The sequence below is a fragment of the Molossus molossus genome, unplaced genomic scaffold (genome assembly GCF_014108415.1).
Source record: "Molossus molossus isolate mMolMol1 unplaced genomic scaffold, mMolMol1.p scaffold_m16_p_26, whole genome shotgun sequence".
In the NCBI taxonomy this organism is placed as follows: Eukaryota; Metazoa; Chordata; class Mammalia; order Chiroptera; family Molossidae; genus Molossus; species Molossus molossus.
In genome coordinates, this window is record NW_023425362.1 from 343,940 (window position 1) to 484,618 (window position 140,679).

At 51.4% G+C, this 140,679-nt stretch overlaps 4 protein-coding genes across 12 annotated transcripts in view; 2 read left to right on the top strand and 2 right to left on the bottom strand.

The window, feature by feature from the left end:
- Positions 1–11,905: 11,905 nt before the first annotated feature.
- ADM2 (adrenomedullin 2) lies at positions 11,906–12,915 on the bottom strand. The gene is made up of 2 exons (XM_036278173.1): positions 12,806–12,915; positions 11,906–12,224 (listed from the first exon to the last, which is right to left on the bottom strand). Exons 1-2 carry the CDS (start codon positions 12,913–12,915, stop codon positions 11,906–11,908), a joined length of 429 nt encoding a protein of 142 aa, XP_036134066.1.
- A 4,517-nt stretch (positions 12,916–17,432) lies between these two features.
- On the top strand, positions 17,433–45,909 carry SBF1 (SET binding factor 1). Of its 5 annotated transcripts, none has more exons than XM_036278244.1 (41): positions 17,433–17,490; positions 23,388–23,473; positions 23,886–24,023; positions 24,221–24,379; positions 24,458–24,568; positions 25,170–25,275; positions 25,354–25,486; positions 25,571–25,679; positions 25,766–25,879; positions 25,959–26,036; positions 26,335–26,484; positions 26,557–26,685; positions 26,756–26,854; positions 26,948–27,152; positions 27,232–27,344; positions 28,501–28,650; positions 28,911–28,979; positions 29,055–29,213; positions 29,287–29,549; positions 29,626–29,798; positions 29,872–29,945; positions 30,024–30,219; positions 30,426–30,553; positions 30,865–31,043; positions 31,136–31,272; positions 31,378–31,585; positions 31,727–31,923; positions 32,002–32,139; positions 34,594–34,671; positions 34,969–35,150; positions 35,222–35,401; positions 35,837–35,938; positions 36,012–36,197; positions 36,267–36,393; positions 36,465–36,595; positions 36,669–36,899; positions 42,935–43,042; positions 43,134–43,345; positions 44,000–44,087; positions 44,157–44,288; positions 44,374–45,909. In XM_036278244.1, the coding sequence occupies exons 1-41, from the start codon at positions 17,436–17,438 to the stop codon at positions 44,470–44,472; spliced, it is 5,712 nt and encodes a 1,903-aa protein (XP_036134137.1). In that variant the 5' UTR covers positions 17,433–17,435; the 3' UTR covers positions 44,473–45,909. The 5 variants fall into 5 exon arrangements, with proteins under 5 accessions (XP_036134137.1, XP_036134139.1, XP_036134138.1 ...); XM_036278246.1 differs by having other exon boundaries at positions 26,371–26,484; XM_036278245.1 differs by having other exon boundaries at positions 24,221–24,370.
- Positions 45,910–46,620: 711 nt separating this feature from the next.
- On the bottom strand, positions 46,621–119,284 carry PPP6R2 (protein phosphatase 6 regulatory subunit 2). Of its 5 annotated transcripts, XM_036278264.1 has the most exons (26): positions 119,244–119,281; positions 101,390–101,519; positions 93,063–93,214; positions 92,835–92,942; positions 84,469–84,711; positions 78,532–78,718; positions 70,002–70,139; positions 68,431–68,496; positions 66,524–66,636; positions 66,064–66,177; positions 63,181–63,307; positions 61,555–61,707; positions 55,033–55,239; positions 54,586–54,650; positions 53,227–53,342; positions 51,798–51,883; positions 51,447–51,527; positions 51,057–51,154; positions 50,461–50,518; positions 50,192–50,316; positions 49,916–50,070; positions 49,441–49,603; positions 49,265–49,353; positions 48,688–48,847; positions 46,862–47,056; positions 46,621–46,782 (listed from the first exon to the last, which is right to left on the bottom strand). In XM_036278264.1, exons 5-26 carry the CDS (start codon positions 84,693–84,695, stop codon positions 46,731–46,733), a joined length of 2,775 nt encoding a protein of 924 aa, XP_036134157.1. In that variant the 5' UTR covers positions 84,696–84,711; positions 92,835–92,942; positions 93,063–93,214; positions 101,390–101,519; positions 119,244–119,281; the 3' UTR covers positions 46,621–46,730. The 5 variants fall into 5 exon arrangements, with proteins under 5 accessions (XP_036134157.1, XP_036134159.1, XP_036134160.1 ...); XM_036278266.1 differs by lacking the exon at positions 92,835–92,942 and having other exon boundaries at positions 119,244–119,284; XM_036278267.1 differs by lacking the exon at positions 93,063–93,214 and having other exon boundaries at positions 119,244–119,283.
- A 17,290-nt stretch (positions 119,285–136,574) lies between these two features.
- Positions 136,575–140,679, top strand: part of DENND6B (DENN domain containing 6B) — a 10,477-nt gene continuing 6,372 nt past the window's right edge. The window contains exon 1 of the mRNA XM_036278278.1: positions 136,575–136,736. Coding sequence (XP_036134171.1) covers positions 136,575–136,736 — 162 coding nt within the window. The remainder of the gene's footprint in view (positions 136,737–140,679) is intronic.

Consider the following 140,679-nt stretch of genomic DNA (forward strand, 5'->3'; position numbering starts at 1 on the left):
CCTGAGCAACCTTGTTTCTCAAAGAACGGTTTGCAGGGATAACCTGAAAGCAAATATTACAACTACTGGACTGGTGACTACCAGACTGAAAATTAAAGACACTGTTTAGCATCAACGTCACTGTGTCATGTGATCGGCACCAATAGCAATGCCTACCTTCTATGGATGGAGTTGCTCCCTCCCCTTTCTCATCAAAATCCCTGCCTTTGTCTCCCAACTGGAACATTATTTGGGCTTCTGCCTGAACCCGTGATTCCCAAATAGCTATTCTTTGATCTCAAATAAACGCTTGTTGTCTCTCACTTAGAACAGCCTTTTATTTTTAGGTGAACATATCTGGTGTTAGGAGTGAGGTCTGACCTGGCCTCACCTGCATGTGCTGGTGTCCCCTGGAGACAGGGGTGGTAACTACTGAACCTTTACTGTGCCGGCCGCTTCCGGGGACGACTGTCTCCCTGACTGTGGACCCCTCTGACGTCCAGACCTCCTTCTGTTTCCTGGTTGAGGTCAAATGCCTTTATTTGAGGTCAGGAGGGGATTTTCCCTCAGGGGAGGGTTTTTTCTTACAGGGGGCCATTTCCCCAGGGATCATTGTCCAGATGCTAGCAAGTAGCGGGGTGCTGTGGGAACTCGCTACCCACAGCATCGTTTTTTTTTCAAGAGGGACTTTACACGGCTGTCACGCTTCTCACAAGTGTCCCAGTGGGTGAATCGCTCTACAGGGGTTTTCCTGGTCAGGGAACTCATTTGACTGTGTTCTTTTACTTCCTGTTCTTTTCTCGGTCATAAGAAAGAGACTTTGCAAGGAGAAGGGTCCAGACTTTTGGGGACAATGGGATACATTCTTTGGTTGATAAGAAGAAGCTTCTAAAAGACAAATAACTTCCCTTTTTAAACATTTTTTTCCTTTATTGGTTTTGGAAAAAGAGGAAGGGAGAGGGAGAGAGAGAGAGAAACATGGATGAGACAGAACATCGACTGGCCACCTCCTGCACTCCCCTCACTGGGGATCGGGCCCACAACCTGGGCGTGCGCCCTGACCGGGAATCAAACCAGCGACCTCTTGGTGCAGGGGCTGATGCTCAATCACGGAGCCACACCAGCTGGGCAACAGATAACTTCTTTAAATGAAAGTCTGACCATTTGAGTAGATCTTTTTTTTAAATCCTCACCTGAAGACATTTTTTTCCCATTTATCTTCAGATAGAGTGGGAGGGAGGAAGAGAGAGAGAGAGAAACATTGATGTGAGAAAGACACTTCAACTGGTTGCCTCCGCATGACCCTGAGCAGGGCCAGGGACCGAATCGCAACCGAAGTATGTGCCCGTGATTGGAGTCGAACCTGAGACTCTTTGGTCCTTGGGCCAACACTAACCACTGAGCCAAACTGGCCAGCACTTGAGTAGATGGTTTAAATTTTTACTGTTTGTCCTGCCTGAGACCTGACAAGATATTTCAAAAATATTTAATAACTCTATGATCAGAAATTTGGCAAAATTAAAAGTCTAGTAGGATTTTTTTTTTTAATCCTCATTGGAGGAGATTTTTTCCATTTTTTTTTTGTTCAGATAGAGTGGAAGGGAGAGAGAGGAAGAGAGAGAGAGAAACATTGATGTGAAAGGGACACATTGAGTGGTTGCCACCCACACAACCAACCAGGGCTGGGGACAAACTGCACCAAGTTACATGCCCTTAATGGGAACCGAACCCGGGACTCTCTGGTCCGCAGACCGACGCTCAACCGCTAAGCCAAACTGGCCAGGGCCATATTTCTTTTTCTTAAAAAAAAATAAAAACGAAAGTCTCCTCAGGAACTTTCAAGTTCTTCCTACAGATAAGCAGAAATGTAGACAGCTCACAACCACCTGAGACTAAACATAGCAAAAGAAAAGGGAAAATGAAACTTTTTGTTGTTAATCCTCACCCAAGGACACTTTTTCTACTGATTTTTAGACAAACTAGAAGGGAGGGAGGGAGAAAAAGAGAGAGAGAAACATCGATGGTAGAGAGACACATTGAATGGTTGCCTCTTTCACCACCTCAACCAGGGCAGGCGATCAACCCAGGTACGTGTCCTTGACTGGGAATTGAACCTGCGACCCTTCAGTCCGAGAGCTAATGCTCCCACGACCCATTGACCAGGACAGCTGATCCATGTATCTCTCTCATATCCATGTTCTATCTCTTTCTCCCTTCTTCTCTCTCTCAGGAAAAAAAAAAATCAATAAAAACATATTTTAAAAAAATAGTATCAAGGACACCCTGGCCAGTGTGGCTCAATTGGTTGGAATGCCATCCCATGCACCATAAAGGTTACAGGTTCGATTCCCTGGTCGTGGCGTGTATGTTAGATGTTTCTCTCTCTTTCCCTGTCTCTCCCTCCCATTCTATCTGATGATAAATGGAAAAATATCCTCAGGTGAGGATTAAAAAAAACCAACAACCAATGAATATATAAATAAGTGGAACAACAAATTGATGTTTCTCTCTCTCTCAAAATCAATTAAAAATAATAAATTAAATAGATGGAAATAAGAGGTTTTTTTTGTTAAAAATATGTTTTTATTGATTTTTTTTTTTTTTTGGTGGTACGTGCCCCTAATGGGAACCGAACCCAGACTCTCTGGTCTGCAGGCCGACGCTCAACCATTGAGCCAAACTGGCCAGGGCTTTTTATTGATTTTTTTTAAAGAGGAAGGGAGAGAGAGAAACATCAATGTGAGAGAGAAACATTGATGGCTGCCTCCTGCACACCCCCTAGTGGGGATGGAGCCTGAAACCCCGACATGTGCCCTGACCAGGAATCGAACTAGGACCTCTCAGTCCATGGGGTGACCCTCAATCCACTGAGCCACACCAGCCCGGCAAAAGAAGAGGTTTTTTTGGTGAAAATTTACAGCAATAATTATTTTATTGTATGTGTACTTAAAATAGTTTCCCAGCCCTGGCCGGTTTGGCTCAGCGGTTGGAGCGTCGGCCTGCGGTCCTGAGAGACCCGGGTTCGGTTCCCGCTAAGGGCGCACACCTCGGTTGCAGTTTGTCCCCGGCCCTGGTTGGTCGTGTGGGTGGCAGCCACTCGATGTGTCCCTTCACGTCGATGTTTCTCTCTCTCTCTTCCTCTCTCTCCCTCCCGCTCTATCTGAACAAAAAATGGAAAAATGTCCTCGGGTGAGGATTAAAAATAAATAAATAAATAAATAAATAAATAAATAAATAAATAAATAAATAAATAAAATAGTTTCCCAGCCGTGGCCAGTTTGGCTCAGCGGTTAGAGGGTCGGCCCACAGACCGAAGAGTCCAGGGTTCAGTTCCCTCTAAGGGCATGTCCTCGGCTACAGTTTATCCCCAGCCCTGGTTGGAATCGTGTGGGTGGCAACCATTCAATGTGTCTTTCTCACGTTGATGTTTCTCTCTCTCTCTTCCTCCCTCTCTTCCTCCTGCTCTATCGGAAGATAAACACAAAAATGTCCTCGGGTGAGGATTAAAAAAAAAAAGTTTACCAAAATCTTTTGGTAATTTGAAACTTTACAGTTTTACTAAGTTAAATTAAAAAATAAAAATGATTAAATATCTACATTATTTTCAGCCCGGCTGGTGTGGCTCAGTGGTTGAGCATTGACCCATGCACCGAGAGGTCACCGGTTCAATTCCCGGTCAGGGCACCTGCTCAGGTTGTGGGCCCAATCCCCAGTGGGGGGCATGCAGAAGGCGGCCAATCAATGTTTTCTCTAGTCAGTGTCTTTTTAAAAAATTTTTTTTATTAATTTAATTTTGTTACAAATGCTTTTCCTTTCCTCTTCAATTGACCCCCTCCTTCTGATCCCACCCCAGCCCCCGTCCCATCCACTCATCAATGTCTTTATCTCTCTCTCTCTCCATTCCTCCCTCTCTAAAATCAATAAAGAAAAATTATTTTAAAAAATTAAGGTTTAATATCAAGCTTGTGCTTATATGAAGCTAAAAATGTTATTTCTCTACTAAAAGAACAAAATTTCCTGTACTGTTGGAACGTCCTTAATAAGAAATTATAAAGGGAAAGCAAAGATTCTGTGCTTTAGTAAAATGATTCCCTGAGTTCTTTATTACCAGGTCATTAATTGCTTAAGTAAACTGAATCTTCTTACTATTAAAAGAGCTAAAATTTTGCTTACAACTATTTGTCTTTGAAATTTTTTATTCTCACTTTGGTTAAAAGAATAATTACATATTATTTCATTGGGTATGGTTCCACAATGACCTATGTCTATCTTACCAAATGTTTTAAAATGTTTATATGTTTAACAAACTTCCCAAAATCAGATTCTAAATTAAGTCTTTCTGATCTAAGAATAACTTTGAGATTATTTCAGAGGACCCCTGAAACACCTCAAAATATTCATGTTCCCTCTTTATAAAAAATAAATATTAAATTAATTAGGCCTGCCCTGGCCGGTTTGGCTCAGCGGTTAGAGCGTGGGCCTGCAGTCCAGAGAGACCTGGATTTGGTTCCCGCTAAGGGCATGTACCTCGGTTGCAGTTTGTCCCTGGCCCTGGTTGGTCGTGTGGGTGGCAGCCACTCGATGTGTCCCTTTCACTTCGATGTTTCTCTCTCTCTCTCTCTCTCTTCCTTTCTCTTCCTCCCACTCTATCTGAACAAAAAGTGGAAAAATGTCCTCGGGTGAGGCTAATAATAAATAAACAAATAAATAGGCCTGCTTGGTATGTTAAATTACATGGCAGACATTGTCAAATAAATGACTAAACCTTTGACTATATTTATATGATATGTTATTAACATAAGTGTTCTAAAAAGTATGTAAAATTCTAAGGTGTCCTGGTATAATACTGAAGAACCTACTTTGTCTCTGTAAGTCATGACTCTTGAATGTGTCTTTGATATGTGAACACCCAGCAACCAACCAAAACACTGGCTGGGGAGGCCAAAGAGAAGACACTCTGTCTAAGTTCCCTTGCCAAAATGTTCTTGTAAAAGAGCTAAAGTTTTTATAAAACTACTAAAAAACCAATAAGGATGAAGCAAAATGACCATGTATAAGAAACAGGATGTGGCCCTGGCCAGTCTTGCTCATTGGTTAGAGCGTCTGCCCACAGACTGATGAGTCGCGGGTTCAATTCCAGTCAAGGGCACGTACCTCGGTTGCGGTTTGTCCCCATCCCTGGTCGGGTCGTGCATGAGGCAACCAGTCGATGTGTCCCTCTCACGTGGATGTTTCTCTCTCTCTCTCTCCTTTTCTCTCCCTCCCGCTCTATCTGAAGATGAATGAAAAAAATATCCTCGAGTGAGGATTTAAAAAAAAAAAAGAAAGAGGATATGTATTTTCAATGGAAGCTATGAAGTGTGGACATGCAGTTTTGTTGAAGGCAAGGAAAATAAGATGTGTTTTATAGATAAGGAAGCATAGCCCTGGCCAGTTTGGCTCAGCGGTTAGAGCGTCGACCTGCGGTCCGGAGAGACCCGGGTTCAGTTCCCGCTAAGGGCATGTACCTCGGTTGCAGTTTGTCCCCGGCCCTGGTTGATCATGCGGGTGGCAGCCACTCGATGTGTCCCTTTCACGTCGATGTTTCTCTCTCTCTCCCTCCCACTCTATCTGTGCAAAAAATGGAAAAATGTTCTCGGGTGAGGATAAAAAAAAAAAAGATAAGGAAGCATATAAAGGACATGGGGTGTTTTTGGTTAAAAAAAAAAAAAAGGAAGCCCGGCCGGTGTGGCTCAGTGGTTGAGCGTCGACCCTGCACCAGGAGGTCACTGGTTCGATTCCCGATCAGGGCACGTGCCCAGCTTGTGGGCCTGATCCCCATTGGGGGGCATGCAGGAAGTGGCCAATCAATGATCTCTCTTATTGATTTTTTTTTAATTGATGTTTCTATCTCTCTCTCCCTCTCCCTTCCTCTCTCTAAAGTCAATAAAGAAAAAAATAAATAAAAAGAAAATTTTGTCCTTCCCCAAACATGTTTCAAATTAAGACAGAAAATAATAGGACCCAAACTGAAAAGTATATATATGTATGTTGCAGGAGAGTTAGAGAAATTGCAGAAGGTTTGTGGAGGATGTGGGGGGGGGGGAGGGAAAAAATTATATATGGTCAAACCAAGATTGGGATGGAGAGCTAAGTCGATTACATCATATGTGTGTGTGTGTATGAGGACTCTTACAGCCATTTTTATCTTTTGTCATTTGCAGTCAGTTACTGTTTCACTCCCTGCTTTGACAAAAATGTTCCTACCAATGTGTCTCATCTTCAAAGATTCATAAAAAACGAACCCTGACAAATACAGGTTTCTGACAAGTTGAAATGCGTAACACTGAACTGAGCCAAGATTTAGAGAACTCTAGGGGAAAACGGAATCATGAAACTGTTAAAAAGATCAAGGTTGGTTGCCCCGGCAGGTTTGACTCAGCGGTTAGAGTGTCAGTCTGCGGAGTGTCAGTTCCGAGTTCGATTCCAACCAAGGGCACGTACCTTGGTTGCTGTTCATCCCCGGCCTCGTTTGGGGTCGTGTGGGTGGCAACCAATCGATGTGTTTCTCTCACTTCGATGTTTCTCTCTCTCTCTCTCTCTCTCCCACTCTGTCTGAAAATAAATGTAAAAAAATATCCTCAGGTGAGGATTTTAAAAAAAAGATCAATGTCAACAAGAATTAATAACATGGACTAAATGAACTAATAAGAATGATTATAACCCTGCTGATGTGGCTCAGTGGTTGAGAGTAGACCCTGCACCAAGAGGTCACCAGTTGGATTCCCAGTCAGGGCACATGCCCAGGTTGTGGGTCTGATCCCCAGTGGGGGGCTTGCAGGAGGTGACCAATCAATGTTCTCTCTCATCAGTGTTTCCATTTCTCTCTCCCTCTCCTTTCCTCTCTCTCTAAAATCAATAAAGAAAAAAAAGAATGATTATAATTTGATGAGTCTTTATATGAAATATTACTGGTTTCTGAACCTTATTTTCCAGAGACAAGAAAGATTATTTTCTCCTAAGGTACCTATGAGCTATAGCAAGTTGGTAAATTATACCTGTTTTAAAAAAACATTAAAACATGCATGTTTTCCTTTCTACCTGATCGCTCCAGAATTTCAGGTACTCTTCACTAGTCCTCGTGTGACCAAATTAAAGGTGTTGACTCTTTGATTCAGGTTTCCAATTTACTTTTTTTTCTTTATTGATTTTAGAGAGATAGGGAGAGAAAGATAGAAACACTGATGAGAGAGAACATAGATTGGCTGCCTCCTGCATGCCCCCCACTGGGGACCAGTCCACAACCTGGGCATGTGCCCTGACCAGGAATTGAACCGGTGACCTCTTGGTGTATAGGTCAACACTCAACCACTGAACCACACCAGCCAGGCCATGTTTCCAATTCAAAGTAAGTTCTTACAACTAACCTGACCGCTCAACCAACAGAGGATATGAAGTTTAAAATGACGAGGAACTACCCTGGCCAGTTTGGCTCAGCGGTTGAGTGTTGGCCTGTAGACCAGAGAGTCCCAGGTTCGGTTCCTACTAGGGGCATATACCACCAAAATAAATAAATAAATAAAATTACTAGGAAGTGCTCGGCTGGTGTGGCTCAGTGGATTGTGGCTCAATTAAAAAACATTAAAAATAAATAAATAGCCCTGGCCGGTTTGGTTCAGGGGTTAGAGCGTCGGCCCACCATCCAGAGATACCCCTGTTCGGTTCCCACTAAGGGCACGTACCTCAGTTGCAGTTTTGTCCCCGGCCCTGGTTGGGGTTGTGTGGGTGGCAACCACTCGATGGGTCTCTCTCACATCGATGTTTCTCTCTCTTCCTCCCTCTCTCCTTCTTGCTCTATCTGAAGATAAATGCAGAAATGTCCTCGGGTGAGGATTAAATAAATAAATAGCCTTGGCCAGTTTGGCCTAGCAGTCAGAGTGTCAGCCCACAGACCAAAGAGTCGCAGGCTCGATTCCAGTCAAGGTCACGTACCTCAGTTGTGGTTCGGTCCCCAGCCCTGGTTGGGGTTGTGCGGGAGGCAACCAATCAATGTGTTTCTCTCTCTCTCTCCCTCCCTCCCTTACACTCTGTCTGAAAACAAACAAAAAAAAATCCTCAGGTGAGGATTTAAATAAATACATACATACATAAATAGAATTAGTAGGAAGTGCAGCAGACGGCACCTGTTGTGGGATAACTGACCCAAGGTCCCAGACCAGGTCTCTAGAACCCACACCTGCCTGTCCTTCCTTTTTTCCTCACTTTAATTCCTTTCTCTCTCACACACACAAATATGAGAGACCAAGCAGTCACTATAATAGTTACTGTTTCTCACCCTGGCCGGTTTGGCTCAGCGGTTAGAGCGTCGGCCTGCGGTACAGAGAGACCCGGGTTCGGTTCCCACTAAGGACACGTACCTTGGTTGCAGTTTGTCCCCGGCCCTGGTTGGTCGTGCGGGTGGCAGCCACTCGATGTGTCCCTTCACGTCGATGTTTCTCTCTCTCTCTCCCTTCCTCTCTCTCCCTCCCACTCTATCTGTACAAGAAATGGAAAAATGTCCTCGGGTGAGGATAAAAATTTAAAAAAAAAAAATAGTTACTGTTTCTTTTTTCCCCTTAATTTCTGTCTGGGAAGATCACATCGGGCATCCTCTCTAAGCCCTGGGCATCATCGCTACGCCTACTTCACAGGTCAAAGCATGCCACCGGTTACAGGCACGGTGGAGGACGTTCAACGCCTGGCGACGTCAGCCCCAGCGAAGGTACCGGATACGCAAAAATACTTTTCCTTGGGCAGGTAGTGCGATGACTACCCAAGCAAAAGCCAACCGGTAAAAACCTTTAAAGTTCTTTTGCACAAGTTATATTAGAGTATAGATTTGCTCTTGGTCATACCCTAGCTGAACAAGGTGGGGTTGCTCTGTAAATACTTCCTGTTGTACTTGATAAAACACCTCTGGTAGAGATAAAACCAGATAAAATCTGGACACAGGCCAAATGATTAAATGCAGGGCCCATTGACACCTCACGGTTCACCAGTATCTTAGCCGACTGACCTTAGGTATTGCCTCCCCGGTGAGATCTATTCTTTAAGTTAAACTGAGCATTTTGTTTCTTATTATAGAAATGTTTTGTGTTATACACACTTGTTTTGCACAGCTCGGTGTTAGAAGCACCTCACTCTGGTCATGGTTGCTCAGCATTTTGAGATAATCACTGAAGCCTCAGAGATTTCACGAGAAACTTCCAGAAACTACAGATGTCTGCCCTTAGACATGACGGTAAACCCACCTCTGTTCTGGGGTTCTTGTTGTCACATGTGGCCTAAACCTCCTAAAAAAAAAACCATGCCCTGGCAGGTTTGGCTCAGCGGTTGGAGCATTGGCCCGCGGACCAATGAGTCTCCGGTTTGATTCTGGTTACGGGCATGTACCTCGGTGGCGGTTCAACTCCGGCCCTGGTGGGGTCGTGCAGGAGGCAGCCAGTCGATCACATTGATGTTTTTCCCTGTCTGTCTGTCTCTCTCTCTCCCTCCCTTCCACTCTATCTGATAATAAGTAGGAAAATATCCTCGGGTGAGGACTTAAAACACAAAACAAAACACTTTGCCTCTTATGTGGGACATGATATACCAGGAATGAGCCTTCCTGGAGACAAGGGAAGGACACAGGCTGGACACACCCAAAATGAGCCACTGAAGGGGGAGAAGCCATGATGCACAGCAAAGCTTTCAAAGAAAGACCTTGATTAAAAGGGAGGAAATGTAAACAAAAACATAAATGGAGCTGAAGCTGCCGTCCCAGAGGAACTGCCTTGCACAGCGTATGCCTCAACTCTTTGGATGTTAAAATGGGGGCAGGATAACCTCCACACTGGGCCTGAGCAACCTTGGCTCTCCAAGAACTGTTTGCAAAGATGAAGAAAGTGGGTGTGATGACCACTGGACTGATTACGAACACACCAGAAATTAAAAACATTGTTCAGAATCAGCATCACTTTGTCACGTTATCGGCACCGGAAGCAACGCCTTCCTTCTACTGAAGTAGTTTTCCCTCCCCCTTCTCATCAATACCCATCTCCTTGGTCTCCTCATCGGAACATTATTTGAATTTCTGCCTGAATCAGGGATTTAGGAATAGTTATTTTTACAAAATCTCAAAGAAAGGCTTGTTTCTCTCACGTTGAAAGGCCTTTTATTCTTAGGTTAACAAGGGGTTTGGCTAGAGCAGGAACTGCAAGAAGGCAGTGAGTGGGGAGGGGGGCTGGGGGAGCTTGGGTACTGCTCTGGGACCTCAGAGGGGTGTCAGGTAGGCAGCCAGGGCATGGCCTGGAGCTCAGGGGCCAGTGCACACAGGTGTGATGCTTTGACCAGGGCAGGCGACCTCCTGATAGGGCGGCACAGCGATGCGTTAGGTCGACAGTCCATCCTGCCTCAAGGGAAAGCAGCCCAAGGCTCCGGGAGGGTTTTGATGAGGACACCAAGGTGCAATCCTAGGGGCCTGGCAGCCTGTGTTACTGTGAGAAGGGTGCACCGCCGGGAAATGTCCCTGGCGGGGGAACATCCTGAGCGGGACCAAACCACCTGCAGGCCCAGGACTTTGCTCCAACTTGGTCCTCCTGGACCCATCTTCCTCATTGCCCGGTCCCCTCTCCTGGCTTCCCTGCATGCCTGCCAACGCCTCTCAGTGGCCCCAGGCACAGGCTCTGAGGCCCGCCCACAAGTTCCAGCCTGGAGTAGCTGCTTTGGGGCGGCTTCTGCACTGACTGCGGTTTTGTCCTTGACCTCTGTGGCTGCAGTTTCTGCCCCTAGAGTTGGGACAATGCTTGTGCACCCCCTCACAGGGTGGCGAAAGGGTGACAGGGGCAAATACCGACAAATTCAATGCTGTATGAGTGTCTGCTAAATAAAAGAAACCACCTTTCTGAACCCCGGGTCGTACCCGTGTGGTGTGGGGTGTCAGCACTTTGGGCCACCGACAGGCTCTGGAGCCGCAGGTGTACAGGCCCCACCTGGGGACACAGAGCTCTCTGCTCCAGCCTACGGCCGCCCCACACCTGGTCCCACGGAGTGCCCCTGGTAGGCAGGGGAGTGGCTAGGGAGCCTGCGTTGCCTGTGGAGCCCTCACCCTTGTCTGGCTCCCCTGGAGGTGGTGGTGGTTCTGATTTCCTGGAGCTATTTGGGCTGGGAGATGCTGTCTGCAAGCCAGCCTGCCTGGCCCTGACGGGTGGGAAACGTATCTGCCCTGTTCTGCCTCAGAACAGCCGTGTAGCTCTTGGACTCCGACCTCCTCCTGAGCTGCCCACAGGGGACCCAGGCAGGGGTCTGGTTCCAGGCTCCAGAGTGGGCGGCCGAGTAGTGCAGCTCCCAGCATAGCCTGTCTTCCCTCACCCAGCCCTGGGGAGCATAGAGGGGTCCTCCCTGCTGCCCTCCTCATCTCAAGGGCACAAGGGGGGGGGGGACCTGGGGCCGGCCAACCATGCATGTTTAATCAGACAATGGGCCCAGCAGGGAAAGGGCCACACCAGGTCTCCTGCTTGCCCAGAGGGGGCACTGCATGCTCAGGACTGACTTCTCTCCACGTTCTTGGGCAGACCTCTTCCCTCTGAAGCCCTTTACAGAATATGATGCTGCTGGCCACCTCTACTGCACAGCTGTCCCCCGAGTGTGAGCACTCCTGGTGTGTACAGACCCCCTGGGCGCATGAGCTCTGCCTGCAGACCTGCCTGGGGCTACCCATGTACATGGGTTCTGGGTCCACAGCCGTTCAAGGCTGCTTGCTGCAGCACCTGGTGGGTGTGTGGGGTCTCCTCAGGGGCCCCCACCACTGTTGGAGAAACTGCTGTCTGCAGGAGCCCTGGGTGGCTGGGCCGGGTCTGGGGCTCGGCAGCAGCTCTGGGGTTGGGGTGCAGCATTTGGGTGGGACAGGTGGGGGTATGACCTGCCCACCTCAGCCATAGCTGTGGGGGTTGCTGGGGTCAATGGGGGCTGAGTCCCGCGGGCCAGCCGATGCGATGAGCTGCCATAGGCGGTGGCTGAGGTTCTGCACCTGACAGGTGCCCAGCACACAGCCCACCCGAAAGAGCTGGGCTCTGCGCCTTGGGGGACCCGAGTGTCGACGGGGACCATTCCGGAGAGGCTGGCCCCTAGCAGGGGGCAGGTTGGTGCTCCTCTGTGGCTGGAGGGCCTGGCGCGGTTTGCAGATCACAGGCCCAGGTGCAGGGTCCTGGGGCTGCAGGCCACTGGAAAGGGTCCGGGCTGGAGGCTCCCTGCAGGGGGAGATGGAGGGAGTAAATGCAATGACCGAGCCTTTCAAGGACCCCCCCCTTTCCACCTGGAGCACTGCCAGAGGAAGCCCCAGGTCCTCTTGGAGCTCAGCTTGGGTCCTGGAGACTCGGCCATGTCCACAGCCCAGATCACATGTCCCATTCACTTGTGCCTCCCTGGGCAAAGGGCACCCCTGGCTTCTGTGGATCACTATGCTCAGGGCCGAGTGACCCCCCTCAGCCCTTCCTGCGGAGTGGGGGTAGGTGGACAGGCCTGGGTACCCCTTCAGCCTCTGGTGCTCTAGCTCATCTCTCTATTGAGGAGTCCTATCGGCCAGTGGGGTTGGAGGACCGCCCTGGGAGGGGAAGCAAAGAAAGGGGGGACTCTTGAACTGTTCAGGCGTTGCTAAAGGCACGGGAAGCTGGTCGTGGATTTAGAGGGTAAGCCCTCGCTGTGGGGGGAGGGGTCTTCCCCACGCAGGGGGTGGAGGACTGGGGAGGGGGCAGGGTCGGTGGACAGCCTCCCCAGGCTTTCTGGTTTCTGTGGCTTCGGCCAAGGGACAGGCTGGGCTGAGCCCACTCACCTGGGCGGGGCGGGCCGCCGGCTCCCGCCCCGGCAGCGGGTCAGCGTGCCCGGGAGCTGCAGGTAGAGGAGGCTGATGTAACCGAGGGTGACCGGCAGGAGCCGGGCCATGGGCGCGGGCTGCAGGGCCGGACGGCAGGTGCTGGGGGGCTCGGGTCTGGAGCCACCCTCCCGTGGGGAGCCCTCTGCGTGGAGGCGGGCAGCCTGGCACCGGCTTCCGGCGGTGAGCGGGTCTCAGAGTCCTGCTCAGGACGGAGCCTCGGCACCTCCGGGGCTAAATCGTCTTGGCAGCAGGAGGCGGGGCCCGGATGCGCGGCTGGGCGGGCGGTACTGTGGGCGCCGGGAAGGGGCGGCCTAACGGGCTGAACCCGACGGCGCTGGCGGGGGCACCCCGTCTCTCTAGTGGGGGGACGCTTTCCCGGAGCCTGGTGGGGGCCCAACTTCCCGGGCAGAAAGAGCCCGTGCTCGAGGGGAGGGTGCGGTCAGCAGGTGGGTTCCCACCCACCGCCTCTGCTCCTGGGGGCGTGCCACCCCTCAAAGGTCTGGGCGGGAGAGCGGCCCTGGGACCTGGCCAGCACCTTTGCGGGAGAACACAGCAGGTGGGGTATTCAGTTCCTCCCAGAGACAATGCCAACACTCCCTCAAGACCCCCTAGCAGCTATATTCTGAAAAGTCGGTACCTTTCCCCTCATTACTGAGTAATAAATGGCCTGTAAGAAATTTAAACAAGTAAAAAGTGAGACCCACCCCCCATTGCCACCCACTGTGGGCTCCTGCCTCAGATCTGCTGGACGCCCCATTCCTGGTTTCCTCCATACACCGGGCTTTCTTTGTGTGTGTTACATAAGTACACACCGCACCTATAGCTAAAAATCCATGGAAACATAGAGCCCGCCCGACTTCCTTACTGTTGGCCCTACTCCAGTATGTAGGTGCTCTGTGACTTTCTTAATTGGTCCTTTACTAAGGAGCAATCAGGCAATCTCCAGAAGAACCCTTGTGTCGTGAGCTCCCAGGTGTGTCTCTCCAGGATCCTCTCCCGGAAGTGGAAATTATGGACGAGGGCGAGCCTGTGTTTGTGTAAACAGTTAGTGTCAAATTGTTTTCCGCCAAGCTTGTGCCAACCCACTGTCAGCCCAAAGTGGACGCGGTGTTCGCAGTTCTTTGCTGCTTTGTCACTCTGAGAGGGGACAATGATTCACTGCCCCTTTCTTGGATGATTGAGCATCTCTGAGTCTATCGGTCTTTCCTCGGCCTCATGACCCTTCCCCAGTCTTCCTTCCTCTGCCAGGCTCATCGTGAATGACCTGGTCACTCTCCATCCCTCCTGCTGCGTGCACCATGGGAGCTCAATAAACATTTTCTGGAGGAGGGGATCCATTAGTATTGAATGCCTGCCGCATCAAAGGGTTTGGTCTGTGCCCTGAGGAAGATAGGAAACATCAGCAGGTATCTCCGCTTTGTTGGCTTACTTTTACCGGTGTAGGGAGGAGGGAGAGTGATGTGGTCACATGTATATTAGAAAAGTGGAGTTCAGCCCTGGCCGGTTTTGCTCAGTGGTTAGGGCGTCGGCCCGCAGACCAGAGTCCCAGGTTCGGTTCCTGCTAAGGGCACATATTTTGGTTGCGGTTTGTCCCTGGTCCTGGTTGGGGTCCTATGGGTGGCAATCAGTCGATGTGTCTTGCTCACATCATTGTTTCTCTCTCTCTGTCCCTCCCGCTCTATCTGAAGATACATGCAAAAATGTCCTCAGTTGAGGATAAAAAAGAAGAGTGGAGTTCAGTGGGGAGGTGGGTGCTGGGGGCCTGGGGGGTTGGGGTAGGGACAGAGGGGATGGACCAGAGAGAAACAGCCCAGCAGGGAATTGCTGGAGAGAATGGAAGGTTAGCTGCCTGGGGCCATCCTGGTAGAGGTGTCTGGCGGCCTCCAGCCTCACAGGCCTGGGGCAGAAGAGGGGGCAGACAGGGAAACAGCGGGGCAAGGGGCCTGTGGGCACAGCCTAAGGACGGTGCAGAGAGGACAGAACTCAGCATGGCAGCTGTGAAGAACAGGTAGGGAAGTGGGCGAAGCTTCTCACCAGCCTCCCCTCTCCTCGCCCCCATCTGTCTTCCACACTGCTGCCAGAACCATCCTTCCAACACCAAATGTGACCGAATTACTCACCCCACCAATGAAGAAAATTCCCTATCTTTGTGAGTTTAACAAAATACATTTTAATTGATTTTTAAATAGAGAGGAAAGGAGAGGGAGAGAGAGAAACATCGTCGTGAAAGCACATCGATCGGCTGCCTCCTGCATGCCCCCTACCAGGGATTGAGCCCTGAATTCCCAGCACGTGCCCAGACGGGAATCAACCAGTGACCTCCCAGTGCACAGGATGATGCCCAACCAACTGAGCCACACCCACCACGACTCCACTAGTTTTGAACCTGGGAGATGCAGGTGAGTCTCAGTGAGGTTTGTGGGCCTGGGGCTTTCTGCATTCTTCCTGTCAGGACACTTGCTGCCAACATGGGCCCAAGGTCCCATCTCCCTGAAAGCCCACAGACAGAGTATCCTCTGGCCTCAGGCCGTTTATTTTGCCAACTGGATTAGAAGCCCCCTCTGTGACCTCATAGCCCCATGCACAGCACAGCCCATGGCATTGGGCTATAATGTCCGTGTGCTCTCCGAGGGGGACCCAGGGGCTCCTCAGTCGGAGGAATTGCTTCTGGGAAGTGGTGGGCTGGCTGCTGGGAGCTGCTCGCCTCTAGAGGTTCCCCTGGAGAGCAGGAACCAGGCCACGGCACACAGGTGATGCTTTAGAGAAATCCATGTGAGGCCAGAAAAGCCAGGGTGGCAACTGGCTGGGCTAACATCTAGGGCAGTTTTGTAGAGGGTCTTAAGGTGAGAGAGAATGTGTTGAACCCTGATGGCAAGGCTCACTAGTGGAAAACATTGAGAATGGAAGCCTGGGGAGCAATGGCAAGAGGTGGGGAGGAGGCAGGAGAGGCAGAGCCTCCGGTAGCTGTGGAAGCAGGTGGGGGGTAAAGGAAGGCCGGCTTGGGGTTTGGTTTGATGATGCAACACTTGGCTGATCATGGATGGCTTCTGTGTTCTCTGTGAAGGAGGGCAGTGGGATCACCCTCTGAGACGCAGGAGGTGGGGGCAGAGGTTTGAGGAAACTGCAGAGTGGAAGAGAGCTGACCAGAAATCAACAGGCTGGGCAGTGGGGTCATCCATGCATGGCTGGGGTCATGGTGTCACCATGACCATCTGCACTGTAGGTGGTGCAGGGCCATAGGAGATGGGTGTGCAGGACTGTGTATGGCTGGGGTTTGCTGGACAGGGACGGTGAAAACCAAGTCAGAGAGGTGGGGGCCAAGGACACTGGCAGCTGACAGCTGATGGGAGCCACTCTGGGTGGGGTGAAAGAACGGAAGGAGGAAGCCAAGGGGCCGTGGGATCAGGGAGGGTCATTCCCTGCAAGAAGACCTGGGGGAGAGCAGGGAATTCACAATCCCTTCAAGAGGGAGGAGGCAGGCCGGAGCCAGCACCCCTGAGGGTGACCTGGGCAGTGCTGAGTGCAGGAAACTCCATGGCAAGAAATGGGCGGGGCATCATGGTCCAGAATGGACCCCAAACCGCCCCATAAACCTAAGGTGCCTCTGAGAGGCCTGTAGAAATGGGCTGTGTAGGGCATGAGGGTGGGGCAGAGCCAGTCCTGAGCTCAGACGCCAGGCCAGGGGACTTGCCAGGGACACAGCCTGTCCATGCATAAGCTCCATGTTGTGCCAAGGTGGGGCTCCGGACCCTTTTGTCTGCACGTGACAGAGACCAACTGTGGCAGAGGAGGCTGTGGCTGGGCCTGTGCACCCGGCGGGGAGGGGAGCCTGGTGGGCTCAGCTCTTGTCTCTGGGTTTGGTTTCATTCATCGTCCACGGCCGCCCCGGCCTCGAGGGTGGTGGGCACCGCCAGGGGTCCTAGGTGGTGCAGACCAACCGGGTCTCCAGGGCCTCGCGTCTTAAACTCCGCTCTTTGCAGCAGGACGCGCAGCGCGCCTTTCTTAAGGACATGCGTTCAATGTCTCAGCCCACGTGGGTGGGGCTTCCAAGTGGGGCTCGGGTCCTCCTCAGGCGGGGAACCCCAAGGGCAAGGCCTGGGTTTTCCCACCGCCGGTGGCAGGGCCTGGGGGATGTGCCCGGCCCGTCCGCTGTCCCCCAGCAGGGAGGCCGTGGGCAGGGCCAGGCCCTTCTGCCTTCCTCCCGGCTGACAGCGCCGGGGACAGAACCCCGGGACTCGGGCCGCGTCGGCCGCTGACCCGTGGGAGCCGCCGTCGCTGTCATCGCCCGGGGGGCGGTGCCCAGGCCCCGAGCCCGCGGTGATGCCCCGCCCCCGGATCCGAACCTGGACGGACTGGCCCAATGGTAGCGCGCCCCTCCGGGCCCCGCCCGGGGGGGGCGGGGCGAGGCCGCGCAGGCGCACGGCACGCCCGGGCGGGCCGGCTGGCTGGGAAGATGGCGGCGGGAGCCCTGGCCGCCGCCGCGGAGCGGGCCCGGGGCGTCCGGGGTGCGCGGGCCGGGGCGGGGGCCGGGCCATGAGCACGCCGCTGTCGCGTCCCCGAGCCGCGGAGCCCGCCCGCGCCCCTCGCCATGGCGCGGCTCGCGGACTACTTCGTGCTGGTAGCGTTCGGGCCGCACCCGCGCGGTGAGTCCGGGGACCGGGCACCGGGGAGGCTCGACCGGGGTGGGCGGGCCGAGGCCGCCGAGCCAGCGGCACGGTCGTCCGGGGCACCGGCCACGCCGCGTCCGGGTCCGAGGCGGGCCGGGCGATGAGACGGCGCGGGCTGCGCCTGCCCGCCGCCCTCGGCGGAACCGGGAGGCGGGAGGGTCCGGGCGCTCGGCCTCCTGACCCCCAGCCCAGTGGGACGGACCCCGCCTGGCCGGCTGCGGGCGGCTCTGCCGCCGGGGACGCCGTCGCAAGCCCCTCCTCTGCCCCGCGGTGCCTCCGGCCCCAAGCACCGGCCGGCCGGCGGCGCCCAGGTCCAGGGGGTCGGGGCGCAGAGAGGGCCAGGGGTTCGGGGACTACTTCATGGAGAGAGGTGCTTGAGCTGCAGGTGGAGGGTTTCGGGAGGAAACGGGAGAGAAGAGCGTTCCTGGCAGAGGGCCACTGTCCTCACCCCGCAAGCCAAGCCCTGGGTGGGGGTCAGCGCGGTGGCCGCTGCCCATGTCCGGAGGTCCGGGTAGGGTCAGCGCCCGGGGCTGAGAGCCCTGCAGCCGGGGTAGGAGAGGACGGAGCCCGGCGATGACATCAGCAGCAGCCGGGTGGACAGCCGCCGGGGAGCGGGCTCCGTGTGCCAGGCCGTGCGCCGCCCTTTGTGTGCCCGACCTTCCTCTCCCCCAGCGCCCACCCAGGTTTCCCCGCTGTTGCCCATCCACAGTGCCCACGGCGCCGGCCCAGGGCAGAGTGTGAGCGCCTGGTCTGAGCCCCACAGGAGGGGCTGGGACCCGCACCCAGGCCAACCCAGAGCCTCGCAATGGACAGTGTGTGTCGTTGGGGTGGGGAGGGGAGGGCTGTGAGGTCAGGCGGGGCTGAACCCTGAGCCTGTGGGGACCCTGCTTCTTGTCAGCCCAGCTGTCACTGTCACCACCCAGGACCCAGACTTTTCTCCCCTTTGCCTGCTGGGCCCTGCACACGGCAGACCCTCCTCAGTGCCCTCCCACTCCCACCCGGCCCTCCTCTCTGTCTGTCTGTCGTCTGCCTGCATGCAGCCCCGACCCTGGCAGTCTGAATGCATCCCCGACTCTGGAACTCCCCCCAGAGATGGAGTTCCTGCCCGTGAGAACCAGTCTGCACCCGGTGGGCTCACTGTCAGTGTTGTGCAGCCAGAGGGGTGCATGGGGTCCAGGGAAGCAAGGCTGGCCGCGGGGCTGCCCTTGTGTGAGGGGCCGAGGCTGGGTGCTGGGAAGAAGCCGGGTGTGCAGAGCAGGCTTCAAGGCTGATGATGCTGAGGGTGGTGTGGGGAGGGCCTGAGAAGGCAGCAGGGGTGGGGGTTCAGGGTGAATGTGAGGGAGGTGACAGTAGGCACGGGTAGGCTCCATGACAAGCTATCTGTACCATGTGTGCTCACGGGTTGCGCGCCCCATGCCTGTGTGACCTTTGACCAGGTTGGAGGAAGGCTGGAGCCCACAGTGCCCACTTACCATAAGTGGTGAGAAGGAGTGACTTTCAGGCTGTCCACTGCCTTAGGGGTCGGAGGCTCTGGAGCCCCATAACCACTGCTTGCAGCTGCTGGCCAGCCACCCAGCCTCAGGGCCTCCCTTGGCAGGACTTGTCCATGCCTGTGAGGAACAAGCCCACAAAGCTGGGACCCCGGCTGTGGCGCCAAGCGTAGAAGCCGGGGAGTAGTAGGAGGGTCAGTGGTCCCTGCTTTGCCACATGATAGGTCTGTGACCTTGGGCCAGTCTTTAGGCTTTGTGCACCTCAGTTTCCTCATCTGGAGAAGGGGTGAGGCACGCAGACCTCCCAGGTTGCCATAAGCACGCATGGACACGTGCAACTGTTCACGTGGAGGCTCCAGGAAGGGGGGGCGTCTTATTAATGTAAGCAGCAGGTGTGTGGACACCCCTAGGCACAGACAGAATGAGCATCTGTGGGAGGTGGAGGACCCCTGTATGTGGCAGGCCTAGGACATCAGGGCAGGGATGCAGAGTCTTTGGGTTCGGTGGAGGAGGGATGGGAGAGTGGATGTCTTGGCCTTGGCCTGGACCTGGACATCCTGTCCGAGCTGCTGGATGCAGGGTCTGGGTGCTGAGTCCCAGAGCCTTGCCAGAGGGAGCATCCTGGTTTCATGGTCACCACCTGGCAGGCCTCTCCAGGCAGGAGGGAAGGAGGAGGTTGGGCGGGACCCCTTCTTTCATTGAAGAGAGCAGGCCCCTCTCCTGGTGAGCAGGGACAGCTCCACAAAAATATGGGTACCCTGGGCCTGGTCTGGGAACATCTCAGGTGCCAGACAGACCACTTTTGTCCAGCTACGGGCCTGGGAGGGCCCTGGCAGTGGCCAGCTGATTTAACACTGCATGGCCAACGTTGGGGTATGTATTTGGGAACCGAAGATGCATTTGACCTGACCAGGTGGCTGAGCGAGTGTCCACTAGGCAGTAGGGGCTGCACCCTTCTGGTGCTGGGGGCATCCCCCTCTTTGCCTCAGCATCTGAGAAGAAGACCCACCTCCCACACTGGCCTGGCCTCTTTTGGTCCTGACAGTGCTGAGCTGGCCGCATTCCTGTGCCCCATCCACTCTCCCCACCCATGTTCCTGCTCTCCCTCTGGAGCAGGTTGGGGCTGTTTGGGGTGGCCTCAGTTGGCTCCCAGCCCCCACCCTGGGAGTCGAAGGGTCCAAGGCCTTGGGTCAGAGCCAGTCTGGTCTGACTGGAGGAGACTGGGAAGTGCTCTGGGTGGGGCTGCAGCCCCTCTGCGTCTGTCCTGCCTCTGTCCTGCCGCTGTGGTTGGCTGGGGGGCAGGGGAGGAGCAGCAGGAGGGTGCTGCCTTCCTTTTCTCTTCCTATGGCTGGGCTGGTCCCAGGGTGTGTGCGCCCTCCCTTGCCTCTGCCCACAGTGCATGCTGGCCCAGGCGGCCCTCCAGGCAGTGAGCCTGGCACTGTGACGGGTGCTGCCGGCAGATGCTGGAACGTGTGCTGTTTCTTCTGCCCCTTGTCTGGGCCTGCAGCCCACATGGGACTGGCTGGGGGTGTGGCTGGGAGAGGAAGTGCTTGTCCCTGTCTGTGTCTCAGGGGACCCAGTGCCCTTCTTCCTAGGGCCCCCCAAAGAGTTCTGCCCTGGGGCACATGGCTGTGCTGGTCACTGTGGGGTAGGGGCAGCTCTGGTGGGGCGAAGAACAGCAGCAGATCACCCCCATAGCTACAGGGCTCCTGTGGGTAGGGGATACTGGGAGAACCCACCCCTTGCCCAGGATGCAGGCCTGTGGCCTGGCCCCAGCTAGCACAGAACTGAGGTGTGGGCCGGGGTCTCAGAGATCAGGAGCCAGGGCCCGTCTATCATGTGCCCTTCCAGGGAGGGCCTGCCATGGCCTGGAGCACCCTGGGGCTCCGGAAGCTGCCCTGCACTCTGACTGAGGAACCTGTTTGCTTGTGGGGTGTGAGTGGGGCTGGCTGTGGGAGGTGGTTGTACAGCCAGTTGTATGCATTCAGCAAGCCCTAGTTAGGCTGTGGTCTGTGCCAGGCTCAGGTGTGGGATGGGTGCACAGACGTGGCTTCTTGCTCATGAGGCTCCCATCTGGCCCAGCTGGCCAACAGGTGCACCAGGAATCACGGGTGTGGTGGAGGGAGGCAGGTCCTGGGTGTCCAGGGCAGGCCCCAGGCTTGGGCGGGGTGCAGACAGCTGCCTAGAGGAAAGGACGCTCTTTGGATTGAGACCTGAAGGTCAACTTTTGGGGTCACCAGAAGGTGCTGGTAGGGGTGTGCTCACTTGCCCTGCCCAGCCACCTGCCCCCATAGGTAGTTGGGACAGTTTAAGAAAGTCTGCAGCTGGTTCTTTGGAGGGTGGAGCCCGGCAAGTGGGAGTTGACGTCTCACACGACGAATGGGTGGGGAGGTGAGCGGTGGACAATGGCCAGCTACTCTGTCCACTTCCCTGGGGGAAAAGGCTGCCGAGAGTGAGGCCTGCCTGCCTGGCCTTGGGAGGGAGGCTGTGGGGAGAAGCTGTCCCCGTTTGTACACACCCCTCTTCCTCCGCCTGCTGCTTCGTGGCAAGAGCTGGGTGAGCCCTGGGTGCCATCCAGACCTGGGCCCAGATGGTGGTTTGGGGCCCCACACAGTTCAGCCCTCTGGGAGGAGAGCATGGAGGAAGGAGCCATACCTCACGGCACGCAGCCTGTGCCTGTCAAGGATGGCCCTTGGGTGTGGACCTGGAGGGACCCCAGTGGGCTTTGTCTTGGTGGGCTGTGGACATGCATGTCGGTAGGTGTGGCACCAGCAGACACCTGTCCCTCTCCCCACCTCATCTTGTCTGCCACCTCATCTCAGTGTGTCAGTGCTGGGAGGGGGAGGGGAGCAGGAAGCTGAGGTTTTGTGAGTCAGAGTCAAGGCCCCTCATCTGCCACCTCCTGCTGCCTGCAGCCCTCCCACCACCTCCAGCCCTGCTGCTGACCTTGGTATTGCCTCTAGGACCCTGGAGGGTGGTCTCCTGAGAGTGCTCTCTCTCCACCTAAGGACTCCCTTGTAGAGGCTTCATGCTGAGTGCCCTCCCCTTACCTGTCTGTCTCCACTCTGCTGCTGGGGGCTGTGTTGGACCTGAGCTAAGCAGAGGGAGGTACCTGTGGGTCCTGTGTGTCCTGAGTGTCCTGAGTGGGGATTGAAGGTGGGGAGGCTCTAATCCCCCCTCCCCAGTCCGTATGCTACTGTGCTGGGTGGGAGCTAGAGAGAGGAAAGGACAGGTTGTGTCGCTCTCCAGAGCTCCATGAGGTGAGTGGCCCTGGACAGATCTCCGTCATGCCTCCTGGTTTGGTTCTGTAGGGGTGAGCAAGAGACAGGGGCTGTTGGTGTGACCTTGGCCTGGACCTGGAGTGATGCCCTGGGCAAGGCGTGGGGTCTCTGGGGAATACATTGGGGCTAGCCGGCTGGGGAGGCAGTGTGCCCAGGGGCACAGGCAGAGACATGGGCCTCTTGCCCCCAGCCCTCCTCCCTGGCCCTGGTCTGCGGCTGCGCACAGTGGCCTGCGGCACCCCTTCAGCACCCCTCAGAGCTGCTGGACTCCAGCGCTCCGGCGGGCCCTCCCTCAGTGGGCCTGTTGTCTCTGAGGCAGTGGACGCAGGAGGCCTTTCTCCTGCCACAGGCCAGGCGTGTGAGATTCTGCACTTCTCTCTTTTTTTTTTTTCATCCTCACCCGAGGACATTTTTTCGATATTTTATTCAGATAGAGTGGGAGGGAGGGAGGGAGAGAGAAACATCGACGTGAAAGGGACATATCGGGTGGCTGCCACCCACGCCAGGGACAAACTGCAACCGAGGTACACGCCCTTAGCGGGAACCGAACCTGGGACTCTCTGGACCGCAGGCCGACGCTCTAACCGGCCAGGGCATCTCTGCACTTCTCCAATGAGCCTTGGGCTGACCTGACTGGGGAGGAGAAGCCAGGGGCGGGGCTAGGCACTGAGCTGCCCTAGTGCCTAAGCCGGGGTTGGCTGTGGAACAGTCTGGAAGTGTTGTCCCATCGCTGGAGGGGATGTGCTGTGCAGCCTGGCTGGTGTGCACAGGCTGGAGGCGGGTTCTGGCTGGGGGTGTTGACGCTGTGGGGCCAGACCTGGGAGCCAGGGCGAGAGGAGGGAGGGACCCCAGTCCCACAGTAGGTGCTTTTTTTGTGCCCTCTGGTGGCCCTGGGGACTGTGGTGCCCAGTGGCCTCTCATGGGACTATTTTTAGGAAAATTATAGGTCTGGGAGCTGAGGCTAGTCTGGTGCCAGATGAGGACGGGGGTGGGGGACGTTTCCACCCGGGGCTTTGAGGTCGTCATCTGAGACCCTCGAGGCTCCTGCCTGGGTGGGGTGTGGGAAGTAGCAGGCGCTCTGACCACCTGCTCCTGTCCGCAGGGAATGGGGAAGGCCAGGGCCAGATCCTGCAGCGCTTCCCGGAGAAGGACTGGGAGGACAGCCCCTTCCCCCAGGGCATCGAGCTGGTGAGTGGGGGGGCTCTTTGGGGCTAGGCCAGCATCCTGCCACCATCCCTGCAGGGCTGTGAGGAGCCTCCCTGGGGCTGGGTCCCCGCTGGGGACAAGAAGATGTCTGAGCTGCTTTGCAGGGTGGGGGCAGGGATGCTGGCTTGGCTGGCATAGTGCTTGGTGCCCTCATCAAGTCATCCCTCCTCCTCACCATGGGGACCATGTCCTGCCTCCCAGGGCCCTCATCCCACACAGGGTGTTACTCTCTTTTATGGGGGTGGGCTGAGGTCAGGAGGTGAGGTGCACCCAGGGTGGCTGTGAAGGTGCTGCCTGCTGCTTGGGACCTGGCGTCCAGGCCCTGGCTGTGCAATGCTCCTGGGCAGGGCACAGGGGGAGCTGACTGCTGACCCTGACCCCTCCCTCCCCACAGTTTTGCCAGCCCAGCGGGTGGCAGCTGTGTCCTGAGAGGAGTCCACCGACCTTCTTCGTTGCTGTCCTCACTGACATCAACTCTGAGCGGCACTACTGTGCCTGCTTGACCTTCTGGGAGCCGGCAGAGCCCACACAGGTCAGCTTGGGGGCTCTGGGGTACAGCCCAAATGGGGCTGAACCCTTGCCCCTGCCCCTGGGTGTGTCTACCTATCTGTGGCTAGTCCTGGCGCCTCAACCCCATGGAGTCTGGAGTTCCCAGGGGAGTCACCTCTGTCCTCTGCCTGGGCTTATGGGACCTGCCTCAGAGCCAGGCGAACAGGCTTCTGTCCACAGGAAGCCATGTGCACTGAGGATGCTGCCGCGAGGGAAGGGGAAGCGGACGAGGGAGGCTCAGGGCAGCTGTCACCTGCAGTGCCCAGCCCGCGCGGCCAGCTCTTTGCTCCGAAGACTCTGGTGCTGGTGTCTCGGCTGGACCACGTGGAGGTGTTCAGGGTGAGGCGGGCAGCCAGGGCGCGAGGTAGGGCGTGGCTCTTCGCCAGCCGCTGCCATTGTTGCCTGTGGCTCTTGCAGAACAGCCTGGGTCTCATCTACACCATCCACGTGGAGGGCCTGGGCGTGGACCTGGAGAGTGTGGTCGGGAACCTGCTCACCTGCATCATTCCCCTCGCTGGGGGCTCACAGGTGGGCCTTGGGGGCAGCTGCTGGGGCCCTCCTAGCACCTGTGGCTGTGGGGGAGGGCCTGGTAGGCACTCCGAGTCTCCCCTGGGCCGGGCACGGCCCCAGGCCTTGGACACCGTGCGTCTTGGTGCCACCATCAGCTGCCGCCTGTCCTTGGCCCGCCTGCTCGCCTGCGTGTCCTGTGCCTCGCCTGGCTCTCCACCTGGCACCTCCAGTGTTTCTGTCCTCTCGCTCCTTGGGTTGCCTGTCTCTGGATGTTGGTGTCAGCTTCTCTGTCTGTGCCCCCAAGTGCGGGTGTGTCTAACTGTGTCTCTCTGCCCGTCTGTCCTGTGCAGCTGGACTCAGTTGAGGATGGAGTGGTACGGATTCTTTGTTTCTTCTGCCCACCCAGGCCCACCCCTGCCCCAGGTCAGAGGCCCTGAGTTCTCTCTGCAGCACTGCCCGGGCCAGCAGAGGTGTGGCCTTTCCCTCGTGCCAGTCACTGTCCCAGCCGCTCCCGCCTCGGGCTCAGTCAGCCCACCAGGCAGGCCAGATGAGGCCACGGAGCTCTGGGCTGACGTGGATCTGGTCGGAGCCCTGAGCGCTGCTCGCTCTCTCTCCACAGAGAACCATTTCTTTGGGGGCTGGTGACCGGCAGGTCATCCAGACCCCCCTCACGGACTCCCTGCCCGTCAGCCGCTGCAGCGTGGCCCTGCTCTTCCACCAGCTAGGTGAGCCTGGCCGCCTGAGCTGGGGGCTCTCACTGCTCGGGGGCCGAGGTGGGGCCTCAAGCCTTTCCTTTCCCTCAGGCATCACCAACGTGCTGTCCCTGTTCTGCGCCGCCCTCACTGAGCACAAGGTGCTCTTCCTGTCCCGGAGCTACCAGCGCCTCTCAGACGCCTGCCGGGGGCTCCTGGCCCTGCTGTTCCCTCTTCGATACAGGTGCCCCGTGCTCCCCTGCCCGCTCCCCAGCCCCTGCCCGGCCCCTCTGTGGGACCAACCACACTGAGCCCTGGCCTGTTGCAGCTTCACCTACGTGCCCATCTTACCGGCGCAGCTCCTGGAGGTCCTCAGCACGCCCACACCCTTCATCATCGGCGTCAACGCTGCCTTCCAGGCAGAGACCCAGGAGCTGGTGAGTTATGTTCACTTCCGCCTCGAGCTCCAGGCCCTGCTAACTGGCCTGCGGGTCCCTGACTCCTCACTGCCTTTGGTCCACAGCTGGACGTGATTGTGGCTGATCTGGATGGAGGGACGGTGACTGTCCCTGAGTGTGTGCACATCCCACCCCTGCCAGAGCCACTGCAGAGCCAGACGCACAGTGTGCTGAGCATGGTGAGGCGGGGCCTGGATGGCCGGGCGGGCGGCAGCTCAGGGCCAGGCTGACGCTGACGCTGCCGCTCCCTCTGCTTAGGTACTGGACCCGGATCTGGAGCTGGCGGATCTCGCCTTCCCCCCGGCCACGACGTCCACGTCCTCCCTGAAGATGCAGGTGAGGGTCAGGCCCTCCTCGTGCCCTCCCCTGGGGTCTGCGGCCGCTGGCGGTCAGCTGGCAGTGCGAGCACAGCGAGGCCACCCCTCCAGCTGGTCACGGCCGCATGGGGCGCTCGGCTCCGGGGTCCTGTGCGGGAGAGGCTGTCAGCAGTCGGGGCACCCCTGCTTCGGGTGGAGGGAAGTTGGAGGGACAGGGGGTCAGAGATGCCTGAGGGGGCCTGGATCGGGCATGAGCAGGGTTTGGGTGTGAGGAGGTGGAGCCTGGGGTGGGTGGAGGGTGAGGACTGCCTGTGCAGGGGCCTGTCGCTCAGCTGGACTCGCCTGTGACCCAGGACAAGGAGCTGCGTGCCGTCTTTCTGCGGCTCTTTGCTCAGCTCCTGCAGGGCTACCGCTGGTGTCTGCACATGGTCCGCATCCACCCAGAGCCGGTCATCCGCTTTCACAAGGTGGGCATCAGGGTGTGTGCCGCGGGGATGGGCAGGAGCAGAGGCTGAGGGCTGACGTTCTTGTACCCCCAGGCGGCCTTCCTGGGCCAGCGCGGGCTGGTGGAGGACGATTTCCTGACGAAGGTGCTGGAGGGCATGGCCTTCGCAGGCTTCGTGTCGGAGCGCGGGGCCCCTTACCGCCCCACAGACCTGTTCGATGAGGTGCGCCTCGGCCCTAGCGGGGGGTCTCCCTCCCCTGCCTGGCCAGGGCCTGACTCTGCCCCTCCCACAGCTGGTGGCCCACGAGGTGACACGGATGCGGGCAGATGAGAGCCATCCCCAGCGGGTCCTGCATCATGTCAAGGAGCTTGCAGAGCAGCTCTATAGAAACGTAGGGCGGGCGGCACAGAGGGGGGCCAGCCCAGGGGTGCCTGTGCTGCCCCAGCCCTGGGCTGCTCACCCACACCTGCCTGTGTCCCCCCAGGAGAACCCATACCCTGCCGTGGCTATGCACAAGGTGCAGAGGCCGGGGGAGGCCAGCCACCTGCGGCGGGCACCCCGGCCGTTCCCCCGGCTGGACGAGGGCCTGGTGCAGTGGATCGTGGACCAGGCCACGGCCAAGACGCAGGGAGCGCCCCCAGCTGTGAAGGCCGAGCGGAGGACCACTGTGCCCTCGGGGCCCCCCATGAGTGGGTAACAGGGTGGAGGTGCTGAGTGTGGCCCAGGGTGGGCACGAGGTCAGAAGTGAGGGCGTTCTCTGCTCCCCAGCTGCCATCCTGGAGCAGAGCAGCGGACTCCATGGCAACAGTGCTCGCCGGCTGGAGGTGGTCCGGAACTGCATCTCGTATGTGTTTGAGGGGAAGATGCTCGAGGCCAAGAAGGTGAGGGCGCTGGGTGCTGGAGCACTGGCCTCAGCTGGGCCGCACTGCCCTGCGGGCGGCTGCAGGGAGTTGGAGTGGCAGGAAGGGTGACGGGTGCCAGGTCTTGGGTCCCCTCCATGTCAGCGTGGCTGGACAGGGCCTGCTGGGGGTGTTCAACGAGAGCGGTTTCCTTCAACTTCTTATTAAGCTTATTGGGGTGACATTGGTCAACAGGATCATATGTTTCATGTGTACGTTCCTGTGGTACAGAATTTGTGTACTACATTGTGCGCCCACCACCCAGATTCAGGTCGTCTGTCCCCATGTACTTAGCTCCCTTTTCTTTTTGCTGTCCCCGCACCCCATAAAGTTTCTACTGTGGGTCTTCATTCCTCACAGAAAATGGTGTTGACCCACACGTGTCATTGTTATTTTTTAATTTACTTGTCCTTATTTATATTACAGAGAGAGAGAAAGGGAGAGGGAAAGAGAGAAACATTGATGGGAGAGAACATCAACTGGCTGCCTCCTACATGCCCCCCACCGGGGATCGGGCCCACAACCTGGGCATGTGCCCTGATCAGGAATCAAACCAGCAACCTCTTGGTGCAGAGTCGACGCTCAACCACTGAGCCACACCAGCCAGGCACAGGTGTCATTTTTTAAAAAAATTGATAGAAAACAGAGTTCACTTATTGCTCTCCCCTTTGCGGGGTTCCTTCAGGCCTGGGATGCCTCACAACAACCAGTCTGGGTCTTCCTCCAGTCTCACAACTGCATGGTCCCCTGAGAGGCCCCCTGCTCGTATACCAGCTCTTTCCCTGAGGGTGGTGGGGTTCCCAGTGGTTTTATAATAAATAAATAACAGGCTTTGCTTGGACACTGAGGCCCAGCTGGACTCCATGAGGGTTGGTGCTCAGGGCTGTGGGGCTTCCCTGCGGAGCCTGTCTGTGCCCTGGCTGGGGGTGCAGCACCCCATCCTCGATTCCGGCTCCACGCACTTCTGTGTGTGGAGCCCTGAAGCCCCAGTGTCTGGGCGCACCCGGCCTGGATGGCTTTAGTCTGGGCTCCAGCCCCAGGGGCGTCCTGTCCTCCTTGGCTCTGTGCAGAGCTGTCCCCAGGCAGAGTGGATGGTCCCCATGTAGGCTCAGCCTCAGCTCTGTGCTCCGCTCCCCAGCTGTTCCCAGCTGTGCTGAGGGCCCTGAAGGGGCGTGCGGCCCGCCGCTGCCTCACGCAGGAGCTGCACCTGCACGTGCAGCAGAACCGGGCGGTGCTGGACCACCAGCAGTTCGACTTCGTCGTGCGCATGATGAACTGCTGCCTGCAGGTGAGGGGCCGTATGGCGCCCACAGGGTGCCCGGCACTGCCGGTGGGTGAGGAGGCCCTGGTCTTCGGGTGGAGATCCAGTGGGGAGGGCAGGGGGAGAACCCTTGTTGAAGGCAGTGGGTGCTGGGATGTCCTGCCCTGAACCTCTTGACAGCCCTGGGCAGCCCTTGGGGAAGGTCCAGGGACCATGGTGGGCAGTGGTGCGTCGGGAGGGGACATGCGTGGTGGTGAAGGTTCTGACAGTTCCTGGCTCGGCCGCAGGACTGCACCTCCCTGGACGAGCACAGCATTGCGGCCGCTCTGCTGCCCCTGGTCACAGCCTTCTGCCGGGTGAGTGCTGGGCAGCCCAGGTGTCCCTGCCCCGCCCTCCCGCTGCCCCCGCTGACGCCCACCTGGCCTCTGCAGAAGCTGAGCCCGGGGGTGACGCAGTTTGCATACAGCTGCGTGCAGGAGCACGTGGTGTGGAGCACGCCCCAGTTCTGGGAGGCCATGTTCTACGGGGACGTGCAGACCCACCTCCGGGCCCTCTACCTGGAGCATGCTGAGGACCAAGACTCCCCCCAGGTGTGCAGAGACCCCCTGGACCTGGGTGGGTGGGGCTGGCACCCCCCCACACTCACCCCGGGTGCTGTGGCAGGTTGGGGAGGCGCCCACCCAGGAGGAGCGCTCTGCCCTGGACGTGGCCTCCGAGCAGAGGCGTCTGTGGCCAACGCTGAGCCGAGAGAAGCAGCAGGAGCTGGTGCAGAAGGAGGAGAGCACAGTGTTCAGCCAGGCCATTCACTACGCCAACCGCATGAGCTACCTGCTGCTGCCCCTGGACTCCAGCAAGAGCCGCCTGCTGCGGGAGCGGGCGGGGCTGGGCGACCTGGAGAGTGCCAGCAACAGCCTGGTCACCAGCAGGTGGGCCGGGCTTCCACGGGCCTGGGAGGGGGTGGGGCTCGGGGGTCCTGTGCCCACCATGCCCCTCCTGGCCCAGCATGGCGGGCAGCGTGGCGGAGAGCTATGACACGGAAAGTGGCTTTGAGGACGCAGACACCTGTGACGTGGCTGGGGCTGTGGTCCGCTTCATCAATCGCTTCGTGGACAAGGTCTGCACAGAGAGTGGGGTCACCAGCGACCACCTCAAGGGGCTACATGTCATGGTGCCAGGTATGGGGGTCTGGGTGTGGAAATGCCCCCTGGACTGTGGGCGTGGCCCGGGGTGAGCACCGCTGTCTTCTAGACGTCGTCCAGATGCACATTGAGACCCTGGAGGCTGTGCGCCGGGAGAGCATGAGGCTGCCGCCCATCCGGAAGGTGCGTGGGGCCTGTGGGCCGGGGGCTGCCGCGCAGGTGTGGGCTGTGTCCTGAGGCGCCACTCCTGTCTCTGAACAGCCAAAGTTGCTGCGGCCACGCCTGCTGCCCGGCGAGGAGTGCGTGCTGGACGGCCTGCGTGTCTACCTGCTCCCTGACGGGCGTGAGGAGGGCTCCGGAGGTAGCGGGGGTGGCCCTGCACTGCTCCCCGCTGAGGGCGCCGTCTTCCTCACCACCTACCGCGTCATCTTCACTGGGATGCCCACCGACCCCCTGGGTGAGTCTCTGGGTGCTGCTGTCGCCCCTGCCCCACACCCAGGTCTCTGGGATGAGCAGGGTTTTCCCTGTCTCCCCTCGCGGGTGCAGGGTCTTGTGGGACACGGGGTGCTGCTTCTCCGCCCGCCCAGGCCCCTTTAGCTCTGGGACCCTGAGACTGCGACCCACCCCTTCCCATGCCCCTGACTCCATGCCGCCTGTTACAAGTGGGGGAACAGGTGGTGGTCCGCTCCTTCCCGGTGGCCGCGCTGACCAAGGAGAAGCGCATCAGTGTGCAGAGCCCCGTGGAGCAGTTCCTGCAGGACGGGCTGCAGCTGCGCTCCTGCACCTTCCAGGTGGGCCGCCGGCGGGCTCGCGCGTTCTCTCTGGGCCCCGACCTTCCGTCCGTGTCTGTAGACGCAGTTCACGTGGGGAGTGTGTGAGAGGTCGTGCTCCTCAGCCTTCCGGCCACACGGGCGAGCGTGGCGAATGTCCCCATGAGGATGCACCCCCAGGCCTCGTGTCCACAGCGTGGTGGAGAGGCCAGCCTGCCCACACCCCAGGGCCTGTCTGGCCGCAAGCTCTTGACCACCCGTCTTACTAGGGAGGCACGGGGGCTCCCTGTAGGCTCCCCCGCCCGTGACCTCTGAGGCCTTGTCTGCTGCAGCTGCTGAAGATGGCCTTCGATGACGAGGTGGGGTCCGACAGTGCCGAGCTCTTCCGCAAGCAGCTGCACAAGCTGCGGTACCCGCTGGACATCAGGGACACCTTCGCGTTCACCCTGGGCTCTGCGCACGCCCCAGGCCAGCCACCCCGAGCTTCCAAGGACAAGAGTCCCTCTCTCAGGTGTGGAGCGGGCCCAGGGCTGGGGAGCCCAGTCCTCCCAGAACGCTATGAGCTGTCCCGAGCCCACCTGCTCACGTTGACCTTGCACCCAGGACCCTGTCCTGGAACCTCGTGAAGAACGCTAAGAAGACGATTGGGCGGCAGCACGTCACTCGGAAGAAGTACAACCCCCCCAGCTGGGAGCACCGGGGCCAGCCACCCTCTGAGGACCAGGAGGACGAGATCTCAGGTGGGGGTGCGGGCAGCCCTGCGTGGTCAGGGTGAAGACCCCATGTGCAGGGCAGGGGTCTGGCGCTCTGTGGGTGACGACTCCTGTGTGCCTGGCCTGCCCCAGTGTCAGAGGAACCGGAGCCCAGCACGCTGACCCCGTCCTTGGCCCTGAAGCCCTCCGACCGCATGACCATGAGCAGCCTGGTGGAGCGGGCCTGCTGCAGGGACTACCAGCGCCTGGGTCTGGGCACACTGAGCAGCAGCCTGAGCCGCGCCAAGTCTGAGCCCTTCCGCATCTCCCCGGTCAACCGCATGTACGCCATCTGCCGCAGGTGAGGCGCTGCGCCGGGCTACGCATCCAGTGGGGTGGCCGCTAGGAAGCCACAGGCAGGGCTGCCTTGGCCTGTGGGCACAGGAGAGACTGCATGGCCATCACCTGCAAGCTGCCTCACCGCGCGCTCACCCCCTTGCAGCTACCCGGGGCTGCTGATCGTGCCCCAGAGCGTCCAGGACAACGCCCTGCAGCGCGTCTCCCGCTGCTACCGCCAGAACCGCTTCCCCGTGGTCTGCTGGCGCAGCGGGCGCTCCAAGGCCGTGCTGCTGCGCTCGGGGGGCCTGCACGGCAAGGGTGTCGTCGGCCTCTTCAAGGCCCAGAACGCGCCTTCTCCAGGTACCTCCTGGTCCTCACGCGTGCCCCGCGCCCCGCGCCCGCGCCCCGCGCCCGCTGCAGTTCTGCCTCCTCCCTCAGGCCAGTCCCAGGCGGACTCCAGCAGCTTGGAGCAGGAGAAGTACCTGCAGGCCGTGGTCAACTCCATGCCCCGCTACGCCGACACATCAGGACGCAACACCCTCAGCGGCTTTTCCTCGGCCCACATGGGCAGCCACGGTGAGGGGTGCTCGAGGGCAGGGGAACTTCTGGGGGTCGTGGTGACAGTTATGGGGCAGGCCAGTGAGGGGGCAGAATGTTTGGGGTGTGAGACGTGGGAGACAGCCCAGCATGGGACCAGATGAGTGTCCTGAGCCCCCGCTCTGATCACTCCTCTCCCACCCCACTGAGCTCCTCGACCTGGACACAGCTCTCAAAACCCATCTGGTCCTCGTCCCTCCTTCATCCTGCTCACGTCCTCAGTGTCCACAGCCCACCCTCCAGCCAGGCCGTCTTACCTCTCGGCTTCTCTTCCATCTGTCCTGGCCCCTCGGGCCTTGTCCTCACTCGTCTCCCCGTCCCTGCCCCATCGTGGCCCTCGATGCACACTGGACCACTGTCCCCGTGGATCCGTGCAGCAGAACTCTCCTGCCTCTGTCCACACCTGGCCCTGCCCGTGAGCCCACACCTCCCTGTGGCCTCTGTCCTGCACGGGGCCATCACCCTCGTTTGCAGAGGAGGCACCAGCCCCTGAAGGCCGGGCGAGGGCCTAGAGGCCATCAGTGGGCCTTGTCATTTGCCACAGGGATGCTCGTGCAGGGTGACCCCGAGGTGCTGGGTGACTCAAGACATGCTGCTGTCCACCGTGGGGGTGGCCCCTGTAGAGGGTGGTCTGGCCTCCTGGGGCAACAGACAAGGAACCTATTGGGGAGGTGAACCAGGCGGGTGCTGGGCGCGGGAGAGACGCCCACGAGGGCCTCGTTCTGTCGTGAGGAAGGAAGGTCCTCCTCAGAGTCTCACGCCAGGCAGTGACCTCTCCTGCTCCCCCTTCCCCCTGGTCCCCTATGCTTCTGCCCAGCCCCGACCCCCCACTTCCCTCACCTCATCGGACACTGTCTCCCTTTCTCCCCGTCTGCCTCCACTTCCTCCATCTGACCCCGTCACCCCTGTGACCCCATCTCCGTCTGACCTCGTCTCCCCCTGGCCGTTGGTAGTGCCACACAAGCCCCTTCTCCACGAGCCCCCCAGTGCAGATTGAGGCAGTGGTCACATCTTGGGGAGGCCTCCCTGGTTCCCTCATCCCACCCTCGTGCTTGTCTGCGTTTCTCTGTAGTTCACAGGCTGGGGTGACAGGTGGGTTTTGGGGGCTGGTGGCACCACCCACAGGCCAAGCTTTCCGGAAGCCTGGGTGTCATTCTCGATCCCTCCCACTCTGCCCGCCCGTCCTCTGAACTGACCGCCAGTGCTCAGCCTGGCCCAGGCCCCGCCGCCCTCTGTGGGGGGGCTCTGGAGCACAGAGAGACCCCAGGTCTCCGCCCCCCCTGCCCGTGCCGGCAGCAGCCTCCCTCCCAGCCTGACCCGGAGGCCGCGGCTCTTCACAGGCTCCGTGCTCACCTGTCTGCTGGCAGTTGCTGGGCACTGGGGACCAGGTGGGCTGGGAATGGGGCAGCCCGTCTGCCCTCGGGGTCCATCATGGGGATGTCCTCCTGGGGACAGCAGACTGACACCCACTCCTCTGGGGGTACGGACCTTACCCTTCTCGCTCTGCAGGGGTGTTGATCTCTGGTTTGAGAGTTTTCTGTTTTTCCAAATGTTGGAGTCCATCTTCAAGTGCGGTGTGTGGTCACACTGCCGCACCAGGTCCGCTCCCTCTGGGGTTCTGAGTGGCACCTCCCCTGGGCTTCTGTGCCCTGGGCCTGCACCTCCCCCCCAGGCACCTGCTTGTTGCCGACTGTTCACAGAGTCCACTGGGGCTGCCTCCTGGCGTCCCCCGAGTTTAAGGTGTGGGCTGTACCCCTCATTGCTCACTGCAGCTGTCTATGTCCTAAGAGCACACTGTGTACTTGCTGGGGGTGACTGTGCCTCCTGCCCGTGTGGAGGGGCTGTGGCAGGCAGGGGACGGCGGCCCTGTGGCCTTCTCTGCAGGGGCCGGTGAGCAGGGCTGGTGCCGCTGCCTCACCAGGTTCCCTGTGCCTCTCGCTGGGCCAGCCCAGCCCGTGAGCCTGGGCCTTACCTCTCTGGCGGGCGGCACCACTCAGCCTGGTTCCAGGGCTGGGCCGGCCTGTGTGCTCTACTGAGCTGCTCTCCCCGGTCACGGGCTGGGAGCTCCCAGGACCCGGGCCTCCCCTTGCTGCTGTGCACCTGGCAGAGGCCCTGGGTGGGATGTGCTGCGAGGGGCTTGAGGTGATGCCCATGGGTCTGAGGGCCCACGGACGGGTCTCAGAGGATGTATGTGAAGGAGAGCCAGGGTTCCTGCCTCCTCTGACCTGTCCTACCCGCCCCTAGCCCTCTGCTTCCTGGTCTGACCTCTAGGGGCCCGAGGACCTTGACATTGACCCCTGCTGTCTGCGGGGCCCCCAGGGGACTTGGTGGGTCCCAGCCCTGCACCCGTTCCCTTTGGGCCACAAGACCCGCACACTGGGCAAACACATAGGCCTGGGCCAGGCCTGAGCTTTCTCTCTGCTGTGCCCCCAGTGCCCAGCCCCCGAGCCAGGGTCACTACGCTGTCCAACCCCATGGCGGCCTCGGCCTCCAGATGGACCGCGCCCCAAGGTACCGTACCGGCCACTCAGGCTGGATCCCCCACGCCAGGCACAGGTGCCCCTGTGTGACTGGGTCATCGTGGGCACTAACGTCCCCCACGCCTGCCACTAACGCCCGTGTGATAGGCCAGCAACCCAGCCTCCCGCAGTCCTGGGCACTAACATCCTCGCACCCAAGTTTTGCCCCTGCCACTGATGCAGGCACAGGTCCCTGTGGGGTCCTGTTGACGTCCCCACCCCCTGGGGAGCTCAACCCCAGGTAAGCGGTGCCCTGGCCATTTGGTGCTCACCTGCTCCCTCTGTGCAGGTAAATGGGGCAGCGTTCGGGTCAGCGGGCGCAGCGGTGGGCTCAGTGGTGATGTGGGCTCCCGGCTAGCAGGCAGAGATGCGCTGAGCCCCCCTCAGGCCAACGGGGCTCCCCCAGACCCAGGCTTTCTGCGGCCCCAGCGTGCAGCTCTCTACATCATCGGGGACAAGGCCCAGCTCAAGGTGACAGGCGGGGTGTGGGGCCAGGTGGGGGCCTGGGCCTGGGCTCATCTCACTGTGCGGGTCTCCTCCAGGGCGTGCGGCCAGACCCCCTGCAGCAGTGGGAGCTGGTGCCCATCGAGGTGTTTGAGGCACGGCAGGTGAAGGCCAGCTTCAAGAAGCTGCTGAAGGCTTGCATCCCGGGCTATCCCGCCCTCGAGCCCAGCCCAGCCACCTTCCTGCGCTCTCTGGAGGACTCGGAGTGGCTGACCCAGGTCTCTGCACCGCCCCGCCCCCGCCCCTGCCCCCGCGCCCATCGTGGGGGTGAGGAGATGGAGAGGGGCTGTCGGGCCAAGTGCTGGGCCCTTCACTCACCTGTTGCCAAAGGCGAACGGGGTCTTGGCTCACCCACCAGCAGTGCTGGGCCCTGGGAAGGTTGTGGCCACTGCCCACCTGGGTGGTGGGGGAGGCAAGGCCTGGCTGTCAGGGCCACTGCTGTCCTTCAGGGTCTTGCCTCCCCGGCTTGGGCCACCTCTTTGGTCGTGGAGGATGTGGGAGGGTGGGAGGCAGCAGTCAGCTGTCCAGGCAGACTGCGCTGTGGTGCCCGCCTTGCTGGCTGCCCCTGGGTGCAGTGCCCACGTGGCCGCCACGCCGTGGACATGTGGGTCTCAGCCCGGTCAGGGCGGGGTCTGAGGCTGCGGCCCCTGCAGGTGCACAAGCTGCTGCAGGTGTCGGTGCTGGTGGCGGAGCTCCTGCACTCGGGCTCCTCCGTGCTGGTGAGCCTGGAGGACGGCTGGGACGTCACCACCCAGGTGCGCAGCGGGCGGGGCGGCGGGCGGGCCTGGCCTGGGCCTGGGCCGCGTCCTGAGTGCTGGTGCTCTGCAGGTGGTGTCCCTGGTGCAGCTGCTCTCGGACCCTTTCTACCGCACGCTGGAGGGCTTCCGCCTGCTGGTGGAGAAGGAGTGGCTGTCCTTCGGCCACCGCTTCAGCCATCGGGGGGCCCACACCCTGGCTGGGCAGAGCAGCGGCTTCACGCCCGTCTTCCTGCAGTTCCTGGACTGTGTGCACCAGGTGAGCAGGGGCTGTGGTGGAGGCTGAGCTCCCGGACCCCCCCGGCTCCTGACCCCTGGCTCCACACAGGTCCACCTGCAGTTCCCCATGGAGTTCGAGTTCAGTTCCTTCTACCTCAAGTTTCTTGGCTACCACCACGTGTCCTGCCGTTTCCGGACCTTCCTGCTGGACTCGGACTACGAGCGCATCGAGCTGGGTAGGGCGCCGGAGGGGTGGGGGCGGGGTGGGTGTGGGCTGGCGGGCGGGGCTCAGTGCTGCTCCCTGCAGGGCTGCTGTACGAGGAGAAGGGGGAGCGCAAAGGCCCCCAGGCCTGCAGGTCTGTGTGGGAGTACGTGGAGCGGCTCAGCAGAAGGACCCCCGTGTTCTACAACTACATGTACGCACCCGAGGACGCGGAGGTGAGCTTTCCCGGCAGGGCGGGGGGCAGGCGGGCGCCTCCTCGCCCAGCTCCTCATGCTGCGCCTCCCCCAGGTCCTGCGGCCCTACAGCAACGTGTCCAACCTGAAGGTGTGGGACTTCTACACCGAGGAGACACTGGCTCAGGGCCCCCCGTATGACTGGGAGCTGGCCCAGGGGCCACCGGAGCCCCCAGAGGAAGAGCGGCCTGACGGGGGTGCTCCCCAGAGCAGGCGCCGCGTGGTGTGGCCCTGCTATGACAGCCGCCCCCGAGCCCAGCCCGATGCCATCTCACGTCTGCTGGAGGTGCGTGTGGCTCCTGCCCACCCAGTGCCCTCAGACCTGTGCGTGTGTGTGCGTGTGTGTGCGTGTGGGAGAACGTGGAGCGGCTCAGAAGGACCCCCGTGTTCTACAACTACATGTACGCACCCGAGGACGTGGAGGTGAGCTTGCCCGGAGGTGAGTGTGCAAGTGTGTGCGTGTGTGTGTGGGTGCCGCGGCCCTGCCCTTCGCCAGCCTGCAAACTGCCTGCAGTGATTGGTTTCCTGGGGTCTGTCATGAACCCCAGGGTGCTCTGGGTATGTGCGCCTTCCCTGGCCACCTGTGGGGCGGCCCTAAGGGAAGACAAGGTTTCCCCAGGTCCATGGTGACTCCAGCTCCAGCCTCCCCACCCCCTAATGTGAGCAGTGACTCTTTTGGCTCCTCGGGTCCCCTGGAGAGACAAGCATGCCTGTGGGCCTGGGAGCCTTTCTCCTTGGAGATCACACCTGCTCTGCCTCGGGGGTTGGGGTGCATGGAGGCAAGTCCCTGGGACAGGGACAGAGCCTGTGAGCTGGAGGGCTGGGGGAACACGGGCCAGCAGCCAGGAAGCCATGGACCCTGGGAAGGCTGGCACCCCACCGTGGACTCAGGGCTGGGGGAGTCCGAGCATCTCAGAGCTTCTATTTGCTTGTGGGGAGAGTGGGGACGCTGGTTCCTGCGTTTCAGGGAGGTGGTGGTGCAACCCTGTGGGTCATAGATTCACCCGTCAGCCCGGGGCCCCGCTCTCGGGGGACATGAGTGGACGTGGCGTCTGGAGGGAATTCTGCCACTTGCTTCCTCCCCACTAGTCGTGTGGCGCGTCCCTGTCTGCACTGAGACTGCGACTGTCTGTCCTCACACGTGAGGTGACTTTACACTCAGAACATGGTTGGGTCTTCTTTTCATCTATTCTGACGGTTGGAGTTTTATTGGAATTTTTAGTCCATTTACACTTCATTATTGATGTGGTTTGGTTGAAGTCTAGGTTCTTGCTATTTGTTTTCTATTTAGCTTTTATATTTTTGCTCCTTTGTCTTTTTTCCTAACAATTGAGGATTAAAAAAAAATTTTTTTTCTTTTATTGATTTTAGAGATAAAGTGAAAGGGAAAGAGAAATAGAAACATTGAGAGAGAACATGGACTGGCCGCCTCCTGCATGCCCCCCACTGGGGATCAGGCCCACAACCTGGGCATGTGCCCTGACCGGGAATCAACTTGGTGACCTCTTGGTGCAGGGTTGACGTTCAGCCACTGAGCCACACCCGCCAGACAAGGTATTTTTTCTATCCTCACCAAGGACATTTTTTTTTTTTTTTTTTTTGGTAGGTGCCCTTAGCAGAAACTGAACCCGGTCCTCTCTGGTCCACAGGCCCACACTCCCACTGCTGAGCCAAACCGGCCAGGGCAGGTTTTTTGTTTTTTATATTTTTTCTTTATTGATTTTAGAGGGAGAGAAAGATAGAAACATCAGTGAGAGCCCTGGCTGGCTCAGCGGTTAGAGTGTCGGCCCGTGGACCAATGAGTTGCGGGGTTCACTTCAGGTCAAGGGCACGTACCTTGGTAGCATTCGTTCCTGGCTTTGGTCAGGTCGTGCAGGAGGCAACCAGTCGATGTGGTCTATCACATCGATGTTTCTCTCTGTCTCTCTCTCCTTTCCTCTCACTCTATCTGATAATAAGTAGAAAGATATCCTCAGATGAGGAATAAAAGGAAAAACAGTGAGAGAGAACATCGACTGGCCGCCTCCTGCACGCCCCCCACTGGGCATCAGGCCCACAACCCAGGCATGTGCCCTGACCAGGAATCAAACCAGGACCTCTGGGTCCGTGGGATAACACTCAATCCACCAAGCCACATCAACCAGGTTTGAGGGTTTTTTTATCCTCACCCGAGGACACTTTTTTGCATTTATCTTCAGATGGAGCAGGAGGGAGAGAGAGACACATTGACTGGTTGCCACCCACACAACCCTAACAGGGGCCAGGGAAAAACTGCAACCGACGTACGTGCCCATAGCAGAAACCAAATTTGGGCCTCTGGTCTGCAGGCCGACGCTCTAACCACTGAGCCAGACTGGCCAGGGCGGGGGGGTTTTTTTCCCCCCAATCTTCACCGGAGGACATTTTTCCATTTTTGGTTCAGATAGATTGGGAGGGAGAGGGAGAGAGAGAAACATCAATGTGAAAGGGACACATCGAGTGGCTACCTCCCACACGACCCCAACCAGGGCCGGGGACAAACTGCAACCGAGGCACGTGTCCTTAGCAGGAACCGAACCCGGGTCTCTCTGGACCACAGGCCGACACTCTAACCGCTGAGCCAAACCGGCCAGGGCACGAGTTTTGTTTTTTTTTTTTTGGTTAACCCTGAAGATACTTTTTTTCATTGGTTTTTAGATCGAGTGTGAGGGAGGGAGGAGGTAGAGAGAGAGAGAGAGAAACATTGGTGTGAGGGAGACACATCAATTGGTTGCCTCCCACACATGCCCCAACTGGGGCTGGGAACTGAACCCATAGCCTAAGTATGTGCCTTTGACCAGGAATCCAACCCACAACCCTTTGCTGCACAGGCTGACACTGAGCACACCAACCAGGGCCAGTTTAGTGTTTTCTTTTTTTCTTCACTGATTTTAGAGATGGAGAGGGAGAGGGAGAGGGAGAAAGAAACATCGATGAGAGAGAACATGGACTGACTGCCTCCTGCATGCCCCCCCTGGGGATCGGGTCCACAACCTGAACATGTGCCCTGACCAGGAATTAAACCGGCGACCTCTTAGTGCATGGGTCGACGCTCAACCACTGAGCCACACCGGCCAGGCCAGTTGAACATTTTTTTAGTATTCCATGTTATCTATTTTATTAGGCTTTTGAGATATGTCTCTGTGTTATTTCTAGTGGCTGTGAGGGAACCACAGTAGTCTTCCCTTACCCATTCATGGTTTCAGTTACCTGTGATCAACCATGGTCCAAAAACATTAAATGAAAGATTTCAGAAACAATTCATGTTTTAAATTGCACATTATTCTGAATTGCATGATGAAATCTGGCACCATCCTGCTCTGTCCTGCTCAGCACATGAATCACCCTTGTCCAGCATCTCCACGCTGTGGATGTTCCCTGCCTGTTAGCCACTCAGTAGTCACCTTGGTCATCAGACCGACTGTCGCAGGGCTGCAGTGCTTGTGTTGAAGTCACCCTGGTTTTACTAAATAACGGACCCTAAGCCACCAACATCACTTTTGTTCCAATGTATTGTTATGTTTAATGATTAACTATTGTTAATGTCTTACTATGCCTAATTTATAAATTAAAATTTATCACAGGTATGTAGGTACAGGAGAAAACGTAGTATAATGGTAGCTACTATTCCAGTTTCAGGCCTCCACTGGGGGTCTTGGAACATGTTCGCGTGCATAAGGGGGAGGACTGTGCCGCCTCACAGGAACCACACACCAGTGCTCCCGTGCACCCGTCTGCCAGGCTGTCATGGCTGACTTCCACCCAGGACAGATACGAGCATACACAGTGTTGTGTTTACATAGTCGACTTTGTTTCAAAGAGATTAGAAGTGAGGAAAAAGCCAGTTTCAGTATTTTCGCTCTTTCGTTGTGATGTGATACAGGGTCATTTCCCTTTGGCTGAGGGCTCAGTGCTGCTTGTGCAGGTTTCCAGGCACAGTCCTCAGCTTCCGCTACCTGGAGGTGTGTCTCGTGCCTTTGTTTACTGAAGGATGTTTTATTTGAATGTAGAATTCTAGGCTGACAGCCTTTTACACTCAGTAGTTTTAAATATATCATTCCAGATGTTTTCTGGCTTGTTGTGTTTCTTATTAAAAGTTGGTGCTCGCAAGAGGTCGCCAGTTTGGTTCCTGGTCAGGGCACATGCCCAGGTTGTGGGCCAAATCCCCAGCGGGGGGCGTGCAGGAGGTGACCAGTCGATGTTCTCTCCCTCTCCCTTCCTCTCTCTCTGAAATAAAGGGAAAAAAAGTTGGTGTTGGTTCTTATGCTTGTAAACTGCACCTTTTTTTTTCTCTTCATCTTCAGTTTCAACAGTTTGACCATCACAAAGTTTTTCTCTGTGTTGATTCTGCTTAGGGCACCTTAAGTGTCCTAAATCTATGGGATGGTAGTTTTTATCAAGTTTAATACATTTTAGGCTATTTCTTTTAAGTTTTTTTTTTCCCTTCACAATCTCTCTCTCTCTCCTTTCTTCTGGAACTTTATTGTCCCATAGGTCACCAAGGCTGTGTTTTTTTTGTTTTTTTTTGCCTCCAATCTTTCCCCTCTGCAGTTCATTTTGGATGGTTACTATTACCTTGTCTTCAAGCTCATTTTTCTTTCTTATGTTTATGTACTCTTAAGCTTATCTAATGAATTTTTCATTTTAGATATTTTTCAGCTCTACAACTTTTCTTTAATATATTCTCTGGAGAATCCCCATCTGTTCAACCATTATGTCCATCTTTTTCTCTAAATCTTAAACATTTTTATAACTTTCCCATTTCTTATATGGTAATTACAGTACCAGTTTTATTTCTGCATCTGTTTTTAACTATTCCCTGGCTCTCATTTTCCTGCCCTTTTGCTTTAATAATATTTTTATAAGCTGGATATTGTGGATTCTACATTGTTGAGCATCAGGATTGTGTTGTCTTCCTTTAAAGAATCTTGAGCTCTGACCAGTTTGACTCAGTGGTTAGAGTGTTGGCCCGCGGACCAAAGAGTCGCAGGTTCAGTTCCGGCCAAGGGCACGGACCTCGACTGCAGTTCATCCCCAGCCCTGGTCAGGGTCGTGCGGGAGACAGCCAGTCGATATGTCTTTCTCACGTCAGTGTTTCTGTCTGTCTCCCTCTCTCCCACTCTATCTGAAGATAAATGGAAAAATATCCTCAGGTGAGGATGAAAAAAAAGAACCTTGAATTTTATTCTTGCAGGTAGTTAATGAGTTTGTAGCAGCTGGATTTTTCCTGGGGTTGTGTCTCAGCTTTTGTAGGGCAGATCTCGAGACACCCTCACTCTAGGTTCAGAGAAACCCTACTCCAAAGACATGGCCTCCCCGGGGTTTCGGTTGAAGGTTCGGTGTGTCTGGCAAGGACCCTCCACTCTAGGTGTCCGGCATTCCTTCCTCTCCCTGCAGCACATAATCTCCAGAATTTGGATTTAGCTCACAGCTTCCTAGTAGCTATTCAGGTCTGGCAACATCTTGCCTGGCAAATGGCAGTTAACTTTGGCCAAACACTCAGGAGGCCACAGTGTGGATTTCTAGAGCTCTTCTGGGGCAGTCCCTCTACTCAGATCAAGTGCCACCCTGCGGACCCAGGTACGTCCGCATCCCCCAGCCTCCCGTTGCTGCCTCCTCAGCTCAGCAAAACCTGCTTTGCTCGGGCTCTAGCTCCCCACATACAGCTGTGGCCCCTGGTGTCACCTTGTCTTAGGGTCTCAGGGCTGCACTTCTCGTCAGTCCATGGTGGTTTATAGTGACTGGTCAGGGACTGGTCACTGTTGAGCCAGAGGTGGAAGTCCAGCTGTTTCCGTGTCAAGTTAGCTGGCAGTTCAATTGTGTTTTGAAGAGAGCATGTATTTTTTCTTGTAGGTTTTTGGGTTTTCACTTCGTATTTCAGCTGTTTTCTGTAATATCCTTTGGTTTGGTGTTTGGGGTGCTCTTGGTTATGTTGTGTGATGCCTCTTACTAAAAACTTCCAGCTGTGGTCTCTAAAAAAAAATATATATATATTTAATCCTCACCTGAGAACATTTTTTGATATTTTGTTCAGATAGAGTGGGAGGGAGGGAGAGAGAGAGAGAGAAACATCGACACATCGAATGGTTGCCACCCACATAACCCAACCAGGGCCAGGGCCAAACTGCAACCGACTAAGTATGGACCTTACTCATCCCTCCACCTGCCTCCTCCTGTCCTCGGTTATACATGTTAGACCTTTTCTTACTCTCTCACTTTCTGTATTTTCCTTCCTTTTGCTTTTTTGTGTTCCAGGCTGGGTATTTTCTTCTGAATAATGTTAGTTCACTAATTCTCCCCCAGGAGTTGCAGCGGCTGGAGACAGAGCTGGGCCGACCCCCTGAGCGCTGGAAGGACACCTGGGATCGGGTGAAGGCTGCGCAGCGCCTTGAAGGCCGGCCAGATGGACGTGTGAGCGGGGCGGGGCTGGGGGGCTGGGTGGACTTGCTGCAGGAGGAGGTGGAGCCTGCTGGCCCTGACACAGCCCGTCTTCTGCCCCCAGGGCACCCCCAGTTCCCTGCTGGTGTCAAGTGTGCCCCACCACCGCCGCTCGCTGGGTGTGTACCTGCAGGAGGGGCCCGTGGGCTCCACCCTGAGCCTCAGCCTGGACAGTGATCAGAGTGGGGGCTCCACCACATCTGGCTCCCGCCAGGCCGCCCGCCGCAGCACCAGCACCCTGTACAGCCAGTTCCAGACAGCCGAGCGTGAGAACAGGTGTGAGGTGTGGTGTGGGCACTGCCAAGCTGGGGGCTCTGGGGGGCTCAGGAGGCAGGTGCCTTTTGGGAGCTTCCAGTCATCCTTAGGTGAAGATTTGCGGGGAGGATACGATGGTGGCCTGAGGATGAGCTCACAGTTGCCAGAGCAGCAGGTGGGCTTGGAAAGGGTTTGGGATGTAGAACCAGTGACCACAGCTGGCCAAGGTGGTGGCAGAGCAGAGACAGGCTGTGGGTGCTGTGAAGGAGGCAAGGTGCCTGCCAGGTGAAGTCGAAGTAGGTTCCAGGTGAGACCAGGCCCTGGCACACTGCGTCCCACCCTGTCTTGGGGGAGCCTCGTTGCCCGGCTGCCTCCGCAGACTTGCCTTCTGCGCGCTCCTCCCGCCTGCAGCATGTGCCCTGCGTGTGGGGCTGCGTCATGGGCACCCTGAGATTCTGATGTGGGACCATGTGTCTGTCACGAGATAGGTGGGGGGGCCCTTCTCTGACTTTCTGGGTACAGCTCCAGGGCTTTTTCGGGGCCCCCTGGCCAATGCGCCGGTGCAGGCTCAGTCTGGGGCAGGGGCTTGGTCTTGCTGCCAGAGGTGCTGTGGGCTGGGCTGGGCTGGGCTGGGATCTGATGGCTGGCCTGGCCCTGGTTCCGCCATAAACATAGGTCCTATGAGGGTACCCTCTATAAGAAGGGGGCCTTCATGAAACCCTGGAAGGCCCGCTGGTTCGTGCTAGACAAGACCAAGCACCAGGTGAGTGGTCAGTGGGCACAGGTGGGGAGGGGGAGGGGGGACCCCGCCCTGACTTCTGTCCTCCCTCAGCTGCGGTACTATGACCACCGCGTGGATACGCAGTGCAAAGGTGTCATCGACCTGGCGGAAGTGGAAGCGGTGGCTCCTGGCACTCCCGCCATGGGCGCCCCCAAGACCGTGGACGAGAAGGCCTTCTTTGACGTGAGCTGTGGCTAGTGTGGGAGGGGGTGGGCGGGCAGCGGGCTCCATGGGGTAAGCACTGCAGTCAGCTACCCGCCCTCCCCAGGTGAAGACGACTCGTCGTGTTTACAACTTCTGTGCCCAGGACGTGCCATCAGCCCAGCAGTGGGTGGACCAGATCCAGGGCTGCCTGTCAGACGCCTGAGCCCCGCTCGGCTGCTCTGTGTCCAGTTACAGACCACTAGGGGTGGGCAGGGCCCCCCGGCCATGTTTACAGCCCCCACCCTTGACAGTATTGAGGCCCAGCCCCCGAACTTGTGTGTACAGCCCCTGCCCGCTTTGCCCTGTCCACTCCGCCCACCCGGCCAGCTCTAACTTATTTCGGAGAACTGGCTGAGCGCCAGCCGGGAGGTGCCATGGTACAGCCCTCACGGTGGGCCTGTAAATAGCCCAGCCCCGTCCGCGTGGTGGCCCCGGCCGGCCCGCAGGCACCCTGTCCTATAAGCAGAGTCTATAAAGAGAACTACGTGCCACATGCCTGCGTCTCCTCAGCTCACCCACTCTGTCCAGTGCCCAGGTCCCCTGTTAAGGGGCCGAGTGCTGGTACCAGGGCGTCCATGGCCCTGGGGGTGGCTTCATCAGGCCCCTACTTGGGGCCTGGCCACCCATCCCCTGGCTTGGTTGGTCTTGGGGCCGGCATAGCCTGAGAGGAAGACCCCCCGGTGAAGGAGGGAGTGGTTTCCCTAAGGGGAGGTGGCGTCAGTCACGTGCAGGGCCCTCAGGAAGCTGTCCAGAAGACAGACTGGGCAGGAGGGGCTGAAGGATGAAGTCGTGGAAATGTGCTGGTCTCTGGTCAGATGGACTGGAGATGCTGAGGAGGGTGGGCTGGAAACAAGGGTGCCCGAGGACGTGGGGAAGAGGGTTTACATGAGGAGGGGGACACAGCCCTGTGGCAGGCACAGTGGGCTGGCTGCTACCTGAAGGCCTTGGTTCTGGGAACTGCTCCACATTGCCTGTCCCACCCCCAACCCCTCCCAATGTGTCTTGGGGTGGGTGGGCTCCTTTCCCGTTGAGATATGAGTCCCACCAGGCCCAGGGCCTCACCTGTGGGGTGGGCACCAGGCAGGGTGTGGGGGGGTCACTGCTGGCTCCTGGTGGGGGCTGGTGCCGTGAGGGCCTAGCTGGAGGCTGCACCTGCTGCGTAGGGGAGTAGAAGTGTGGGCCCAGGCAGGGCCTCTGCTGGCATGGGGGTGGGCACGCAGGTGCTCCCTAGGCCACATGGTTGGCTGTGGGACAAGGTTTCCAACACCCAGGAAACCCACCGGCCTGAGGCCCACGCCTGGTGTCACGTGGGGCCGTGGGGCTGTGGGGCTGTTCCCTGGGGCTGGGGGAAGTGAGGCCAGAAGTCACCAAAGCAGGGACCCTGGAGCAAGGAGGGTTCCTAGCCCCCAGTAGCCAGGAACAGACCCTGGGTGAGTGTCACTCCACCCTCCAGCTGCCCCTCCTGCTTGGCCACGGAGGACAGGGGAGGCCAGGGTGGCCCCCGTGCTCTGTCTGACTTGGGAGCTCTGGGCAGAGCTCGCTCCCCAAGGAGACAAGGTGCAGTGTTTGCTCAGGTGTTGCATGCGGCTGTGACTCAGGGACTGGCCTGGGCAGCAGACACCTCCTAACCCTTGTTGGCCAGGTTGGGGCTCCAGGGCCTGCAGCTTAACAACACACGAGCTTGTCAGTAAGAATAACACAACTTTATTGGGAGATCGGGATTTGGGTGCCCTGTCAGATCATCAGAACATTAAAAATGGACTCAACATCACACAATCCTGCAGCCTTCAGGACCATGGCCCTGCCCCTACCGGGTGCAGACCCCCACCCAGCACTGCTGGGACCAGTCTCCACCCTGCCTCCCTGCTGCACGCCCATGGCCAGCTCCTGCCAGGTGCCCGAACGCACCAGAGTGCCAGGGCTGGGGTACCCCTGCCAGGCCGAGGGTCTTGGTTTTTTTAAGGCAGTCAAATTTTGCATCCTGGCTCAAAGGCCAGCGCCCAGGGCCACTGGGCAGCTAAGACCCTGGGTGGCTGGCCCGGCTCTGGACATGCACTCGTCCCGAGTCAGGGAGGCCCTTCACTGCAGCTAGATACAAAGTGCAAACACGGCTCTTTCTGCGTTTGTTAAAAAATCGGTAAAGACACACTGGCAGCCTGTGGCGTCCGCACCCACCACGCCCTCGGTCCTCGTGGCACCTCAGAGTCATGGCCCCCGGCTCTGGCAGGCAGAGCACACGTCTGAAGCCTTATTGCTGTGCGTGGGGTCAGGCAGGAGTGATGCGAGCTGGGCCGTCCTACTGGGTCCAACTGCCAGCTTTACCAATGCAGCATTTATTTTAAAATTAAATTAAATTAAAAAGACAAATTGCATCACCAGGTAGTTTTTCGATTAAGGGCGCGCCATGGCTGGGCGGCAGCATCACACGGGGCCATTGGATGGGGCTCCTGCAGGTGGTGGTGTATCTGTCTTCCTGCAGGGAGAGGGGGGATTGGAGCCCAAGTGTCCGTAGGTCCCTGTCCAGTCCCCTTTCCCTGGCCCCACCTGCTCACCTGTCCTTTGTCACTGTCCCCAGAACGGCCACTGTGGAGATGGCTGGGCTGGCTGTGGCTACTGTGGTGACGGCCAGCACAGGAGAGGCCTTGCTCAGTGCTGGGGTGGCTGCCTCTCGGGGCACAGAGCCAGCCAGGGTAGAGGTGGCTTCTGCAAGTGCAGGGGAGGTGGGACCTGGCAGCGTGCTGGTGGCCCTGTGTGGCAGGCAGGGGCTCAGTTACCTGGGTTGCCCCAAATTCCCAACACTCCAGAGATCACCTGCCTGCCCACTTGAGGCCTCCAACCTCCTCCAGGCAGCCCCCACCCTCCTCCATCCTGCTCCCCAGGACCCTTGTCACTGTGGACCACACCTGGCCCTGGCACTTCTCTGAGAGCCCACAGGCCATGTCTACCCCAAATTCGCCCTCCCACACCTGGAAAGGGCCAGGGCATGATGGTGGTGGTCTAGGGACAACCTAGCCCCTCTTGCCGCAGCCCAGGAGGGTGAGCCACACCTGCACAGTGCTTGCTTCCAATGCGTGATGTCAACACCCTCACCAAGACCCTGGGGTCCTGAGGGAGCAGTCAGGAGAGTCCTGAGGAGCCTCGTAGAGGAGGCTGTGCTAGGTGTGCTCAGGGCAGCATACGAAAGCGCACACTGGGGCCTGCAGACGACGTGGCCTCGAAAGGCTCAAGCCCACACTGGCAGGGCAGGCAGACAGCCCTGTGGAAGCTGACAGCTTATGTCTGGGATGACATAACCCCTTTTCAGAGCACAGCTGGTTTTCGGGATGAGAGATTAGGAAAAAGCTTAAGAGCTGAAATGGTTCTTTAAGAAGGAACTAAATCCCTTCAGGAACCTCAGAAGCCTGCTTGCCACCACACCTGGCCCACGCTCTTCCGTTGAGAGAGGGGCCGGGGCTGTTGTGCCCCTCTCTCAACACCCCTGGCCCCACTTCCTCGGGGCTCTGCCCCTGCTGCAATCACCCAGGCAGGGGCCCAAAGGGACAGGAATGGAATGCTGTGAGCCAGAGCTGGACCCCCACCAACGGGATGCACAGAGCACCACCCTCACGCGGGAACCAGGAGTGGGTAGGGCCTTGCCAGGTGCCAGCCTTCCCCACCTGTGGGGAAAATCCAGAATGCATCATCTCAGAGAACACCGCCTCCTGGGAAGGCACACTGCAGGCTGCTCCCTGCCCCGCTGTGGGCGCCAGCCCAGCAAGCTCGGCTCCAGCAGCACGTCTCCCTCCTACCCCACCAGGCTGCTGCCTCTCCTTCCCTACGTTTCCAGAACAGCTCCTCACACCATCCTCTCCTCTGCCCAGCCAGGAGAGTCCATCTGTCCACTGATGTATCCCAAAGACCTGGACTTTCTTGAGTGTAGGGGTGGGATATGTGGGGGCTCAGTTTGCACAGAGGATACCCTCCCCCATTCAGGGTTCAGTTGCAAAGTCCTAACACACCCCCATCCTACTGTCTGAGCATGACAGGTCTTTCCAAGGTGCCTGGTTTAGGGGGGCACATGTCTGGGACTCGGCACACACCAAACAGGATAAAAGCCAAACCCCTTCCCCTCACTGGGGCAGCCCCAGAGCCTGGGTGTTGGCTCACCAGGGCGAGAACTCCTCAGGCCTGGGCCACTCTCTCCAAGGGGAGCCTATGGGTGGGGCAGCCCATTCCCAGGCCCTGAAGTGGGACATTCAAGTCCTCTGCTCTGTCTCGACACCCTCCCTACAGAGCCCACCTCTGCAGTCACAGAGCCGTCAGGGCAGCAGGGTCCACCTGCCCCTGGGCCAGGGGAGTGCTGTGCACCTGGGGCCTGCACCCACCGCATCCTGCGCACCTGGGGACCGATGTCGGCAGTTGGGGGGCCTCCCGGCCGGGACCCACACTGACAGTCTCTAAGGCAACAGCCACTTTCTGCCTGTCCTCATCACTGTCGGAGGCCACCAGAGGGGCGTCCCTGGAGACGCACACATTCCAGGCACACGAGGCAGGGCCAACTGCAAGACAGGGGCCAGGTGACACTGGTGAGGGTGGCGGGGTCCCCAAACTCGTGTGGGCATGCAAAAATTTCAGCCCAAAAAACGGGGACAGAACCTGTCCACGCACTGCCTGCCACGGGGTGTGTCCACCCATGAAGGAACTGTCTTCCCCCGTGGCTTCCAAGTCCACCCTCCCTGTGTAGCCATGACACCCGGGGCCCCTGAGGCTGACAGGAGCTCAGGTCTGGAGGCCCCACCACTGCCACCGAGGGGGACGGCGCAAACGTGCTGGCAGGGGAAGGCGGCCGGGGTCCTGGCAGCACAGAGGGTGCAGGGGCAGACCCTCCCTCCAAGGGTGGCCGAAAGGCCCTGCCACCCATCCTGGGCCCGGGCACCTCCTCCCGCTGCCCTAACATCAGAGCTGCTGCGACTCACGGGTCCTCTCCGGGTCCTGACTCAGGCTGCCCTGGGTGTCGCCACGTCCTATGTCCCCGGGGGAGCTGCACCTGGGCCCCGACTCAGAGCTGTGGATGAAGCCGAGGCTGAGGCCGTGCTGGGGAGACGCTGCCCAGAAGTGCTATGGTCACTCCGGCCTCCCCCGCCTTCCTTACCAGCAGAAAGGCTGGAAGTCACTGAACTTGGCCCAGCCCTTCTCCTCCAGAGCCGAGGTGCTGGGCGCACTGGCCGCCCACACACTGGAACCCACGTCCACTGCCACTCCTGGGGCTGGAGCAGTCGAGTTCACTGGCTCATCAAACACTGTCCATGTGGCACCTGCCGGGGGAGACACATGAGTGGTCCTGGCCCCACTTGCCCTCAGAGCCCTCAGCACAGTCACAGCCACAAGAAATGGTGACCTCCCCGATGGAACGGGTGATGACGGTGGCTAAGAGGAGCTGCTGAGGTCTGAGCTCCAGTACCTGCTGCCGCCCCATGTCCCTATAGCCGGGGCGTGGAGAGGCCTTCAGGGCCATGTGCTCCACGTGCAGACAGGTCAGTAGGTGTCAGAGCCCTGGAGCACCCGCCAGGGCTCCCACTCCCATCACCGCGCCCCCTGCCCAGCCTGACTCCACCCAGAGCACCTACCTTCTGAGCCACCTTCCACGCGGGGACTGTCCTTCGGAGAAGCGGCTTGAGGAGCTCCTGCCCGAGCTGCATCCCTGTCGGTTTCCTTCCCATCCTGGCCTCCACACACCAGGCCGTTCTCTGAGCAGCTCTCTGAGGCCGGAGGGCCTCCAAATCTAGAGGGGGGAGCATCGTCAGTGCAGTAAGGGTGTCATAACCAGGGCAGGACTGGGCACACACACCTCCAGGGGCCCCTCTGCTCCTCGGGGAAGCTCAGAAGGGCGGATGGCTGTGCACCTGGCTCTGGCCGTCACCCGGGCAGCACAGCGAGTCTCCCTGTCCTCCCAGATGTCATCGTCCTCGTCGTCATCAAAGGGCTGGATGTGGTCACCGCAGCAGGCCTCAAACAGAGCCGCGCTGGGCTGCAAGAGTCCACGAGTCCCACATGGTCCCGAAGGCCTGGCCCTCAGCCTCACAGGACAGGTGCCCATGGAGCACCCTCTCCCGCTGCCCAACTCCCGCTGTGTCCCCGTCCACCTCCAACAAACACCGAGCTGGGGACTCACACTGTCCTCGTCAGCATCGATGTTGAAGTTTATCTCTGCGATCCTGTCGAATGGAGCACTGAAAGAACAACATCGGTGCTCAGCGCCTTGTGAGGGCCACGGTGTGCTAGGCCCGAGTCTGCAGCCACAGCAGCTGGGGGCCGAGGGCGTAAGGCCAGGGCTCTGCGGCCAGTCCAGGAGTGTGGCGTCACCTGGGGTGAGGGCCCACTCCCTGGCTCACTTGCTTTCTCTCCAGCTCAAGGGGGAACAGCCTGGGGTGACTCTCACCTGTGTCTGGTCTGGACAAGTGACAACCTGCCTTCCCTGGGATGTCTGGGGGCTGAGAGGCTGTGCTCAAGCCCCTCCCACAGGGTCACTCCTAACTCTCAGCTGAGGAAATGGGGGCACAGCCTCCAGGACCAAGCTGCAGGCTTGGGACCTAGTCACACTGAGCAGAGCCCAGGTGGTGGAAGGTGGTGACAAAGCAAATTGGGGTCACAGCGTGTGAGGGAGGTAGCCCCAAGTGATGCAGGATGCCTGCCAGAGCTGGGCTGCTCGGCGGACGGCTGGGTGGTAGTGAAGGTGACTGCAGCCCAGGCTGGTTCTGGTGGGCTCACTTGACACTGTCGTCCTGGTCTGCAAACTCCTCATCATTGAAGCCAAACTGATCCACGAAGGTGGCCGTCATCTGCTGAACCTGGTACTCGGAGAAGGCCTGGGAGAGACGGGTGCCGGAGACCTCAGACTCAGGCTGCTCCCCACTCAGGCTGTGTGTTCATGTGTGGTCACATCCAAACAACCGATTAAACTTTTAATTCACCCACATCCCCAAGTGTATGCGGCTCTGGTGGTGGCCTTCATTACAGGGTGAGTGAGCAGGCCAGGGGGGCGGGAGGAGCACCTCTCCCCTTGGCCGTTTCCCATGGCAGTTTGGTGAGATGCCACCCAGGGTGCCCTAGGGGCCTAAGTGCTGCCACGACCCCGGTGAAGGGCCTGGTCACACGCACCTGCTGAAGGGACAGCTCGTTAGGGAACACGCCCTCCATGTCCTCATCCTCACTCGAGGGATGAAGGTGGTGAGTGCTCACCTGCAACAGCAGAGGGTGGGTGTGAGCCTGCTCCCAGTGCTGGTGCCCAGCCTGCTCCCTCGGTGCAGCCCACACTGGGTCTGGGCACAAGGAGGCCTCCGAGACCCCACGAGGGCTCCTGACATGACAGGGACAGGGCCAAGGGGCCACAGCAGCTCTGCTTGGGGCCTCAGAGGCCCTCACTCAGACCAGCGCAGGCCTGAGGCAGGAGGTCTGTGTCTGGACACAGAGCAGAGGCTGCAGCATACACTTGGGCCCGACCAGCCTCACCAGGTCCACGGCATTCCTGCGGTTGGTCTCCGTCAGCGTCTCCTCCACGAAGCTCTCCCAGCGCCCACGGCAATCTGCAGGGAGCCCTGCAAAGGAAGTGCTGCCTGGTCCGGGAGGCCACTGTGCAGGGTCCCAGAGGGCCCGTGGAGTGACAGTCAGAGCTGCTAAGAGTCCTATAAGGCCTCAAGGGGTGGTGCAGGCACAGAGCCCAACCTCAGCAGGTCTCAGAGCCCCGAGTTAAGCTGGTGCACAAGGGACCCTGAAGGACTCAGGACACAGACAGCCCAGTGTCGGCTTCTGTAACACAGCAGCCAATGGCCCAGCCCCAGCAAAGCCTGCAGGCCTGTGCCTGGGGGTCAGAGCCTCAGAGAGATGCCTGCCCTGGGAAGGGTCCGGGAAGATCACAGCCAAGAGCTTCTCACTCGCCTGTCCCCCTTCCTGCAGAGCCTTCCCTGGCCCCAGCCCTTGTCATGGGCACTGATGGACCAGGAGGCCTGACCCCAGCTCAGAGGCCACTGACTGAGAACACCCCTGCTTCCATCAAGACTTCCTGGGCTCCAGCCTGCCCTGTGACCACAGGACTGCCACAGCTGAGCCCACCCAAGGGGAGGACTAGGTGGCCATCCCCGGGAGGCCACACCTGCTGTCTGACTGACGCGACCGCCTGCAGGGCTGCTTCCCCAGCAGCACAGCTCACACACTGGCCAGCACATCCCTGTACCTGCTCTGGGATTGCAGCGCCCACGCCCCACCCCATGATAGCATGACCACCCTCCACCCACCACACCTCACACCCTCTGGGGCCCTTCCAGACAGCGCTGCGCCGAGCCGCGCTGCTCGGAGCACAGCACCCGCCTCACTCGGCAGGTCTGTTGCAAAGCCCCACGAGAGGCTGCAGCAGGCTGTCCTTGCTGGCCTCTGGAGGTCGCCACCATCTACCCACCCCCAGGCCCTCCTCGACGGGCTGTCACACTGCACCTCCTGCCATCTCCCAGTCCACCCGCCTGCCTGCCTTTCAGCACCTCCTCCAGTGAAGACGCCTGGGCCCTTCTGAGCTGCCTGCCTTCCTGGCTGAACTGAGAACCAAGGGCCCTTCCCAGCTCAGCCCATGAGGCCCAGGGCTGCAGGTGGTGGGCCTGGGACAAGAGATGAGGAAGAGCAAGGGCACAAGCCCCGGTGGGCAGCCCTGGAGTGACGAAGGGGGAAGCCCAGGGTGTGGGTGGCAGGCCGAGGGCAGGGCCAGAGGAGGGGCTGCCTGAGTTCAGAGAAGAGCGGGCTGCAGCATGGATGGACGGGCGTGGTGATTAGGCAGTGCCTGGGTGGGCGTGAGCAGTGGTCCTGACCAGTGAACAGGCATCTGCCCCCATGGGGGGGACGCAGGCCGACTGGCCTGGCACTCGTGCCAGCTGACGGGGTGGGGCAGGCTCACCTCGGATGACCTCGCTGATGGGGGTCTGCACGGGGCCCCTCTCCAGGTTCCGCACCACGGCATTGGCGATACGGGTGAGGTGGCCCATGTTCCCACGTCTCATGCCACCTGCTGCCCTGAAAGTGAAGGCAGTATGAGGGCAGCTGCCGGGCCCAGGCCTCGCCACCCCACCCCACCCCACCCCACCCCACCCCAGCCACACCTGGGGGACGCGTGTTAGGAGAGAAGACTCCCACGCGCACTGTACAGGCCAGAAACAGAGGCAGCAGCAGGGCTCACAGCTCGTGCTCCCCACATGCTGCAGCCCTCCACACCAGTCAGGCCTGCTTGGCCTCTGCTGCCCGGCGGCCCATCTGGGGCTGCACCCCCTCACCTGCACTCAGACACCTCCCGCTGTCCCGACTCCCAGAGTCCCTCCCAGCATGGCCCGGAGCCCACTGCTCAGGGGACAGCAGGAGACAGGGCAGTTCAAGCACAAACGCACCCGGCGGCAGTGCTGCCCGAGCTCTCGGGGAGGCAGAGGGCCGCAGGGCCTGGAGGAGGCCTACAACGGGCTCTCTAGCTCAAGTCACTTCCTTCACGAGCTTGGAGTGCGGGGCGTGCTTGTCCTGGCTGCTGTCCACTTTCACACCCTACACTGCCATGGACACAGGCTCTGCACTCAACGTCTCATCCACCACACACGGGACCCAGCAGCGGAACGGGAGGTGTCCTCACACCCTGAGGACTGGCAGGAGCAAAAGGCTCACAGCACAAGCACAGCCCTTGAGCCAGGTGGGCGGAGCGCGCTCCCAACCACCTTCTCTCCCCACCTGATGACACTCAGAAGAGGAAGCCAAGGTGAGCGAGTGAGCACCTGAACTGGGGAACGGGGCCAGGCAGAGGAAGGTGTGAGGATGTCAGGAGAGAGCGGGAGGGGCATGGACACAGGGGCTGCCCACACTGGACCCTGCAGGCCACCCTGGGACCTGGATGGTCCAACTTTCAGGCAGAAGTGATACCATCTGTGTGTTTCAGAAGGAGCCCAGCTGCTCACACCACCAGAGGGAGGGTAGGGTAGGAGAAAGCAGGAAGTGCCCTGGACACTCTATTGAAGGTTCGGGGGCTCAGTAACAGACAGGGCTGGTCCTGCGATGGGGGTTCGAGACACACTGTGGGCACAGGACGGGTGAGGGAGGAAGGTGTGAAGAAAGGCCCAGGGAGCCAGGGCTGGGTGAGGAGCGGGAGCAGTGTCCTGGCTCCCTGGCAGCCCAGCAGCTGTCCCCTTCAGTGGCAGGAGCCCTTTCTGGAAAGCACCCCTCCCACAGCAGCGTGCCCTCGGCGCCTGCCCCCACCCCCCACCCCACGTGTGGCTCTTACTGTGCGAGGTCGTTGGCTTCCCAGGCCTCCAGGATCCTCTGGACCAGGCAGCACCTCTGGAACAGCTGGGGGACAAGCTAAGTGGTCAGGGTCCAAGGGCCGCACACTCCCCCACCCTCGTGGGCCAATGGGCTGAGCGGGCAGGCAAGCATGGCCTGGAGGTGCGCAGCGTGAGGCTCACGGTGGCGGGAAGGAAGGGAGAGGTGAGGCATGTCAAGGACTCATGCATGTGGATTCAAAAGGTCCAAAATCCCCGGTTTTTCTCAGGCCCCTTGTCAGTGATTTCTTCTCAGGTTAAGAGGAGGGCAACTCATGTGAGGGTCAGAAAAAAACAATGCAGGAGGAAGGGGCAGTGCTGGGCTCAGCCAGCCAACATCAGCCTGGAGTCCACGCGATGTGGCTGGGGCCGTGCGACAGCAGCAACCCGCTGAACACCGCTGGACTTACATGGGCCACCATGGTGTTCTCAGGGGGGCTGGCAGCAGGCTGGGGGGTCTCGGAGTCCCTGTTTCCAGGCGGAGGCTCCACCCCACTCTCAGGCCCACCACTGGCTTCGGCCCTGTCCTCCCGGGCTGCGTGGGAGAGAATCGCGGCTATGCATAGTTCCACTTGGAAGTGCAAGAAGTTATTCCAGGTGTACTTGAAAAACAGGTCCTGGGGAAACAGAGGACAGAGGAAAATCCCTGGGCTACTTTTCTGCTGATGGGGGACAAGGGGGTCAGCACACCATTCCCACAGCCAGGCAGGTGCTAAGGGCACAGCTCGAGATCCGCTCTCTGTGAGAAAGCTTTGCAAAGAGCCTCCTCTCTGCTCTCATCTGAACACTGCCTGAAGGTCCAACTTTTTGTCTCCAAATTAGAAGCTTAACTCATTTGTGGCCCCTCTCTTTACCCAGTGAGTGTTGAAAGGCTGTGTATTTCCCAGTGAGATCCACACTGGCTACATCCTACACATTCCACTATGTAGAATTAGTCTTCTTCCTTTATGATTTTGTCTTGACCCATGAGTCACTGGAAGTGTGTTCCATTCTCCAATACTCGGGAGGGACGTGAAATCAGGAGGCACACATGTGGACACTTGCCCACAGGAACCTGGAGGGACCCAAACCTGAGCTGCACCAGCAGAAGCCCAGAGGAAGCTGAGTGAGGACACGGCACCGCCTGGACCTCTGACCCGGTAGGGGGCACTGGCAGGGAGAAGTGATGCAGGCACACCTATCTGCACCCCCATGGCCACCTCACACCGAGCAGAGGCCCCTGCAGCCTACGTCGTAGGCTCTGCTGCCCATGCGAAGAGAGGTGTGGGGGGCAGGGCAGGGGAAAAGGCAGTGGGGCAGGTGCAAACATCCTCAACAAAACATTAGCAAAATGGCCCAGCTGGTGTGGCTCAGTGGTTGAGCATCGACCCTGCACCAAGAGGTTGCTGGTTCGATTCCTGGTCAGGGCACATGCCCAGGTTGTGGGCCCGATCCCCAGTGGGGGGCATGCAGGAGGTGGTGAGTCAATGTTCTATCTCTCTTTCCCTCTCCCTTCCTTTCTCTCTAAAATCAATAAAGGGGGGGATAAAATACTAGCAAAATAAATTCAGCCGCGTGTTAAATGGATTATGCACCATGAATGTGTGGGATTTATTCTTGGATGCAAGTATGGTTCAGTGTGAAAATCTATCAATCAATTTAGTAAATGTCTATTGACTAGACAAAAACCATATAATTAATTACCTCAACTGATACTAAAAAAGCATTTGACAAAATTTAACAATTTTTTAAATATTTTTTTTATTGATTTCAGAGAGAAGAAGGGAGGGAGAGAGATACACTGATGAGAGAAACATTGATCAGCTGCTTCCTGCACGCCCCCTACTGGGGATCAAGCCGGCTACCCAGGCACGTGCCCTGACTGGGAATAGAACTGGCAACCTCTTGGTGCAGGGACAACTGAGCCACAATAGCCGGGCAATTCAACTATTTTTTAAAATAAAAACTAATAAACTAGGAATAGAAGGAAACTTCCTCAGTGTGATAAAGGTACCATGACAAGCCCACAGCAAACACCACACGAAATGATGACAGACTGGACGCTTCTCTAAGATCAGGGACGAGACAAGGACGCATCTCCCACTTCTGCCCAACACGGTGCTGGAAGTTCCAGCAAAGCAATTAGTGAAGAAAAAGAAACACACGGCATCCAGACTGGAAAAAAAGAAGTAAAGTTATCTCTCTTCACAGATGACACGATCTTCTATGAAAACTCCACAAACTTCACATAAACTGTTAGGTCTAATAAACAAGCTCAACCACAAACCCAGCTGCATCACTACACTAACAATCCACAATCCAAAATCCTAAGAATGTGATTCCATTTACAACAGCATCCAAAAGAAGAAAATACTCAGGAATAAATTAAACCCAGGAGGTAAAAGACTTGTACACTGAAAACTACAAAACACTGATGAAAGAAGTTAAATAAATGAAAAGGCATCTGTGTTCATAGACTGGAAGACTAATTTTGTTAAACTGACAACACCACCCAAAGTAATCTACAGACTGAATACAATCTCTATCAAAATCCCACCCAATGGCATTTTTTTGTAGAAATGAAAAAACTCATCTTAAAATTCATACGGAATCACAAGGGATCCCCAAAAGACAAAATAATCTTGACCAAAAAAATCCCCACTGAAGTTAGGCCCACAGTTCTTCATTTCAAAACTTACTACAAAACTGCAGGAACCAGCAGAGTGTGGTCCATTCAACAAGGAAAGGACAGTCTTTTCCACACACAGTGCTGGGAAAACTGGACATCCACAGGCAGTAGAATGAAGTTGGATTCTTACCTCATATTACACAGACAAGACCTAATAGAGCTACAGTTGTAAAACTCTTAGCTCTGGCCGGTTTGGCTCAGCGGTTAGAGCATCGGCCTGTGGTCCAGAGAGACCTGGGTTCGGTTCCCGTTAAGGGCACGTACCTCGGTTGCAATTTGTCCCCGCTGGGTCGTGTGGGTGGCAGCCACTTGATATGTACCTTTCACATCGATGTTTCTCTCTCTCTCTACCTCTCCCTCCCACTCTATCTGAACAAAAAATGTCCTCGGGTGAGGATAAAAAAAAAAAACTCTTAGAAGAAAACACTAGGGTCAGTTCCAAGAAAGTGAATTTGGCAATGATTTCTTGGATATGATACCAACAGGTAAATTGGACTTCACGAAAATTAAAAACTTTTTTGTGTCAAAGGATACTATCAATAGAGTGAAAAGATAACCCACAGAATTGAGAGAAATTCATAAAAAAACGTAATCCAGAATATAAAAAGAATTCCTATAACTCAATAACAACCAGAAAAACCAAACAACCTGATTAAAAAAATGGGCAAAAGGCCCTGGCCAGGTAGCTCGGTTAGAGCTGTCACCCCAACACACCAAGGTTTTGGGTTCAATCCCCAGTGAGGATACATACAAGAAGCAACCAATGAATGTATAAATAAGTGGAGACCTGGCTAGTTTGATTCATTTGTTAGAGCATCAACCGTTGGATCTAAGAGTTACGGGTTTGATTCCGGTCAAGGGCACGTACCTCGGCTGCGGTTCAGTCCTTGGCCCTCGTTGGGGTTGTGCAGGAGGCAGCCAATTGATGTGTCTCTCTCATATTGATGTCTCTCTCTCTCTCCCCTCCTCCCACTCTGTCAGAAAATAAATGGAAAAATATCCTCAGGTGAGGATTTAAAAAATAACAGTAATAAATAATAAGTGAAACAACAAATCAATGTTTTTTCCTCTCTCCCCCTTTCTCTCTCTAAAAGTCAATAAATAAAAATTTAAAAACAAAAGTACCTTTAAAAAATGGGCAAAGGACTTAGACAGCTGTCCAATGAAAATACATAAATGGCTAACAAAAATACATGAAGAGACGCTCACCATCTCTAATCACTAGGGAAAGGCGAGTCAAAACCACCATGAGTATCACTTCACAACCATTAACATTCACAACCAAAACTATTAAACAGCCCTGGCCGGTGGCTCAGTGGTTAGAGCACTGGCCCTCGAACCAGAGTGTCCCAGGTTCAGTTACCATAAGGGCACGTACCTTGGTTGCAGTTTGTCCTCAGCCCCAGTTGGGATTGTGTGGGTGGCAGCCACTCGATGTGTGTCTCTCACATTGATGTTTCTCTCTCTCTCCCGCTCTATCTGAAGATAGACGCAAAACAAAAAAAAAATGTCCTTGGGTGAGGATAAAAATAAAAAATAAAAAAAACCCTGAAAAACAGGTTCTGGCAAGGATGTGGAGAAACTGAAACCCTCATATATTGGTAGTGGAAACGTAATATGGTGCAGCCACTGTGGAAAACAGCTGGTTCCTCAAAAACTTGCACACAGAGTCACTGTGTGGCTGTGGGAAAGCAGGACCTGTGCAGCGTGTTCACAACACCAAAGGTGGAAGCAGCCGCACACCCATCAACAGATGAATGGATGAGCAGAGTGTCTCTGTCTAGACAGTGAAGATCAGTTAGCCATAGAAAGGAAGACGATTTGGGCACCTGCTACAACAGGGATGAAGCAAGACACAGAAGGACAAGTACTGTGTGATTCCACTTGTATGAGGCCCCTAGAGTGGTCAAAGTCAGAAATGGAAGTAGGGTGGTGGGTGGAAGGGTTGGGGGAGGGCATGGGGATCAATTGCTTAATGGGCAGTGTTGCTGTTTGAGAAGATATAGTTCTGCAAATAGACAGTGGGATGGTTATATAGTTTGTGACTGTACTTAATGCTACTAAATTAATTATACACATAAACATTATTAAGCTAGCCCTGGCCGGTTTGGCTCAGCGGTTAGAGCATCAGCCCATGGACCAAAGAGTCCTGGGTTTGATTCCAGCCAAGGGCACGTGCTTCAGTTGCAGTTCATCCCCAGCCCCAGATGGGGTCATGTGGAAGGCAACCAATTAATGTATCTTTCTCACATCAATGTTTCTCTCTCTCTCTCTTCTTCCTTTCCGCTCTATCTGAAAATAAATGGAAAAATATCCTCGGATGAGGATTAAAAGAAGAAATGCAGACTCCTGGGCCCCACCCTCATAGTTCAATTCTGGGTCCCAGGGAGCTGGGGGGAAAAAATATATATATATATATAAAAGTATATATTAAGCTAAGCTCACTTGGTGTGGATCAGTGGATTGAGCATGGTCCCATGGACTGAGAGGTCCGGTTCGATTCCCAGTCAGGGCACATGCCCAGTTTTTGGGCTTGATCCCCAGTAGAGGGTGTGCAGGAGGCAACTTTCGATGTTTCTCTCTCACATAGATGTTTCTATCCTCTCCCTCTCCCTTCCACTCTCTAAAAAAATAAAAATAAAAACACTAAAAAAATTAAGCTGAGCCCTGGCCAGTTTGCTCAGTGGTTAGAGCATCGACCCATGAACCAGAGTCTCTCAGGTTTGATTCTGGTCAAGGGCACATGCCTCGGTTACGAGTTGATCCCTGGCCCTGGTTGTGGTCCTGTGGGAGGCAACCAATCGATGTGTCTCCCACATTGATATTTTTCTCTCTCTCTCCCTCCCTCCCACTCTACCTGAAAATCAATGAAAAAATATCCTCGGGTGAGGATTAAAAAAAAAAAAATAAGCTGATACATTTTATGTATTTTTTTTTAATCTTCACCAGAGGATATTTTTCTGTTTATCTTTAGAGAGAGAGGGAGGGGGAGGGAAGGAGAGAGAGGGAGAGACAGAGAGACAGACATCGATGTGAAAGAGACGCATCGACTGCCCTGACAGGTTTGGCTCAGCATTAGAGCGTAGGCCTGCGGACCAATGTGTTATGGGTTCGATTCCAGGCAAGGAACACACCTCAGTTGCGGTTCGTCCCTGGCCCCGGTTGGATTATGTGGGAGGCAAGCAGCTGATGTGTCTCTCTCACATCGATGTTTTTCTTTCTCTCTCTCCTTCTCTCTCCCCCCCCCCCACTCTATCTGATGATAAATGGAAAAAATATCCTTGAGTGAGGATAAAAAAAAGAAAGAGAGACACATCCGCTGGCTGCCTCCCGTATGACCCTGACCAGGGCTGGGGATCAAACTGCAACTGAGGTACGTGCCCCTGACCGGAATCAAACCCGAAACTCACTGGTTGGCAGGCTGATGCTCTAACCGCTGAGCCAAACCGGCCAGGGCAATGTTACAAACTCTTTTTTTTTTATTACCACAATCAAAGTAAAAGGGGGGGGAGGGAGAAAAAAATTTTAAGGGAAGAAAAGACCTTTCATAATCCCATTGAGATTTCTAAATGCTGGAAGAATTTGTAAGGGCCAGTACTCCAGGCCCAGTTCCAAGACTGGCTCCTCCTGGGATTACGATTTGAATTTCAGGAGACTTCAGCCTCCTGGGAGCAGAAGCCCATGGCAAGGCTGAAGAGAAGCCTAGGACTGCCTCTGCCCACAGTGCACACTCAGAGCGATGCTGCCTCCCATCAGCACCCCCTTCTGCCTGCCCGGCCCTCTCCTCAGACACCCAGGGTGTCCTCCAGGCAACTGGGGGGTGTCTGCTGAGTGGAGGAGCGTTCCCTCTGGCTTTGACAAGAAGTGCTAGGGGGGCCTCGTGTGAGCACAAGCTGCTGCTCCTTTAGGACGTTTCATGTCGAAGATCTAGGACGTGGCCCATATCGTCCCCACTCCCTCAAGCACATCAGAAACCTGCCGTCTGCTTTCAGCACAATCCTCTGTGAGCCTACACCGAGGCTCGCTCCACTGTTCTCAGGGTGTGGTCAAGCCTGGAGCGGGTCCAGGAAAAGATTTCTCTGTAGACTGTGCTTGTTTCAGGACCAAACCAGAGACTCCCCATGGATAGATCCTCATCCAGGTGTTGAGGTCCAGCTGTCTGCCCAATGGTCCTGCCCTGCAGCATCTGCCCACTGCCACAGACCCTGCAAGATGTGTGGACAGACAGATGGGGGAGGGGAGGCTGGCAGCAGTGCCCACTCACCAGCAGTAAGCCCATGGTGTTGAGCCGGCAGAGTTCCTGGTTAATGCTGGGTGTGTTCGTGTGCAGCAGAGCGGCCATGAGGCGGGCGCCATGAAGACGGGCATTCCCTAGGGGCTCCTCCAGCACGCCGATGGTGGTCAGGATCGCTTTTTTCTGTGAACACAAAAGCACCACCACTGGAACCGTGCAGCCCAGTGTGGCCCCTGCTCCCAGGGCCAGGGCTCTGCTCCCTGATGCGGCACTGTTTGGGGAGTAGGGAGTGTGGGGCTTCCTGGAGGCAGTACTGCCTGCAAGAGGCAATGAGGGCTCACAGAGCGAGTGAGGGGGTCCACCACACCCAGAAGCCCAGGGCACTCTGGTCTCAGCCTGCCAGCCACAGGGGGGAGTACCTCAGCGTCTGAGACATGCATGCATGAGACGAGACCAGCACTCTCAGGGAACACCTGTGAGCACTCTGGGAGAACGAGGACAGAGCCAGCCTTGTCCGACTGCACAGGGTCTTTTCTGATCCCGAACAAGCAGCGTAACGCATCACTTTTCATTACCATGCTGTTCCGGAATTCCCGCCATTGTGATGCTTACTTTTTGGTAGGGGAGGCAGACAATAAGCGAGTTGATAAATAAAAATAGTACAGTTGATCATGGGGGGCATTAAGGAGAAGCACCAAGGAGAACAAAGGGCTGAAACTTGGGGAGGGGCTAAGTTGAGTTGGGCAGGTGGACAGGCAGATGGGGGGGATGGTGATGGAGTAAGTCCTCCTCAGTGTGACCCCAAGCACCACTCAGAGCTGCTGAGCTGAGCAAGGGCCATCCTCTGGGATCCCTGACCTTTGGCCGGAGGCCCCTGACTCAGAGGCCAGGCTGACGATGAACGTGGGCTCTCAGATGACCCCTATTTCAGAATGCGAGAGTCATCTGGAGGCTGCAAAATGTCCAACCCCAAGGCTCCCTCTAAGAGAACAGACAGAGCCCTGGCCGGTTTGGCTCAGCAGTTAGAACACCAGCCCACAGACCAAAGAGACCCGGGTTCAATTCCAGCCAAGGGCACGTACCTCGGTTGCAGTTCGTCCCCGGCCCCGGTTGGGGTTGTGCGGGTGGCAACCAGTCGATATGTCTCTCTCACATCGACATTTCTCTCTCTCTCTCCCTCCCACTCTGTCTGAGGATAAATGTAAAAATATCCTCGGGTGAGGATTAAAAAAAGAGAGAGAGAGAGCCCTGGCCAGTTTGGCTCAGCGGTTAGAGCGTCGGCCTGCGGTCCGGAGAGACCCGGGTTTGGTTCCCGCTAAGGGCACGTACTTCGGTTGCAGTTTGTCCCCGGCCCTGGTTGGTCGTGCGGGTGGCAGCCACTTGATGTGTCCCTTCACGTCGATGTTTCTCTCTCTCTCCCTTCCTCTCTCTCCCTCCCACTCTATCTGTACAAAAAATGGAAAAATATCCTCGGGTGAGGATAAAAAAAAAAGAGAGAGAGAGAACAGACAGATATTTAGCAGATGGAGGTCTGAAAACAGGCCCCTGGCACCTGCCTGGTGGTTCTCAAGTCAGGGTCAAGACACAGCAGTGTTTGAGTGCATTCACTTGTCCTGGGTGAACTGTGGGGTACTTTGCTTGTCCGAGGTCCTGTACCTTTGGTGGGTGGAGCAGGAGTTGGTGGAAGTCCTTCAGCCGAGGCTCAATGCCGTGCAGGACGCTGCCGCTGACAGTGCACAGCCTCTCCAGTCCCTGAGAAAAGGAGTCCACCAAGCCCTCTGTCCTGTGGATGAGGAAGCAGATGGAGACAGGGACACGCCCCAGGCCTCTGGCATCTCATTCCCCTGCCCAGCGTCCCCACTCATCATCTCAAGAGTGGTTTGTTCATCTCAAGAGTGGTTTGTCAACTGGTACAGAGAAAGGTGCTTGAGGCCTTTAGAAAACTCACAGGTGACGGCCCAGAGCATCACCGCTCGGCCTGGCCCCCGAGAAGCGATGGGTGTCACCCTCACAGGAACCATTTCTGCTCCCCTCTTGCTTTGAAAACATCCAGTTGTCCCTGCCTTTCAGCTGAGGAGACAGGACAGGCCCACACTGTCCCTCTGGCTTTTTCAAACTGATTCTTCTGAGATCTTTATTTAAACACTTTTTCCAACTATAAAAGTAATACATGCCCTGGGCGGTTTTGTTGGCCTGTGGACCAGAGATTCCCGGGTTCGGTTCCCACTAAGGGCATGTACCAAAAATAAAATTAAAAAAAATTAATATATGATCATTATGGAGAAAATTTAAATACGTAAAGAAACAAAAAGCAGAAAGAATCGGCCGGCTCATCTGGCTCCCTCCTTTTTATGCTTCATCTCATGCCAGCTGGGTGGGCCGGAGCCCCTCCTGCAGAACAGCCTAGGCTCCCCACACCGCGAAGGTGCACCCCAACTGGAGAGAACAGCAGCATCGTAATCCTCTTTGTACGTACAAACTAACAAATATGTATTGGGTAGCAGGGAAGGCGGGTAGGGGAGAGAAACTTGTAATCTCACTACCTAGATTAAGCCAATTTATCATTTTCTTGTTCTTTCTTTCTTTTAAAAAGTACAGGCTAGCCCAGCTGGTGTGGCTCAGAGGTTAGAGTGTCGGCCCTCAAAACAAAGGTTCCTGGGTTTGATTCCACTCAAGGGCACATACCTGGGTTGCAGATTTGATCCCTGGACTGTCGGGGTTGTGTGGGAGGCAACAATCAATGTGTCTCTCTCACATCAATGTTTCTCTCTCTCTCTCCCCCCCCCCTACTCTCTCTAAACAAGTCAATGGAAAAATATCCTTGGGTGAGGATTAACAAAAAAACAAACAAAAAAATAAGTGCATACTATCAGTGTTGGTGCTACACCGAAGTTCCCTCAGTACAAGGAGACGAAGGAGTTATAGTCACCCTGGGAGAGTCAGGCCACTACCACTGCTGTGATGGAAAAGCACTGACAGCAGCACACACACCCCACGCACACACTATACAGACACACCCCATGTACACATTCCACATACACACCCCACGCACACACTATACAGACACACCCCATGTCCACATTCCACACACACACCCCACGCACACACTATACAGACACACCCCATGTCCACATTCCACACACACACCCCACGCACACTATACAGACACACCCCATGTCCACATTCCACACACACACCCCACGCACACTATACAGACACACCCCATGTCCACATTCCACACACACACCCCACGCACACACTATACAGACACACCCCATGTACACATTCCACACACACACCCCACGCACACTATACAGACACACCCCATGTACACACTCCAGACACACACCCCACGCACACACTATAGACACACCCCATGTACACATTCCACACATACCCCACGCACACTATAGACACACCCCATGTACACATTCTACACACACACCCCACGCACACACTATACAGACATACTCCATGTACACACTCCAGACACACCCCACGCACACACTATAGACACACCCCATGTACACATTCCACACACACACCCCACGCACACACTATAGACACACCCCATGTACACATTCCACACACACACCCCACGTACACACTATACAGACACATCCCATGTCCACATTCCACACACACACCCCACGCACACACTATAGACACACCCCATGTACACATTCCACACACACACCCCACGCACACACTATAGACACACCCCATGTACACATTCCACACACACACCCCACGCACACACTATAGACACACCCCATGTACACATTCCACACACACACCCCACGTACACACTATACAGACACATCCCATGCACACATTCCACACACACTGCAGACACACCCCACGCACACACTCCAGACACACCCCCCCCAAACACACTATATAGACACACTCCGTGCACACACTATACAGACACACCCCGTGCACACACTCCAGACACACCCCACGCATACATTCCACACACACACCACACACACAAATACAGACACAACCTACACGTGCTGTGCAGACTCATCGGAAGTCCTTGGGAAACCCACCAGCCATACCTACTCTACAGACATGTCTATAAACACTCTGCAAACAAGTGACAGTAAGTATCTTTGCGCTAAAGGTAGGAACACGACTGATGTCAAAGGGAACTTGGCTGCCCTGGCTGGTGGCTCAGTTGGTTGGGGCATTATCCCATACACCAGAAGGTGGCGGGTTCCGTTCCTGGTCAGGGCACATACCCAGGTTGTGGGTTTGATCCCTGGTTGGGGTGCATATGGGAAGCAACTGATCAATGTTTCTCTCTCTCTCTCTCTCAAGTCAATAGAAATGTGTCCTCAGGTGAGGATTTAAAAAGGGGCAGGGGGCAGGAACTTGGCCATAGCCACAGATTTACCTTTTCAGCTACCCATGTGATCAGCTGCATAATTGAAAATCAGTTAAGAACACAACACACCAGACCCTGCATTCAAGCCGCCTGCCACCCAAGCATCACCCTCGGTCATGCAACGGCTTCCTTATGAGAGCACTCACCCAGCCCGCCTCGCTTCCAGCAAGGTCAGCAACACCTGAGTCCCACTGACGAGGCAGCTCTCAGTCTGGTCGCCATCAAACATGTTCTTCAGAAGCTGCTCCACACAGTCCTGCCTGTCAGACACACACGGGGTCACTGCCTGGTGGAGCAGACGCAGACAGAAAGGACAGTCTCCCCTCCCCGTGGAGGTGCAACACACTCGGGCTTCAGGCCAGGCTCCCAGGTTCTCAGGACACTCCTACCCTGCTGGCCTGGACTCACTGGACCTGCCTGGAGACCCTTCCATGAGAAATAGGTCCATCAACTTAACACTGGATTGGGGTATTTCAGAACCAGCTCATCAGAATCCGCATCAGAGAAAGTGGCTGTGTCCAGAGCAGGGCTTGGAGACGTTCTCATGACTCAGAAAGACCACAGCACCCACCAGCCAGGCCCACCAGCACCACGGCCAGCACTCACGATTCCAGCACTGTGAGAAGCGGGTCCGGCTCCACAGCCTCTGGCATCTGGCTACCCTGCTCTCTGCCCAGCCGGATGATGTCACAGAGAGTCTGAGAAGCATTGGACTGCCTCTGGAAGACAACGGCAGTCCATCAGGGCCAAGAGAAACGTCAGCAGAGCCAGACTGCCAGACAATCGAAGTCCCGTTGCTCCTTCTCTGGAAGCTACAGGATTCTCTCTAAACCAGTTCATTTTCTGCTTTTCCACTGTCAGGATGCAGATCTGCTCAGACTTTTGGCTGCACTGAACTTTCCAAGTTCAAGGGGCTCTCAATGGTCAACTGGGTCTCGCAGGTACACAGCTCTACCCCCGACCCATGTTGAGCTCACTACATGTGTGACCAAGTTACTGATACTGTATGTTTTGGGGGTTTTTTTTGCACTTATCTTCAGACAGAGCGGGAGGGAGAGAGGGGAAAAGAGAGAGAGAGAGAGAAACATCGATGTGAGAGAGACACATCAACTGGTTGCCACCCATACAACCCCAACCGGGGCCGGGGACAAACTGCAACCAAGGTACGTGCCCTTAGCGGGAACCGAACCTGGGACTCTCTGGTCCGCGGGCCAACGCTCTAACCGTTGAGCCAAACCGGCCAGGGCTGATACTGTATTTTTAATTAATAAGGAGCTACTAATATTCAGAATGAGTCTTGTGAGCTCATGAAAATACAAAAGTTGCTACAGAGAAAAAAAAAGATGCAACTTTTCAGGGAAATGTGAACCCTGTGAAAATCTGGAACCTGATTCAGTGCACTTGCCAACAAGTGGGGATTTCCAAGGGGCAGGTGAACACAATTAGAAACTCAGCCCCTGGCCCCTTTGCAGGAGCATCAGAACTTTCCACCTTGCCACATACGCTGCAGGAACACCGGGCTACAGGAAGTGCTTGCACTACCATTTCAGGGGAAATGCAAGCAGTGAGGTTGGCTCTGTGGCCTCGCACCTGCCTGTGTGCCTGTGGACAGCCCAGCCAGCCCCCAACACTCACACGCATGGGGGGCTTAGGGAGCACAGACACCCTCCCGGGAGATGACAGGACAAAGAACAGAGTGGCCTGGAAGTAGCTAAGGCTCAGACACAAGTAAGCACCACTTTCTCAAAAGTGCTGAGGACAGCGCGTGTCTCTTTAGTCACGTGGAGAAAAGACCTATCAGGAAATACCCCAATGCCCCACAGTGGTCACCATAGGGAAGGAAGGGGCTAGCAGTGGAAGCCCATCGCCACCCCATGCTCCTCCACTGGCAGTGGGCGCTTCCTCTCAAGCTCTCGCCCTGGTAACCCATGTCCTTGAACACGGCTAGAACCAGCCCCTCCCCTCTAGACAGAACCACAGTGAGAACTCTCAGTCCTGAGACGAGTTTGCAGGAGACTGGCTTCCATCCTGCTCTCTCCAGAGGACGCCAGCAGCCGTGCTGTGAACTGCCCTATGGAGAGGCCCTCGGGGCCTGGGCTGAGGGTGGCCCTGGCCAGCAGCTCTCAAGGAACGGAATCCTGCAGAGGCAAACCTAGAAGCACACCCTGCTCCCCCAGCTGAGTTCTGAGATGCCCTATGACTGATCCTAGGCAGAGAACCTGCTAGGCTGTGTCCAGATGCCTGACCCACAGAAACTGAGATACAAAGTACTTGTTATGAGCAAGTATGTTTCAGGATAATTTGTTACTCAAGCATAGAGAACTACATAATTCTTTTCAAATTGTTTTTTTATGATGTATATATACTATCTCTTAGTAATTAAGTCTAGAAGTCAGTGCTCGATTCAAGGTCATCTGAGGAAAGGACTGACTTGCCCTCAGATAGCAGCAGGGGGCGCTGTCCTACAGCCCAGCCAGGGCTCCTGTGGAAGGCCAGCTGAGCACCATACTCACATCTTCGTCCTCACTCGGGTGGATCAATTCCACGAGTCTCTGAATGATCCTCTCTTCATTAAGCCACTGAAAGGGAGAAAGAGGCCTGCTGATGACTGCTCACGTCTACCTATGTGGAGAAAAGTCCCTTGGTGCAGCAGGAATCCATGTACCAGGATCCGTGACAGAGATTCTTTGCCCACCCAGACCCAGAAAGAACAAGCAGTAACCCAATTCTGGAGTGAAGGAGGGAATCACTGTCTATGTGTCCTGATGGCGTAGACTCAAACACATGTGGCTCTGTCCTTAGGAAACCACCTGAGCACCGGCGGGCTCTCCCAGGGCCGGTCCCAGCTCAGCCACTGCCCTTTTTTAACCTTCATCCGAGGGTGTTTCTATTTTTATATTTTAGAGGGAGAGGGAGGGGGAGAGAGAAACACCGATCAGTTGCCTCCCATATGGACCTAAACTGGGTTTCAAACTCACAACCTGGGTATGTGCCCTCACTGGAAATTGAACCCACAATCCTTCAGCATACGGGATGACACTCCAACCAGCTGAGCCACACCAGTCAGGGCTCAGCCTCTGCTCTTGCAGCACTGGGAAGATGAGGGGCAGAAGGGCCCTGATGAGGCTGCGGGTGCAGGTGCATGGTAAGGACTAACATGCTGGACACTGTGGAAGGTCCATGGGCGAGGTGGCCCAGAAAGACCTGGGTCACACTCAGTTCCCCTAGTGCACTCCCTCATACAGAAAAAGGATGACCTGTCCCCAGAATTGCATAGCACAGGTCAATGCAGGCTTTCCACTAACTATGAAGATTGACCCTTAGAGGGAGGCTCTCCAAAGTGGCACGAGTTATTAACCTAAGACTGCGCACTGCCACCATGACGAAAACTGTCACCTGATTCCAGGAGCTGAAAAATGGGCAAGGACCAATATTTTAAATTGCATGGCAAACAAAACCCACCAAACCAGTGAACAAGCTGCTCAGCACTGATTTCCTGGGCTTCTCTGGGTTGAGAGCCCCATTCTCCTATGAGAAAGCCCTCAGGGAGCTACAGGCAGCTCCTCACACTGTGAATGCCGTCAGGACAGACACATGCACACTCCCGGACAAACAACAGGCCACTTTGGTCTCTGCCATCTCCCTGCATGGAATGCTGTCAGCTCAAGCTTTCCTCACAGGTCTGTGCCGGTCCCTAGCGCTAGCCCAACAGAGCTCCTCCCTGAGGCCAGGGGCTGGGGCTGGGGCAGGTGGTGAGGAAAGCTCCTTTCTGCTTCTTCATAGAGCAGAGCCATAGAGTATCCAGGAGAGAAGGAACTGCTCTGCTCTTTGCTTCTCAATGGACTGAGGTAGGACCATGGAAAAGGTGCAGAGTTCAGAACCAGCCTCGAGGATAAGCCTTGACAAGAGCCCTGATGATCCCAGAGGGAGAAAACCATGCGGGTGGGAAGCTAGGAGCGCCAGACACTCCAGCGCTCTGAGCTCCCTCACTCAAGTCTGGCCCCCTGTGCAGGCCATCACCACACGGAATCTGCAGACACACCAGAGCGGGGTGGAACGCCAAGAGCAGGGCCCACACACTCACCCTCAGGACTTCCTGCCGGAGCCCGGCTGGCTCCACACAGCTGACTAGGCGAAGCAGCAGGTCCATGAGGGCTGAGGTGCCGATGTGCTTCAGGACCAGGCTGATGAACTTGTCTTTCTTCTTCAGGAACACAATCACCTGAAGTCAAACACCCTGGTAAGCAAGTGGGGCAAACTCTAACACCATGAGATGCTCCCAAAACGAAACTCATGAGGAAGATTAATTTCCAATTATGTTAAGCAGAAATAATGGAAGACCCAAAAAAGTTGTAAGACAGACCTCCGCAAGGTCAGGCAGAGACCTGAGGAAGGGGAGGAGGAAAGGAGGAGGGAGGAAGGTCCTTTGGAATGAATCTGATTAAGCTTCTAGAGAGAAAGATTAAGAAGAAGAAACAAGTGCCCTGGCTGGTTTGGCTCAGCGGTTAGAGCGTCAGCCCACAGACCAGTGAGTTGCGGGTTCGATTCCGGTCAAGGGCACATACCTCAGTTGCGGTTCATCCCTGGCCCTGGTCAGGTAGAGCGGGAGGCAACCAGTTGATGTGGCTCTATCACATCGATGTTTCTCTCTGTCTCCCTCTTGCTCCCTTCCTTCCACTCTATCTGATAATAAGTGGAAAAATATCCTCGGGTGAGAAATTTTTTAAAAAAAGAAGAAAAAACAAGGGACAGCATGCCAGATCCTACAGATAGAAAAGCTACAATGAGAGGTTATTAAGGATGATTTTATACCGAATTGTATAAATTTAGAAATATAAAAAGTTTCCTTGCAAAACATACTTATCTAAACTGACAAGAAGAAGTAACAGTCTGAAGAACTCTAGAGCATCAAAAGATGCAAAATCCATTTTCTTTAAGAAAACTACAGGCTCTAATGACCTTAGTGAACGAAACATTTAAAGAAAAATAAGCCCAATCTTACATACAGTCTTCCAGGGAACATAAAATGTGAGAATATGCCCCATGTCATTGTATACAGACATAAAACTTTATTCCAGAAACCTTGTAAGGGTATTATAAGAAAGGGAAATTATAAGACAATCTCACTGATGACCACAAATGCAAAAATTCAGAAATATGAAAAAAAGCATATCACAACCAAGTTGGGTATATTCCAAGAAGTCAAGGTTGGTTTAACATTAGAAAATCATTAAGCAAAATTTACCTATTAACAGAACACAGAATAAAAATCATATGATCAACTCAATATAGTAAAAATAAATAAATAGCCCTGGCCAATTTGGCTCAGCGGTTAGAGCGTAGGCCTGCGGTCCAGAGAGACCCGGGTTCGGTTCCTGCTAAGGACACGTACCTCGGTTGCAGTTTGTCCCCGGCCCTGGTTGGGTTGTGTGGCAGCCACTCGATGTTTCCCTTTCATGTCAATGTTTCTCTCTCTCTCTCTCTCTCTCTCTCTCTTTCTCTCCCACTCTATCTGAACAAAAAATGAAAAAATGTCCTCGGGTGAGGATTAAAAAAAATAAATAAATAAATAAATAAATAAATAAATTTCAACAACCATTCATGTTATAAACTAAAAAGGTAAGGAATAAAGAAAATTCCCTTACTCTAATAAAAAAAAATCTACAAAACCCCACAACAAACATCATACTTAACCGTAAAATGTTGAAAGTTTTGCCCAGCTGGTGTGGCTCAGTGGATTGAGTGTTGACCCATGATGCACCAAGAGGTCATTGGTTTGATTCTTGGTCAGGGCACATGCCCAGGTTGTGGGCTCAATCCCCAGCAGAGGGCGTGCAGGAGGCAGCAGATTGATGGTTCTCTCTCACATGGATGTTTCTTTCTCCCTCTCCCTTCCACCCTCTCTAAAAATCAATAAAAATACTTTTTTTTTTTTTAATCCTCACCCGAGGACATTTTTTGATATTTTGTTCAGATAGAGTGGGAGGGAGAGAGAGAGAGAGAGAGAGAAACATCGATGTGAAAGGGACACATCGAGTTGTTGCCACCCGCACAACCCAACCAGGGCCGAGGACAAACTGCAACTGAGGTACGTGCCCTTAGCGGGAACCGAACCAGGGTCTCTGGGGACCGCAGGCCGACGCTCTAACCGCTGAGCCAAACCGGCCAGGGCTCAATAAAAATACATTTAAAAAAAGAAAACAAACTATTTTTTAAAATGTTGCAAGTTTTTTCTCTAAGGTAATAAATAAAACAAGGAGGCCCATTATCACCACTTCAATCCAACATTGTACTAAAGGTTCCAGCCAATGCAATAAAGCAAAAAGAGATAAAAAGTCTAAGAATTGTAAAGGGCAAAATAGAATTGTTATTAATCACAGATAATATGATCTTGTATGTAGATACAACAAAAGACTATAAAGATAAATTATTAGAACAGCAGCTTAGCCCAGCCAGTGTGGCTCAGTGGTTGAGTGTCGACCCATGCACCAAGAACAGCAGTTTTATTGATAATCACCCAAAACTGAAATCAGCCTAAATAAACGAACTGTGGTACACATATGCCATAGACTACTACTCTGCAATAAAAAGGAATACACTAATGAACTACTGATACACAAAACAACTTGGAAAAGTCTACAGGGAATTATGCTGAAAAGGAAAAAAAGCTAATCCTCAAAAGCTATGTATTATATGATTTAACTTAAATAACATTTTGAAATAGAAACAGATTGGTGGTTGCCAGGGGTTGGGGATGAGTAAAAAGCTGGGGCAGAAGAAAAGTGGGAGCAGTTAAAAAGAACAACACAAAAGCCCTGGCTGGTTTGGCTCAGCGGTTAGAGTGTTGGCCTGCAGTCCAGACAGACCTGGGTTCGGTTCCTGCTAAGGGTGTGTACCTCAGTTGCAGTTTGTCCTTGGCCCTGGTTGGGTCGTGTGGGTGGCAATCACTCGATGTGTCCCTTTCACGTCAACGTTTCTCTCTCTCTCTCTCCCTCCCACTCTATCTGAACAAAAAATGTCCTTGGGTGAGGATTTAAAAAAAAAAAAAGCCCTGGCCGGTTTGGCTCAGCGGTTAGAGCATCGACCTGTGGTCCAGAGAGACCTGGGTTCGGTTCCTGCTAAGGGCGCGTACCTGGGTTGCAGTTTGTCCCCGGCCCAGGTTGGTCGTGCGGGTGGCAGCCACTGGATGTGTCCCTTTCACGTTGATGTTTCTCTCTCTCTCTCTCTCTCTTTCTCTCTCTCCCTCCCACTCTACCTGAACAAAAATGGAAAAATGTCCTCGGGTGAGGATTAAAAAAGAAAAAAAAAAAAAAAAAGGACGTTTGTAGTTTTGGAACTGTTCAGTATCTTGACTATGATGGTGGAGACATGAACCTACACAGGTAATAAAATGTATAGAATTTTTTTTTAAATCCTTACCACTGGATATGTTTTTATTGATTTTAGGAGAAAGAGAAACATCAATTGATTGCCTCCTATATGCACCCCGACTGGGGATCAAATCTACAACCTAGGTATGTACACTAACTGGGAACTGAACCCACAACCCTTTGGCATTCCAAACAATGCTCCAACCCCCTGAGCCACCCGGACTAGGCAAAATGTTTAGAATTTAATACACATACACAGAATGACTCAAGTAAAAGGAGAAACTTGAATAAGTTCACTGGAGTGTATCAATGTCAATATCTGGGTTGTGATATTCTACTAGTGCTTTAGAAACATCACCACTGGCCCTGGCTGGTTTGGGTCAGCGGTTAGAGCATCGGCCCGTGGTCCAGAGAGTCCCAGGTTCAGTTCCTGCTAAGGGCACGTACCTCGGATGCAATTTGTCCCTGGTCCCGGTTGGGGTTGTGTGGATGGCAACCAGTTGATGTCTCTCTCACATAGATGTTTTTCTTTCTCTCTTCCTTCCTCTCTCCCTCCACTCTATCTCAAGATAAATGCAAAAATGTCGTCAAGTAAGGATAAACAAAAAACAAAAACAAACATCACCACTGAAGGAAACTGGGCATCGTATACAAAGGATCTCTTCATATTATTTCATACAACTGCATGTGGATCTATAATTATCTCAATGAAAAATTTTAATGAAAATATATTATGTAGAAAAACATAAAAATAGCAACTAAGAATAAACCTAATGAAAGAGGTTTAAGACAACTAGCTACCAGAGAATTACAACATGTTATTGAGAGAAATTAAATGAGCCCTAACTACACAGCTTTGTTACAGTAGCACAAAAGCAGCCACAGACAATAAGTAAATAAATGGGAGTGGCTGTGTTTCAGTAAAATTTCATTTACAAAAACAGGTGACAGGCTAGTCTGGACCTGTGGTCCGTAATCTGCCAACCTTGACCTATAGCAAATACAAGCCTAATCAAAATATCAGCAATTTTTTTTTTTTTTTTTTTTTTGGAGAGGAGCAGGGAAGATTGTGGAAACTGACAAACTCGTCCTAAAATTTGTTAATTCTAAACTAATGCAAAAGGCAAAAAATAGTCAAAATAACCTTTTTTATCTTTATTGTTGAAAGTATTATAGATGTTCCCCTTTCTTCCCCCATTTTTAAAAATTGATATTTTTAGAAAGAGAGGAAGGGAGAGGGAGAGAGAGAGAGGGAAATATCGATCAACTGGCTGCCTCCTGCAAGCCCCCTACCGGGGATCAAGCCAGCAACCCAGGCATGTGCCCTGACTGGGAATTGAACTGGCGACCTTTCAGTGCACAAGATGATACCCAGCCAACTGAGCCATACCAGCACAGGCTGTAAAAACAACCTTGAAAAAAAAAAAAAGTGAGGGGACTAACTCTATTAAACATCAAGACTCATAAAGCTAAAGTAATTAAGATAGTGTTGTACTGGTGCAAATACAAACAGAACACTAGTACAGTATGAAGTTCAGAAGTAATTGTTTGATTTATGACAAAGGGGGCATTGTAAAGCAATTGATAAAGAATAGCTTTATCGCCCTGGCCGGTTTGGCTCAGCGGTTAGAGTGTCGGCCTGTGGTCCGGAGAGACCCGGGTTCGGTTCCCGCTAAGGGCATGTACCTCGGTTGCAGTTTGTCCCCGGCCTGGTTGGTCGTGCGGGTGGCAGCCACTCGATGTGTCCCTTTCACATCGATGTTTCCCTCTTTCTCTCTTCCTCTCTCTCCCTCCCACTCTATCTATACAAAAAAAAAAAAAAAAGAATAGCTTTATCAATAAATGGTACTGGGTCAACTGGATATGCATATTTTATCTTCATGACTTTGAGATAGGCAAAGGTTTCTTTCTTTTTTTTTTATCCTCACCCAAGAACATTTTTGCATTTATCTTCAGATAGAGCGGGAGAGAAAGAGGGGGAAGAGGAAGAGAGACACACTGACTTGTTGCCACCCACACAACCACAACCGGGGCCAGAGACAAACTGCAACTGAGGTACGTGCCCTTAGCAGGAACTGAAACTGGGCCTCTTGGGTCCACAGGCTGACACTCTAACAGCTAAGCCAAACCAGCCAGGGTGGCAAAGGTTTCTTAACAGAACAACAGAAATAAAAATAATTATAATTGTACTACATGAAAATCAGAACCTCTGCTCATTAAGAGAGTAAAGAAAAATAAGAAAGGCAAACCAGAGTAGAAGAGATGTTTGCAACACAAAATCAACAAAGCACATGTATCCACAAAATACAGAGAATTCCTACAAATTAATAAAGAGACAGCCTAATAGAAAATGGGCAACAGACTTCACAAAAGAAAATACCCAAAGGCCCATTAATGTAAGAAAAGGTACTAATCCTCATTAGTTACTAGGGAGATGCAAATTCAAACCACAATGCTATATTGTGAACCCACCAGAATGGCTAAAGTAAAAAAGACTGATACTAATATTAAAGTGGGTGAGGAAGTGGAGCAATAGAACTGTCATACTCTGCTGGTGTGACTGTCAACTGGCTCCACCATTTTCGCTTTATCCACTCAGGCTGACCACATGCACATCTCAGTTATGAACGTATAATGAACGACCTTTAAAACCTACACAGAGATATACTAAAAAAACACCATAGATAAATCAAAATGAAACACTGTAAAAGGTCAAGTGACCCATAGGAGGCAGGAAAAAGAAAACAGAGAAATGAAAAACAGTAGGAACACACAGAAAAATGACAAATAAATGGCAGTTATAAACCCTAACATAGCAATAATTACATTAAATGGAAATGGCCTAAATATACCAATTAAAGACAGAGTAAAAAAGAAGATAAAAACACATGAGTAACTGTGTTTTCTACAAGAAGCTCACTTCTAATCTAACAGTGCACACAAAATGCACACCAAAGACTAAACACAGATGTTCACAGCAGCTTGACTTGTAATAGTCAAAAAAAGTGCAAACAACTAAAATGTCCTTCAATAGGTGAGTGGTTAAACAAACTGGACATCCATACCATACAGCAATAAAAAGGAATTGTGACAATGCCTGTAAAAAGAGTCTTTGTCTTGTAGAAACACATACTGAAATATTTACATATAAAATGAAACAAGCCCTGGCCTGTGTGGCTCAGTTGGTTGAGAGGGATCCAATGCACCGAGGGGTCCCATGAACCAAGGTTTGATTCCTGGCTAGGGCATATGCCTGGGTTGCAGGCTCCATCACCAGTGGGGGTGTGCAGGAGGCAGCCAATCAATGTGATGTCTCACTCTCACTGATATTTCTCTACTTGCTCCCTCCCTCTCCCTTCCCCTCTCTCTAAAAATCAATAAAAACATATTTAAAATGAAAAGCAACTTTGTTTAAAAATAAATAAATAAAATAAAATAATGTTTGGGATGGGGGTTGGAAATAGGGGTATAGGAGAAATAAGACTGCTCTTGAACAAATAATTGTTAAGCTGTGTGACAAAGATATGGGGGTTCATAAAACTGTATTCTCCAATTTGTAAGTGTGTGAAATAATCGATAATAAGGAGCTAAGAAAATGCCACAGGTCCTCTCACTGACAGCCGCCTCTCTATGGAAACATGGGAGGAACAATGACAGTGGTGAGGATATTATGATGGGTAAGAAATGCGTATGTGGCCCTCCTTCCCGTTCCCACCTGAAAAATTAAAAGTAAATCAATAGTAGTTACCTCTAAAGTACTACAGAAGACTGTTTCCTGTATTTCTGTCTAGTATGAATTTCATATATAAATGTCACATTTGTCAGTAAAAAAAAATTCTGTTTTTTTTTATTTTCTTTTTAAAAATCTTTATTGTTACAAGTATTACAGAGGTTCCTCCATTTTTTCCCCATTGATCCCCCCACCTCCCCCAAAAAATATTTTTTAAGAGTGCAGTTCATATTATTGGGCAAGGGAATAGAGGGAAGTATTACAAGCAGCAGGAAAATCCAGACAATACCTGAAAGCAGAGAGGAATATAATGAACACGTGTGTGGACACTGGGCTGGAAAACCGAACAGGATGGTCTCTGCAACCCACAACCACCCTCAGCTGCAGTGCCAGCCCCACTCCAGCAGCACTGTTACTCCAGGGACTGCAGCTCTCACTGCTGTGCCAAAAGCACCACCACCAATGTTCTTTCATACTCTGCCAGTTTCCAAAAAATATCTGAGGTGAGATCGTCCTCTTAGGTCCCCTGTAAACCTAAGATTTACAACCCTATGAAGGGTGACAGTCCACCGAAGATGGACAACATGCCAACAGGGTTTCCTCACATCAAGAATGCTTTGCCTGGGGCTGTACCTTCTCAGAGCTACACACACACACACACACACACACACACACACACACACACACAAATACTGGTTTGTCCCCAGCCTGGATCTTTGATGATACCCAACAATTATGGTTAACATTTTGGGGGTATGGTAATCTGTCCAGCAAAGTCTTGTCCCCTCCTACTCTATAGTCATATTTAAAAGAAAGCATATTTTAGAGATGCATACTGAAATATTTACAGGAATGATATGCTATCTGGGAACTGGTCTGAAACAGTCCCCTGGGAATGGGCAGGGGCACAGGATGAAAGACTGGCTCTGAGGCTGGTGCCAGCAAGAGTGTCATTAGCACTCGCCCTATTCTGTGTGTCTACAGAGTGGGTGGCGCTGAAGAGTCAAGCAGGATGTGAGACAGAAGCAACACGGCTCAGCTGGATGAAACAAAGTCACTCACTATATTTCACAGAAGCCTATTGCTAGAAGTTTTATTTTATTTGTTTTGAAACAGTAAGTGTGCTAGACATAGACCCTGGCCACCCACACAGATGGAGCAATACGCCGAAGAGGGTGGACATCCTACAACCCTGCCATGACTCAAGCATGTCCCTAGACCTCATGCCTGTGACTGGTCAGCGGCATGATAGGCTAGACTACCTCATTTGGGGTCCTGTGCAGTTCCCAGGGGTGGCAAGAAGTGCTGCTTATTCCAGAGCCAGCAGCAGAAATACCTCTTGAGAAGCCACTTTCTTATTCAAACTCCATCTCACATATAAGCAGCCTAATACCACTCCACTGAGTCCCATGACACAGCCAGGAACACTGTTCCCACAGCCTGCTGACAGTGAGCTGTGTGGGCATCCACCAGGCCAACCACCCTGAACCACATGGGCTGGGCAGACTGCTTACCTGTTCCGTCTTTCTTGCAATGAGATTGCCAATGGTCTTGCTGAAAAAACTGGCAAGCAGAGGATTGAGAGGCGGCTCGTGGTCCAGGAAGTCATAGAGGAGGTTCAGCAGAGTCTCATCCCCACCCAGTCTGTCATTGATCTGCGGCACATCGCACGTCAGCAGCTCACAGGCTGTGTTCGGGTACCTATAGGGCACAATGCCAGCAACTGGAGGTGAAATTAGACTTCTCCAACTCTCAGGAAGCTGCTTAAATAATCTGCTCCTTAGGAAGCAGATCTATGGGCAAGAGCAAAACACTGACAGACCTCGGAACAGAACAAAAATGAGCTAGGTCTGAGACAAACTGGCATTTCTGACTACTAAAAGGTTAATGTGTTCCGCCCACCATCTTCTGGAGCCTCGTGCCTGCACTCTCCTGGGCCTCGGCTCTTGTGCTCACCTGCCAGGCCTCTCGCCGCCTGTCACCTCACAGTCCCTGAGCCCAGGCTCTCCCTCATGTTTGTCCTCCCTTCCTCTCCATGCCCTTCCTGTTCCTATCTATCAATACAGGTCCAGTTTGTCCCTAGACTGAAGCTTACAATGCAATACTGGTTATAAGGTGTTATGCAGACAAATTATTACTAATACCAATATATGCAAACAATGTACTATTCATTTTTTTTTAATCCTCACCCAAGGACTTTTTTTTTTTTTTTTTTTTGCATTTATCTTCAGATAGAGCAGGAGGGGGAGAGGAGGGAGGGAGAGAGAGTGAGAAACATCCACGTGAGAGAGACACATGGAGTGGTTGCTGCCCACACGATCCCAACCAGGGCCGGGGACTGCAACCGAGGTATGTGCCCTTAGTGGGAACCGAACCTGGGACTCTCTGGTCCACAGGCCGATGCTCCAACTGCTGAGCCAAACTGGCCAGGGCTATACTATTCATTTGATTAAAATGACCAGATACAAAATAATCCTCATCCCATTATGTGTAATCCCACGACATCATTGTACTCCCTGCCTTCCTATGTGAGGCAAGGACAACACGTGGGCTCACTGCCACCACCCTAGGACAGGCACACCTGCTCAACAACCTGTCATATCCAGGACAGAGCCTATGACCGCAGTGCCAGTAACAACACCCAATGCCGTACTGGGAACTAATCTGGGAACGCAGGTGAGGGAGGCAGGGACCCGGTGGGAACACCCTGTGGCTGACTGACACACACCTGGAGCTACATAAAACAAGCTGTGCAGACTTAGGCACATGACCTGATCTCTCTGTGCCTGGGCTTCCTGATCTGCACACACAGGCATGAGCGGCCACTTCCCCACCAGGCTGTGTATAAAGCAGAGCTGCATCAAGGTCAGCCACTATGACCCTCCTGCTCCTGCTAGCCACCAACACAGGCCCCAGCACAGGCCTAAGCCCAGGAGGTTACTGTGGATCAGCTGGAAGGGCCTAGGTTTGAGACTCTAGAGGAAACAGTTGGTGAAGCGTGGAGAGGGCACAGGGAGAGACCTCAGTCTGGCGGTAAATTGGTATTCCTCCTCAGCCCAGAGACAGCATCTCTTAAAGCTCAGAGAAACAGTGCCATATGCAGCGGGCATGAGGGACCCATGGGTTCACAGAAGGAGGCCCAGCAGTGGGGCGTTAACAAGCATGTCCCAGCCCTGGCCGGTTTGGCTCAGCGATTAGAGCGTTGGCCTGTGGTCCCGAGAGCCCCAGGTTCGGTTCCCACTAAGGGCATGTACCTCAGTTGCAGTTTGTCCCCGGCCCTGGTTGGGTCGTGTGGGTAGCAACCACTAGATGTGTCCCTTTCACATCGATGTCTCTCTCTCTCTCCCTCCCACTCTATCTGAACAAAAAATGAAAAAAATGTCCTCAGGTGAGGATAAAAATTTTAAAAAAGCATGTCCTAGCTTGACAGGGGTCCCAGACAGAAGTGTGGTCATTCTCAGGGAGGGGTGGCTAGTGACCACCTCGGGGGATTGTGACCAGGCTCAGAGGAGGTGGCTCAGCACTGTAGGTGTGTGCTGTGATAACCAGCACCGTGGAAAGCACACGGCTGCTAGGAGCAGGAGGCGAGAGAGCATACTCGGAGTGCAGGGCAGGAGGGCCAGGTCAGCAGCACTGAAGGCCAGAGCAAAGCCTCACGTCACGCAGGCAGAGAGGTGTCCACAGGCCTCCAAATAAAAGGTGCACTGAGCGCAGGACAGAACCAAGCCCCAGGGATGAGCAGACCCCTCCCTCCCTCCAGGAAGCTCTTCCAGAGCCGACAAGAAGGGCCCAGTCCTCTCACACACACAGACCAACGTGTGCACATGTGGGACAGGATGAGCCACACGCCCTGACCCTCTCAAGTTGTAGGTAGGTGGAGGGACTGTGATTTTATCAGTATTTTATATGATTCTTCAAAAAAGGAACTGCTTGCCCTGGCCAGTATGGCTCAGCAGTTAGAATGTTGGCCCTTGGACCAAAGGGTAGCAAGTTCATTCCTGGCCCTGGCCAGGGCGCTTGCCGGAGGCAACAAATTGATGTGTCTCTCTCCCTCCCTCCCTTCCACTCTCTCTAAAAATCAATGGAAAAAATATCCTCAGGTGAGGATTAACTAAAAAAAAAAAGGAAATGCTTTAGTAGTTTATGAAATGTATACAAGGAAGAGGAATTTCAGTTAAACATGGCAGATTAAACACACAGGTCTGTCATCATTCCCTCTCAAATCGACTCAAATGACGCAAAGAAAAAAAGATGAGAAATGGACATGATGCTGAATGATGCCTGGAAGACAGAAAGTGGTGGCCCAGTGAGGACAGCCTGACGCCCAGGAAGTCTGAGCCTCAGCAGGTCACAGAGGGAGTGACAACCAGGCACAGGGGCAGGGTGGAGGGTTGCCAGAAACGTTCAAGAGCAGTGACACTTCCAGCCCCTCCCTTACTGCCCTCACACAGGACTCTGAGGTTTATTCCCTGGAAAAAGTGGACCAGAGCAGCTCCTGACTCAGGGCTGTCAGGCACAGTTAAGGGAGTGATGGGACAACTGTCCAGAAACAGGGCCTGGTACAAACAACACTGAGCTGTCCCAGCCCTTCTTCCAGACTCAGGGTGCTGACAGGTCACATCCCACAGGCAGGAGCTGGAAAAATCCAAACTGATGGGACAGAGAGAAAAGCCAACTAGCTGCCATCCTACCAAGTGGCTGTCACCCGCCACCCACAGCACAGTGTGGTGAGCACCCATTCAGACCCTTCCCTGTGTGGGCTTTCGCCCCTCTTGAAAGGACCACACTGCTGATCGAACGACAACCAGGAAACAAGGCAGAGCAGAAAGAGAGTATGCAGAACAGAGGGAAATGCCCAGAAAATGGCACACTATAACAGGATCCGTAAACAAGAACTGGAGACTTGTATTTAAAATATCTAAGAATAGCCCAGCCAGTGTGGCTCAGTGGACTGAGTACTGTCCCATGGACTGAGAGGTCCCGGTTTGATTCCAGTCAGGGCACATGCCCATGTCGTGGGCTCGATCCCCAGCAGGGGGCGTGCAGGAGGCAGCTGATAAATGTTTCTCTCTCTCCCTCTTCCTCTCTAAAAATATCAATTTTTTAAAAATCTAAGAATGAGAAAGGCCTTTTAAAAATAAAAAGTGATGTCCGGCCGGTGTGGCTCAGTGATTGAGCGTCAACCCATGCACCAATAGGTCGCCTACGATTCCTGGTCCAGACACATGCCCAGGTTGTGGGTCCAATCCCCAATAGGAGCATGCAGGAGGCAGCCAATGGATGTTCTCTCTCATCAATGTTTCTATCTCTTTTTCTCTCTCATTTCCTCTCTTTCTAAAATCAATAAAGGAAAAAAAATTTTTTTTAATTAAAAATGATAACAGAAAATTTAGAAGTCAACAAAAGAGCAGGAAGATAACATTTGAAGAAACCTCTCAGATATAGAACAAAGAGGCAAAGACAAGACATTAAGAGCAAAAATAAAAAGAAAGCATTAATTTGTGTCATCTAACACCGATGAGATGTCCCAGAGAGAACAGAGGGAAAACTGGAGGACAGAAAATTATCAAAGAAATAATACAAGAAGTTCTATGTGCTGAAGACCATGAATTTACAGACTAAAAAGGCCCATGGGTACCGAGACAATGAGTGAGAAACCCCAAAACCCAGTGTCTGCCTCAGCATGAATATGTAACAGGTGTCTACAGCTGGGCTGATCTATTTACTCTGGGTGTCTGCTCACCTACATGTTTCCTTCCTCTAGACTCCAGGGCCTAGAGTTCACTGTTTCTCCTTGTTCTGTCTGCTTAGATTTGTACCTATTTATTACTAATTTCTCCCAGACTCCCAGCCAAAAACTGTCCTGGCTCACCGATGCTGCTCCAGGATCCCTCTGCCTGACCCCGCTCTCTTCCCATCAGACCTGTCACCAATGCCCTCTAGACAGGTAGACCATAGAACTTGTCACCAAACAGGACACATTTGGGAGGGAGAGGGTAAAAAGGATGGGGACTGTGAATGGTGACGTTGAGATCACATGTTGACAAGGAGCACCCTACGCACAACAGTCACCTGACCTTCCACAGAGAGTCACCATGGTCTAAGCCCTGGCTCCTCCACGAGCCAGCCCTGCCTCACAGATTATCGACTAACCCATCACAGGCACTTCCTGCCAGCCTATCGGCTTATCCAGCACAGTTCCTATACAGAGCAGTGGTGACATCTTTAGGTGGTCTCTACTGAAGCTACTCTGGTCTGCCCTTGTCATCACAAACGGGTTAAGTGTGCTTTGTGCTCCAACAAGACTTCATTTGTGAACAATGAAATGTGAATTTGATATAATTTTCATGTGCAACAACCATTTAAAAACATAGACCCAGCTGAGCCGGTGTGGCTCAGTAGACTGAGAATCATCCCATGGACTGAGGTCCCCTCAATTCCTGGACAGGGCACGTGCCCAGGTTGCGGGCTCAATCCCCAGTAGGGGGCATGCAAGAGGCAGCCGACTGATGGTTTTATCTCCCTCTCCCTCTAAAAAAATCAATAAAAACCTATTTAAAAAATAAAATAAAAATGTAGCTCTGGCCAGTTTTCCCAGTGGTTAGAGCCTCGGCCTGTGGTCCAGAGAGAACTGGGTTCAGTTCCCGCTAAGGGCACGTACCTCAGTTGCAGTTTGTCCCCGGCCCTGGTTGGGTTGTGTGGGTGGCAACCACTCGATGTGTCCCTTTCACATCGATATGTCTCTCTCTCTCTCTCTCCCACTCTCTCTGAACAAAAAATGGAAAAATGTCCTTGGGTGAGGATGAAAAAAAAAAAAAAAAGTAGACCCATTCTTAGTTTGCAAGTCACACAAAAACAGGATATGACCTGCAGGTTGTGGTTTGCTGACCCTGTCCTAAGCACTCCCATTACTCAATGTCCAGCTGCCCACTTGTCCTGACAAACTGCTCAGGCCCCAGTGGGAACCCTCAGAGCCAGAGGCTGCATCCACTTTATCCTTCCTGTCACCCAAGGTCCCCTGTCCTTAAACTCCTCTGTCCTCACACCAAGCCCTGGCCACACCACTCCTTCCCTTCTGTCATCTCCTGACATCCTGGTCAACTGTTGAATGGGACATTTTAGGAAAAACTGAGAATGGTCACTAATGACATGTTTCCACTGAACCCAGGACCCCAGAGTGAAGCAGTTCCCAGTTTCCCAAGTGGCCATTTTACCAGGCGGGGACCCTGCTGGAACTGCAGCCCCGTCAGTCTGCCTCATGCTGCAGCCCCACCTGCAGCTCTGCCATGGGGTCTGTCCTTCAGCACGTTCACCCTCAAAACACTCCCACACACCATATAACTTACTATAACTCAGAATGAAAAGTCACACACACTCCACAAGAGGGACCTCGTCACTTGTCCATCAGAAAGCCCTGCCCACTGCCCCCTGCAGCCCTGCCCAGTACATACTTGAAGCGGACCTTCTCTTCCATGTCCAGGGGTGGGTCCTGTGTGATGAGGCTCACCAGCTCCTCCATACACTGTGGCCGACAGAGGAAGTCCAGCAGCTTCCGGTTCTGAGCCTTGCACTCCTGCAAGATGTCATCTTCGTCCATTAATTCCCGCAGCGTCACGTCCTCCTTATCCAGCAGCTTGTCGACATGGGACGTGGTGTTCAAGTCAAACTTCCAGAACATGGTGACGGCCACAGATCTGCAAGCAAAGACAAGAGGGTCACTTCTCCCCAACATGGGCCTGTGCTGAAGATGACGCTCTTCCCAGTAACTGTCTGACCACCTCTCTCTGGGCCAGGCTCCCACGACAGCAGGGACGCCCCAGCTCTCGGTTCCCTGCTGGCTGACCCACTTCCTTACTCTCCTTTTGCACCCCAGGTGCTCTCACTCACTCTCTGGCTCCCTTGGGAGATGTCTCCCCCATGTGTCAGGCCAGGATGCCCCCTCCACACCAAGGAAGTTAATGTCTCACAAGCCCCATCCCCAGCTCCAGGCTGCTCCTGAGTGTGCACTGGATGTCTCTCCCTGGGCGTCTTTATGTCATATGTACTTTAACTTTCTGTACATGATGCTCTGACATCTCAGAACACCCTTCTGGCTGGGAGAGACGGCCCCCCCTGGGGCTGGTCAATTCTTTTTATTTTTACTCTTTATTGATTTTTAGAGACAGACAGAAACATCGATGAGAGAGAACACTGATCGACTGCCTCCTGCATGCCCCCACTGGGGATCGGGCCCACAACCTGGGCATGTGCCCTGACTGAAAATCGAACCGGTGACCTCCTGGTGCATGGGCTGATGCTCAACCACTGAGCCACACTGGCCGAATGGAGGCTAGTCAATTCTTAGAGACAGCAAAGGGCCCAGCAGGAGCAGGCCTATGATCTCTCTGCATACTTCCATCCAGAGTGGCTCTTCCACTATCCCAGTGCGCACCCCTCTCCAAGCAATACCCCTGCCTTCATCCCAGGGCCCATGCAACTAGGGACGACCCCTGTGGCTTGGAGACCACCAAAATTATTCAAACTAGTCCATACTACCATGTTCACAGCCCTGCCTCTCCTTTCCTGTGGAAACCCCACATGCGCTGTGCCTAAGCACTCCAACACGTGTCTTCTGCTCCCTGACACCCCTGGGGCTTCCCCATGTGGTCCTGCAGGAGGATAGGGCCTCCCATCTCCAGGACCCATGAGTGTAACAACTTTATGTTCCTGGGCCTCTCTTGTGTCTCCTCTCGTGGCTGCGCCTAACTGACCATCTCATAAAAAAACACAAAACATCTCACAGAATGCAACCTCAGCAAGCTTGTTTTGTTTGACCCCTCTGCCCTTCCAACCATCCACCCACCTGGCCTCTCCTTTCACTGTCCCCATCTTGCTGAAGAGGGTTACCCTAAAGCCACCATGTCCCTCCCTCACACACCACTGGGCTCTGAGACACTGCTATTACCCCCACCCTTCCTCTGCATCCCAGTCTCCTCTCCAGGCTCTTGCTGTCTTTGCCTGGAAAGTATAAGGTTTGTCCTCACATGTCAGTCTGTGGACCTACGTCCCTGTTTGACACAAAATGAAAAGCATAGAGCGTGGATCTTTAATAAAGTAAACCTGTATAATGAGATAATTCTTTGCAATGTTACAAGAATCACCATTCAAAAAATTACAGTAATAGCAAATGGACTTCACTACGTTTGATTTAGAAGAGTCAAGACCCTGTGTCTATGTGACCGGCTCCTGGCTGTCTAGCCATCTCCCACTGCAGCCTCTGGTCCCTGCTGCACAGATTCCCTTTTCCAAACCACAGGCATCTTCACATTCCTCTCATCTTGCCTTCAAAACCTCCGAGGCCCCAGACGCCCACCACTCACCAGACTGCTTCACAACAGGCTTCCAGGTCCTTGGGCACCCCTACTGCCTGTCCAAACCACCCTGGCCACAAGGACGCTGCATTTTCCCTCGAGTGCAAACTGCCTTCTCCCACCTGTACAGTTCTGCCCCTGCTCTTACGCTCAGACAGTCCCTCTTCTGACAAAATCCCACTTACCCCGCCGGACTGAGCTGCTGCACCTGCACTCAAAGGTTAGACGCTTGGACTTGCCCTGCACTTGGTGTCCTCTGAGCCCACTGGGACGCAGCAACAGACTGTGGGACCAGAGATCACGATTCCTAGAAGCACCTTCAGAAAGAGAAGGCATCTCCACACATGGCAAATGGCCCTCTCTCCTGAGCAACTCACACACTTGGATAACATACAATCCAGGGAAAGAAGGGACCACCCAGCCAAGGCTCTTCTTCCAAAAAAGAAGTTGCAGGACAGGGCAGCTAGAGCTGGCTTCTGTTGTGTCCTGCTTTCAGCCACAGAGTGGGTGAGTGGCTTAGTGGACTACAGGATCCCATCAACCAAAACGAATGGATTAATCCAAAAGACGACCAAAACATAAAAAGGAAAAAGAAGAAATAAGCAACAAAAACAGACGGGACAAATAGAAAAAAACAACAACACAGCAAGATACCAGACATAAACTCAACCATATCAGAAAGTGTATTAATAGATGAATAATTTCCATTAAAGACAGAAATTATGCCCTGGCCAGATTGGCTCAGCGGTTAGAGTATCAGCCTACGGACCAAAGAGTCGTGGGTTCGAATCTGGCCAAGGGCACGTAACTCGGTTGTGATTTGATCCCCGGCTCTGGTTGCAACCAGTCAATGCATCTCTCTCACATAGATGCCCCCCCACTCTATCTGAAGATAAATGGAAAAATATATCCTCAGGTGAGAATTTTAAAAAAGAGAGAGAGAAATTATCAGACTAGACTTTAAAAAGCAAGAAGTGCCCAGCCGGTATGGCTCAGTGGTTAAGCGTTGACCCATGCACCAAGAGGTCACTGGTGTGATTCCTGGTCAGGGCACATGCCCAGGTTGTGGGCCAAATCCCCAGTGGGAGCATGCAGGAGGCGGCCAATTGATGTTCTCTCTCATCGATGTTTCTCTCTCTCTCTACCTCTCTCTAATATCAATAAAGAAAAAAAAAGCAAGAACTATATGCTAAGTATGAAAGGCTTACTTTATTTATTTTATTGATTTGAGAGAGAAAAAAAAACATTAAGAGAGAGAAACGATCAGTTGCCTCCCATACGTGTCCCGACCGGAAATCGAACTTTGGTGTACAGGACGGCGCTCCAACCAACTGAGCCACACCAGCCAAGGCTAAAAAACTTACTTTAAATATAAAGACACAGGTTAAAACTTTTTTTTTAAGGTTAAAAGGATACAGCATACAAACACTAATCATAAGTCTGGTTTTCTTTTGCTCTGATGCCTCTGTCTACTTGAATATCAGGGTAAATGCTGCCCTCACAAAACATGTTGGGAAATATTCCCTCTTCCTCCATGTCTGAGTTTACACAGTATTGGTGTTACTTCTTCCTAAAATGTTAGACAGGTTTCACCACAGCCTCAGGGTTTTTTTGCTGATGTTTCAAATTAAAAACTTATTTCTTTAACTGGTGTTTTCTGTTTCCACTTGCTTCCATTCTGGTAGTTTGCATGGCTGAAGGAGTCATCAAGTCACGGGCATGCAGTTGTTCATAATGTTCCCTGTAACGTCTACTGTCTACTGCTTCCGCAGTGACCTTCCCTTTGCACATATTAGCACTGCCTGTCCTCCTCCTCCTCTTCCTTCTTTTTTATCAGAGCCACTAAAGTCTATTAATTTTATTGGTATTTTTTTTTGAATCCTCACCCAAGGATATGTTTGTTTGTTTTTTGTTTGTTTGTTTGTTTGTTTTTTATCCTCACCCGAGGACATTTTTCCATTTTTTGTTCAGATAGAGCGGGAGGGAGAGAGAGGAAGAGAGAGAGAGAAACATCGATGTGAAGGGACACATCGAGTGGCTGCCACCCGCACGACCAACCAGGGCCGGGGACAAACTGCAACCGAGGTACATGCCCTTAGCGGGAACCGAACCCGGGTCTCTCTGTACCACAGGCCGACGCTCCAACCGCTGAGCCAAACCGGCCAGGGCTGTTTGTTTGTTTTTCCCCCACTTATTCTAGAGAGAGAAGGGAGAGGAGAGAGAGAAACATCAGGGTAAGAGAGAAACATCGACCAGATACCTCCTGTACGCGCCCCAACCAGGGATCGAACTTGCAACCTCGATGTGACCCCTAACTGAAAATAAAAACTGTAACCTTTTGTTGCATGGGGCAATGCTCCAACCAACTGAGCAACCCAGCCAGGGCTCCTCCTAGCTTCTTAAGGTAGAAGCTTAGATCACTGATTTTTTTTAGACCTCTTTTCTATTATAAGCATTTAAAACTCCAAAGTTTCCACAACCACTGCTTTATAGCTGCAGCCCACAGATTTTGATATTTATAATTTTCCTGTGATTTTTTTCTTTGAGATTGTAAGTTATTTAGAAGTATAATGCTTGCCCTGGCCGGTTTTGCTCAGTGGTTACAGCATCGGCCCACGGATTGGAGAGTCCCAGGTTCAGTTCCTGCTAAGGGCATGTACCTCATTTGCAGTTTGTCCCTGGCCCTGGTTGGGGTTGTGTGGGTGGCAACCACTCGATGTGTCTCTCTCACATCGATGTTTCCCTCTCTTTCTTCCTCCCTCTCTTCCTCCCGCTCTATCTGAAGATAAATGCAAAAGTGTCCTCTGGTGAAGATTAAAAAAAAAAAGAAGTATAATGCTTAATTTTCTAATTATTTTGAGATTTCCAAATAGTTCTTTGTTACTGATACCTAATTTTTGTTGTGCTCAGAGAGCAGGCTTTTATGTGACTTCATTCCTTTAACTGTATTGGTATTTGATTTATGGCCTAGCATGGGGTCAACAAACTTGTTCTATAAAGAAATAAAGTCATTACTTTCAGTTTTGTAGGTGACAATGGGAGGTCTCTGTTGCCATGTTCTCTTCCTTCTTCTTCCTAACAAACCCTTTAAAAACATAAAAACTGCCCGGCCGGTGTGGCTCAGCGGTTGAGTGTCAACCCATGCACCAAGAGGTCATCAGTTCAATTAAGGCGCATGCCCAGGTTGTGGGCCCGATCCCCAGTGTGGGTATGCAGGAGGTGGTAAATTGATGTTCTTTCTCATCAATGTTTCTCTCTCCCTCTCCCTTCCTCTCTAAAAGCAATCAAGAAAAAAATAAACATAAACATAAAAACTACTCAGTTTACAAGCTGGAGAGAACCAAGCAGTGGGCTGGACGTCTACACAGGCTGCAGTGTCCTCCCCAGTAGCCTTCCTAGGACACGGTCCATCCTGGTGAATGTGGTGTGTGCACTGGAAAATAGGGTTCACTCTGCTGCTGTGGAGTGTCAGTCAAGTTGGTTGATAATATATGATAACTGATAAATCAGCTGACAACTGAGTCTGTGACTACTTATATCAACTAATGAGAGGAGGTTTGCAATTTATTTACTTCTTGATTTACTTAATGATTTATTTACATCTCCTTTTGATTTTATAAGTTTGTTTTTTTATCCTCAACCAAGGACATTTTTCCATTTTTGTTCAGATAGAGTGGGAGGGAGAGAGAGAGAGAAACATCAATGTAAAAGGGACACATCGAGCGGCTGCTTCCTGCACAACCCAACCAGAACCGGGGACAAACTGCAACCAAGGCATATGCCCTTGACCAAAATCGAACCCACGACTCATTGGTCTGCGAGCCGATGCTCTAACTGCTGAGCCAAACTGGCCAGGGCTTGATTTGATAAGTTTTTGCTTCATGTATTTTGAATTAATTTTATTATGTGGATACATATTTAGGATCGTCATGTCTACTCAATGAGCCACCTCTTCGACCACTCTGAAACGCCCTTCCTCTCTCTCGAACAGGCCACCTTGTTTCATTGCACTTCAGACACTGTGCTTGCAGACCAAAGGGCTGCGACCTGCATCGAGCACGCCTGTGGGCACCCTCTTCCCAAATGCCTGGGCTCAGTGTGACTCACAGCATTTCAGACCTTGTCACTGCCACCACACTGCCATGGTGATCTGTCACCAGGGACCTTTAACGTTACCACTGTCACGTTCGGGGCCTCACAACCTGCTCCCACATAAGACCATGAACTCAACTGAGAAATGCTGTTCACGGCTCCACTGACCACCTTCCCCATTTCCTTCCTCTCCTCGGCCTCCCTGTTCCCTGAGACACAACGATACTGAAATCAGGCCGATGCCTACCCTACAACAGCCTCTCGGTGTTCAAGTGAAGGAAAGAGCTGCACGTCTCTCACTTTAAATCAAAAGCTGGACATGAGGAGCTTGGGGAGGAAGGCGTGTTGGAAGCCAAGATGAGCTGAAAGTTAGGCCTCCTGTGCCAAACAGCCAGCCACACTCTGAATGCCAAGGCAAGCTATTCATGGGCACTGGAAGTGCTGCTCCAGTGAACACACGAGGGACAGAATGCAGCAGACTTATCACTGATACGGAGAAAGTGTTAGTGAATGAGATAAGACGTTTTCATGCCTTTCTGCAGCCCTTGATCAAGGACTAAACTCTGACTGTCAAGTCTCACTACGTAAGACATACACTTTGTGAGCTACAGCTTCTGTAGTGACTCCCTGATGAACCAGGGCAAAATGAACTGAGAAGGATTCTCATTCCAGATGCCATTAAGAACATGAGGGTTCACGGGAAAGGTCAGAACAGCACCATGAACAGGAGTTTGGAAGGAGGCGACTCCAGCCTCATGGCTGCTCTGCGGGCTCCAGCTCTCAGGAGCCAGCGGCTGCGGGGGTGGGGAAGCAGGAGAACCAGAGTTAGAGGTGGAGCCTGAAGGTGGGGCTGCCTGGCTGCAAACTCATGATGGGACTTGAAGGGACGAGGAGCTGCTGCTTACAAAGGAGCCAAGAAAGGGGTTTCTCGAGATGGAACCCACTCCTGGGAAGAGGCTGAGGATGGTCAGACGACAACAAAGGAGTGAGAGCGTCACATCGCTCAGCAACAGGGCAGCGGCAGGGTTTGTGGGGACTGACTGCAGGAAAAGAATGAAAAAGAGACATAAAGGAGAAAAGGAAAGCAATTGTCAACAGTTTGGCTCGAATAAACTCACAACAAAACAAACAGAGAGAAAAGGAAAAGAAAGGAAAGAACAGATCATCCTCTACAATTACCTTATTTCAGAAAACAATGACTTTTAAATATCAAAAAAAGGAAAGCCATAATTTCAGGATTAAGGACAATGTCTCACTTTGAAAAAATATAGTTTTAAGAAAAACTCACCTCATAACACTTATTTTGTTCATCTCACCAATATTACAGACTAGCATTTGAGAAATTATTTTACCACCACCACCACACATGAAAACAAGAGGTTATTCTTATAATCTTTAATTTAGACCATCAGCTCATAGCTCACATCAGTACATTCTGTTATACCATTATGTCAGAAATCTCTCCATACGGACATTTCTGTTTCCATCCGCTATCTATGCATTTTAAGAAATACTGACTGCAACTGCGGCATCCTTTAAAAAGTTCATCACAGCCCAGCTGGTGTGGCTCAGTGGTTAAGTGTCAACCCATGCACCAAGAGGTTGCTGGTTTGATTCCTGGTCAGAGCACATGCCCAGGCTGTGGGCCCAATCCCCAGTGGGGGGCGTGCAGGAGGCAGCCAATCGGTGTTCTCATTGCCGTTTCTGTCTCTCTCTCCCTTTCCCTTCTCTCTCTAAAATCAATAAAGGAAAAAATTGTTTAAATAAAAAGTTCATCACAATGGCTCTGCTTCAGTTGTAGCTAATTTCAATGCCCAAGGAACTGCTCTCAGGAGAGACTGCAGACTTCTTTTCCAAACGTTCCTCATCTCCCAGCACCCACACGCTGCCCCGCAGAAACGCTGCCTCTCCTTAGGCGACCTCACCCAAAGGGAAGGCTCTCATTCTCCTTCCCTAGACAACAGACCCTCTCAAGTTCTATTACGAGACTGTAGGCCCAGCACTGACACTTGCTTGAGATGTCAGGATTCCTGCCACACCCTGACAACGCCCTCCACCCTCCAGTCTCTCTGAAATGCCAAGCACCGTAACACCAACATCTTCCAGATGCTTTTCCAACAGCCGCCGAAAGGAACTTGAACTTCTGTGTCTCTATTTACTTTTGCTGGTTAGCATGATCATCAGCCAGAAGGTAGGTCCCAAAGAGAAATGCTTCCATAGGATCAGATAGTTCCAAATGGAGCTCTTCACAAAAGAACACTCTGAGATACAGACTGTTGCTAAGAGAAATTGGAATCTATAAGATTTACAAAGTCCTGGATCTGCTGTGTGACCTGAGGCCAGTTACATGACCCCTTGTACTTTGGTGTCCTCACCTGTAAACTGGTAACAGTGAGCATCTGTCTTGTAGAGCTTCTGTGAGGACTGAGTTACCCACTTAAAGAGCCTAGAACAGTGGCCTGCACATGTTATCCTCAAAGATCCTGAGTGCACAGGAGAGAAGGAAAGAGACAAGGTCACCTTGCTGCAGAGAACAGGTTCAGTGGCGGAACAGCGGCAGGCACCGCTCACAAGAGCTGAGTGTGGGCCTCTCCCAAACCCACCTTCAGTGGCATCACACTGGTAGCTTAAGCTGAACAGGAAGCAAGTGTCTGCACTGGAAATTCACAAATGCAACAAACCAGGACGCTTTCTTACTCTCAAAAAGAGCTAGTGGTCAAACTTTCACCCACACACTACTGGAATTCTATTTGGCCTGAAAAAAAAAATGGTGATGTGAGATGTGAGTCCATGGAGACAGTGAATATTTGTACAATCAACTGATTAATGAGACAATGTCTCAAAACTGGGCGGGGAGGTGGGGGGTTGGCCTAATTGAAACAGATGAATAAAATCAGAAGTGAAAAGAAGAAATAACCACTGACACAGAGGTGAATTAAAATGATTATAAAACAGTGATTTACACAAGTCTATGCTCATGCTCTCAAAGCATGTCTGAGCCATCTAGACTACTGGGAACACACCATCCCAGCCCTGTGCAGGGGCAGAGCCCTCCTCTAGGACAAGGCTAGCTCCACAGGCAGCCATACTGAAGGCTCCACCTGGATGTCCCCAGCACAAACGGAGCTTGTTTAGGACAGGGGCTGTCTTTCACAGTCCCTTACATCCCTGGGTCCTAGCTCTAAGCTGGACATAGAGCTGGTATCCTCTGTGGGTTCACTAAATCAACCAATAAACAAACTTGATACGAGTTCTTAAAGGCTGACTCTTCCTGAGATGGCAGTAGGGTAGAGTGGACAGCAGGGTAAGGAGCTGAGCAGACAGGAGCACAGGGCTAAGGTCCACAGCTCCTACCTGTGTGACTCAACGGGTGTGGGAGACTCTAGTTTTGCCGTTTTCACTGTCCACTTCTTCAACAGCAACAGAGGTTCAGGTGGGTATTTGGCCACCTCCTTAAGGCTAACTTCCCAGTCTCCCCTTGCAGCCAGCTACAGTCAGGAGAGTAAAGTCGGGGCAAAAGGCTGGGCAACACTGGAACCTCAAGGCCTTACTAGGTGTGAGCTCCTGGGTCCTTCTGGCCCTTCTGCCTCCTGGGAGATGGCAAGAAGCAGAACCACCCTTCTGACTCCACAGGTGAAAGCCAGCGGCTGAGGCAGGTGGCGCCAGACCGCACTGCTGGTGAGGGGAACGCAGTTCCACCTCACTAGAGCCACTGCTCTTTGGGATGACCTTCTTGTTGCACAGCTCAGTCTATACCTTAATATAATCTGAGCAAGTTTCTTAACCTCCCGAGCTTTAGCTTTTTCACCTGCTAAAGGGTTAGAGAGGAGTTAAGTAATACACCTAGCATATAATAAGTGCTCAACCAATACATGAATTTACTGAATGAATGCAAGGAGAGAAGTGATATCACTGACATGTATTATAAGCTCAATGAGTGTTCATTCCCTCCCACCTTTTTAAAAAATTTTAAAAAAATTTTTTCTTTATTGATTTTAGAGGAAGGGAGAGGGAGAGATAGAAACACCGATGTTTTCCAAAATATACAGAGTGCTCATACAACTAAACAAAAGGAAGACAAAGAACTCAATTGAAAAATGGGCTCTGGCCCTGGCCGGTTTGGCTCAGCGATTAGAGCGTCGGCCTGTGGTCCAAAGACGCCCGGTTCGGTTCCCACTAAGGGCACGCACCTCGGTTGCGGTTTGTCCCCGGCCCTGGGTGGGTCGTGCGGGTGGCAGCCACTCAATGTTTCCCTTTCACATTGATGTTTCTCTCTCTCTCTTTCTCTCTCTCTCCCTCCCATTCTATCTGAGCAAAAAATGGAAAAATGTCCTTGGGTAAGGATTAAAAAAAAAAGCCCTGGCCAGTTTGGCTCAGCTGTTGGAGTGTCGACCTGCGGACCAGAGAGTCCCAGGTTCGGTTCCTGCTAGGGGCACGTACCAAAAAAAAAGTGGAAAAGACCTAAGTAGACACCTCTCCAAAAAGGATATACAAATGGCCAAGAGACATGAAAAAATGCTCAATGTCATTAATCATCAAAGAGATGCAAATTAAAACAACTATGAGGTATTACCTCACACCTGCCAGAATGGCTGCCATCAACAAATCATCAAACAACAAATGCTGGAGAGGGTGTGGAGAAAAGGGGACTCTAGTACACTGCTGGTGGGAATGCAGACTGGTGCAGCCACTATGGAAAACAGTATGGTGTTTCCTCAAAAAATTAAAAATTGAATTGCCATTTGACCCGGTGATCCCACTTCTAGGAATATATCCTAAGAAGCCTGAAACACCAATCAGAAAGAATATATGTACCCCTATGTTCATAGCAGCACTATTTACAATCGCTATGATCTGGACACAACCCAAGTGTCCACCAGTAGATGAGTGGATAAAAAGCTGTGGTACACCTCTAGCCGGTTTGGCTCAGCGATTAGAGCATCAGCCTGCGGTCCAGAGAGACCCGGGTTTGGTTTCCACTAAGGGCACATACCTCAGTTGCAGTTTGTCCCTGGCCCTGGTTGGGTCATGCAGGTGGCAGCCACTCGATGTGTCCCTTTCACATCGATGTTTCTCTCTCTCTCTCTTCCTCTCTCTCCCTCCTGCTCTATCTAAACAAAGAATGGAAAAATGTCCTCTGGTGAGGATTTAAAAAAAAAAAGCTGTGGTACATATACACAATGGTGTACTATGCAGCTGTTAGAAAGGTCTCTTATCCTTTGAGACGACATGGAGGGACCTCGAGAGTATTATGCTAAGCGAAATAAGCCAATCAGAGAAAGAGAAATACCACATGATCTCACTTATTTGTGGAATATAATGAATAAGGTGGGCTGATGAATGAAACAGACCCAGAGATATAGAAAGGAGTATGGTTCAGACTGACAAATCTCAGAGTAGGGGGGCGGAGGGGATGTACGAGATAAACCAAAGAACTTATGTGCATATATGCATAACCAATGGACATAGACGACAATGCTAGGGGTTGGGGGGTGGGGGTGGGGAAGAGGGTGTCTGGGGGGAAAAAGGAGAAACATCTGTAACAAAAATAAATTAATAAAAATAAGGAAAAAAAAGAAACATCAATGAGAGAGAACATCAATTGGCCGCCTCCTACACGCACCCACTGGGGATCAGGCCCACAACCTGGGCTTGTGCCCTGACTGGGAATCAGACTGGTGATCTCCTGATGCTCATGGGTCAACGTTCAACCAGTGAGCCACACTGGCTGGGCTTTCCTTTTTTTTTTGGTACATGCCCCTAGAGGGAACCAAACCCAGGACTCTCTGGTCTGAAGGCCTAGGCTCTAACTGCTGAGCCAAACTTGCCAGGGCAGCTTTCCTTTTTTTTAAATCCTCACTCGAGAATATGTTTTTTGGTTTTTTTTACTGATTTTAGAAAGGGAAATTGGGAAAACGGGGGAGAGAAACATCAATGTCTGAGAGAAACATCAACCGGTTGCCTCATGTAAACACACCCCAAACCAGCAACCTAGGTACGTGTCCTGCCTGGGGAATCAAACCAGCAACCTTTCGGTGCATGGGACAATGCTCTGACCAACTGAGCCACAGCAGCCAGGGCTCATTCCCTCCCCCTTTAACATGAGTTTCAATACGTGGTGAACAACAGCCACCCATGTGGCTGCTTATCTTCAGCACAGTAAGAGTGGAGGAGGCCGAGAAGGCTGCATGCTGTGACTCCCCTACAAGAAAAGCCCCCACCCTAGGCAGGCCCAGGCTCAGTGCTGCCTGGTGCTTCTTCCTGACCACCATTTACTGACCATCAGCAAATGCTATTCCCTGATTTGGAGCTGTGTGTCTGGGAAAACATGAGCAACTCAAGAAAAACAAAACAAAAACCAAGCAAGAGTGGTCAATCCTTTCCAGAAACAGCAAAATGAGACTTGAAAAGGGCATGCTGCTAATGAGACCAGGGTCACAGGCAAAGCCCAGGACTGGCCTGGGTAAACCTGGATTGGTGAGCACCCTATCAAAACCAAGAACACTAGCATTCCAGGCTTTCAAAACAGTGTCTCAACAAGATCTTTTGCCCATAGAATGAACTGGATCTTCAAAAATGTCATGAGTTTTATGAACTTTTCATTTTCACACATTTTAAAGTCAGTGTATCAATTCCACCTTCCCAACCCTCATCCACATACACACCGCTTGAGTTTTTTAATTTAAATTATGATGGATTTCTAAACCAGTTTTAGAAATTTGCACATTTACAACATTGAGTCTTCCAATCCAAAACTAGAGTACATCTGTCCATTTACCCAAGTCTTCTTTAATTTCTCTAAAAACTTCACATCTTTTATCAGATTTATTCCGAGGTACTTTTTATTTGTAATGCTACTATATGCATGATTTTTTAACTGCAATGTGTTTGTTGATGATATATGATAATATTTTTATAAATTGATTTTGTATCCAGCAACTTCCTAAGTGATACTGATTTAAGTTATCTATAGATTGGTTGGGGCTTTCTACATATACAATCATATCATCAATGAATAACAGTTTTGTTTCTTCCACTCAAATTATTTTCTTTTTTCTCACTTTTCTGATTTACTGGTCTGGCTAAAACCTCCATCATGATCAACAGGAATGATCAGCGTAAACAGCCCTGACTCCTTCCTGCTGTCATGAGGAAAGTTTTCTTTTTCTTTTTTGGTCCGTGCCCCTAGCAGGAACCGAACCCCGGACTCTGGTCCGCAGGTCAACGCTCCAACCGCTGAGCCAAACCAACCAGGGCACAAGGAAAGTTTTCAATGGCGTCACCAAGCATAAGGGTTGCTGAAAGTTTCTTCTGTCGGAACAGAAAAGTTCCACTCCTTTTCCCGCTACTCTGGAAGTTTTCTGTTTCTATTCTATAGTGGCCCCTGAGAAGTATCATTTATACACTTACTAAAATCTGCAATGAATCGACGCCTCCCCCAACCCCAGCTGTTACAAAGCCCCTGGAGTACTTTTCCCACCATTTCCCTCCTCAATTTATATGCTACTGTCACGTCTTACATAACTCCACCTTGATTTACTCCATAAGACACTGCCACTATCATTTTTATAAATAATGTTCATTTCTATTTGCTTCTCATTCTCTCTTGAATCTCAGTTCTTCTACTTGAAATCATTTTTCCTGCATATTCTTTGGAAGTATCTTTGGTAAAGAACTGCCAATGACAAACTCTTCAGTTTTTGTTTTCTTAAAACTGTCCTTTTTTCCACCTCATTCTTGAAAGAATTTTTGCCTGAGAAAAACAAACAGAATACCTAGAAATAAAGAATACAGCATATGGGTTTAATATCGAAGCAGGTACAGTGAAACGGAAATCAGTGAGCTAGAAAACAGGAGGAAATCACTCAGGATGAGGCCTAGAGATGGTGGCAGTGCCAAGTAGAGGCCGGGCGGCATGGAGGGCAGAGGCAGACGGAAGTTAGCAATGCCTGCTGTCAGGCAGTGAAGACACAGCTCCGCAGCGCCTCACGCCCACCGTTGCCCTGAGGAGACTGCTGTGCAGACGACCTTCATCTGTATTGTTTCTCTGGTCTATTTTCAGATCTGACTTTGTCTCTGGTGCTCTGCAGGTATACTCTCTCCTGACTAGCTGTAAATTATCTTTTTATTTATCCTACTTATGGTTCATTTGTCTCTTTGAATCTGCAGGTTGGGTTTTTTTTACAAATTCTTAAAAATCTTTAGCCTTTATCTTTTCAAATAATAGTGTCACCATCCTCATGTCGTTTTATAAAACAACAATTAAACACGCATTAGAGACTGTCCCTCTGCCCTCCATGCTACCTAACCTCTACTATGTACTGCCACTCTAGGCTTCATCCTGGGTGATTTCCCATTTTCTGGCTCACTGTTTCCTCTTCACTGTACATGACTCGATATTAAACCCACATACAAAGTAGGGGAAAAGCAGGTTTACAGATGTTCCTGTGGAAAATAATACAATAATTAATCAATAATAATACAAGAATAAACTCTGTGTTTTGCATACTCACAATAGTAAACCTACTTTTACCCCACCCTATACTGTATTCTTTATTTCTAGACATTTATTTGGTTCTTTTTCAAATATTGTAGATCATAGTTTCCTGCAGATATTTTACTTATTTAAATATTTCTTTAAGAATAAAAAGCATGTTTATTTTATAGTCTGTTTCTGATCATTCCAAAATCTGAAGTTTTAGAGGCTCTGTTTCTATTGGTTTTCACTCATGGTGCCTTATTTCCTTGTGTACTTGGTCCTTAAAAAATACCTGTAAGAGTCTGGCCAGTGTGGCTCAGTGGTTGAGCATCAACCTGTGCACCAAGAGACTGCTGGTTCAATTCCCAGCCAGGAAACATGCCCAGGTTGTGGGCCTGATCCCCAATACGGGGCATGCAGGAGGTGGCCAATCGATGTTCTCTCTCTTCAATGTTTCTCTCTCTCTCTCCCCCTCTCCCTTCCTCTTTCTCTAAAATCAATAAAGAAGGAGGAAAAAAAGTAGCTGTAAGGATTTTTTGCATCTTAGGATGACAGCAACTTCCTCCAGAGAGGTTTTCTCTGTAGGATATGTGAAGGCATTACCAAACCAGAAAACAAACTCCATTCATGCTTGATTACCCTGAACTACCAAGCAGTATAAACCTGGGCTATAGGTCCTCACAAAGGCTAACCTAGAGACACAAGATTGTTCCCACTTTTTTCCTGCCACATTTAGTACAAAGATACCAGGTGGGAGCAGGGATAGAGTGAGGCAGGCATGCCTCTAGTTCACTCTAACTCGGAGAATACAGATACAGCCTTGCCTTTTGCACCCCGTTTAGTACAGGGATGGCTTCCTTCAGGCTCTCGCCTTGAGAGGGCTGTAGATTTTAACTACTGTTCATACCCTACAAAGCTGCTCAAGTCTAAGTCCCACTTTGTCCAGATCTTCGAATGCCCTCAGGGCAAAGGTAGATTCCATCCCATTCTGCTTGAATTACCTTTCTGGGTCCCTATTTTTTGTTATATTTTGGTCTAGAACTTCCTTGCTATATTTTCAGTTCTTTGATTTCTTTCTTTTTTTTTTAATCCAACAATTTTAGTTGCATTCCATAGGGTAGGGCTGGAAGAACAGAGGGCAGTCCAAATAACCAGCCTAATATTTATCAAAAACATAAGACAGTGCTGCTTTTCTTGCAAAATATGCCTAATACATAATTCTATATACTGAAATTCATAGTCTCTCATCACTTTGAAGAATCATTCCACTTTCAATGGGCTGCTACTCATGCTCATGAGACATGTGCTGTCAATCTAACAACTGACTACAGGCTGTAGGTGATTGATCTTTTACTGCTAGCTGAAGATTTTTTTGTCTTTCATGCTATATGATTCCAATGTCTGGGTGCATGTTTCTTTTTATTTATACTACTTGGGAAATAGTGCGCTTCCATTCTGGGATTCCAACTGCACATTTACAATGCATTTTTATTCTAGCCTTCATTTTCTCTTAATTTCATTTTCTATCTCCCATCTCTCAGGGCCGCACACTGTGTAACTTCTTCAGATACATATTCCAGTTCACAATTCTGTCTTCAGCCATCTTTAATCTGTCTAATCCACATACACTGAGTTTTTATTTCAACTTTTTTTCATTTCAAGTTGATCAAGTTTTACTTGGATCATTTTGATACTTTGCTTTATATTACTAATATTTATTCTATACATATTTCTTCAAATACTTCATGCATTATTACCCATATTGCACCCGACTATTCAATATCTGTAGGCCTCCGGGCATCTAATTTTGCTAACTCTTTCTCACAATGGTGTGTGTTTTCTGACTGTAAATTCGAATTTGCTTAAATTTAATCTATAAAATCCCGAGGGCCTACACTGCGTGTGCTTTCCTCTGAAGACGGTTCATGTTTTCTTCAGCAAGGAGCAAAGGAGTGCTATCATGATGCTCACTGTTCCTTTTCCTTTTTCTCTTTTGGCCTTTAGAGCAGTATCTTAATTTTTAATGCACTGAAGTAATCACAAGAAACTATATTTACTGTGATTTATCCAGCATCTAATTGGAGTGCCATGCGAGAGCTTTTTAGGAGCACCCAATATGGCTGGACACACGAGTCCCTCCCTCCTTTGTACATCTTCCACATGGGCAGTTTGTTCTGGGCAGAACCCTTGACAGTGTCAAGGCTCTAGCTCATGGGTACCTCACCACACATGCATGACTGTCCCCATTTTATTTGGATTACAACCTGGCTTGGAAAGACCATAACACAGCTTCTCAAAACCAGATTCAGAGGATAAAAAAACAACCAAAGACAATAAACTATATGCTCCCTTCAAAACTAATTTTTTGCTGTCGTCCATCTTTGCATTTCCACTTATACAGGACAGTTGCACAAATTACACAATAAAGCAGAAAAAGGGAAATCACCTTACCTTTTGTGGAAACTTCTTGTTTAAATTTTGTATTCAGGCAAAATATAAAAACATTTGGGGTTTTTTCTTGTAGTATATGCAACTTTAAGAAAAATTTTTTCATTCAGTAGAAGATTTATAATTGCTTCACCTGAAAAATAAAAAGAAAAAAAACTTAAGTTTTGCTTTTGTAAATTACCAAAATTGTAGGAAAAAGTAAAACAAAAATCAGTATATTTACTTAGTACTCATATTATCAAAACATTTCATGATGAAGGAACTAAAAACTCCCTTTTCTTTGTTTTAGAGAGTTTGGTACCGATGACAGATGCCCCCGATCCTGTGTCTGGTTAATCAGCTCAGTGGCTGGAATATCATGCACAGACTTCAAGGATGCAGGAAAGAACTCTATATGGAGTTGTTCAATTTTGTAACTTTGCAATATCACCTCAAGAAATGCATATTCCCACCCTGGCCAGGTAGCTCAGTTGGTTAGAGCGTCGTCCCAATACGCCAAGGTTTTAGGTTTGATCCCTGGTCAGGGCAAATATAAGAATCAACCAATAAATGCATGGATAAGTGGAACAACAAACATTGATGTTTCTCTCTCCCTCTCTACACCCCCCCCACACACTCCATTCTTCTCTCTCTCAAAATTTAAAAAAAAAACAAAAAAACATGTTTCTGGTCACAAAGTGACTGACAACCTATCACAATGTCTGGAAGAAAAGTACCTAAAAGTGCTCCAACAGTGACATCTGATTACCAAGTCGAGTGACCAGCACTGCTTGGTGAAAAGAGCGACTCCAAGGTCTACAGCAAAAGCATGGACATGTGGAGCCTGGGACTACTCACTTAGTATTTGCACAAAGTCATGATTTTACTTTTTGAAAACTAGACTTTAGCAATAGAGAGGGGTACTATTCTAGAATATGAGACAATCATCAAAAGTAATATTTAGATATTTTTGGATCTAACTAGAACAAATCAAATGGAAAAAGATATTTTTGAAGCTATTGGGGAAATCTGAATATGGACAGGTATTAGAAAACATTAAAGATGCCCTAAACCAGCCCTGGCTAGAGTCGTGGGTTTGATTCTGGTCAAGGACACATACCTCGGATGTGGTTTGGTCCCCAGCCCTGGTTGGGGTTGTGCGGGAGGCAACCAATCAATGTGTCTTTCCTCTCTCTCTCTCTCCCCCTCCCTCCCACTTTATCTGAAGATAAATGAAAAAATGTTCTCGGGTGATGATTAAAAACACACAAAAAAACAAAAAAAGTAGAGAGAGAGAGGAAGGGAGAAGGCGAGAGAGAGAGAGAAACATGAATGAGAGAAGAGAACCATCAATAGGCTGGCCTCTTGCACGACTGCTATTGGAGATCAAGCCCATGCAACCCGGGCATGTGCCCTGACCTGGAATAGAACTGGCGATCTCTTGGTGCAAGGGATGATACTCAACCAACTGAGCCACACCCGCCAGGGCTCTGGACTTTGTTTTTAAAATACTCCTGCCACCCTGGCCGGTTTTGCTCAGCGGTTAGAGCATCGGCCCACGGTCCAGAGAGACCCGGGTTCGGTTCTCGCTAAAGGCGCGTACCTCGGTGGCGGTTTGTCCTGTCCCTGGTTGGTCGTGTGGGTGGCAGCCACTCAATGTGTCCCTTTCACATCGATGTTTCTCTCTCTCTCTCTTTCTCTTCCTCTCTCTCCCTCCCACTCTATCTGAACAAAAAATGGAAAAATGTCCTCAAGTGAGGATAAACAAATAAAATAAAACAAAATACTCCTGCCAACAGCAGGCCTAAGGGTTGCAGGTTTGATCCCCAGCCCCAGTCAGGGTTGTGCAGGAGGCAATCAATTGATGTGTCTCTCTCACACTGATGTTTCTCTCTCTCTCCCTTCCTCCCTCCCTCCCTTCCACTCTATCTAAAAAAAAGTCAATAGAAAAACATCCTTGGGTGAGGATTAACAACAACAACAACAACAAAAGTACTCCGCCAAGTCCTGACCTGTATGACTCAGTGGTTAGAGCATCAGCCTGCAGACCAGAGTCTCGGGTTCGATTCCCGGTCAAGGGCACATAACTCAGTTGCAAGTTTGATCCCCAGCTCCGGTTGGGGTTGTGCAGGAGACAACCAATTGATGTGTCTCTCTCACATTGATGTTTCTTTCTCTCTCTTCCTCCCTTCCACTCTACCTAAAAAATCAATACAAAAGTATCCTCGGGGGAGGATTTAAAAGGAAAAAAAAAAAATTCTACCAAAAAAAATAAAACAAATCTTAAAAGTGTGAAAGGGAAAGGGACAGATGTAAAAAGAATTAGCAAAACGTTGACCACTGCTGAAGCTGGGTGATGAATACACAGGTGTTTATTTTAATGTGTTCTCTACATTTGTGTTTTTCTGGTTTGGTTTTGTTTGAATTTTTATTGATTTTATTGGGGTGACATTGGTTAATAAAGTTATATAGGTTTCAGGTGTACATTTGTGTGTTTTTCATATAAAAATTTCATATTAAAGCCAACAAAAAAGGCAAAGTTGTGCTAGTAAGCCAGGAATAAGTCAACATTATCAGCTTCTAAAATAGGTAAATCTTCTTACATCTAACATTTCATAATTCAAATTATCAAGCTAAATAATTCAACAAAGTTGGCTTTTCAGCATTTTATAGTTTTCAAAATAAGGAAGCATTTCTATAAGGTTGACCTTAGGTCTGTTTTGTCTAACCTTGACCCAGTGCTTTCACATATACATCTTCCTGACAATTCTACTTAGCATGCTGGAGGAAGAACGGGCACCTGTAGCCCCAGACAGCCGGGACATTAGGAGGGACTTGCAACTAGGGAATGCATGCTCCTTCCCCTTGACGGGCACATATCCTGACTGCCATTACCTTCTCCCACACCCTCCCACTGCAGAGCACCAGCCTCTGTCGCCTGTGTCCTCCAGCCCAGATTCTATCATCTCTGATGGCATGCCTGTCCTTTCACCATGCCCTCAGGATCTCACTCTATAGCCCTGGTTCCCCTATGGAACCCTTCTCCCAAGCCCTACCCTCGTCTCTTTCCCTAAACACATAAATTCCCTGATGATCACCCAAGAAAAAGCCACCTCTGCTCTCTCGCAAGCATCCCAACCAGAAAAGGGCTCAGCATTCTCCTAGGTCCCAGGGCTATTTTAAAGGCCACCTTATGCCTTCATTCTAAAACCTCTATTTTTTATCTTTGCTACAGGGAGCAGATTTGTCTTCCCACCTGCAACAACTAAAAAATAAATAAAAGGGTAAAACATATGGAATGGTTTTCAAGACAGTAGACACCAGGCAATTAAGAACAGTGGTCCATGACAAAAGAGAACCAAGAGGAGCCTTTTCACCCCCCAGCTTTCCGCCTGCCTGAAGAGTAGTGTCCTGGGCCACAGCAGAGGAGCAGGTGGAACCCAGCAGTCTCTGGAGCCAAGGCACTGGTGTCCACACAGAGAACACAGGAGGGGACAAGGCGGCACGGAGCTGTGCAAGCTCCAGTCAAGCACTGAGCAGCACACGTGAGGCAGACCTCTGCGCCAGGAAAAGCAGCACTCTAAAGGGTTAACGGGAACAATCCTTGGAGTTCACATGGAGCCAGGGACAGTCATACTTTCTCCCAATCACAGTGGAAAACTTCCTAATTCTCAGGGCACTGGACAAAGTACTCAGAAGACTTTTGCCTCAGGCTGGGGTAAAATCAGCCCTAGATTAAACATTACTCTGTTCCCACCTAACAAAGCTTAAAAGTAAGACCCACCAGAATCAAACTGTTTCCAAGTAATTTAAGCACATCCCAGAAAAAAAAAGGTAAAGAATATTTATAGAAATAAAAAATACCTAGTGTCCAACAAGATAAATTCAGAGTGTCTTGGCATCCAATCAAAAATTACCAGGCAGCCCTGGCTGGTTTGGCTCAGCGGTTAGAGCGTTGGCCTGCGGTCCGGAGAGACCCGGGTTCGGTTCCCACTAAGGGCACGTACCTCGGTTGCAGTTTGTCCCCGGCCCTGGTTGGGTTGTGCGGGTGGCAGCCACTCGATGTGCCCCTTTCACATCGATGTTTCTCTGTCTCTCTCTCTCTCTCTCTCTTTCCCTCCCACTCTATCTGAACAAAAAATGGAAAAATGTCCTCCGGTGAGGATAAAAAAAAAAAAAAAATTACCAGGCATGCAAGGAAGCAGGAAAACACAAACTATAATAAAGAGAAAAATCGCCCAGCTGGTGTGGCTCAGTGGTTGAGCGTCAGCCCATGCACCAAGAGGTCTCCAGTTCGATTCCCGGTCAGGGCACATGCCCAGGTTGTGGGCCTGATCCCCAGTGGGGGCTGTGCAGGAGGCAGCCAGGCAATGTCCTCTCTCATTGATGTTTCTATCTCTCTCTCCTTCTCCCTTCCTCTCTCTCTAGAAATCAATAAAGGAAATAATAATAATAATAATAATGATGAGAAAAATCAATCACAACCACCCACAAATGACACAGATGACAGATTTAGTAGACGACATTTAAACAGTTGTTATAACTGTATTCTGTATCTTCAAAAACCTTGAGGAAAGATTAGACACGTTAAATGGAGACAGGAAAGATACACAAAGACTCAAATAGGATCATAAAAATACTCAATCCAAGAAAAGGCAGAAAAAGAGGAAACAGGAACAAAAAACACACTGTACTTGTCCTGTATAAGCCCCCACCCAAGGGCGTCTTGAGTGGAACCACCTCACAACACAGGTTGGTTCTGCTTCCTCCTCCCTACCCCGAACTCTCTGACCATCAACACTCACCACTTCCTAGATATGCTGAGGGTCTCTCGCAGCTAACACTATGCACAGGCCCCGGCTGCCCCTCCTCCCACCCTCCCTACTTGGCTGCGACCTGCCTGCTCTTCAATCCAAAATTCAACCACTCATGTCAAGCTTTCCCGAGTCCTTCCTCAGAACTCACACAAGGGTCTGCTTACACCTATTTTAGAGAATCACATTATAGTAATCTGCTTTTAAATATTTTTATTTATTTTAAATTACAAAACATGTTTAATATAAACAGTAGGACAAATACCCATATATTGAGATTTAATAAATGTTTACAGTTGTTCACATATGCCTCCTACTTAAAAAACAAATAAACACACATTTCTAATACATTGAGGAACCCACAACACACTCCACTTCCCTCCTCTTCAAAGATAATCATTAACTTGCAGTATCATAATTGCATTCTTTCACTACTCATGTATCTAGAAGTACATAATGCACTGTTTGAAGAATATACTGAAGTACTTTTATTTTTTATTTTATTTTTTTATCATCACCCGAGGATATTTTTCCATTTTTTGTACAGATAGAGTGGGAGGGAGAGAGAGGAAGGGAGAGAGAGTGAGAAACATCGATGTGAAGGGACACATCGAGTGGCTGCCACCCGCACGACCAACCAGGGCCGGGGACAAACTGCAACCGAAGTACGTGCCCTTAGCGGGAACCGAACCCGGGTCTCTCCGGACCGCAGGCTGACACTCTAACCGCTGAGCCAAACTGGCCAGGGCTGAAGTACTTTTATAAACATATACATGTGCTCTCCATTTTAAGCTCAGCTTTGCGTTTTAGAAAATTATCTATACCAATACAGGTAGTTTTAATTCTTACATTTTGCATACAATAGGCACTATTCCTTTGTATACAAAGGTTATTTTGCCTATATCCCAGCTGAGGCACTCCCAGGTTGTTCCTGATTTATCACCGTCACAAACAAGGCCGCCTGGACATCTGGACATGCGTCCTTTTGCAGTGACTGTTGCCCAGGTTTTATTCTCTTGGAGGTGGAACTGCTGGGTCACAGGACAGACACTGCCCGGTTCGGCAGACAGGAGCCAGTCACCTCCAGAGTGCTTCACTGCATCCATGCGCCAGCCCAGTGCAGCTCAGCCTGCAGGCAGTTCACCACAACCCCAGTTCACAGGGCAAAGTCCCAGGACTGGCCCAGGCCACAAGACTAATAAATGTCAGTTCTAGAACTTGAACCCAGGTTGGCGGACAGCAAAGTCCATGTTCTCCATCTCTATATGACACCAGATTCTGACCCAGCCAATAAAGAGGAAAAGGAGGTATCCACGCAAGTGCAGAAGGAGTAATGAAGGTGGAGAGAGATGAGGTACTATCCAGGGCTGCATGGTCTAGGGAGGGCCACGGGAAGAACCGAGAAATGGACAGAGCAGAATCTCATAGTCTTGAGGGGGAAACGAGGCCCTGGAGAGATAGAGGGGCAGGTCTTCAAACTGGAGCAATCATTTCTTTGTGGGGTGACAAAATGTTCTGGAGTTAGTGGTGATGGCTGCACAAACTTGTAAGTATAAAGTTACTAAACTGTACACTTTAAAAGGGTGGATTTTAGGGTATGTGACATATACCTTAATGAAAAAAAAGGAAGCAGTCAGTGGGCTGACAGGTGGAAGTCCAATTCCCAAAGAGGAGCTACAATTCCCGAAAGGCTGGACTATCGATAGCAGCCCGGACAGAGGCCACTCGGCATGCAGAGAGGGAAGATGAACAGAACCTCACCCCAAAGAGCCTGACCCCCAGCTGAGAAGACGGCCCTGGCCCTGAGGCCACTGTGAGGGATATGGGGCCGGGGAGGCACACAGCATCCTATCTTCCTGCCCTGAAGACAGAACCACCCTGTTTCCTGTGCTGTGGGGTGTCTCTGTAAACGGATAAAAATACTAACCTTCTAGGGTGGGTAAAAGGGCTGACTGGGGTAATACTCAGTGCTTGGAACCAGTCCTGCCCCGGGAGTGCCTGGTGTAGTGAAAGACATAACTTCTACAAAGGTGTTGTGCCTGGTGGCTGGAACCTCAACTCTAGATGCAGCTGCCTGGCCCGAAGTTCGGCCCACCACTTACTGACCTAACTGCTTAAACTCTCTGTGTCTCAGTCTCCCCAGCTGTAAAACGTACATGATGATAGTGTATACCTCAGCGGGTCAATGTGAATATGAAACAAGATAAGCTGTACAAAATGCTCAACACAAGCCTGACAAACAGTGAGGGGGTTGTTGATCAGAGAAGGCTTCCCTGAGGAAAACTGGCTTGAGTTTCACTCACTTTAGATTAACGGCCACAAACCACAAGTGAACATTAAATATAAACCTAGCTATCCTATTCTCTCTTGGAAACTAGTTTCCTTCTCTTAAAACAATTGTGAAAAATTTCAGATGAGCATGAATTCTGTATAGCTCCTTATATCAAGAAGTAAAGCCCTGGCCGGTTTGGCTCAGCAGTTAGAGCATCAGTCTAGGGCATGTACCTCGGGTGCGGTTCGCCCCCGGCCCTGGTCGGGTTGTGTGGGAAGCAACCAGTTAATGTTTTTCTCTCTCTCTCTCTCTCTCTCTCTCTCTCTCTCTGTCTCTTTCTCCCTCCCTCCCACTCTATTTAATGATAAATGGAAAAGTATCCTCGGGTGAAGAATTTTTTAAAAAAATAAGTAAAGTCTATCTGCCCATCCTGTGACTCCTGTGACCTGCTGCAACCAGCAGAGAAGATGGGATGATGGGGAGAGAGGGACAGGTACAGTTCTGAGCCTCAGCTTCCAGAGGCTTCACAGTTTCCACCTTCAGCCTCTTGGAATCCTGTGATCAGTGTGTAATCCTGTGATCAGGCCTCCCCAGGGTGACAGGACCCTGCAGAGGTCTGAAATCCAGCCAAGGCCCCAATCATATAAGGAAGCAGAGAGGAGCCATCCAGCTGGACCCAACCGGAACAGGGCTCAACCCACAAACTCGTGACCAGAGATGAAGATGGTTGTTTTAAGCCACTAATGACTGGATGGTCTGCTGCAGGTAGCTAATTTAACTACCATCTTATTCCTTCTGCTCTGCTTTCCACCCTCCAAGGTTCTTACCTCTGAATTCACAGAAAAGGCAAAAGGCCTCAACTGGGACCTCTCCCATTCCCTGCCTTCCCTCCTGTATGATGGAAACGGGTCCTTGCTCCCAAGAGCCAGCACCTCCCCGTTCGCTAGTCCCCAGCCTTCACACCTTCCCAGGCCGCTCCTCTGTGCTTCTCCCTCTGGAACATGCAGTGCCCTTGGCCTGTGTGCACACGAACACTGCACAGACATACCCCGCCCCACAGACACCTCCAATCCGGTTCACAGCAAAGCTTCCTCAAGGAACTGATTGCTCTTACTGTCCACAATCCCTCTCCTCCTCCAGCCTCTCCCCATCATACCACCAAACTGCTTTTGTCAAGGAAGCCGGTCACTACCAAGGACTACCTCTCAGTCACCTCATTCAACATCACACCACCTGAGATGGTGGAAGTAACAGCCTCTTTAAGCTCCCTGACACCACACCCTCCTGCTTTCCATGGCCCCCAACGCTACCCCGTCAGCCTCCACTTCCTCTACAAGCAGGTGTGCCCCCCACACTCAGTCTGGGGCTCTCTTCCCTCCCTCTGGTACACATAATTTAAGGTTTAAAATTCTAGTCTGGCTTCTGGTTCCAGAAGTGGTGAAGCAGCTTGCTGATAATAATGATAAACTCTGGACAAAATATTTAAAATAGTTATTTGAAGGTAGTAGAGAACAAATGAAGACACGCAAAAACTGGAGGGAACAGAATGACAGGAAGAAGGGATCAGAAAATGAGCTCGATGTTGAGGGCACCTCCACTGCTCACAGAGCTGGGCAAAGTGCTTAGGTCAGACAGTGCTTACCGTCAACTACCAGAGGAAAAGAGGTCAGGGCTACAGAATGGCTGAAAACTTAAGGGGAAATCCAACAAAGAAGGAAAAAAATCTCCAAAATCTGCACTAAAATTCCTCCCAGACCTGGCCAGTGTGGTTCAGTTGGTTGGACATCATCCCATGCACCAGGAGGCTGGCAGTTCGATCCCTGGTCAAGGGCACATGCCCAGGTTGTGGGCTCAATCCCCAGTGGGGGGTATACAGCATACCAATGGTGTGTTTTCACTCTCTCTCCAAAAATCAGTAAACTATTAAAAAAAACAAACAAAAAAAAACAACTCCTCCAAAATCCTTGGCTGACTCCTGAGTTGCAAATGGTGGGATGAGATGCCAAGAAACCAAACAGAAAAAAAAAGGTCAATTCACAGAAACAGTAGAAAGTGGCTGCCAGGAGTAGGGTGTGGGAGGTAGAAAGAGGTTGGTAAGCCCTGGCCAGTTTGGCTCAGCGGTTAGAGCGTCGGCCTGCGGTCCGGAGAGACCCGGGTTCGGTTCCCGCTAGGGGCACGTGCTTCGGTTGCAGTTTGTCCCCGGCCCTGGTTGGTCGTGCGGGTGGCAGCCACTCGATGTGTCCCTTCACATCGATGTTTCTCTCTCTCTCTCCCTTCCTCTCTCTCCCTCCCACTCTATCTGTACAAAAAATGGAAAAAAATATCCTCGGGTGAGGATAAAATAAATAAATAAATAAATAAAAGAAAGAGGTTGGTAAAAGGAGCAAACACTCAGCTATGAGATGAATACGGTCTGAGGACCAAATGTGAAACATGGGAACTGTAGCTGATGACATTGTATTGTGTAACCGAAATTTGCTAAGAGGGTACAACGTAAATGTTCTCACCAAAATGTGTGTGTGTGTGTGCGTGTGCACGCGCATGTGTTGATGAATATGATAACTAACTAGATGGGGAGAATTCTTTCACAATGATGTACACATATATAAAATTATGTACATTAAATACCTTACAGTCTTATTGCTCAATTAATTATACCTCAATAAAACTGAGAGAGAGACTGACGGACTAAACAGAAGACAGCTATTGTGAGGTGAAAGAAATGAGCAGAGATTTCGTCAGTTGTCCAACACTGGAAGACAGAATATAGAGTTTAGATTCTGTCAAATTAGAAGGGTTTTCCATTAAAACCTCAAAATTGCCACACCTTAGGAGTAAAAACCATGTTCCAGAAACAGGGCAAAAACAAAACAGATCCACCCTTAAAGCTTCTACAGGATTGAAATGATCTCCCAGTAATTTAACAGCCGCCTCTACCAAAACCTAACACACTTTATGGGAAGATAACCCAAAACAGAATCTCTAGAATGGACTGTCCACAATGTCCATTACACAACAAAAAGTTACTAGACATGCAAAGAAAAATGTTACCCATGATCAAGAGAAAAAAACAATCTGCAGAACTCACAAATGACCGTGTTGCAACTGGCAGATGAGAACTTCAAGACAGCAATTATATATATGTCACAGGATTTGGGGGGAAAAGGGGCAGAAGGGATGAGCAGGTGGGAAATTAGCAGAGATTTGCAATTTTGAAAGAAGAACCAAAAGGAAATGCTAGAATTAAAAATACAGTACCTGGAATTAAATGTCACTGGACAGAATTAATAACAGTGAACACAGAGAAGAAAAGCAATGAATTTACAAAATATACTCATGTAAACAGTGAGAGAAAATAATTTTTAAAAGACAGCCATGTTAAGCACCTGTGGGACAATATCCATCTAAAACAGGTATCACTGGAGTGCCAAAAGGAAAGAATAAGACAACAGCCCAAAAGTTTCCAAAGTTGATTAAATACATCAACCCAGAGAGCCAAGGGTTGAAGTAAATCCCAGGAAGGACAAACACAAAAACACCAAACTCAGAAAATTACCATCAAACTGAAAAGGGAAAAAATTTAATAGAAACAGACAATTTACTTAATAAAAATAAAGTATCTTAAAACACAGCAGGAAAATATATCAGGGGAACAACAGAATGACAACAGACTTCTCACCAGAAACAAAAGACTCTCAAAGATAATGAAGTAACTTCTTTAAAGGACTGAAACAAAAAAACTGTCAACCTCAAATTCTATATCCAGCAAAAATATCCTTCAACATTGAAAGGTAAATAAAAACCTTTTCAGACAAACAAAAGCAAAAGGAATCTGTCTCCAGCACACCCACAATATAAACAATGAAGAAAGAGCTTCAGGCTGAGCCCCTCTGGTGTGGTTCAGTGGACTGAGCATCCTCCCAGGGACTGAGAGGTCCTGGGTTCGATTCCAGGTCAGGGCACATGCAGGGGTTGCAGGCTCAATCCCCAGTAGGGGGCATGCAGGAGGCAGCCAATCTATGTATCTTTCTCACATCAATGTTTCTATCCTTCTCTCCCTTCCTCTTTCTCTAGAAAAAAAATCAATAAAAACATATTTTTTAAAATGTTAAAAAAAAAAGTTTCAGGCTGAGGATAATGATCATCTAGAAACGTGATCTACAAAAACAATGAAGAACTTACTAACTCATTTTATGGGGCCAGTTACCCAGATACCAAAATCAATGATATCATCTGAAAATAAAGTTGTGTGTAAGCAAATGTCTCTTATGAATATAGATGCAAAAGTCTTCAACAAAACCTAGCAAACCAAGTCCAGACACACATAAAAAGTCCAGATACACTACACCAAGGGAATTTATCATAAAAATGCAAGGCTGGCCCTGGCCAGTTTGGCTCAGTGGTTAAAGCATGTGCCCACAGATGAGAGAGTCCCAGGTTCAGTTCCCGCTAAGGGCACGTACCTCGGTTGCAGTTTGTCCCCGGCCCCAGTCGGGGTCGTGTGGGTAGCAACCAGTCGATGTCTCTCTCATGTCGATGTTTCTCCCTCTCTCTCTTCCTCCCTTTTTCCCTTCCGCTTTATCTGAAGAACAATAAAAAATGCAAGGTTGCTTTAACATCTGAAAATAAATTAATATAACACACCATATAATGATTAATAGCAAAAAGGACAGAAACCAAATGATCATCTCAATAGATGCAGAAAAGGCAATGGACAAAATCCAACACCTTTTATGATAAAAATATTCCATACAATAGGACTAGAACACATCTTCCTCAACCACTGAAGGCCCACTATCACCATTCCTATTCAACACTGGATTAGAGGTGCTAGCCAGTACAACAGTGCAAGAAAAAGAAAAGGTATAACAATTGGGAAAAAAGTAAAACTATCTTTATTTGTACATAATACGATTATGTAGATAAACAATCCAAAGGAATATATATACACACTATGAGAACTACGTGAATTGAGCAAAGTTGCAGGATACATGATCAGTACACAAACCAACTGTGTTTTTGTACATTAACAACAAATAATTGAAAAACAATATAAAAATATTTTAAATAACATCTAAAATATCAAATATCTACAAATATAATGAATGAAAAAAGTGTACCATCATACTGAAAACTACAAAAAAACTGCTGAGAAAAATTAGAGATTTAAATAATTGGAAAGATATACCATGTGCACAGATCAGAAGACTTGACATTAATTCAGTTCTAAAATTAATCTATAGATTCAATGTAATACCAAACAAACTCCCAGCAAAAATTTTTGTACAAATTGAAAAGTGTATCTAAAACTGGCAGAAAATTTTGTAAAGAAATAAAAGTGAAGGTCTTACAGTACCTGATTTCAAGACTTACCATTAAGTTATAGTAATTCATACAATGTGGTGTAGGCACAGGATAGAAAAACAGACCAATGGGCCCTGGCCGGTTCTGCTCAGTGGTTAGAGCATCAGCCTACAGACCAAAGAGCCATGAGTTCAATTCCAGTCAATGGCTTGTACCTTGGTTGTGGTTCAGTCCCCGGCCCTGGTTGGGGTCGTGCAGGAGGCAACCAATCGATGTCTCTCTAACATCAATGTTTCTCTCTCTCTCTCTCTCTCTCTCTCTGTCTCTCCCTCCCTCCCTCCCTCCCTCCCTCCCTCCCTTCCTCCACTCTGTCTGAAAACAAATGGAAAAATATCTTCTGGTGAGGATTTAAAAAAAAGTTTCTTCTAAAAAAAAGAAAAACAGACCAATGAACCATAACAGAGAAATAAGCCTACATACACAGTCTTTTTAACAAATGATACTATAATGATTACATAACCCATATGGAGGGAAAAAGTACCCTGATTCTATCTCACCCAAAAAATTACATGGGTCATTCAGAAAGTAAATTAGCCCTGGCCAGTGTGGCTCAGTTGGTTGGAGCGCCGTCCTGTACACAGAAAGGTCATGCGTTCAGTTCAATTCTGGGTCAGGGCACATACCTAGGCTGAGGGCTTAGTCCCTAGTTGGGGCATGCACCAGAAGCGACCAATTGATGCTTCTCTCTCACAATGATGTTTCTGTTTCTTTCTCTCTCTCTCTCTCTCTCTTTCTCTCTTTCCCTTTCTCTAAAATCAATGAACATGTCCTCAAGTGAGGATTAAAACAAGAAAGAAAGTAGATCAATATTTGCTTGGAGGTGGAGGGACAGGAAAGGGTAGGCAGGATCCCAAAGGGGCATGAGGAAATCTCAGAGGTGATAGATACGTATGCTATCTTGACTGTGATGATTTTAAATGCATATACATGTATCAAAATGTCAACAAAGCTGTTAAAAAGAAAAAAAAATCATAAATCTAAATACAAATGCTACCACTATAAAGCTGTTACACACACACACACACACACACACACACACGAAAATTACTGACATATTTTTACTTCATCCGAACTGAAATTTTCTGTTCATCACAAGACACCATTAAGAAACAAACAAGCAAACGATGAATAGGAAAAAATATTCACTCCTCACTTCCTCTCCTCCTCCTACTCCCTCACAGTATATGTATACATACATATCCATCATAAAGGACTCATAACCAAAATATATTTTTTAAACTCCTAAAAATAAATAATAAAAGGACAAATAATCCAATAAAAAAGTGAGCTAAAGACCTGATACTTCACAAGAGACATACAGATCGCCAACAAGCACATGGAAAGCTACTTTGCCACTGTTATTCATCAGAGGAATACAAATTAAAACCACAGTGAGATTCCACTACTACCTGAATGGCTAAAATGAAAAAGACTGACAACCTTGCCTGGCTGGTGCTGGTGTGACTCAGTTAATTGAGCATGGGTTCCATGCACCAAGAGGTCACCAACTGGATTCCTGGTTGGGGCACATTTGTGCCTAGGTTGTGGGCTTGATCCCTTTGGGGATGTGCAGGAGGCAGCCAATGGATGATTTTCACATTGACGTTTCTATCTCCCTTTCACTTTCCCTTCCCTTCTGTTCCCAGAAGCCTGAAACATCAATCAGAAAGAATATATGTACCCCTATGTTCACAGCCGCACTACTTACAGTTACTAAGATCTGGAAACAGCCCAAGTGTCCATCAGTAGATGAGTGGATAAAAAAGCTGTGGTACATATATACAATGGAATACTATGCAGCTGTTAAGAAAGATCTCTTATCCTATCTTGTCATAGACGGACCTAGAGAGCATTATGCTAAGCGAAATAAGCCAATCCAAGAAAGACAAATATCAAATGATCTCACTTATTTGTGGAATATAATAAACAAAATAAGCTGATGAACAAAACAGACCCACAGACAGAGAAAAGAATACGGTTCAGACTGACAGACCTCAGATGAGGGAGGGGGGATAGATGAACTTATATGCATGTATGCGTAACCAATGGACAGAGACAAAAATGCTGGGTGTGGGGGTGGGGTGGGGAGGAGGGTGTCTAGGGGGAAAAAAGAAGAAACATCTGTAACAAAAATAAATAAATATTGGGGAGAAAAGCACAAACTACAGATACAGGCATCAAAATCAACAAATCACAAAAACATTATACTAAGCAAAAGGCAGATACAAAAGAGCATACGCTTTTTCTTGAAGTTCAAGAACCTGCAAAATTAATCTATATTTTAGAAATCAGGAATATGATTGCCTTGAGATTTTTTTTTTTTTTTTTTTTTTTATCCTCACCCGAGGATATTTTCCCATTTTTTGTACAGATAGAGTGGAAGGGAGAGAGAGGAAGGGAGAGAGAGAGAGAAACATCGACGTGAAGGGACACATCGAGTGGCTGCCACCCGCACGACCAACCAGGGCCGGGGACAAACTGCAACCGAAGTACGTGCCCTTAGCGGGAACCGAACCCGGGTCTCTCCGGACCGCAGGCTGATGCTCTAACCGCTGAGCCAAACTGGCCAGGGCTGATTGCCTTGAGATTTTGAGGGCTGGTGTAATAACTGAAAACGGACACAAATTTTTAGGGTTAACAGAAATGTTCTATATCTTGGCATGAGTGATGGACATAATGGTGTATACACATTTGTTAAAAATTCATCAAGTTTAGCCTGGCTGGTGTGTGGCTCAGTGGATTGAGTGTTGTCATGGACTAAGAGGTCCTGGTTCAATTCCTGGTCAGGGCACATGCCAGGGTTTCCGGCTTGGTCCCCAGTGGGGGGCATGCAGGAGGCAGCTGATTGATGTTTCTCTCTCACATGGATGTGGATTTTTGTTGTTTGTTTTTTTAAATTCTCATCAGAAGATATTTTTCCCTTTATCTTCAGATGGGGTGAGGAGGAGAAACATAGATGTGAGAGGGACACAAAGACTGGCTGCCTCCCACAGGATCCTGACCAGGGCTGGGGACCGAACCACCACCAAGGTACTGCCCTTGACCGGAATCGAACCCACAGCTCTTTGGTCTTCGGGCTGACGCTCTAACCGCTGAGCCAAACTGGCCAAGGTGGGAATATTTTTAAAGAAATAGCCTGGCACCCTGGCTGGTTTGGCATCGGCCTGTGGTCCAGAGAGAACCGGGTTCAGTTTCTGCTAAGGGCATGTACCTCAGTTGCAGTTTGTCCCCGGCCCTGGTTGGGTCGTGTGGGTGGTAACCACTTGATGTGTCCCTTTCATGTCTATGTTTCTCCCTCTCTCTCCCTCCCACTCTATCTGAACAAAATACTGAAAAATGTCCTCGGGTTGAGGATCAAAAAAAAAAGAAATAGCCTGGCTGGTGTGGCTCAGTGGTTGAGTGTCAACCCATGCACCAAGAGGTCGCCAGTTTGATTCCCGGTCAGAACACTGCCCAGGTTGTGGGCCCAATCCCCAGTGGGGGGCATGCAGGAGGCGACCAATCGATGTTCTCTCTCATTGATGTTTCTCTCTCTCTCCCTCCCTTCCTCTCTCTTTCTGTAATATCAATAAAGAAAAAAAAATTTTTTTAAGGAAATAAAAGACTGTACAATTGCATATTCTGTGCGAAAAAGAGGTCTGGTTGCTTGTATGTGGATATGCCATGATTTCTAAGAGGAAGCGATGGCTGAGACAGGGTGAGAATGAGACTGACTTCCTGATACAAACTTTGGATCTTTTGAATTATATTGTGTTCAGATAACCATGTGCATAACCCACTCATTTATTTATTGTGAGCTTGGGGAAGTTATTTAATTTGTATGTGCCTCCCTGTTCTCATATGAATATTAACAGTAATGTTAAGAGTAACTACATCAAGTTGTTTCCAGAATTAAACAATTACTGGGTTAGATGTCAAAACGCAGAATTCAGCACCAGTTTTCACTCTCTAGTTTACAGTAAATTCTGCGCAAGTCACATGCCCACTCTATGTCACAATGTTGTATCTCACAAGGATACAAGACTAATAAAAGGCACTGAGATGGTATAGATAACACACTTTAAAAAGTACCTGGGCTTGTTTTTCTAAATAACACCACACGCGTGCGCACTCACAGAAGTGCCTGGTACATAATCAGCCATTACTATTATTTAAAACTTTAAAACAGTACTTTCAAGTTAACCTGTTCCTTGACCAAAATAAGGGGGAGGGGAGAGAAAGCTTTAGTCAGCCTGCCTGGGGTACAAATCCTATTTGCTGTAGAGCTCAGTTTAAGTCCTAGGGTTCGTGGGAAGACTAAATGAAAGGTCACATGAAGTATTTAACACCGCAGCACACGATAAATGGTCGATCCTCGTGCTGTGTGAGAGAGAGGAGAGAGGGAACCGCATTCCCAAGGCTTCAACCACCAACCGCTGCTGGGCTGTGCCTGCCGCCTGGCCCTCTGGCTCGACTCTCCCGGGGATGCCCACTGCGGCCGGCCTCGTCCAACGGCAGTGAGTCCCCACGCCGCCGCCCACCGTGAGCGCCTGTCCCATCACCTCGAGTCCTTCCCGAGATCAGCAGGTCCCAACAGCTCGACCCCCAAACCCGCCAAGGGCCACCACGGTCTAAAGCACACCAGCACTGCCCGCACCTCGTCCCAGGCCCCGGTCCGCAGCGCCACGGGGCACGGCCCGCTCCCCTTACCCTGGCGCACGCGGCTCGCCGGGTCCTGGGGGCGCCTCGGGGTCTTGGCCGCGGTGGCCCGCAGCCCAGCAGGCTCTGCCCCGGCGGCCCCGCTGCTCCCACAGCCGCTGCTCCTCCCCTCCGGGGCCGGGCCGAGGCGCTGGAGAAGCCCAAAGCGGAGAGGGGAGGCAGGGACGAGAAGGCGCCGCGGGCCGGGAGGCCAAGGGCAGGGCAGGAAGAGGCCGGGGAGGCGCCGGCGGGGTGAAGGACAGGCCGAGCAGGCCACAGGGACGAGACGGGGGTCCGGGCACCACGTGCGGAGGCTGCGTGACGGGCGGACACCGCGGGGGCGCGGGCAGTGCTCGGAGCCCAGCCGGGAGCGCTCGGAGCCCAGCGGCGGGCGGCGGGGCAGCAGGGCCGCGGAGGGGCCGGGCGGCAGGACGACACGGCGGACGGCGGACGGCAGCGGGGTCGCGGAGGGCCGGAGGGCGGGCAGCGAGCGGGGCAGCGCGGCGCCCGCCGGCAGGGCCCCTCACGGCCGGGCACGGGAGGAGGGCGGCTGACAGGACGGCCGCGGACGGGGCGGCACCGACGCGCGGACGGAGGTGCAGAGAGGTGGGGGGACCCTGACGGGCGGGCGCACGGGGCGAGCACACTTGGCATCTCTCAGGGGTCACCGCCGGGGCAGCGAGGGGCACTGACGGAGGCGGACACGCCCGGGCACAGGCGGGCGCAGGAGCCCGCGGGCAGCCGCACTCACCTGCCCCGCGGGCCGGGCGTCGCGGCGGCTCCTCGGAGGCCCGGGTGGAGGCCAGGGCGTTGGCGGAGGCGAAGCCCGGGCGGCCTGGGGCGGGCCGCACACACATGGGCCCGGCCCGGCGTGGCGCCTACGGCCTCGGCGCCCGCGGTCACTGCGCTGGCCGGCGGGCGGCGCGGGACCGGCTGGGGCCGCGGGCGGCGCTCGGGTCACTCCAAAATGGCGGCTGCGGCGGGCGGGCGCGCGCACGCCGGCGGCGGGGCGCGCACGCTCGCGGGGAGGGCGGGGCGGGCCGCGATGGGGGCGGGGCCCGCGCGCTCACTTGGGCGCGTCGGGCCCGAGCGGCTCAGAGCTCAGTGGCCGGAGCGCGAGGGTGCGGACTGACGTGGTGCGGGGTGGGTAGGGGGCAGCTTTTTCGTCCCCTTTTCCCTCTGGGGTGTTGCTAGATGTCTGTACAAGCACAGTTAACTTGTCACGGGACAAACATTTGCGGTAACAAGGTTTCTAATGCAACGTCCTCAGCAGAACCACCTCCCCAGCGAGAGGGTCACACACCTGGGGCTGGTGTCTCCGTTCTCTGTGGGGCCCTCCGCTCTGGCTGGGGCCCCTGGGTGCCCTCTGAACCCTTGGGCACGTGCCTGGACACGGCCAGAGCAAGAGTGAGCGCGGGTACGCCCCACATGCCACGCGGAGGTCCGGTCTGTGCTTTCTAACTGGACCGGAAGCGCCTGAGCAGCAGCCGCCAGACTTCTTTCCAGGTGTCGCGAGGGTTTCCTGTGTTTCGCACGTTAAAAATATGTGCCCGTTTAACATTTGCTGGAACTGTATAATTCTGTTAAACTAATAATCTCCAAAATGAGAATTATTTCAGGTGTCAGCATGAACCGTGGGAAATGATGGAAAACGAAGTGAACACTTACGGCTTCTACCCCTTACGGCCGGCATCAGCTCCCAATCCACGTGGCCCACCCTGCGGAGGTGGACCTGCACTTGCCTCTGCCGAGCTTGGTCACCAGGGGGCGCGAGAGGGTTTGCACCAGGCCTCCCTCTGCGCGCTGCAGGCACAGGCTTGGGTTGCCCGACTTCCCACACTCCTGCACCCCTCCCGAGGCTGGATAGAAGAGTGTCTGCTACTCCTGAACACCCTTTCCCAGTATCCTGCAGGGCATATCTCTGGCAAGTTCCTTAGAGTGAACTGGTAAGAAGCTGGGGCGGGGGAAGGCATCAGCTTTACAACTGACAAGAGAAACGCTTAGGGATTCCACTATCGCAGGGCAGGCAAAGAATATCGGATTTGGAGTTAAGGGGCAGAGTCCAGCCTTATGAATAGTATGCATCCTTTCAAACATACTTGAACTTCTATACAACAGTGAAACAACTTATATGTTCACCTAACAAGATACCTCCACCCTATTATTGCAATTGAGAAAATTCTCACTTTCTCCAAAATGAGCGTATGCACAGTTCCAACAGTCATTGCATTGATCACTGGCTACATTACTCCTCAGGCTCTGTCACTGAATATTCTTTTTTTTTTTTATCCTCACTCGAGGAAAGTTTTCCATTTTTTTGTTCAGATAGAGTGGGAGGGAGAGAGAGGGAGAGGGGGGGAAGAGACGGGGAGAGAGAGAGAGAGAGGAGAGGGGAGAGAGAGAGAGAGAGAGAGAGAGAGAGAGAAACATCGACGTGAAAGGGACACATTGAGTGGCTGCCACCTGCATGACCAACCAGGGCCGGGTACAAACTGCAATTGAGGTACACGCCCCTAGTGGGAACTGAACCCAGGTGTCTCTGGACCGCAGGCCAACGCTCTAACTGCTGAGCCAAACTGGCCAGGGCTCTGTCACTGAATATTCTATTGTGTTCTTCTGTTAAAACCAAATACTAGCCTTAGCCCTGGCCAGTTTGGCTCAGTGGTTGAACGTCAGCCTGCGGACCAAAGAGTCCTGGGTTCGGTTCCCACTTGGGGCATGTACCACACACACACAAAAACTAAATAGTAAAGTTAACTTCTGACAACTATTTTTAAAAATGGAGAGAGAAGAAAATGGTTACTATATACAAATAAACACATTATGACATGCAAAGCTACTACAAAGGTTGTTTCTGTAATTGGTGATGAGAGACGTGGGCTCCTTAACAGATCTCCCTTCTAAACTGCCTTGTTGTGCACACTGATAAGGACTACCTGCAACCTGAAACAGTCAGTCAGGAGGATCTGTGGGAGGAGCTAGGGCTTATGGAAGTTATCACACCCTAGAGCAGTGGTTCTCAACCTTCCTAATGCCGCGACCCTTTAATACAGTTCCTCCTGTTGTGGTGACCCCCAACCATAAAATTACTTTTGTTGCTACTTCGTAACTGTAATTTTGCTACTGTTATATCTTAGGCGACCCCTGTGAAAGGGTGGTTCAACCCCCAAAGGGGTCGTCACCCACATGTTGAGAACCGATGCCCTAGAGGAAGAATTCTATTTATAATAAGGCTCCTGTGGTTCTGAATTCCCCTCCCCCTAACTTCCTTTTCCCTTCTATAAATATCCCTCCAACTTGGCACAGGCACCAGAGTGTGCAGGTGGCTTACTATGTCTGGGTCTAAACCCTTTCTTTTTCCCCCGAATAAATTATTTTTGGTGATGAAACACCTAGTCGATATTATTTTTCAGTTGACAACAGAACAGCTAAAACAAAGCCAAGCTGAATTCAGTATTTCTGATGCAGAAGGACGAAATAAAATTAATTTTTTGCTAAGAGGACCAAATGTAAAAATATTCCCCAATAGCCTGGCCAGTGTGGCTCAGTGGGTTGAACGAGATCCCAGTTCAATTCCCAGTCAGGGCACATGCCTGGATGCTAGGCTCAGTCCCTGGTGGGGGTTGTGCAGGAGGCAGCTGATCGATGTTTCTATCTATCTCTCCCTTCCTCTCTATAAAAAAATCAATAAAAACATTTTAAAAAATATTCACCAATAAATAGGAAAGAGTAAAACTGAAGTAAAATTGGGTGCTGTCTCTGGAGTATATCAGAGCAGAAGGAACTGAGACCCTGTCCTGTTCTCTCTAGCACCCCTACAGTGCAGCAGGATGGCCACTGCTTTATAAACCCCAGTATGACAAACACAGGAAGAGCCACACTGTGTGCATCATATCAACTTCCCACATGTCAGAGATAGAAAGAAACCATGAAAGCAGCAATAGAAACATAAGCCATCACATAAAGGTGAACAATGACACAGCCAATAGGTGACTTCTTGTTAGAGACAATGGAGGCCATAAGACAGTAAAATAGTATATCTAAAATGCTGAAGAAAAAGTAAAATCTGGCCCTGGCCAGTTTAGCTCAGCAGTTAGAGCGTTGGCCTGCAGTCCAGAGAGACCTGAGTTCGGTTCCCGCTAAGGGCCATACCTCGGTTGCAATTTGTCCCCGGCCCTGGTTGGTCATGCGGGTAGCAGCCACTCGATGTGTTCCTTTCACATCGATGTCTCTCTCTCTCCCTCCCACTCTATCTGAACAACAACAAAAAAAGGAAACATGTCCTCAAGTGAGGATAAAAAATAAAAATAAAAAATAAAAAAGTAAAATCTGTCAATAAAAAATTCTATACCCAGCAATACTAGCCTTCAAAAATGAAGGTGGAAAAAAAAATGAAGGTGAGATAAAGATGGTCCCAGATAAACAAAACAGACAGTCATTGCTAACAGATCTGCCTTACCAGAAACATTGAAGGAGCTTTTTTGTTTTTTTTATCCTCACCTAAAGATATATATAGATAGATAGATGTATATCTATCTATCTATCTATCTATCTATATATTATTATTATTTTAATCATCAGATAGAGTGGAAGGGAGGAAGAGAGAGAGAGAAACATTGACTGGTTGCCTCCCTCACAACCCGACCAGGGTTGGCCACGAACCACAACTGAGGTATGTGCCCTTGACTGGAATCGAACCTGCAACTCACTGGTCCGCAGACCGACACTCTAATCACTGAGCCAAACTGGCCAGGGCAGGAGTTTTTTGTCTTTGTTTTTAATATGTTTTTATTGATTTTCTTTTTAGAGAGAGAGGAAAGGAGAGAGACAGAAACATCAATTGGTTACCTCCTGCATGCCCCCTACTGGGGATCGAGCCCGCGACCCTGGCATATGCCCTGACCAGGAATTGAACTGGGACCTCTCAGTCCATAGGACAATGTTCAATCCACTGAGCCACAATGGCCAGGCTGAGAAGAGTTCTTCAGGCCGAAAGGACATGACTTAAATGTTCACTCAAGTCAACATGAATACATGAAGAACCAAATTCAACAATATATAAAAAGTATTATCTATCAAAATCAATGGGGTGTATCCCAGGAACGCAAAGTTGGTTTAGCATTCCAAACTCAATTAAGTTACCTTATACACTGTGTTGTCAGAATACAGGATAAAAACCACAGGATTTTGTCATAATTGCAGAAAAGGTATCTGATCAAATTTAATACCTATTCATGATAAATACTCTGGACAAACTAGAAATAGGGAAATCCCCAACTTCATAAAAGGTATCTAGAAAAAATCTATAGCTAAAACCAAATTTTTTAACTTTTTTTTTTTTATCCTCACCCAAGGACATTTTTGATTCCTTGATAGAGCAGGAGGGACAGAGAGGTGGAGAGAGAGGTGGAGAGAGAGAGAGAGAGAGAGAGAGAGAGAGAGAGAGATCGACATGAGAGAGACACATCGACTGGGTGCCACCCACATAACCCCAACTAGGGCCAGGGACAAACTGCAACTGAGGTACTTGCCCTTAGCAGGAACCTAAACCAAATCCAGGTCTCTCTGGACCGACGCTCTAACTGCTGAGTCAAAACAGCCAGGGCTTTTTTTAAATCCTTACCCAAGGATATTTTTCTATTTATCTTCAGATAGAGTGGGAGGGAGACATCGACTGGTTGCCTCCCACACGACCCAGACCAGGGCCAGGGACAAACTACAACCAAAGTATGTGCCCTTGGCCGGAACTGAACCCGAGGCTTATTGGTCCCAGGGCCAACACTGTACTGCTGAGCCAAACCAGCCAGGGATAAAATCAAAATTTTTTTTATCCTCACTCAAGGACATTTTTCCATTTTTTGTTCAGATAGAGTAGGAGAGAGAGAAACATCGACGTGAAAGGGACACATCGAGTGGCCGCCACCCGCACGACCAACCAGGGCCGGGGAAAAACTGCAGCCGAGGCACGTGCCCGAACCTGGGTCTCTCTGGACCGCAGGCCAACGCTCTAACCACTGAGCAAAATCGGCCAGGGCTAATTTTTCATTTTTTATTTATTTATTTTTTTTATCCTCACCCGAGGACATTTTTCCATTTTTTGTTCAGATAGAGTGGGAGGGAGAGAGAGGAAGAGAGAGAGAGAGAAGCATCGATGTGAAAGGAACACATCGAGTGGCTGCCACCCGCATGACCGACCAGGGCCGGGGACAAATTGCAACCGAGGTACGCGCCCTTAGCAGGAACCGAACCCAGGTCTCTCAGGACCGCAGGCCGACGCTCTTAACCGCTCGCTGAGCCAAACCGGCCAGGGCTCATTTTTTTATTGACTTGAGAAATAGAAACATCAATCTGTTGTTCCACATTTTGTTGTTGTTGTTGTTGTTAATCCTCACCAGAGTATTTTTCCACTGATATTTAGATAGAGTGGAAGTTAGGGAGGGAAAGAGAGAAACATCGATGTGAGAGAAACACATCAATTGGTTGCTTCCTGCATGACCCCAACCAGGGATGGAACCTGCAACCCAGGTACATGCCCTTGACCAGAAATCAAACCTGAAACCCTTCAGTCCTTAGGCTGATGCTCTAACTGCTGAGCCAGACTGGCCAAAGCTGTTGTTCTACTTCTTGTTGCATTCATTGGTTGATTCTTGTATGTGCCCTGAACAGGGATTGAACCCACAACCTTGGTGTATCGGGATGCTCTCTAACCAACTGAGCTAGCTACCTGGCCAGGGCTAAAATCAAACTTAATGGTGGAAGAGTTAATGCTAAAATTGGAAACGAGGCATGGATGTCTGCTTTCACCACTTTGGTTCTACAATGTGGGGTTCTCATGGACGGAGTTTGGAAGTCACCACTCCATCCCAACAAGTAAAAACCAAAACAACATGAAAAACCAGCAACTCTTCTGGGGTCCGTAAGAGAAGGGAGGACACAAAACGCCTGCTCCCAAGACTGGAGAGACAGACAAGCGAACACAAGTCACCATGGTTTCCTGGAGCAGAGACTCATAGGCAGAAACTTCCAGGGATTCTGTGCCCAGGGTTCCCTGAACCATAAATGATGAATTTCTGGAGAGTCAGCGTGGACTTGGCTGAGAGATTAAAAACTCCAGGGAGGCCCAGCGGGTGTGGCCCAGTGGATTGAGCATCGTCTTGTGCTCTGAGAGGTCCTGGTTCGATTCTCCATCAGGGCACATGCCCAGGTTGCAGGCTGGATTCCCAGTCGGGGGTGTGCAGGAGACAGTCGATCAGTGTTTCTCTCTCACATGGATGTTTCTCTCTCTCCCTTCCTCTCACTCTAAAAAATCAATAAAAACACCCTGGCCGGTTTGGCTCAGAGGTTAGAGCATCAGTCTGTGGTCCGGAGAGACCCGGGTTCGGTTCCTGCTAAGGACATGTACTTCGGTTGCAGTTTGTCTCTGGCCCTGGTTGGGTGGTGTGGATGGCAACCACTCGATGTGTCCCTTTCACATTGATGCTTCTCTCTCTCTTCCTCCCATTCTATCTGAACAAAATATTGAAAAAGTGTCCTTAAGTGAGGATTAAAAAATAAATAAATAAATAAATAAATAAATATCAATAAAAAACATCTTAAAAAAAAAAAAAAAAACTCCAGGAAAACCCAGTCACAGGGGGCCCCACCCTATGGCAAGATTTTCCTCCAGGAGCCTGAGCAGGTTCCCATAGCAAATACCAGAGCCAAGTCCCCTCATGTTTCCAGCAGGAGGAAGGGAGAGGAGCCATTAAAGGACACCAGAGCCCCGGACAGTGTTGCTGCCCAATGGTCAGAGCATTGGCCTGTGCACTGGAAGGTTATGGGTTTGATCCCCGGTCAAGGGCACGTACCTGGGTTGCAGGTTTGACACCCCAGCCCGCCGTGGCGTGTGCAGGAGGCAGCCAATCGAGGTGTCTCTTTCACATTGATGTTTCTCTCTCTCCCTCCTTCCCTCCCTCCCTCCCTCTGCCCCTCCTTCCCTTCCACTCTCTCTAAAAGTCAATGGGAAAAATATCCTCAGGTGAGGATTCTTTAAAAATTTATAAAAACAAAAAAAGAGACCAGAGCACTCTGTTCTTAACAAGGCCTGCCCTCGTGCAAAACTACCACACCAGGGCTCAACTGATGGGGGAAGGGAAATACCCCACTCCAGCTCTCTTGAGCCATCTGTCCCAGCCACTGGGGAGAAGAAAATCGAGAAACTCCTGAGAAGGTCACAGCAGAGGGACAGACTTCACCAGAGACTGAACCTTGTTTTGGCCAGGTAGCTCAGTTATTTAGAGCATCATCCTATACACCAAGGTTTGGGGTTCGATTTCCAGTCAGGGCACATACAAGAAACAACCAATGAATGCATAAATAAGTGGGACAACAAATTGATCTCTCTCTCTCATCTTCTCTCTAAAAACAAATAAATGAATAAAAAGACTGAGCCTAACTGCAGGACCACAGAACACGCCCCTCCCCACACCTCACTAGCACTTCACTAAGGGCCTATTCACAGCAGCTCCCTTTACCTGGTGCATTTGTCTGGCTATGAAGAAAAAACGACAAGGCACGCCACAAGAAAAAAACAGACTGAAGAGACAGAGCCAAATCAGAACCAGACATGGCAGGGTGTTGGAATTATCACATGGGAATTTAAAGCAACTACAATGGCCCTGGCCGGTTTTGCTCAGTGGTTAGAGCATCGGCCTGTGGTCCAGAGAGACTCGGGTTCGGTTCCCGCTAAGGGCACGTACCTCGGTTGCAGTTTGTCCCCGGCCCTGGTTGGGTTGTGCGGGTGGCAACCACTCAATGTGTCCCTTTCACGTTGATGTTTCTCTCCCCCACCCCCCACCCTATCTGAACTAAATAAATAAATAATAAAGCAACTACGATGAACATGCTAAAGGCTCTAATGGGTAAAGTAGACAGCATGCAGGGACGGGAGTGATGACAGCAGAGATGGAAATCCTAAGAAAGAACCAGAAAGAAAAGCTGGAGATAGAAAACACTGTAGCAGAAATGGAGACAGCCTCTGACGAGCTCATCAGTAGACTGGACATGGTTAAAGAAAGAACCTTTGAGCTAGAGGATATAACAACAGAATCCTCAAAACCAAATACAAAAGAGACCAAATACTGCAAATAAAGAAAGAAACAAACAGAGAGAATATCCAAGGACTGTGGATATTCAATACAAAAGGTGTGACAGACACATAAGGGGAACACCAGGAAGAGAAGAGACAGAAACAGAAGAAATGTTTGAGATGACTCTACATTGTACTGAAGGTTCTAGCCTGTGCAATAAGGCAAGAAAACAGTCACACAGATTAGAAAGGAAGACGCAAAATTGTCTTTAATTCACAAATGACATGATTATCTACTTAGAAAATACTAAGAAACCCATTTAAAAGTCTACTAGAAATAATAAGCTAGTTTAATAAGGTAACATTATACAATATTAATACACAAACAACAGTTACATTTCTACGTGCAAGCAACAATCTGAAAATGGAATTAAGAAAAAAATCCCAGTCACAGTTTCATCAAAATGAATAAAAGACTTAGGAACAGATACAACAAAGGAATGTGTACAGAAAAGGAATTGATGCAGCGGGGTCACAGCTTACCCATCTACAAGGTTAGCCCTTAGCGGGCATCTGGGAACCTGACTTCAGGACGGTTGTCACCAGTCCCAGAAGTGACCAGAGTGGCACATTATGTCTACACTGTTTGCACAACAGTATGATTTATACTTGACATCTGCTTTCTTTCTGGGCATTTGGAACTCTGGCAGGCACCAGGCAGACTGCTCATCTGACCAGCGCTGTAGTGTGTTGAATGGCGGTCCCCTCAAAATATACACCCCTGGCTGGTTTGGCTCAAGGTTCGATTTTTGACCCTAGTCAGGGTCGTTCAGGAAGCAACCAGTCGATGTGTCTCTCTCATACATCTCTCTATCTCTCTGTTTCTCTCTGTCTCTCTCTCTCCCTCCCTCATTCTCTCCCCCCTCCTCTCTCCCTCCTTCCTTTCTACTCTAAAAATCAATGGAAAAATATCCTCAGATGAGGATTAACAAGAAAATTAAAATATACATCTACCCAAAACCTGTCAATGTGACCTTCTTGGGAAAAAGAGTCATTGCAGATGTATTGAATTAAGAACCTTGAGAGAGAACATCCTGGCTCAGGGTGGGTCCTAAATCTAATGACAAGTGTCCTTCTAAGGAAAGGAGAGAAGACTCACAGGAGAAGGTGATGGAAAGACAGAGGCAGAGGTTGAGTGATACAGTGACCAGCCACGGAGCGCCAAGGACGGTCGACACAACCGCAAGTTAGCAGAGAGGCCTGGAACGGAATGTCCCTTGGGGCCTCTGGCAGGAACCAACCCTGCTGACACTGATCTCTGACTTCTGGCCTCCTGAACTGTGAGAGAAGTGTCTGCTGTTTTAAGCCGCGTAGTTCGTATCAATTTGTTACGGCAGCCTTAGGAAAGAGACAGAAGCTCCTGGTGAAAACTGGGTGCTGAGTCTCTGATGCACTTTCCTGGTTGGCAACATTTCACATCCTCGTCACAACTTGCTAGGACCATTCTCACACAATAAAAACTACAAAACATTGCTGAGAAAAATTAGAGAAGACCTAAGTAAATGGAGAGACATTCAGTCCATGATTATGAATTAGAAGACTCGATATTGTTAAGATGACAATTCTCCCCAAACTGATCAATACATTTAATGCAATACCTGGGAAATTTTTAGCAGGTGGTCTTGTTTTGGTAGAAATTGATAAACTAATTCTAAAATATATAGAAATGCGAAGGATCGAGGTAGCCAAACAATTTTGAAAAAGAATAAAGCTGGAGGACTTACACTTGATTTCTATAAAGCTGAGACAATCGAGAACTGGCCTGAAGACAGGCATAAGGCAATGGAACCGAACAGAGAAAACAAACCCTTACAAATATGCTCAACTGGTTTTTCATAAAGGTGCTAAGTCAATTCAATAGAGAATCAATATGTGTTTAACAAATGAAACTGGAAAAACTGGTTATTCATAAGCAAAAAATGAATTTAAACCCTTACTTCATACTACACACAAAACATTAATGCAAAATGAATACACTTATATGTGAGAGCTAAAATATTTCTACAAGAAACATAGGAGAAATTGAGTTAGGACCTTGGGTTAGGAAAAGATACCTTACACATGACACCAAAAGCATAATACATGAAAGAAAAGAAAAACTGGTGTTAGACTTCATCAACATTAAAAGCTTTTGCTCTTCAAAAGATGCCATAAAGAAAAATAAGACAGGGGATGCCTGTCGAACCTACAGTCGCACAATGTGGTGTCGAACCTACAGCCGCGCAATGTGGTGGCCACTAGCCATGCAGAATTGTGACACCTTTGAAATGTGGCCAGTCCACATGGTGATGTGTCCTGAGGGTAAACTCCATCCGTGATGTCTTAGACTTCATGTGAACAAGTCAACTCCAAGGCTGTTGGCTCCCTGGACCCCAGTGCTGACCTTTCCAGCCAAAGCGAGAAGGTGTTCAAGTTCCAGAATGAAACCCACCACCTCTTTGTGTGTCTGTACTCTGGGACCACCTACCCCTTCACCATCAAGGCCAGCACAGCAAAGGGTTTCTGGGCCCCCGTCACCACCAGGATCCCCACCAAAATCTCAGGACAGGGCACAACAGAGGTTCTCATGAAGTGTCTGATGAATGAATGACCCAGGGTCTCCAGCAGGGCCCCTCCATCATCAGACAACATCAAGCAGAATGTACATGGGTTGATGCTCAATCCTCTGAGCCACACTGGCCAGGCTCTTTTGCCTATTTTAATTGGGTTGTTTGTCTTTTTTTATCACAGAGTTGTAAGAGTTTTTTTGTTTTTTGTTTTTATCCTCACCCGAGGACATTTTTTCCATTTTTTGTTCAGATAGAGTGGGAGGGAGAGAGAGAGAAACATCGATGTGAAAGGGACACATCCAGTGGCTGCTCCCCGCACAACCCAACCAGGGCCGGGGACAAACTGCAACCGAGGTACGTGCCCTTAGCGGGAACCGAACCCGGGTCTCTCCGGACCGCAGGCGGATGCTCTAACCGCTGAGCCAATCCAGCCAGGGCTCAACAGTCTCTTAAACAATTAAGCATAAGCCTACACTTTTATTCTTAGGTAAACATGTCCACATAATGGCTTGCATACAAATGTAGGTAGCAGCATTATTCATAATAGGCAAAAACTGGGAACAACCCAAACATCCATCAACTGGCAAATGGATCAAGAAAATGTCAGATAACCAGACAATGGACTACTATTCATAAAAAGGAGCAAACTACTGACATAAGCAACAACATAGATACACGTCAATAATATTTTGCTAAGTGCAAGAAACCAGACAGAAGACGAGGATACATTGTATGTATTCATTTCCTACTGTTACTGTAACAAATTACCACAAACTTAGTGGCTTAAAACAACACATTTTCTCACACTTCTAGAAGTCAGAGACCTGTGATGACTCATACGTGGCTAAAGTCAAGGTAGGAGGAGAGTTATTTCCTCTGGAGGCTCCAGGGGACAATCTCTTTCTCTCAGAGTTCAGCTCTCTCTAGAGCAGTGGTTCTCAACTTCCTAATGCCGCAACCCTTTAATACAGTTCCTCATATTGTGGTGACCCCCAACCATAATTATTTTCGTTGATACTTCATAACTATAATTTTGCTACTGTTATGTCTTAGGCGACTCCTGTGAAAGGGTCATTCAACCCCCAAAGGGGTCACGACCACAGGTTGAGAACCGCTGCCCTAGAGGCTCCTGCTTTCCTAGGTTCATGGTCCCTGCCTCCACCTTCAAATCCAGCAATATGGCATCTTCCAATTTCTCTCTTTGTGATTCTGTAATCACACAGCCTCCTCTGACTCTGATCCTTCTGCCTTGCGCTCTTTTATAAAAAAGTATTTTTAGCCCAGCCAGTGTGGCTCAGCAAATTGAGCGCCGTCCCATGGACTGAGAGGTCCCGGTTTGATTCCTGGTCAGGGCACATGCCTGGGTTTCCGGTTTGATCCCCAGTAGGAGCCATGCAGGAGGGAACCAATCCATGTTTCTCACATCAATGTTTCTCTCTCTCCCTTCCTCTCTCTCTGAAAAATCAATAAAAACATTTTTTAAGTATTTTTTATCGATATCATTTAGAGGGAGGGGGGAGATAGAAAAACATCGACCAGCTGACTCCTACACACCCCTACTAGGTATGGAAGCCAGCAACGCAAGCACCTTTCAGTGCACAGATGACACCCAACCAACTGAGCCACACCAGCCAGGGCCTTCTTGAAAGGTCCCTTACATTGGGTCCACTGGGTTAGTCCAGGTTAATCTCGAGGTCCTTAATCACGTGTGCAAAGTCCCTTTAACCTCATGTAAGGTAACATATATTCACAGATTCCAGAGATTAGGATGTGAACATCTTTGGGGGTAATTATTCAGCCTACTACATTTACAATCCATTTATACAGAAACTCTGAGAAAAGGCAAAACTAGAAGCAGACTGCAGGTCAGTAGATGCCAGGACTGCTAGTGGGAGCAGGGGTTGACCATAAAGGGGTACAAAGGAACTGGGGGCTACTATATAATTCATTGATTTTAAGATGCATACTTTTCCCGCGATTTAACACCTAAAATCAGAATACATCTTACAATTGATGGTATGCAATACGCACATGAGAAACTGCTCAACACCATTATCAGGAAAATTCTAATGAAAACCATTGTTAGAGATTACTACCCACCCACTGGACTGGCTAAAATGGAGAAGATTGGCAACACCAAATGTTGGCAAGGATGTGAAGCAAACAGAAATACATTGTTGGTTGTGGGAATAAAAAAGTATGGTTGCTTTCAGAAAGTCTGGCAGTGTCCTAAGAAGCTAAGTATATTTCTTTATGACTATTGCTGTGAAACAGTAATTCAATTCCTAGGTATTCAACCAAGAGGAATGAAAATGTACCTCACAGCCCTGGCCAGTCTGGCTCAGTAGTAGAGCGTCGGCCCACGGACCAATGAGTCTCAGGTTCGATTCCGGCCAAGGGCACAAATCTCGGTGGTGGTTCATCCCTGGCCCTGGTCGGGGTCGTGTGGCAAGCAACCAGCCAATGTGTCTCTCTCACATAGATGTTTCTCTTTCTCTCCCTCCCTCTCCGTCTGAAGATAAATAGAAAAATATCCTTGGGTGAGGATTTTTAAAAAATGTACCTCACAGCCTGGCCAGTGTGGCTCAGTGGATTGAGCATCGTCCATGGACTGTGAGGTCCCAGTTCAATTTCCGGTCAAGGCACATGCCCAGGTTTCGGGCTCAATCCCCAGTAGGTGGGTGTGTAGGAGGCAGTCAATGGATGTTTCTCTCTCTCTCTCTAAAAAAAAAAAAAAAAAATCAGTAAAAAATATTTTTAAAAATGTACCTCCAGCCCTGGCTGGTTGGGCTCAGCAGTTAGAGCATCAGCCCGCAGACCAGGGAGTTGCAGGTTCGAATCCAGTCAAGGGCACATATCTTGGTTGCTATTCCAATCCCCTGGTTGGAGTTGTATGAGGCAACCAGTCAATGTGTCTCTCTCACATTGATCTTTCTCTTTCTCTTTCTCTCTCTCTCTCTCTCCCTCCCTCCCTCCCTCCCTTCCACTCTATCTGAAAATCAATGAAAAAATATCCTCGGGTGAGGATTAAAAAAAAAAGAAATGTACCTCCACAAAGAGTCTATATAGGAATCTTCATAGCAGTTGTTTCTTTGTTTTACTTAGAAAGTCACAGAAATAGAAGCGAGCCAGCTGGGATGTGTGGGCTCAGAAAACAAGTTACAGAAGCAAAAGAAGGCCCTTTGGAGCTTAGAAAAAAGAAAGCAAGGATAGCCTAGCCAGTATAGCTCAGTGGATTGAGCGTCATCCCATGGACTGAGAGGTCCCGGTTCTATTCAAGGTCAGGGCACAAACCTGGGTTGTAGGCTCGATGCCTGGTGGGGGGCATGCAGGAGGCAGCCAATCGACGTTTCTTTCTCTCTCCCTTCCTGTCTCTCTAAAAAATAAATAAAAAAATATTTTTAAACAACAGAAAGCAAGGATATATACACCTGGGGGAAGGAGAGGAAAAAAGGCTTGGAAGAGAAAGAATCTTCATAGCAGTTTTTTGGTTTTTTTTATCCTCATCTGAGGACTTTTTTTTTTTTCATTTATCTTCAGATAGAGTGAGAGGAGGAGAGGGGGAAAGAGAGAGAAACATCGATGTGAGAGAGACACATCGACTGGCTGCTACCCACACGACCACAACCAGGGCCGGGGACAAACTGCAACTGAGATATGTGCCCTTACTGGGAACCAAACCCGGATCTCTCTGGTCCGTGAGCTGACGCTCTAACCGCTGAGCAAAACCGGCCAGGGCTTCATAGCAGTTTTATTTACCATAACCAAAACTGAAGAGTCCAGATGACCATCAACAGGAGAATGCATAAACAAATTGTGGTATATTCACAACACAGAAAAGTCCACAGCAGTTACGAAGGGATAAACTCATGCAACACACCACAAAATATCTCAAAAACATTATGTGCCTGGCCGATGTGGCACAGTGGCTGAGCATCAAACCCTGCACCAAGAGGTCATCGGTTTGATTCCCGGTCAGGGCACATGCCCAGGTGTGGGCCAGATCCCCAGTGGGGGGCATGCAGGAGGCGCCCAATTGATGCTCGCTCACATGTATGTTTCTCTCTCTCTCTAAAAACCAATAAAGAAAAAAAAAAACATTATAAGTAAAAGAAGCCAAACACAAAAGACTACCTATCACGTGATTCCATTTTTATGACATTCCAGAACAGGGTGCTCTATGGTGCAAAGAATCAGAATAGTGGGGTGTGGGAGTGGAGAGTGACTGGATCGGGGCAGGAGGGAACTTCCTGGAGTGATGGAGATGTTCCATATCTTGCTGGTGCTTGGGGTTAACAGTTATGTACATTTAAGATTCATGCATTTTCACCCTGGCCAGTTTGGCTCAGTGGTTAGAGGGCCAAACAGGCGCAGGTGCAGTTCCCCGTCAAGGGCACGGACATGGGTTGCGGGTTCCATTAAGGCATGTGCAGGAGGCAACTAATCAATGTGTCTCCATCACATCGATGTTTCTCTCTCTCTCTCTCCCCCTTCCTCCCTCCCACTCTATCTAAAAATCAATGGAAAAACATATTCTCAGGTGAGGATTAAAGAAAAAAAAAAAAAAGATTCATGCATTTCACTAATAAAGTTCTATCTCCCAAAAAAGAAGAAAAGTACCAGTTAATGGTATCCATACTGAAGTATTTAGGGGTGAGAGCATTGATATCTGCAACTGTCTTTGAAGTTAATTTAAAAATTGGATGAACTGGTCCAGCTGGGGTTCAGTGGTTGAGCCTTGACCCACACACCAAGAGGTCACCGGTTCAATTCCCCATCAGGACACATGCCCAGGTTGTGGGCCAGATCCCCAGTGGGGGGCATGCAGGAGGCAGCCAACTGATGTTCTCTCTCATCCATGTTTCTATCTCTCTCTCCCTCTCCTTTCCTCTCTCTCTAAAATCAATAAAGAAAAAATATTTTTAAAAAATTTGGATGAGCCCTGGCCAATTTTGCTCAGTGGTTAGAGAGCTGGCCCACGGTCCTCGGTTCCTGCTAAAGGCATGTACCTTGGTTGCAGTTTGTCCCCAGCCTTGGTTGGGGGTCATGTGGGTGGCAACCACTCAATGTGTACAACCTCCTGCATGCTCCATCTGAAGATAAATGCAAAAATGTCCTCAGGCGAGAATAAAAAAAAAAAAAAATTGGATGAATTGATGGATAGAAGAACAGATATAGAGATAAGGGATAAAATAGATATAACAAAACATTAGCTAGTGATGTGGATTCTAAGCAGAAAAACAGATGGTTATTGTACAGTTCATTTACCTTTTCTGCATGTTTGAACTTTTCATAGCAGAATCTTTGGAAACATGTGGCTGCTCATTGCTGTGTAACTGGTAGCCGTTTCTCTGCCTTGGTGATTTACAAAATAATGGTATCATCATAAGATCAAGGACATATGGTTATTATAAAGGGTAACAATTTTGTGGCTCCCCAAATATCCATGCCTCTCATTTCCCAGTGGGCCAAGGCAATTAACAGGTAGAGAGAGTCCTCATTAATCTCTCTCCCACTGCGGGTGACGCAGAGGCCCTTTGCTGGTGAAGCAAATACGACTCTCCCACCGGCCATTGAGGACGAGGTGGTCACTGCAGCGTAGCCTAGCCCGACTAACCTGGGTTGGGGCCCGGGGAGCTTTCATTAAAAAATAAATTAATTAATTAAAAAAAACCACTAAAATAGATGGCCTGTCAGTTAAGTTGCTGTCTAGGCTCCAAACTCGCCCTTCCTCGCTCGGTGGTGACACCGGTGGGGCCACGCTTCGCCGCGGAAACAGACGCGCGCTGGCTGGTTTCGGGGGTCGCGCCTGGGGCCAGTAGCACGGCCGAAGGACGAGGCTCAGAAGCACGCGGGGGAGCGAAGCAGCAGGCCCGAGAGCGGGCGTGGGCGTGGTCGCGCGCACTAAGGCCCAGGCCGTGGAGCCAAAAGGCAGCCCGGGGCAGCATGAACCCAACCCGGCACAGCTCTGCGGGACCCTTGCCTATGGGTGACCCCAAGGAACAGACGCGGAGAAGACAAGGAGTCGCCGGCCTTCGTGTCTGGTGGAACGGGAGCTCAGAAAAGACGAACTCTGGTTGTGGAATCGGCCACGCAGCCTCCTCCTGACCCGTCTCTGCGGGTCACACCTGGCCCTGCCGGAAGTCCCGCCTCCGCGCTCCGGCCGCTCTGGCCCGCGAGGGCCCATCTCGTTGGTGAGCTCGGCGCCTCTCCGCTGCACTGCGCTCCTCCAGCCGCCAGGGGCGGGCGAGACCACAGAAGGGCCTCTCTGGTCCGCGACGGGCGCTCGACTGCTCCGCAGAGCGGTCCGGACGTGCCCCGAGGCCACCGCCTCCCGGCCGTTCCCCCGGCAACGCCTCCCGGCCGTTTCCCGGGCAACGCGCTGCTAGCTGCCGCGGTCTCGGCTATGGACGCGGGGTCGGGCGCCGGCCCCCGCCCGGGTCGCGACCGCCTCGATGTGCCGTCCTCCGGTGCGCGGGCTCCGGTGACGCCCTGGGCGCGCTTCTCGGCCTGGCTGGAGTGCGTGTGCGTGGTCACCTTCGACCTGGAGCTGGGCCAGGCGCTGGAGGTGAGTGGGGGGCGGGGAGGGTGGTCGTCGCGCTGCCGCGATCCCTCTGCGCGTGGGGTGCAGTCCGGCGGACACGCAGGTGGCCTGTCCCTCCTCCGAAACTCTGTGCCTGTCACCTCCTGAACAGGGCGCCCTCCAGCAAAGGAACGAAAGGCCGATTTCCCACTGGATGGGGGGGTCAGGGGGGCTGGGGGCCCTGCACTTAGGATAACCAAAGCCATACCGTTGACTTTTCATCAAGAAAAATGGCTCGTTTCCCCCGTCTCCACACTAGCTACGGCACCTTGTCCCCTCCTTGCTCAGCCAGAATCCCAGGGGTCACCCTGGACTCCTCCCATCCCCCCACTGCATATCCCAAGGCTGACAGTTTCCCCCGCCGCAAGGAACTCAGGTCCTGGCCTCCGCTGCTCGAACCCCCTCCTTGGAGTCTGTTCTGCTTAAATCCGTCGGCACCTCTTCGTTCACTTGGAATCAGATCCAGACCCCTCGGGTCCCATTCCAGCCATACTGGCCATCTTCCTCTTCACCGGCCTGGGACCTGGGGTGGGGGGTGAGGGATGTTTTGAGTGGCGCCTTGCTGAACTCTGCAAGGCCATGGGAAGCCCAAGTCTTTGAAGACAGGAAAGGCTAACTCTTAGATCCTGGCACGGTGCCCAGCTCTGTGGAGACCCCATCCACCACACCCATACCCCCCAAGGCGTGCATTATTGTGACAGCCTTACTGACAAAGGAGTCTGAGCATAGAGAGGTGAGGCGATTTGCCCAACGTCACAGGGTCCACATTCTTACTGTTGTCCAAATTGTTCCCCATAAAATCACAAGAGAAGCCCTGGCCAGGTAGCTCAGTTGGTTAGAGTGTCATCGGGATACACCAAGGTTGCAGGTTTGATCTCGGGTCAGGGCACATACCCAGGTTGCAGGTTCAATCGTGCAGGAGGCAACCAATTAATGTTCCACTCTCGCATCAATGTTCTCTCTCTCCCTTTTCTTTCCTCTCTCTAAAATCAATAAAAGTATGTCCTCAGGTAAGGATTGAAATACTACTACTAATACTAATGAAATCATAAGAGAAGGTTCTGGCCAGGTAGCTCAGTTGGTTAGAGTGTCATCCGGATACCCCATGGTTACGGGTCCAATCTCCTCCGCTCAGGGCACATATAAGAATCAACCAATGAATGCATACATAAGTGGAAAAACAATCGATGTTTATTTTTTTCTCTCATCTTTTCTTTCTAAAATCAAGAAAAATTTTTTAATTACAAGAAAAGTTAAGAGGTTCTTTTGTTTCCTTAAGGTATTATCATGTACAATTTTCTAGAATTGAACCATTTGGAAAGTAAATTCTGAGCAAGTAGTCTTAACAGCTCTGCATGTGTGGGCTTCTGAGCCATTGATGAGGCTGCACAGCTCAGGAAGGGGGTGTTGGGAACCCAGAGCCCCTCAGAATCATCAAGTCTGTTCAGAGACCCAGCTGGGGACCCGTCGGGCAGTGTGGCCGCACAGCTCTCATCAGGTTTGCCTCTTGCCTTTCCTCCTCCCCTGGAAATGGTGCAGAAGACCAGGGGTCATTTCAACTGAACACACGCAAGCTTTCAGGGACCACTGTGCTCACTTGTTCACAGCTCTGCATGACCGAGCACCACAAGGGCCGTGGCACTATGCTTGGAGCTGGGACACGGACAGAAGACCCAGGGGTTGCCTTCTAGAAGCTCCTTGAACAGAAGCAGTTCCAAGGAAGGAATGAGGTGTGGCCAGATCTTAGAGGATGGGAAAGAGGCAGCTGAACCAGGGAGAGGGGCCTGTTTCAGGTAAACCCTCTCCACAAAAAGTGAGCAAAAGCAAAGGCAAGGAGCTTTCATTCATCTACTCCATAAATCAAGTGTTCAGCATTTGCCACCAGCCAGGCCCCGTGGCACCGGTGCTGGACTTGGGGACACAGAGTAAACGAGAAGATGAGGCCCTGCTCTCCAGGAATTCATGTTCTGTGCCTGAGACACGGAGAGTGAGTGGTTCAGCCCCACCACCACCACCACTACCATTGCAGTGATGTGTGGTGTGGGACCCCCCTACAGATGTGTGATTAAGCTTGTGGCCAGACCCGCTTTGAAAAGGACCTGGCTCCACAGTCTTTGCTTTTGGAAACTCACCTCTCAGGATCTCAGCTCACCTGGGAAGCCTGTGGAGTGAACTGCATCAAGAGGACCCAAAAAGCCCTTCTGCACTGTGGTACCTACACCCTCCCAGGCCATAGCTCCATCACTGAGCCATCTCTGGACGCTTTACAGTCTTGTATAATGATTGAGGACCCCAAAGAGCTCTGTGCATGGGTCATATCTCTCCATGTTGACTATACTAAAAATTAAAACAAAAAAATGTTAAATAGTTATTAATCCATTGTCAGAAACAACTACTCTATGTATTAATATAAATATTAACATTTTCATGAAAATGACCATGTTTTCCAAAATAAAATTTGGTAAGAAGAGAGGCATCATTCAACACTCTTATAAACCTTTTTAACATCTGGCCAAATAGAAATTAGCTGGATCCTTTTTTTTTTGGCACGTGCCCCTAGCGGCCAAGAAACCCGGGACTCTCTGGTCCGCAGGCCAGTGCTCCAACCGCTGAGCCAAACCGGCCAGCGCTCTGCTGGATTCTTACATCAGCTTCTGCAGTCAGCGTCCCACAACTGTCTGTGCCTTCCTCAGGGACGGCTGGGTTACAAGAGCAGCGCCCCATGCAGGCCGGCTCAGGAGGAGGAGACCGGCCCTCCTGGGGCTTGGCGGGATGTCTTCCCGCTGCACAGCTCCTCGCTCTCGCCTGTCCCCGAGAGTCCACTGCATTCTACCCTCCCTGAGGCAGGTCCAGCCTGGATGGCCTTACTGCCAGCCTCAGCTCCCAGGATAGGGTGCTCCAGCTCCTGAACGTGGTCCCCCATCGCCGTTCTCATGGGGTCCCATGGAACCTGCAGGCCGAGGTGGCCTGCAAGACTCCCAGCTCTGTCAGACCAGATTCGGACTGCTGGCCTCAGCACAGAGGGTCCATCATGGCTCCGCTGACTGCCAGGCCCTGGCCTCTCCTAGGCCCTGCTGGACACAGACACGAGGGCGTATCCTTGACCCCTCCCTCTCATGGAGCCATCCCGAGGTGCCTGCCTCTGGGATCCTCAGCTCCCCTTCTTGGCCCTTCTGTCCTGATGCCCCCTTAGCTGACATCTGGAGGTTTCCACAGCACACGCCTGTTCTGTCACACCTCACAGATATGCTGTCTCCCTGTACACGTGCATATTTGGGGATGTCTGCTCCGTGCCAGGGGCCGGGGGGCAGGAGTACCTGGGGTGCAGTGCCTGTCCTCAGGCAGGAGCAGGAGACACAACAGCAAGCCTGGAGCAAACTCAGATAAGAGGCTGCATCACTCCCACAGCATGTTCCAGGGGCAGCTCCAAGCCCCATCGGGGGCTGGGGCACACCCCAGAAGAAGCGGGGTTCCAGCCGAAACCTGACTCTCTGCACAGATGTGGGCAGTTGCAGTGAGGAGAGCATACGTGGGTGCAGGCCCTCAGCTCCTGGCCTACAGAGGCTCCCGGCGTGGCCCTTCCTGGCAGAGATGTCCAGTGCACTGAGCACAGGCCACCACAGCACTGATGGAGCCAGGGGCCACCCGGGGACCTGGCGGGCGTGGAGCTCTGGGGCTCCCTGCCTCTTTGGTGCCCTACAAGGAAATCCATTTTGGCCCGTGCCTTGTGCACGGAGCTCGGGCCCGAGGTCCAGCTGCAGCCTGCTGCCTCCCCCAGAGTGCAGCCTGTCTCTGTTCTGTCACGCTGGTCACTTAGCGTCTGGGCTCTCACTGACCGTCCAGTCCCAAGGGGTGTATGACTTGTCTCGCTGGTCACACTCACTGAACACTTGGGAGCCCAGGGCATGTTCCTGGAGCTCACACTCTG

Coding starts and splice junctions, on each gene's coding strand:
- PPP6R2 (XM_036278266.1), bottom strand. CDS start 84,695: ATGTTCTGGAAGTTTGACTTGAACACCACGTCCCATGTCGACAAGCTG. Junction 54,651..55,032: donor AGAACACCATGGTGGCCCAT/GTAAGTCCAGCG, acceptor CTTGTCCCCCAG/CTGTTCCAGAGGTGCTGCCT. Junction 50,519..51,056: donor GACCAGGACGACAGTGTCAA/GTGAGCCCACCA, acceptor TTGTTCTTTCAG/TGCTCCATTCGACAGGATCG.
- ADM2 (XM_036278173.1), bottom strand. CDS start 12,915: ATGGCCCGGCTCCTGCCGGTCACCCTCGGTTACATCAGCCTCCTCTAC. Junction 12,225..12,805: donor CGGCGGCCCGCCCCGCCCAG/GTGAGTGGGCTC, acceptor CTCCCCCTGCAG/GGAGCCTCCAGCCCGGACCC.
- SBF1 (XM_036278244.1), top strand. CDS start 17,436: ATGGCGCGGCTCGCGGACTACTTCGTGCTGGTAGCGTTCGGGCCGCAC. Junction 27,153..27,231: donor GCCCTCGGGGCCCCCCATGA/GTGGGTAACAGG, acceptor TCTGCTCCCCAG/CTGCCATCCTGGAGCAGAGC. Junction 30,554..30,864: donor TGCGCTCCTGCACCTTCCAG/GTGGGCCGCCGG, acceptor TGTCTGCTGCAG/CTGCTGAAGATGGCCTTCGA.